Raw genomic sequence first — 139521 nt, 5'->3', positions numbered from 1 at the left:
TCGTGTAATTTTTAGTCTGAAGACTGAAGCCTGCAACTACACTATGCTTCAAGGTGTGATGTGCCGGTGCTATCTCGTCTCAAGTCAAGGGTGAGAGGACTGAGTGAGAAGCGAAGTAATGTACAGCCACCGTAGTATTCGTAGACCATTGTGGCTGTTCCCAGCCATCTGTGGTGAAGCACGCATGACTATGCTGTGCATTACAGATCAGAGTCGGCTTTCATGACACTGTACTTGCACTGTTGCAGATAACAATTACATGCAGCTTCACAATCATGTTTTGCAAGAGCAACGTTCTGCGCACAGAGAGTTCTTCTTTCATGGTCTTCAGTCCTTGCCAATGCCAATGGATCCACAGAAAGCGGTGGTAACGATGTAGAATCATGTAAACCTACACGAAGCATAAGTATTAGTACACTATACTTGATTCGTTATCAACTTTAACGATGCGTATTGATATGTAGGACTACTGTATGTTCAAGACGACCTATTGTAGACACGAACACAGGTCAGTATGTCAGTAACAGTTAGGGCAGTGTGTAGATCTACAGTCAGTCACCATGGTCACTACGAGTACGAGTCAGTACACTTGGTGGACTGTGCCAGACACTGAGCCAGCAGCTCGTCAGGTGGCACTGACACCGAACTGCCTCAACAGCACTGACACCGAACATGTACAGCCTCCACACTCCACAGGCACCCCAACGCCTGAGTGTACAACCCCACACTTTTTGTAGCTCCGTCTTGACTTCACTTCTCTTCAGCTCAAGTCAGGACAGGATAGGAGTCAGGCCTCAGGGTCCACGTCTCCTGCCTAGCGCCTGGCTCCAGTCCAGCGCATGCTAGACTCTAGTCTCTACGCGAGTCAGCATGACCATGATGACCGTGAAGTCGAAGTGCGATGTACACCATGGTACACGTACACTGATGACTACATGGTACCACATGAGTACAAACATGCTGCATACTCATTATTGAATATTGTCACCAAGGCAGGCGGGCCAGCCAACCCTTGTTCTGCGGGCCTTCACGAAACTGCTGTCTCTAGTCTAGCCTGATTCTCTGTTTGAACCGCCTCGGATATTTTTACTTTGCAGCCTACATGGATAGGCGACGAATATGACTGGGGAGTTGGGATTACATGTAGTAGTTTGACGGCAAGCATTCCGTTGCCTTCACTTGTAGTTGAGCTGCTTTGTGCTATTCTTTCACAAACCGCCAAGGAAGACAACTGGTGTGAACTGCTAGCTATTAGTAGCTCTTCTTTGCGCGGCAACATCATCAAGACTTAGTAAGCCTCTGCCTAGACTGTACTGACTGCGTCTGTGGTCACCGATCAACTAACTATTACTTTCCCAGGCCTGGGCTTTCCCGCGTCCCGGCCTCAAACTAGTCAAAACTACCGAGCGCTCCAGTGCAGTACAAGCGAGCACAGGAAATTATATGGTTTCCGAGCGGACGTATCTACCGAGCCCCGGGGCCCCGTGCCAACTATATCAGTACTCCTGGCTATTTAGCCTGTAGCGCATGCAGAGTTAGACGGGCACAGACTCAGATCTCCAACGCCCAACGGCCCAACTGCCACAGCGCCAACAGCTTCTGGAACGTCCTTTATTTCAAACGTTTCTGAAATCTGCTATTTGTCAGTAGTTGTGTGTAGCCACCATTCGTCCGCGTGTAGTTTTGTGGGCGTGAGCGACCGGTCGACCATTCCGCTTTCGGCACCGCCCTGGATCGAGAGGAATGAGTCGCGGGGCGGCCAAGAAAGTCCTGAGAAGGACATGGCGGACTCGCGGCATTCGCCTGAACGCTGATACGCCGCTGAATGATGTAGAGATCACCAATGTGGTGCTGGGGTCCGGGTCGTTTGGAGCGGAAGACGTACGCGTGGCCCGATGGTGCGGGGCCAAGGTAGCGGCCAAGACGCTCCAGCGGACCACGGAAGAGGGACGGAGAGGCTCGAGTTCGGCCGAAGAATCAACGCTGGACTTGCGCTCGTTCTCGACGCACCAGCGACGCGTGCTGCAGGAGTGCCATCTGATGGGACAGCTCCGTCACCCGAACATCGCCCAGGTCTATGGGGTGTTCATCCGACCAGATGGTAATCCGGTGATTATCAGCGAACTGCTCGGCGAGAGCATGCAGCAGCGACTGGCGTTCGGCACGCGCCTGACGTACCGTGACGTGGTGGACGTGGCGCTAGATGTTCTGCAGGCCATGCGCTACCTACACACGCTGGCACACCCTCTACTGCACGGCAGCATCTGCACGAGCAACGTCCTGTTCTCGCTCGGCGGCAGCGTGAAGCTCACGGACAGCAACCTGGCGCTGGCACGCCTGCACTCGGCCAGTCACTCGCACATGGAGACGATGCCGGAGCAGCACGTGCTGACCTCCACACCCACCTCTGCTCTGTCCCTAGGCAGTGGCATGGACGGCGGTGGCGGTGGTGCTACGGCGGATGGTGTGGCGCCGCGCAGCGCCAGCGCCCGGCTCTACCTGCCGCTGGATGCGCTGGACCACGACTGCTACGACCTGGGCATTGACACGTACAGCTTTGGCGTGCTAATCATGGCCATGGTGCTGCACAGGGAACCCAACGTGGACGAAGTCACCAGGCCGAGCGGTGGCGGCGGGGATCGCCAGCGCAAGCTGTCCAACGTCAACGTGGAGCGCTCTCGCCGCGCCACCGATCTCAAGGCGCTGTCGGCAGCGTCGCCGCAGTTCATGGACCTGGTGGACCGGTGCATGGACGCCATGACACTGGACCCGGCTGATAAAACCGACGCTGCAAGTGCAGGTGCAGGCTCTGGTGGTGGCGCTGGCAACAGCGAGGAAAGCCAGGACGTGGTGGACTGCGGCCTGGAGCGCGCCGTCTCCAGAGAGCTGTTCGGCCTGGTGGAGGCGCTGCGCAGGCGCGACGACTATGTGCGCTGGCCGTCGACGCGGTGCTCGCCGTTTGCACGCGGCCTCCAGGAGCAGGCGGACCTGGCGCTGGCCGTGCGCGGCCTGGAGCGACAAGTCCAGGAGACGGTGGACGCCGCGACGGCCACGCTCGCCGACCAGGAGAAGCAGCTGGAGCGGCAGGTCGGCGAGCTGGCCAATATGCACCAGCAGGAGAGGCGACGGCACACGGCGCGTATAAAACAGCTCGAGGCCAAGCTGAGCGCGTTTCAACGCGAGGCGGCCAGCAATGGCAGCGGTGAACTGTCGATCCACCGTGAAGGCAGCGAGTCCGGCGACAGTGGTGATGTCCGCTCTCAGTCCGCCATCTCCAGGAGTATGTCGTCACCACCGCCGCCGCCAACACAGTCCATACCACGCTCTGCGTCAATGCAGCAGCAGCAACACAAGTTCTCCTTTCAGGCAAGTCCCAACTACAACCGTCGTCACTCGGATGATAGTGTGGCGACCAGGGACACCTTGTCCCCGCGGAACGACGACGGATCGCAAGAAGAGACCGACTATGATGGGCCCGTAAGTGCATATGCACTGACGCACACACGTGCACACACGTGCACACACACGCATACACACACACATGCACACACACGTGCACACACGCGCACACACACATGCACACACACGTGCACACACGCACACACACACACACACACACACACACACACACACACATACACACACACGCACACACACACACGCACACACACACACACGCGTAGGCACTGCTGCTGCAGTAGTGCACGATGCACAATGTGCACAGCAAATGATTTGCTTCGTTCTGTACCAGTATGCATCAGGGAGTCGCAGCATGCACGTGTATCCTCAAGAAGGAAAACGACACGGGCGACTGTAGCGCTAAATCATGCAGGTTGAAACAATGAAGTGGCCAAGGGTGCAGTTTAACCTCACACATCCGTTTCCACTAAAATATTCGGATAAGCGAGGGAACCGGATAATCGAACGCACATACTGTATGTATGCATGACATGCTATAAATCGGCGACGCAACGATTTTCTTCCGGATGACGAGGGATCCGGATAAAAGAGGACAGGATAAGCAAGGTCTGACTGTACTACCATCTTCTGGCACACACTACTAGCTTTGCAGCACAAAGGCCTGGGCAGTCTACTGGCACACTGAGAACGGAATCTTTTTTTAATCCACTCTGTGGTTATCGGGCGAGGCAGATGTTATCTTCCACTCAGAGGGTGGTTAATGATGAGCCAAGTTCTTCGATTCAAACACTCTGCTGTGCTGTGTATAGCTAGCTGGTGCTGTACCGACTCGTTTCTGTGTCCTGGTTGTGGTGTGTAGGGTCACATTTGTGAGGTGCACATCCGGGTGCCGAGTGGCGGTTTGACTACTGTGCAGGTGAGGTGTTGCCAGATCAGGTCCTTCCAAGATTTTTTTTTGGGGGGGGGTGCAGGGATATATTTAAAGATTCTTTAGAGTTACTTTGGCAGGGTGGTGTTAGTTTAATACTGATAGTCCTTAGTTTCGCACATGACTTTGTTATTGAGGCTGTGTTGTACCGTTTGGGTATTTGACCTTTCCTGCATGGTTCAAAGACAAGCTGCTGATGATAGGCGATAACTTTGCGGATTGGAGAGTATTCAAAGCGAGTAAGCCACTGGGCAATGGCGTAGGAAGATGTTTTGATTTGGGGGGGGGGGGGGGCTGCTTTTCAGGCACTAAACGGCTCATGTGCTTATACCTGTTGTACATCTTGTACTGCCTAATTGCCAACATCACAAGGCATGAAAACCTCGTTGGCCTACGAATGCATTATACATGTATCTAAGAGACTGAATTCCTGGCCGCCCTCACCCTCACTATATTTTCCCTGTGTGCCGGTGTGCGGCTACAGATTGATAACCGCGACACTATCGGAGAAATCGTCCAGGGCCTCTGTGATGAGCATGGTAAGCCAGCTAGCCATGCATGAAATGTACTGATCCATGTGTGAGAAGAGGCAACAGTTGCGTTTTAGCTGTACACATTGCGGATACTGAACTACAGTAGAACCTGCCCTAACCGGACGCCTTTGGTGCAGCGGAAACTGTCCTGATATGACAGGATTCTGCTTGATCCAGAGATGCACGCTCGAACCACAGCAATATGGTGCATTGAAATTTGTCCGGGCAATGCAGGATTCCGCTTGGTACAGGGTCCGGCTAACACGGGTTTTGCTGCGCGCTGATTCTGTGCACTCTGTACTCGCTTACTACAAAAGGACTGCCTGGAGCTCAATTGAATTAGTGGACCGACGAGACAAAAAGGCTTGCCAAAAATCACCGCAATATTGAGTCCTGGCGGCCTGCGCTGGGATGTGAGAACTATTCACACATGTCCAGGCCACCGCGTGGCAGGACTCGGCCTTTATCCACTCACTGGATACCATACGACATCCACCGTCTGTGTTTGAAGAGACTTAGTGATGTACATGTACAGCAACTGAAGATTCCGCGGCATGTACAGAGGGCTGGGGCAACTGCTCATCAGACACTGCATTAGATCAACCTATGAGCGTATACATGTACATGCTAGCTGGAAACTGGACTGGAAATTGCGAATGCACGGGCCAATTCACCACCTGGTGGAAGTGTTACGCATGCATGCACTGTGCAATAAAATCATGTCACCAATTCTGAAGGATTCAGTGTGTCCGTATTGTTGCCCTGCCACAGGAATTGCTGACTTTGAAGAGTATTCCCTGCTCCTGGAGGACGAGGATGCTTTCTACGAGAAGGCAAAGAAGGTAAGGTCGAGTACTAGTATTGGCAGGTCCAGTTGTCTAAACTGTACATTGCAGTCTGTTTCTACATACAAGATGGTGAGACTTGGCGACCTCTGGTGAATGATGACAGCATGCTGCAGCAAGTACCTACTCTGACTAGCAGTTTCTGAGTTCTTTCCCCGTATAGAGGTGACACGCCTGCCAACCTTTGCAACCATGAGATCGGGACAGTGACATACCTAGGTATGAAAATGTATACGAATGTAGCTGTGAGGCAAGCGACAAATGCACTTTCGGGTGCCTATTACCACCCTCGATATCAGGACGGTCCCGGCCAAATCGGTATGGTAGGCAGGTATGAGGTTATGGGAATGATTTCATGGCGGTGAGTCGGCAGAATCGCGTATGGGCACTATGTATACAGCAGAACCACGTATGGACGTTATGTATGCAACGCTGTGCCGCAACTTCACCTAAGCATGTCAAGCGGTGATGTAATCGCATAACCTCTGTTCCCACACTTTCCTTGATATCCGACCATTTTAATTTGGTGCGCCGAAACTGGTCCAGCCATGCTAAGTATGAGCGACTGGCGTGGCTTCAATATTAGCCGTGTACATGATCCGAAAGCGGGTATGTTTGGTAGCTCGCACCAGTTATGCTCCTCAGCAGCGCACGCTATGCTTCCTGTGCATACACCACGTGCAGTTTCAGTGTAAGCCAATACATGTACACATTAGCTTAGCGGTAATCCTCTTTGGCCTGCGTCTGGCTGCAGGAGTCTGAGAAATCGCGGAAGACGTTCCGTGGCGAGAAGAAGCTGGAGAGTATTCGACGTCGATGGCGTGGCAATGATGTCTCCTGCTGTGAGTATACTATTTTGCAGCAGTGCCTCTGTATGTGTGTGTAAGTGTGTGTTTCGGGGGGGGGGGGGGTGCGTGCATACGTGCGCGCATGTGCATGCGCACGTGTCGATGCAGGTCACTGTGGGTCACTGTGTGTGTGTGTGTGTATGCTTGATGTGTGTTTCATGGACTGTTACCACCTGACCATTTGTGTTCTGTTCTTCGAACTTCTTTCCCTTTCATTCTTCACCCTCTCCCTGATAAAACTGCCTGTGGTCAGTGAACTGGCTTCAGCATGACAAAACGCTACAGGAACAAGGCATTGATACGGCTTCGCAAGTTCTCACTCTGAAGTAAGTATCGGCATGTCCCACAACTGCACTGCAACAGCACGAGCAAAACAACCTATTTCAAAGTGTGTTGTTCATTAGTTTATCACATGGCAGGTCATTCACTCTGATCGCTGAAATTGCCCCGCCACCACTAGGTACATCTGCTCCCTGCAGAGTAGCTTAGCCTGCCTCTTCCTCTTCCTTCATCCCCTGTCTTCTCAGTCGTCAACAGTGCCATGAAATGCTGAAATGGATGGAAATGAAATCCAACTGGGAAAGCCAACACACCTGCTCACGCCATCCCTGTGTTTGTTAGTATACCGCTCGCGCTTGGCTGCATTCCTTTCGAACCTTCCACGAAAAGAAAACGTGTGTGCATGCGTGCACACACACACACACATATACATGCTGACATACTCATCCTAAGAAGACGGCCTCAGCTATTCACAACCGTGTTCACGGTGTGTCTCACAGTACAGTATTCTCCCATCATGATATCACTGTGTATCATTCCTCTACCCCCGTGTGTTCATGTGGTGACAGGAAGCACACGCTGACGCCGGGACCTGAAGTTCGCATCGGCGCCGTTAGTGAGTTTGATGCTGAGTACAAGGAGGTAAGTACCGTCCACAGTAGAGGTGCGCGCCGAAGAACGGCGGTGTTGGTTTCCCGGCAGCTTGTGGGATACCAGGCAAGCACAGTGGGTAGGCCAAAGAGTCAAAGACCATGATTGAGATACGAGAGGTACCTGGTTCAAGTCCTGCCTGGGAGCGGTTTTTCCAGCCGTGCTGCTACCCACAGTCTACTGGGAACTTGTGGCCGGGCACAAGGGCTACATGGATGCGGCTAATGGGGTTTCTCGGCATCTGTGCCAGGGGTTGTGAGACTTATCCACTCACCCCCACCGTTAGGTGCTGCATCTGCCGCTAGGGTTTACCAGGTGTTAGCGGCCGTCGTGAGTTCCCTTCGGGAACGGACACAATAATTTTTTAACTTTTTTTTGTGAATACATTTGATCCAGTACGAATAGTTTCTAAGAGCGTGCTATAAGAACGCAGCCAGATTGCTGAAAAATAAGAACACCCCAGGCTAACCCCTTGGAAACAACGTTCTTGGACGCACGACTCTACTGCAGTTTACACACATGACTACACAATGTTTGGAGATTCTCTGCGCGAGAAAATGCATCCTGACTTCACTCATACGAAATGGAGGCTGCGGGCCCTGGCAACAACAGAGGCGCAGAACTGCACGCTGCTCCCCATGTGGCAACTCATGCTTTTCATGATCATGTGGTGTGTTCCTCTGTACAGTGCAAAGCGGCGATTCTTGATAGCTCTTGCCCTTGCCCGGTGGAGGAAGCTTGTACTGTAAGTGTAGCACGCGTGTGTCCGTATCTGTGTCTGTCTGTGTATGTGTATGTGTACGTGTATGTGTCTGTGTATGTGGCAATGGGCGTTCAAGGCTCAAGATATGTGTATGTGTATGTGTTCGAGTCTGTATGCTTACACCTCTGAATGTAGTGTGACACCTGACTCGAATTCTGGAAGCTTTCCGTCCACATTGCTTGCAAGCAGATGATAGACCACTTTACATGACCCATGTGGACAGGGCACAGGTGAAACCTGGCTCCAGTGACCACCGATGGGACTGGTATATCGCGGTCCTTGAGTGTAGGTGGTCTCTGAACAGTTGAGAACAAGTTGAGCCTTGCACATTGAATACTTTTGGTGTCAAAGACTTGCACATGGTCTAACTGACCAAGTGGTTGCTGAAACCAGGTGGTCATATCTGTCACGTCATGACTCTCAAATGGTGATGACTGCCAGGTGGCTATTACACAGCTGACTTTCTTTTACCCGCTTGCAACAACAGCTACATGTACCTGTACTGTGACGCTAACGTACACGATTTTGGCCAAATCTTTGCCCTGAGAAGGCCATGTGGCACCATGTGTGTGTGTGTGTGTGTGTGTGTGTGTGTGTGTGTGTGTGTGTGTGTGTGTGTGTGTGTGTGTGTGTGTGTGTGTGTGTGTGTGTGTGTGTGTGTGTGTGTGTGTGTGTGTGTCCCATATGGTGCAGTGGTATGTGCAGCGATTTCCAATCGATAGGTTGCGGGTTCGATTCCCGACGATTATGGTCACACACGTTTTTCTTCTCTTTCTCAGACTCTTCCTGACTTTTCTTCCATTCTCCTGGGTGGTTACCGACAGCCAGTGCATGCCGGAGTATGTGGTGTGATGTGTGTGCGGGAAAAAGAAAGTGGAAAGACCAAAAAGTAGGGATTCACTGGCCAGAAAAAGCCACTTCATAGCTGTGTGGTGTAGACCAGGCTGAATAGTGGCGGCCAATTCTTCAGCCTTGCAAGCTGTTGAATGGTGCAATCCCAGCACAAGTTGCTATTGCTTCTGCTGTAGCATGGTGTAGACCAGGCTGAATAGTGGCGGCCAATTCTTCAGCCTTGCAAGCTGTTAAATGGTGCAATCCCAGCACAAGTTGCTATGGCTTCTGCTGTAGCATCGCTATCATCGCCTCCGGCGATTGGCGTCCAATGGTCCAATGGTGTGTGTGTGTGTGCCGCCACCAACGCTCATGCCTCCTGTCGTCTTCGCCTCGCTCAACGATAAACACGTGACCTACATGGCAGTGTATACCAGGACCAGATACAGTCAACTTTGCATATAACCACACTCGTCGGGGCATCAGAAAAGTGTCTTTATGCCCGAAGTCTCTTTATATGTATATCCAGTTAGATGGGACTTTGCTCTGGGCACGGGAATTCTGTTGTTATTCGCGAATTGTTGTAATATCGGCAGTCGTTATTAGCAAAGTTGACTGTATATGTGTATGTGTGTGTGTTTGTGTGACGGTGTGTCCTTTGTACAATAGCTGGCTGCCCTGCAGTGTCATGTCCAGTTTGGAGCATTCGCGGAGTCCAACAAGACCAAGATGAAAGCTATCCAGGAGGAGTAAGTACAGCCAGATAACTTAAACTCAGTGAACAGCATTCGTATGCATTTTGCTGCACTTATGGCAGCTTAAGAGTTCAAAAAACATGATTTTTCAAGCTCAGAGACCCAGATGATGCAGAGGGGTCTATGTACGCAAGAGCACAACTTAGACTGATAGAGGAAACCGCACTTCCTCTGAAAAAGGTGTTTCCTGTCTGAAGGGGAAACTACTTCAAAGTAGTAGAATCGCTACCTGGTGCTGATATCGTGTAACTCGGTTGTGCTGTCTTGTCTGTGCCGCTTGTTTCTAGGATCAAGGATTTCCTACCCAGGGACTATCAGAAGAACAAACAGGCGCTGCGGCGCGTACTCTCGGTATGCTGCAGGCCTAAAGCAATGCTACACTCGTAGTGCTGCACAAAGTAATGGGTTGTGTGCGTGGCCACTCGAAAAGCAGCCACGCTCCAGTATAAACGACTGCATCTCTTCCTCTCTCTCTCTCTCTCTCTCTCTCTCTCTCCCTATCTCTCTCTTTCTCTCTCTCTCTCTCTCTCTCTCTCTATCTCTCTCTCTCTCTCTCTATCATGCATGCATAGTTGTCTGACTAGCCAAAGTAGCATGCCACAGTGGCATGGTGCAATCGCAATCCAGAATTTGGCTGTGAGCAATCTGGAAACCTTACTTAGTCCCTGTAAGCAGTCATTGTTAGTTGTGACTCTTCATTGGGAATTGTGACTGAGTTGTGACTGCTTACTGCAACCGTGATTGCTTACTGGAGCCGTGACTGCTAACTGGAGTCGTGACTGCTTACTGGAGCCGTGGCTGCTTACTGGAGTCGCGACTGCTTACTGAAGCCGTGACTGCTTACTGGAGTCGTGACAGCTTATCGGAGTTTGTGACTTTTTATTAGAGTTTGTGACGGCTTGTTGGGATTGTGACTGCTGATTGGAGTTGTGATTGCTGATTGGAATTGTGACTGCTGTATTGGAGTTGTGACTGCTTATTGGAGTTGTGACTGCTTATTAGAGTTGTGACTGCTTATTGGAGTTGTGGCTGATTGTTGGAGCTGTGACTGCTGATTGGAGTTGTGGTGGGGAGGGGGTTAATGTCCTAATAGACTAGGCATGTCGGACCCAGTCCATGCTAAAGCATAAGTTTCGACCTCTGTAGAAAGACCACACGTCCATAAAGGCCAGTTTCTGTGCAACACAGGCTGGCTTCTAATAATTCACTATCGATCTTCTTGCATGTGCAGAAATACACCGAGAACAGCGTGTTGATGTCGCAGGCAATAGCGCAGAGTAGATATATCGCAATGTGCAAGAATCTCCCGGCTTACGGCTCTACCGTGTTTGTTGTCAAGGTGAGTCTGCAGGCATTGATGTCTGTGCACGCAGATGGGCATTTTCTATTGAAGTTTTATTGGGCCTTGTGCTCTACCTGGTCAGAAACATGCAGAGTGCTCAGTTAGAACCAGTTGCTGTTAAATTGGTTAGAACCAGTAACTGTTGCTGTTAAATTGGTTAGAACCAGCCGCCAGAGAACTGTTGCTGTTAAATTGGTTAGAACCAGCAACTGGTGCTGTTAAATTGGTTAGAACCAGCAACTGTTGCTGTTAAATTGGTTAGAACCAGCAACTGTTGCTGTTAAATTGGTTAGAACCAGCAACTGTTGCTGTTAAATTGGTAAGAACCAGCAACTGTTGCTGTTAAATTGGTTAGAACCAGTAGCTGTTGCTGTTAAATTGGTTAGAACCAGTAACTGTTGCTGTTAAATTGGTTAGAACCAGTAACTGTTGCTGTTAAATTGGTTAGAACCAGTAACTGTTGCTGTTAAATTGGTTAGAACCAGCAACTGTTGCTGTTAAATTGGTAAGAACCAGCAACTGTTGCTGTTAAATTGGTTAGAACCAGCAACTGTTGCTGTTAGATTGGTTAGAACCAGTAACTGTTGCTGTTAAATTGGTTAGAACCAGTAACTGTTGCTGTTAAATTGGTTAGAACCAGTAACTGTTGCTGTTAAATTGGTTAGAACCAGTAGCTGTTGCTGTTAAATTGGTTAGAACCAGTAACTGTTGCTGTTAGATTGGTTAGAACCAGTAACTGTTGCTGTTAAATTGGTTAGAACCAGTAACTGTTGCTGTTAAATTGGTTAGAACCAGCAACTGTTGCTGTTAAATTGGTAAGAACCAGCAACTGTTGCTGTTAAATTGGTTAGAACCAGCAACTGTTGCTGTTAAATTGGTTAGAACCAGCAACTGTTGCTGTTAAATTGGTTAGAACCAGCAACTGTTGCTGTTAAATTGGTTAGAACCAGTAACTGTTGCTGTTAAATTGGTTAGAACCAGTAACTGTTGCTGTTAAATTGGTTAGAACCAGTAACTGTTGCTGTTAAATTGGTTAGAACCAGTAACTGTTGCTGTTAAATTGGTTAGAACCAGTAACTGTTGCTGTTAAATTGGTTAGAACCAGTAACTGTTGCTGTTAGATTGGTTAGAACCAGTAACTGTTGCTGTTAAATTGGTTAGAACCAGTAACTGTTGCTGTTAAATTGGTTAGAACCAGTAACTGTTGCTGTTAAATTGGTTAGAACCAGTAGCTGTTGCTGTTAAATTGGTTAGAACCAGTAGCTGTTGCTGTTAAATTGGTTAGAACCAGTAACTGTTGCTGTTAAATTGGTTAGAACCAGTAACTGTTGCTGTTAAATTGGTTAGAACCAGTAGCTGTTGCTGTTAAATTGGTTAGAACCAGTAACTGTTGCTGTTAAATTGGTTAGAACCAGTAACTGTTGCTGTTAAATTGGTTAGAACCAGTAACTGTTGCTGTTAAATTGGTTAGAACCAGTAACTGTTGCTGTTAAATTGGTTAGAACCAGTAACTGTTGCTGTTAAATTGGTTAGAACCAGTAACTGTTGCTGTTAAATTGGTTAGAACCAGTAACTGTTGCTGTTAGATTGGTTAAAACCAGTAACTGTTGCTGTTAAATTGGTTAGAACCAGTAACTGTTGCTGTTAAATTGGTTAGAACCAGTAGCTGTTGCTGTTAAATTGGTTAGAACCAGCAACTGTTGCTGTTAAATTGGTAAGAACCAGCAACTGTTGCTGTTAAATTGGTTAGAACCAGTAACTGTTGCTGTTAAATTGGTTAGAACCAGTAGCTGTTGCTGTTAAATTGGTTAGAACCAGTAACTGTTGCTGTTAAATTGGTTAGAACCAGCAACTGTTGCTGTTAAATTGGTAAGAACCAGTAACTGTTGCTGTTAAATTGGTTAGAACCAGCAACTGTTGCTGTTAAATTGGTAAGAACCAGCAACTGTTGCTGTTAAATTGGTTAGAACCAGTAACTGTTGCTGTTAAATTGGTTAGAACCAGTAACTGTTGCTGTTAAATTGGTTAGAACCAGCAACTGTTGCTGTTAAATTAGTTAAAACCAGCAACTGTTGCTGTTAAATTGGTTAGAACCAGTAACTGTTGCTGTTAAATTGGTTAGAACCAGCAACTGTTGCTGTTAAATTGGTTAGAACCAGCAACTGTTGCTGTTAAATTGGTTAGAACCAGTAACTGTTGCTGTTAAATTGGTGTGCACAGTGCTCCACACATAAGAGCAATATGCCGGGCCGAAGAAGTTGTAATGCTACCATTGATAATTTGAGTAACAACCTTCCTCTCACAGCCAGTCCTACTGTTATTATGGTTCTATTATCGGGGATCCGGCCCTGATAACAGTTGGCAGAGCAAAATTCGAAGTTGGCAGAGGAAAATCTGATGTTGCCAGAGCATAATTCGAAGTTGACTGCACAACGAAGACTGAATGAGTGATATCGGCATGATATCAAGAGTATATAACCATTATGTGCTCTTGATGATACTCAATCGCAACACCAGGGCCGGAGGCTGCTTCCGCGGAGCGGTGCGGCTGAAGGGCCATCTTTAAGGGGGGTCTGGGGGTCGTCCCCCAGAAAATGTTTGGAATTTAGACGGCAAATCCTGCACTCTGGGCGACTCCCTGTATAAAATCATACATCGAAACTTTTTCTCCCCGGTTTTGGACGTTCCACGTGGACCGACTTTTTGCGAAGTTGGTACGGCCATGGCCGTACCGGCCGTACCAGTGGCGCCGGGCCTGAACATACCTGTTACCCAATGTCACCATGCAAGTTGTGTTCATTAAGGTTGGGGGAGTTGAAATGGGAAACTGGTCTAAAGATAAGTAGTGGCTTCCACCACCACCACTGGACTCAAACCAGGGACCATCCTCGCTTCTTATAGTGGCATGGTATGTTGTAGCATTCTTTCATCGGCCACTGGCCGCTTATCAGCTGTCTTTCTCTCTCTCTCGCTGGCATTCTCTAGGCGGCTGTGAAGAACAAGAGCAAGCTCGCACCGTCAATCTTGGCCATAACGAAGGAGAATGTCCTCAAGCTGGATGAGAAGAACAAGGAGGTCGGTTGCTGCGTGACGTTTTAATTGTTTGCACAAGATGCACAACTCATCAGCCAGCACATGGGGCAGTAGCATGGAGTGAGAAGGTGCTGGTGAGACCTGCCATGCTCAACTGACCAGAGCCTGTGTTGGCATCTTCGAATGGCAGGCGCACTGAATTGGGGGGAAAGCCGCATGATAAGCCGCATGATGGGGAAAAATAATTGGAGCACACTATCTTGCATCTGTTGTTGAATTTCCATGAATTGCCGGTGATTTTCTACACCACGAGTACACAGGTTCATAACTCCTGACGATGGTTATTGACCGAATTGTGGAATATTTAAAAAAGGATTTTCAATATTGTCAATGTCAATAGCAGCACTAATTGAGTTGTGGCCAATAGCCCAAACACTATTGCTTTGAACTTGAAGCTGCAAGAAATGGTCCACCTTGTCTTGCATGACTTGTGACTCAAGCTAATCATCGGTAAGCCAGGAGCCTTTTTGCCATTCCCAGGATGTATCTTGCTATCTAGAAGATGTAAATACGCCGCTGCAGTAAGTGTCCGAATGCATCTTGGGGTATGTCATCCGTTGGTGACTCTTCTTTCCTCTCACCCATGTTACGGTCCTCTCTGTTTCCGCAGGTTCAGCACCTGTGGCCGATTAAGAACGTCCGCCGGTGGGTCAGCACCACGGAGATGGTTCAGATTGTAAGCAGATATCAATTTCATACACTGGTTTTGCCCACCTTCCTTTCCTGCATACATGCATGCACGTACACCCCCCCCCCCACACACACACACACATACGCACATGAGCGCAAACACACACACACACACGCCACACACACACACACACACACACACACACACACACACACACACACACACACGTACCCCCATCCCCTGGGAATAACTGGTGTGGAATGCTAAATGTCTTGTTGCGTGTGCGTGTGTGCGTGTGTTCAGGACATCGGCGAGACAGAGCCGGTTTCGTTCATGACACACGACGGACAGGCCATCGCCAATCTCATCTCCATGTACAAGGGCATTCGAACGCGAAAGGTAACTGATCTGAAAGAGACTGTGTTGCTGTGTGCTTGTGCACAGAGGCAGTGTGCCGTGCCCTGCTAGAGTGCACAGTGCACCGCACATGTTTTGTTGTGCAAAGTGGTGGTGTAAGGTTAGCAGCACTGGTGCAGCCAGTACAGCAAACACGGTAAGAGTTTGAAAAAATAGCACGTGACAGAACGTTCAATTACCTAGTATTTTGATCGGGATGCGACACCATTGGCAGGATTTGTGCTCGCATCATACAAGGTGTTTACAAGTACTGGCAAGTGTAGAATGTGCTGACATGCAACAAGATACATTGTAGATAAGCTGGCTCCATTTGGTGCCGTGTACAGTCATGTGTGAGGCAGTTCAGCCGCATCGTAGATTGGGGCGTGTCGTTTAAAATTATGTCCTGCCTTGATTAATGCTGCTCCCTCCCTCGTTTGTCTGTCTGTCTGTCTGTCTGTCTGTCTGTCTCTCTGTCTGTCTCTCTGTCTCTCTGTCTATCCACCTGGCTGTATAAGTGAGTGCTTGCTTGTCTGTCTCTCGACCTTTCTCTCATACACACCGTGACTCTCTCATTTGCACGTGCACTCACTCACTCTCACTCTCTCTCTCTCTCTCTCTCTCTCTCTCTCTCTCTCTCTCTCTCTCTTTCTGTCTCTCACTCTACTATTTGCCACTCTTATGTTCAGTCGCAGAGCCGAGAAGCGAACTACGATGGCGGCGATCCAGTGTACGAAGAAGTTTCGCTCAAGCCGATGCCATCACAACCAGCGCCACCACCGACGCAGCAGCAGCAGCGACATCACGTCAGTGTCACCCGCTCCGAGTCCACGTTCCTGCGACACTCGCCGCGCCTGATACCGAAACGTGTCTCGGCCGAGGCCCCGGCGAGCGTGTCGCTGTCCACAAGCACTGGCCAAAACTCACCGCTGATTGATCCGCGCCCACGCCCGCCTGTCAAATCACCTCCACCTACCTATGATATTCTCGAACCCGGTGAGTACAGTGCCACGCCGCCCAGCTACGAAGCTAGCGAGTACCTTGAAGCCAGCGACGTTCTGATCGCAAGGAACGGAGAGCAGCAACTAGTCAACACTGGTGGTGCGGTGGCCGCCAATGATGTTGTCAATCATTCTTCTGAGCACGTGGAGGCTGCGTCCGTTGCCGTCGGCAACGCCAATGGTGGTGATCCTAGCCAGACAGTGTGACGTGGAGGAAACCCGTCGTATGTGAAGGAAACTGAGCCGAGCTGTGGAAATTGAGTTGTTCACGTCTACCGTCGGCCTGACATCCATACAACAGCAATCTCCAGTGTGGCAGTTGAGAGCGTTGAACAGCTTGTGTCCCGCGCTGTGTGTCTGATGTATAGTGGTGCTCGCGATGCCGCAATGAGGATCAGGGCAGAGCATGTTCGACGTCTTGACTATCGAGTCAATGCATTGCAAGCCGCAACCGCGAATATCTACAGCGGACGGTGTACAGTGATGGCAAGCGGGTCAATGTCGCACGCCGGGGTGCGCACTGTGTCGTGTTCCTCTCAGTACCGGGGAGTAGCAGAATACCGGTATTTTACTACTCTCTGCTCAGTACACTTCAGTACACGTACTGTTCATCGTTGTCAGTGGCGATAACCATGGCGATGCCACACCCGCACGACAGGGACTTGAGATTGACGCATTGGTCTTGAATTCACCTTTATTCTATCCTGTGTTCTGTATAAATTTGTATGTTGGAGGGGATGTAGTGGCGCTGACTGCGATTCATGTCATGTATCCCAAGCATCACGTCCACTCCGCTGTGAATCGCTGAGCTCCCCTTTGGCGCTTTGTTCAGTTTCTGTCGTTCTGATCATTATTACGATTGCATGTGTCTCGTTTGCTTTCAGGCCTTCGCGCCGCGCGCATGATGTGTACTTAGGGTATTTAGAGAGATGTCCAGACCAGTTCATGGTCTTGTCGACACTTGACAAGGATATCCAATTACCCATCGACGGGTACCCATGCAGAACAGAGGCCAGTCTGTTGACATGTCTTGGATTTTCCAATCAGCCAGACACACTGGTGATTTTGCAGGCACCTGTTAGCCTCAATAGTGTACAATGGTAGATGCGCCCAGCGAGCGGCTGTTCACGATCACAGCTGCCATTCCAGACGGCCGTGTGTGTGTGTGCGTGCGTGCGTTTGTGGTGAGCCCATAAGTGGGATCATTTCCAAGTCCACCCAGAGTTTGGGGATTTCAGAAGGGGAGTCGGCCATTGAGCGGTTCAATAGCCAATTGAGTCACGGCATATTTTCTCTCCCGGGGAGGCCCATGGGACCAGTTTTGGCAGAGCAAGTACATGTACACATGTGTGTGTGTGTGTGTGCGCGCACGCATACGCTGCGCGCGCGCGCGTGTGTGTGTGTGTGCAGGGGGGGGGGGGCGGCGTGACTTGCATACGCATGCCTGTCCAGAAACAGAATTGATCTTTCCGGTGTTAGGGCACGGCCACCATGTACCAAGAGAAGCACAACTGACTGTAATAGTGTAAATCATCGGATTCCGCTACGCACTCGACGGGATCAGTCTGTGGCTAAGGTCGGGGTTGCTATTTTCGAGAGTTTTTTTTGGCATCATTGAGTCATGTCTGTCCGACTTGACTAGACAAAGACTCTCTTGGCTCTGTTCTAGTCTAACTAAAATAATTTTAAAATAAACACATAATTATGTGTTGGGCTCCCTGCTACTACATTGTACAACTTATGGTATTATTTTGCTGTCAAACTAACAACATTGTACAACTGACTACATATTACTGTCTTGTAAAATGGAAGTATATTATTAGTTACAAATATTACTAGTTGTAGTGCTAGCTAGCTAGCTGCTCTTGTCGACTTGCGTGTGTGACTCGATCGACGAAGTCGAGTCGACTGCACCATACCATGTGCACAGCGCTTGTCCATAATGCATCGTTGCCATTGTTACGTGTAGTGATGAATTATTTCGATGATGTCATCTTGGTCAGTGCTGAAACGTGGAGATTTTCCTACTTTTCAAAAAACAAGTAAATTCGAAAGAGAATCAGCGTTCAAATACATACTACATACCGGTAATACTCTCTATTGAGTATTGTTCTTTTGTTACACTCTTCATCCATCTGACAAGTCTCATCGATAGTGATGCTGAAGTAGTTTTGAAGTAAAGCTCTGTTTTGGAGATGGCCGAGGACGAAGGCAACGTGGCGGCCGATTTTGGTGCCGAGCCAGACGAAAGGAGAAAAAGGTGCGTCGAAGAGGTGTGCGAAGTGGTAATGACCTGAGGTCTGACACAATTGATTTTTTTGTGTTTCAATCAGGCATCCCGTGGCAGTATTCTTCCACCTGGCATTTCGTGTTGGGGCGCTGGTAGCATACTTGTTCCTCTCTATTTTCGGAGTGTCGACCATCACACAGTTCCTCATTGTTGTCCTGCTGTCAGCGTTTGATTTCTGGACTGTGAAAAACGTCACTGGACGGCTGCTAGTTGGTTTGAGGTGGTGGAACAAGGTGGATGAGGATGGGAAGAGTGACTGGGTGTTTGAATCCCGAAAGGTATGATCTTGTATCTCTCACATGTCATTGACCAGGGGGGTTCAAATCAAACCGAACATACAGAACAATGTACTTGTATTTGCATGCTCTGGGTAGGACATGAACGGAAAGCTGATCATGGCTTTGTCTCTCCACTAGCCGGTTGGTGCTATCACCTAGCCTCAACTGTGCGACTCCTGGTGGATGTACGCCTGTATCTACAGTCATGGTCAAAGAAATCTGATCCGTGAGTTAAAAGCAGCGCCGCGTTTCCATTTCAGCTACATCACGTATGGGGACGCATGAATCTTGGGGATCCTTTAGGCTCATGAGTTGGATTTCTTTGGCCACAGCTGTAGGACATGGTGGAATTTAGTGTATTCGACCCTGGGCTCCGAGAACGCCCAGCTTCGAGAATAGAATGTTGGGACACTGAAGCTAGCAATGCCCGTTCAGTTTGTATACCGGTACTCAAAGTAGAACCGCAGACTGTCTAGTTCAAAGGCTGAGCCAGCCTGGTGTCCCTGAAGTTGCGTTCTTGGACATTCATACTTAGCGGTGTGTAGTGCAGTAAGACCTGTAACTAAAGACCACCGTGACTAGCGACCAGCCGGGTACAGTGCTGGCAACTGAAATCCGACCCCTGAGCGGTGCGCTCACATCGCAAAGACCGAACACGGGATGGTAAAACTACGGAACGGAGACCGCTAGAATGTGGATGCACCGCTAAGGGGTCGGATTTCAGTTGCCAGCACTATGCTAAAGACCACTTCGCCAGGCGCGGACGGTCTCACATTCATACATGGTTGTGCGGTGCAAACCTCTAACTAAGGACCACCTGCCACTAAAGACCGCTTTCTCTGGCTCGAAAGGGTGGTCGTTAGTCACAGGTTTCACTGTATCCTCCTGTCCAGTGCTGGAACTAAGGAACACAGTTCAGGTGAACTGAAGTCCCTGGGCCATACCCTGGTCTCTCTTTTCTTTTCTCTTTGAATGCTAAAAGTGGCTTTTCATTTACATCACAAAACGTGGCTCCCAAAGTATATATTATACTGATGGTATAGCAGTTGTTGTCACTGAAGAGAAGTCTGCCTGATTTTTCCAACGACCATACGTGCGTGTGCCATTTGGAATCAATGCTCAGCCCAGAAATGTGGGGACCTCCCATTCAAATCTGCACGTGCCGCTAGGCAGCAAAATTTGCCGTAGCTTAACTTTTGAGTATCATAATCCTGGAAACTCGCATCGGAGCACCCTGGGGATTGCTGTAATGGACAGTGGAGAGTTTTTTCTCCTTGACCTGTACATTCAATTCTTGGCAAACGACCCAGAAATGACTGAGTTACAATCTTGCAAAGTTGCGATTGGTGAACGTTGTGCAACCTTTACATGAAGGATTATGGCGGGTAAACGTGCTGATGGTGGCGAAGAATGCTTGGCAATTGTGCTTTCTGTAAATATATGCACTGCAGCGGTGCTGACCCGGTGATTAACAATACCGCGTGCAGATTGTTCCAAGTCTGCGATTTGGCACCACAGTTGCGTTCACAACTACAGTTGCAATTATATAATAGCCCAAACTAGAGTACCGTTAAAGTCCGTAAATAAGTACGTATTTACTTTCGAATTTAGTGACCACACCGTACTAACTTTCGGGCGGGTACTGACTTTCGGGCACGAACTAACTTTCGGACCCGACTTGTGTGTAGTGGAGAAGTCATTTTCATGTAGATGTACATGCTACGTGCTGCATGTGCGCACCGTACTGGTACTTATTTCGGGCAGTATGTTTATCGGGCTTGACTTGACTTGAACAGACAGAGCCAAAAGAATGAAGGGGGTATTTCTTTCGGGCAGGTACTTAGTTACGGACTTTTACGGTAATAGCCCAAACAATGTAGATTAAGAGTAACTGTCCACCACTGTAAATAGATAGTATCTACAGTCAGAAAGTGCAACTACTAGGCCCAAAACTGACTCAACTATGTGTAAAGTTCATCTCCCACATTCATATATGTCTCGTTTCCTTGTTTTCTCCAGGATGGTCGCCAACCGTTGTTGTCGGAATCTCGGATTTTCTGGGGCTCCTTGTTCATTTGCCCTGTTCTCTGGCTGTTGTTCAGCGTTATTGCACTGCTACCTCCAAGTACAAGTGCCACTTCTTTTGTAAGCTTCCTGCATACTATAAATCGAGTTGTTGCTTGGAGCACTTAATACTTGCTCTGATCTCTGTCTGTCTGTTTGCGTACCTGTTGATCTCTGGCTGTGTATCTGTTCCTCTGTCTGTTTTTGTCTGTCTGTCTCTGTCTCTCTCTCTTTCTGTCTGTCTGTCTGTCTCTGTCTCTCTCTCTCTCTCTCTCTCTCTCTCTCTCTCATGAATTCTGGACTGCTGCCAGCAATGCAGTAGTTAAAGTATTTTCATTATGGTTGCCATTTCATTCTCTTTGCGCTCAGTTTTACCTGTGCCTACTAGTGATTAACCACCAGCAGCACGTGTGTCGCGTTTGCTTGACTTACATGTTTACATGATCGTATGGCTTTCCTGTTTCGTCTTGACAGATGATATCGCTGGTCGGTGTGTGCTTCACTGGTTCTAATCTGTACGGCTACGTACGCTGTGCACAGGGCAAGACCAGCCTCAGAGCAGCAGCCACACAGTACCTTGGCCGGCGAGTGTTGGAAGAGGTAAGCTACACTAGGGTGCTGCTCAATGACATCCGGTCGCGTCACTTAAAGTTTGCGCCTGGCATGATTCATTTCGCCGCCCAGTGTTCGCAGGTCTATATGTAGGGCTGCGCAATGCCCGGCGTGTACTCGAGTGATGCGACTGGATTTCATTGAGCATTCAATGAGCTACACTGTAGAATCAGAATCATGTACAAGTGGCGTGAACTTCTTTGGCATCTGAGTTGGATTTTTGAACTGGCTGTGTCACACGGCGACTGTATCATGCTGCCTTGTGTCACCTCACCGATTTGCTGGAATATATGTGTGGGCAAATTCAGACCTTGGAATGGGTCTGAAAGTGGCATTCTATGATAATATGACCATACTAGTAACAAATCCGTTGATCCCCGAGCTGCGGAGAGTGCTCAATGTCAGAGACAGAGCTTAGTACATAGCAGACTCAGCGGAGGACGTTCAGGTTGGTTGCAACTCTGAGTTTCATGCCGCTAGGCAATCATCAGTTGTCTGATGATTGCCGAGCGGCATGAAACCTGAGTTACAACTAACCTGAACGTCCTCCGCTGAGTCTGCTATGACCATACTTGTATATAGAATGTGGTGCTACATCTCAGCAGGTGGTAACTTGTGCACAAATTTGTCAATTGTAGCAGATAGAGCCCACTTGAAAGGCTTGCGGATTGACGAAAAAGTACTGTAGTATTCAGCATTCACAGATGTCTCCGGAGCTAATGTACGAGGCGATTACATGCACCAACTCTTGATTTCCTGCTCTCGCGTGTTCATTCTGTCCAGACGCTAGCATCCAAGACAGCAGCACAGTCCACCACAGCGTCAGCATAGTGGGAGCGTTCACTCCAAGCAGAACGGGCAGTACCTCACACTTGCCCCCGTGCAACCAACGTACGCTCTGCTAAGTGCACTTGCAGTGAAGGCTGAACAAGGGCCGACTTTGGCCACGCCGGTGTCCTTTAGCATGCCTTGCTGGCCATAGGTATAGGTTGGAGCTTTCCGTACGCAATGTGTACACTGCTCTTCATGATGCACTCAAGCTGTGCCCGTGCCGGGAGACGTAACTGCCACCGGAAGTTTAGACTAGTCACTTAGACTGTCAGGTAGTCACTAGTGGCTCTCTAACACACGGTACTAACGCACGGACGTGGTTTGCGAATGCTATCCTATGACACAAGTGTACGCCCCAGCCTATGGCTGATACTGTGATTGTAAATAATCGACATTCTTTTCGGAAGCGGACTTGAGCTTTCTTCTTTGCCCTTGACAAAAACCTATTCGGATTTTTATTCATATCAACTCCCAACAAACCGCTGTTCTTTCTCTTCTCACTTTTCAAGTCTCTGTTTGTACTTTTGGCCTACATGAACACTACGCATCAGAATTTTTTCAAAGAACGATGTCAAAGTACATTTTCTCACTATGCCATGGTTAAAATTTATTAAAAAAAGGTTGCTTGGATCAAGAGAGCCTTATTTTATATTAGTTGTTATCAGTCATTCGGCCTCTATAGCTCGGTCTTTATTGCGTCTGGTGGTGGCGGCTGCTTGGCTTTGGGCCGCAGTTTGTCTCTTTTCTGCTGCACTCTGTCTGCGAGCTTTTCGACAAGTCGCAAGAACTCTTTCGCGTCGAAGCGATAGTCGGTGAATTTGGGCTTGGCACTGTCTACTTTATGGTGCCCGCCGTCCTGCGGGAAGAGAAGTTTCTTCTTCTCCCACGTCTGGTAGTAGAGGCCTCGAATAGCAGCAAGGTCTTTGTAGCAGTTCGGATCTTCCGTGTTGTAGATCTCAAACACTCCCGCCCACTCGGGCAGGAATAGCATGTGAGTGAGGCCGGCGCCGTGCATGCCGATGAGGATGTCGCTGTTGTGCGACGACTCTATCTGTTCGCGGAACGTCATGTCCCGATCGTAGCGGACGCGGCGAACCGAGAACCGCCCGACGGTCTTGAGCGTGCCAAGTATCTCCTCCTCGTTCAGTACGTTGCGGTAGCGGGTGCCGCGCGACAGGAACGTGACGCGAACGCGCCGCGCCTCCAGCTCGGTCTTGGTGTGCCAGCGCTGCACGGCCAGGCGGTTGAGAAGGAAGTGCGAGAACGACTCCATGAGACTGCTGCCACTGCAGTCCGGCACAACTGGCATGTTGTAGAAGAGCCCAAATACCATGCGCGGCAGCAACGGGAACAGCACCTCGTTGAAGCAGACCCGTTTGCCGCCGTAGTCGGTCAAGCGCTTCACTTTGCGCTTGGTGAATGCGTCCCACGTTTGTTCAAACAGGTCGTTGTTCGGATAGTCCGAGGTGTCCCAATCAATAATCTGCACATCTCGTGAGAAAGACCCGTTGATATGCTGCGATACGTACAGGTTGACGAAATCACAAAAGTGATGGTACAGGTTGACTTTCGCATCCATTTTCATGAAGATCACGGGTGTCTGTACCACCACATCGCAGTGCTTGTTCTTTGTGTTCGTCTGTTCGTCCATGACATGGAAGTTATGCAGCTCGGCCCACCAGCTTTGCAAGTGACTTGAATACTTTGGCTGTCCAAGTTTTGACTTTGTCAAGCGGCACTTGCCACCCAGCATCTTCTTGCCAATGAAGTCTGGCCGAAGGCGTGCTGTGGCAAGACGCTCTTCAGGCCGCTTCTTGAAGTCGGCCTCGCGAAAGTCAATGTAAAGGTTGGTAGCACGGCAATGAGCCAGGTCTTTTGAACACGTCAGTGAGCTATCACCATCCGATTGCGATTCACACACCGTCTCCATGGAGCTAGAGAACTGCTTGGCATACGCAAAACCAGCCTGCTCGTGGAATTTCTGAATCTTGCCTTCCATGGTGCTGGCATGGGGTGCTGGGGAGCCCGTGCATTCTGGCATGGATAGCTGTTTAGTCTCGGCACAATTTTTCTCATAGCCCCAGCACTTTCCCTCCGGGGGCAGGGTGCAGGGCTCATCACTACCACACCTGGCACGATCTGCTTTATAACGCAGAAAGTCTGTCAGACCAACGTCCAGGTGGGCTAGATCGCTGTTGTCTACGCTTTCCACACCCGCTTCAGCTCCTCCAAGTAAAACCAAAAGGATAACTCCAATTAGGAAGCAAGCATGATGACCTCGCACAGCCCAGGTAAAGTAAATATCCACAGTTTCCATGCTAATCCCAATTTCTGAATAAAATATTCAGTCGATTTCAATGAAACATCAGACTTGGCCTTGTATATTGGGAAGAGAGACACACTCCTTCAAAGCTGTACAAAAACAACGGCTTGAAGCCTCGTCCGGAAAGCAGCAAGAGAAGACGAGCGGCGACCAAATAATTAATTCGTGAATCAATGAATTGAAAGGGTCCGGCCGGGGCGTGTAGTACTAGTAGTGCTGAGGACTTTCTTGTAAAGACATCATAAGTGGTTTTACCTCATGTTCAGGCCAGGGAGTCGTCAAATTAATTTGTTGAGTCGACGACCCCCTGCCTGGTGCACTCGCTGCAAGCTGTGTATGTCCTAGTCCACGGATCCGGCCAGCAAGATCCGTTGTCATCACTCAGGGAGTCGTCAAATACCCGTCCTTTGACGACTCCCTAGTTCTCATGCTCATCTTCTCATGTTCTGACTGATTTGGTTGATTTCTGCTTTTACATTTCGAGGCCTTTCAGTTTTCTTTTGAAAACTAACTTGAACACAAAAAGAAAGAAAAGGCCATACATTTGCGAAGGACTAAAGGGACCGTCACTTAATTTTTGCCGACTACCCGCCAAAAAAATCTTTTCGTTTCACGTGTCAGACACGTCCGCGAGCGCTTGCGACTCGCGCGCGCCCGCGCTACCTTTCACGTCAGGCAATCTGTTCACGCCACATGGCTGGATATGATAGCGCGTACATATGCAAACATGATTGAAGACTTGCAAAATCAATTTTTTTCCAAGTCCAGGCACTAGGCGCTAGGCCTAGGCAGTACTAGTCTAATGCCTAATGCCCAGGCAGCTGACTTTATTTTCGGAGAAACACTACTCATTGTAGTAAAAAGTAACAATGAATAGCGATATCATCTAGGAAGGATCGCTACCCTAACGCGAAGGAAAGGCCTTGCGCGGCTGCTCTACGAAGTGTTGAAGAAAGACTCATCAAAGTTAGTTGGTGGACGAACAACTCGCTGGCGCCGGAAAACTTGGCCCCCAACGATGGTGTTTGGTGAATCATCAAGCATAATGTCTTGTAGCAGTGTTCACCGAGGAAGGAAAACGCTCTAGTCGCTGCTGTTGTCCGTTTCATCCACGTTAGGCGTTAGCTGCACCGCGCCTATTGTGTTTTAATATTCCATGGACACACATTAGCATTCAGAGCGATTGTGGAGCCACAATTTACTTCACACAGCGTTGTATTGTCCACGAGCGCAAACTTCATTATCAGCAGTAACTGTTACTCTTCATCCTACGTGTAGACTTGGAGTATACACGGCCTTGTCACGACAGCGACAGCTCTACAGAGTGAGAAACATTAATTTCTATTGTTGGTGGACGAATAAATGGCTGGTTCCGAAAAACGCGGCCTGCACCGATGGTGTTTGGTGGATCATCAAACAGGGTGACCAGCAGTGTTCACCGAGGAAGGAGAATGCACTCGCCACCACTCCGATTCATCCAAGTGGGCGTTAGCTGCGCCGCGCCTATTGTGTTTTAGTATTCCATGGACGCACACTAGCGTTCTCAGCGATTGTGGAGCCACAACATATCTTCATGCGGCGTTGCACTGTCCAAGAGCAGAAACGTCAGCAGTGACCCATCATCATACATGTAGATTTGGAGTATACACACCATGCGCCAATGGGCCTTGGCACAACAGCGGCAGCTCTACGGAGTGTTCAAGTGAGAAACATTTGTTTCGACTTTTGGTGGACGAACAAATCGTCGGTGCCGAAAAACGTGGCCTGCGCCGATGGTGCTTGAAACATCAAGCATGGTATGTGGTGACTGTCAGTGTTGATCGAGGAAGGAGAACACTCAGGCCGTCGACCGTTCATCCATTTCGTTAGCTGCACCAAGTCTATTGTGTCCTTGTATTCCATGGGCACACAATCATGAAGCATGGCGTCTGAGCTGTGTTGACAGAGCGGGGAGATGCTCTTGCTGCTATCTTATCTGTCCTGTGTATTCCCAAGTGCCGAAGGCTCACAACGATGGTGTTGGACAAGTCAGATAAAATAGAGTCAACGTAAGTACGCATGTGTACTCTTACTGACTGAAACATAAGTGGGGTGTAAGAGCTAATTCAAATGGTGTCGCGACATTCTCATGTACGAGGTTAGTGTGTAGTACTTGTTACGTACTGAATTCTGTGACTTTGTTTTGTCTCCATATACTGCATGCATTCACGTTTCACAGTTGTCAGTTTGACCCTGAGTTCACGTCTGTTATCCCGTGTCTCCTCTACTTATTTTTGTTTCCACACGGTTCATGGTGTAGCGCTGCACGTGTTCCGTCAGTTTGAACTTCAGCATAAATCGCAACTACTTGTACTTTCAGACATGTCACGTGATTGTTGCCAGGGTTTGAGCCAATCAGAGCGTTTACAGGCAGGGCCTGAACCCCTGATCATGCCTTGCCTGCCAGCTCTACTACGATATTATATGTCACGTACCCGCGCGCGCGCACGGTTCTCCTGCGCTTGGGCTTGCTTTCCCTTGGTAGTTGGAAGTCAGTGGCTGTTTTAGTACTCTTAGATTATGTACAGAAAGTGGTGGACATCACGCAACTGCAGTGTAAATTAAAGGGTGGTTGTCAACTGACAACCGCATAATTTTTCGACATAATTAATAAAAGAATTTTTATCTAAAGAGTGAAAAGCAACTAAATAGAGCGGTTGTCGGTTGACAACCCCCCTTTTATTTAGATTATGTATCTGAAGTAAACACAACGTAGAAATATCACAATTGTCTCTTGTGTATTATATCCGTCTGATGTCACCAGATCGTCACACGGTGCTGTGACCAAGATACGGATCATGCGAACGCTGATTCAACTGGACGAATCGCGAGGCTTTTCAGATGTAGGGACACAATGGAAACTGAATGACTTCAGAACAGCACTGAAGCGTTATGTTATCATGCAAGACGCCTTTCTGCGCCGCACAAACACAGGCGGTACTACAGCAGAAGATGGCACTCACTATTTTGCAGGTGCACTGGTGACAGGCGCATGCAAGTTCACCAGAAGGAAGCGGTCTGATGTTAACTGGAATGCCAGCAGTATGAGAGGGTGTGCATTCTGCGGCGGATCTCACCTGGACAAGAGCTGCGCGAAATACACAACAGTAGCACAGCGGAAAGAATAACTGATTGAACAGAAGCGTTGCTTTGTGTGTTTGCGCACAGGGCACCGGTCAACTCAGTGCAAGGCCACCCGCAAGTGTAATGTGTGTTCTCGCATGGGTCACCAATCAGAGTCACCATCGTATCACGATCTGCCCTGAATCTCAACAGAAATCTGACAGCAGTACCAACATAGTAGCTGACCAGCCTGTGGCTGACGAGGTACCAGCATCTAGCGCAACAGCAGCTAGTGCAGCATCAACCAGTATCGCCATTGACCGTAAGATAGTCAGTCGTCTTGATCGGTGCAGATTTCCTCTGGGAGTCTTGACGGGGAGCACCAGAGGACTTCCGCCAGGACTACAGTTTCTGCCTACCACAGTCGGTTTTGTGGTGACTGGCCGAACACGTCACTCCAAGCACTCAGCTACGCCGATGAGCAGCCATGCCAGCTATCGTTTCTCTAACTGATGCAACTTCCGACTCCTGCACCATCCCAGATCTGTGGGACCTAGACTGTGTTGACATCTAGGATTCAGGCAATCTTAGTAACAACGACCTAGCCATTAGGCAATTCATCATTGTTCTACGATTTTGCCTGCCACCAATCGTCATGACCTGCGATACTGAGAAGGCCATTTTACAAATCAGTGCCAACCCAGCATACAGAGATGCGACACGATTTCTGTGGTTCGCCAACACCGACAGTCCATCAGTCACCCCATCCAGCCTGTTCACGCTCATAAGCAGTCCATTTCTGCTTGGCGCGTCTATACAGCATCATTTGGCACAGCAAGATGACAAAACAGCTAGCAGTGGCTATTGGTGAGAACATTTTCTGCTGTGCCATTGGAGTGTGCACGATACACGAACCCTGCTCTTTTGTTGGCACCGCCTATGTAACTTACTGCATAGGGTGCAAGGTGACCGTTGTCGGTTTACATGTACTCCAGGTATTACACCGTGCATGCACTGAGTCTGTGCTGCACTGTGCATCCATAGGTGTTCGTTTGCGGTAGCGCAATGTGACACACAAGGTTGATGGATTGTTTTGTCCGCTGCTATTCGAAGCTCTCGGAGTCGGAAGCGCTACCTCTGTTTCCCCTGTTCCTCCCTGCGCGGAGTCTGTAGTTCTGGCTTGCAGTTGCTGTTACATGCATGTTGGCAGTTGCATGTGTTTCGGTTTTCAGTTGTCTTTATTTGTTTTGTGTGGACGACAGTTCAATATTCTAGCAGTTGTTGCACTTCCTACTTCTGAAGTACATTCCGTAGTTATCTGCGGTTGGTGTTCGAGAGAGCAAACTGTGTTCTTCTCCAGAGTGGAGTAAACCATTCGCTTGTGTCTGAGGAAAACCCTGTGTGTTGACGAAGAGGTTGACTTGGCTGTAGAGTGAAAGTACCACATGGTCACATGGTCCACAAAATCTTAGAACTAACTTAGGGTCTTCTGGCGTATGGTATAATTATATGAGCAGCATGAGAGTGAAGTAAAAGACTATTAGCTCAAACATTCAGTCTTTCAAGAGTAGGTGTTTCATCACGGAATAGGTTCTGCAGTTCACATACACACTGCAACAATGGACCAGCAGTGTCCAGGATACAATAGAGTCATGTGAATATGTACCGTATGCATACTCACAGCTGCAAGGCCAGCGCCCCGTGGCTGCTTGACTTCTCAATCGATATAAATTTTCACAACAGTAAGACTCTGTGATCAATCAGAGCTGTGCTTCGAAGTAGTCACAAATGCCCCATGATCAGTCACAAAAAAAAACTTTGCAACCAGTCACAGCTTCCACGGTGCCCCAAGACCAGTCACCAGAAATGACCGTAGTAAATCTGCAGGGAGTTTCATAATCTGTTCATTGCAGAGTCCACTATGCTATGATTCAAGAGGGGGGTAGCGTTCCTGCGGATGCGGAAAACTTGGCTGGAACCCGAGTGTCACGTGAACCCTGATTTTTAAGACTTTTATCATTTGTTTTACGATGAGCCTATTATACGCGATACAGGCTCAGAACACACTTTTCGTCTAGTTGGCATATCAGGGATATAGGGCGGAGCAGCCCATATCCCCAATTATGACACGCGAGTAATGTTGAAATACGATTGGCGTATTGTGCTGGACTGACTGCGGTAATGTAAAGCTAAAATAAAGCAGTCAGTTTGCCCTTAGCATGGCCTTGTCATGAGGGTGCCACATCCGTGGAAAGGCAACATGCCGGCTAATCTCCCTGAGAAGTTGAGTGGTTATCAGCAGGCGATGACGCTGTGTCGATGATGAACTGTTGATGCCCGACAGGAACCTTGCGAGGAGAGTTATTGGGCCTGACGGGTAGGTAAAGCCAACTTCCACATGAAGTTTGCGGATGGCCGACATGTAGACATGGACAGATCGGGGCTGAAAAGTTCTGAACAACTCGGCAGCAAAATAACACATAAAGTAAAAAGTCATCACCTGGCAATGGATTCCAGTTATGCCCTTGACAGAACTGGAAGTAACGGGTATCGGCGGAAAAATATTTCTGGCTGGTGCCAGTGCTGCTAGCTGCAGCACGGAATCCGGCAACTGAGAGTTGGCAAGACTGGCTGATCTGGCTCAGCTGCTGCTTCCGGAGCCCTCGATGGTTCAAACACCATCGGCGCAGGCCACGTTTTTCGGCACCGACGATTTGTTCGTCCACCAAAAGTCGAAACAAATGTTTCTCACTTGAACACTCCGTAGAGCTGCCGCTGTTGTGCCAAGGCCCATTGGCGCATGGTGTGTATACTCCAAATCTACATGTATGATGATGGGTCACTGCTGACGTTTCTGCTCTTGGACAGTGCAACGCCGCATGAAGATATGTTGTGGCTCCACAATCGCTGAGAACGCTAGTGTGCGTCCATGGAATACTAAAACACAATAGGCGCGGCGCAGCTAACGCCCACTTGGATGAATCGGAGTGGTGGCGAGTGCATTCTCCTTCCTCGGTGAACACTGCTGGTCACCCTGTTTGATGATCCACCAAACACCATCGGTGCAGGCCGCGTTTTTCGGAACCAGCCATTTATTCGTCCACCAACAATAGAAATTAATGTTTCTCACTCTGTAGAGCTGTCGCTGTCGTGACAAGGCCGTGTATACTCCAAGTCTACACGTAGGATGAAGAGTAACAGTTACTGCTGATAATGAAGTTTGCGCTCGTGGACAATACAACGCTGTGTGAAGTAAATTGTGGCTCCACAATCGCTCTGAATGCTAATGTGTGTCCATGGAATATTAAAACACAATAGGCGCGGTGCAGCTAACGCCTAACGTGGATGAAACGGACAACAGCAGCGACTAGAGCGTTTTCCTTCCTCGGTGAACACTGCTACAAGACATTATGCTTGATGATTCACCAAACACCATCGTTGGGGGCCAAGTTTTCCGGCGCCAGCGAGTTGTTCGTCCACCAACTAACTTTGATGAGTCTTTCTTCAACACTTCGTAGAGCAGCCGCGCAAGGCCTTTCCTTCGCGTTAGGGTAGCGATCCTTCCTAGATGATATCGCTATTCATTGTTACTTTTTACTACAATGAGTAGTGTTTCTCCGAAAATAAAGTCAGCTGCCTGGGCATTAGGCATTAGACTAGTACTGCCTAGGCCTAGCGCCTAGTGCCTGGACTTGGAAAAAAATTGATTTTGCAAGTCTTCAATCATGTTTGCATATGTACGCGCTATCATATCCAGCCATGTGGCGTGAACAGATCAGTCCGTGCGCCAGACCCTGTTTTGGCCCGATTTTTATTTTCTGCGCGGGAACCATACATGCAGACGTTATGCAGGGAAAGATGACGACGCCGGTCAGTAAATTGTTGGTCGATTTGTTGCCTACCTCGAGGCCAGTCGGTGAAATGAGGGCTTCCTTCTTCAAGAAATATGTTGCCAGTCGTTAGTCGGATGCCACTCGTCTTCTAAACATCGTACTTGATGCAACCAGCGCAGTTGGATGGACAGGAGGCGAGGAATTTATCGTTTTCGATTTTCACCCTATTCTGGGTTGCCATTACATTGCAGCTGGCAGCACCACGAGGGAATTTTTTGCACAAGGGAGACTAGGTGAATTCAACTCCTCAGAGATATCGCCATGACAGGGTAAGGTTATTTTAGCCCTGAAATTGTGTACAAACCAACGGCACGAAATTATGGAAATATTTATTTTTTCGCAATAATTGCATGTTGGTTGAAAAAATGTAGCCATCTTTGTATTGTGGCATCCTGGCGGTGTATTTCGTAACTATACTGCATGACAATATTATTTATGAGAAATGGCAGCGATTGCAGTGATTGTGAACAATGTACAATCAACAGCATTGGCAAAATTGATGCAGAGCTGTATGGTACTTTAGTACAATTTGCCTGTATATTGGTATTTTACACACAATGCATGAAACAGAAGAGCAAAATTATTATTGACTTATCAATTTATAGCTAGGACATGAATATGAAACCCATAACCAATGCCAATGACCCAGGGTCTGTGCACCTGCATTCGAATATATAAAAAATCCCCTGTGGCATAATCATGTACTCTGTGCATACACATGCTTGGGGGGGGGGGGGGGGCGATACTTGCTGCTTTACATGGTGGAAATTGTGGTGCTATGCTGCTTGGTATGTATGTGCGTGCGTGTGTGCGTGTGTGTGTGTGTGTGTGTGTCTGTGTGTGCACACTTCACTTTCCGGCTGTGTATTGATGCCTATGTAGATATCACCATGATCAACAGGGTCAAACGCTTCCAGCGGACAACAGTGGATCACCTCATTTCTCCCACTGGAGAGGTCCTAGCTTGAAGTGATGTATGACTATCAATTCTATTGACTAGCCTTGAGGCATGTACCAAACGTCAGCATGTCTGTGATATCAATACATCACACTTACATTTGAAAGCTAGATGCTGGAATGCAGCCAAGTGGGCTTTTCGTCAAACACAACCCTACCAATGAAATGAAGGCAACGGGCAGAGACCACTAATGGTAGGGCCACACAAGGTGGCTGTGCCAGTGGGGAAGACCCAGCTCAACAAGGTGTTATTGCAAGTTTGATCGGAACAGCACCCTGGTCCAAATCCTCAATATCAGTGAATCTTACTGGTCCATGTGGCTGCTGCCTTGACTCGTGATGCCTACGATTGGATGCAAGCTGCACGAAGTATGTTGCAAAGAAGAGTACAATGGATCTTGAACTTAGCACGAGAGGCATGCACTTCGTTGATAACAGCAGAACCTTTGCATGACTATCATAACACTCTCCTTATTGCAATATTTAGCCAATGCTCCGTTTGTTGTAGCAGCTACCACACAACTACAAGTATGCATTCATTACCTGGCTGGCTTGTATAAACTTGTGAATGCAATCACGTGATGCTTTGTGCACATATGCTCCCATACTTTAGCGTGTGTGTGTGTGTGCATGTTTATGGGTGTGTATGTTCGTGCACGTACGTACGTGTACATGTCTGTGCGTTTACATGTACATGCAGACGTGTGTGGGTCTGTTGAAAAAAGCGCATGAACACGTGTCAATTCACGTGTGCATGTATGTACGGGTGTATGGTAAACGTATTCTTTGCTCCATGCGTCCGCCGTGAATGAAGGTACGAGACTTAATGTGTCATAGCTTGTGGCGGTTGTTCTGTAAATAGTAGCACCGTATCCTGGCCATCCGCAGGTGCCATTTTTTCACTTCAATTCTGCATTGGCTCAGGTGCTGTATTTGTAGTGTCATCCTCTCTGCATGAATTATTTATATTTCTTTCCCACCTCAGTACTGTATTTGGCTGGATATTGTTGCTGTTGTACATACAAGTATAGGCACATGCATTGATCTGCGAGGGTTTGTGTTTGGAGCTCCAGCAACCTGTTGAGGTTCGTGTTGTTTATAAATTCGTGGTCTACGGATACAATGGTCTGACTGGTACATCGCAGAATACTAGGACCCCTTGAACGATTCTGTCGGTCGTTCCTAAGTTCCCCAATTGAAGACATGTGTGTGTCAAATTGTGTCAAAAATACAGTGTTGACAAAACGGTTGGTATCACCGCTGTCGGATATTTTGCACAAGCCAAAATTGGAGGATGCACTGTTGGCTAATATCTCTTTCTAAATAAATAAGCAGGAAATAGCGAAACCCTTGTACAAACCAACGGCACGAAATTATAGCATGTTCAACCAAAATATCAGCGACATAACGAAAACGCAAGCGACGAGCGAGAACTCAACTTCTCCTTATTTGTTATCGCCACGGACAAAACTTAGGGCAGAGAACAACTATTAGGTTGGATTTCGACAACGATCTGAGACGAAGAACTCACGGGGGACGTAAACCAAAGGACGACGAAGGAGACGCCATTGAGTATTCGTCTCGCGATATCTTGAGAAAACTGCGAAATCTGGCAAATCTGGAAAATAAAAGTGCAACTTTTAGACGACTTTTTCTGAACTGGCGCACGGACTGAGCTCATGAGATTGCCTGACGTGAAAGGTAGCGCGGGCGCGCGCGAGTCGCAAGCGCTCGCGGACGTGTCTGACACGTGAAACGAAAAGATTTTTTTGGCGGGTAGTCGGCAAAAATTAAGTGACGGTCCCTTTATTATTTAGTCCTTCGCCATACATTTCATGACATGACGTCACGACAGCTATAAAATTTATTGTGGGTCGATTGTAGATCTACCAAACGTACCCCAAAATTGGGTACAACTCTCGGGGCGCGGGGATCCCGGCCATGACGTTCATTCACGATCACTCACCTGGTCCTGGCCTTGCTTGGTCAGAAAAGAAAGTCTGCTGCACGTAGACCTATTACTACGCCATGGCCTACACCTACTCAGGGAGTCACACTCACAGACTCACTGACTGTCCACTGCATGCACTGACATGATACAGACCTCAGTGTATGTAGACTCCCAACATCTGCACATTTTCAGCAAGTAACTGTTTTCGTTGCTTTTGTTTTGATTCCATCACTGCATGCAGCAGGTGCTTTAGTCGCAGAGATTAGTTGTATTGCGGCCTCCTTTTCATCGGAGAGTGAGGCCTATGTGTGCCGCGAGCTTGATGACCCGTAAATTCTTTGAAGTAACTGTTACTTGTCCCGATTATTATTCTCTTGAGAATTTGAAGTTCAACTTTTCAGAAACCTTTTCGGATGATTACCAGTAAGTTTTTTTTTCTTCTCAAGATATTTCCTTCTCTTTATTTCTGGACCTGCGCCTTCGATCATTTATCACCCGTCAACTTCTTCTCACTCCCAACTCCCCAGAGCTAGCTGTGCACCTTCCTTTGTTTCTCCTCTTTTAGATCTCGCATTTGTGCTAAAGGATGCATGCAATATATTCCTTTACTTTAGTGTTCTTTCAATGAGCCTGGTTCATTTGTGCTTTGTTGTTACCATCGTTTACACCGTTGTCTTCTTGGTTTGTTTTATGGCTTGTTCCCCTTTTTTTCTTATTGTATTGTACAGCGTAATTACCGGTATGTCCCACGATCAGTCCATTATGGCTGTTTCTCATCGCAATCCACATTTCTGCGGGGGAGTCATGCGCCCATTGAATGGTTCAATGGACGGTCCACCGCCACCTCTTCTCGCCGCGTCCGCAATGGCGAAACAGCATTCTGGAGATGTGTCTTCCACGAAGGTATTGTAAACATGTTGAATTTTCTTGGTTTGTAAGGTCTTGAGATTTTTAGTATTTTTCCTCTTCGAGTAAATTTAATTTTGGAACTATTTTGACTCTGTGAACGTAAGCGAAGCGTGAAGCGGTATTTGCATGTGGAGCACGGAAAATGAAAAAAGAGAGAAACTCTTTCACTTCTCCTACACTTTTAGGCACGGAGAGAGTGGTGCCCATGACGATCTTTTGCTGTCAAACACCTTCCCTTTGTCGTGTTTTTGTGGTTGTCCTTCTTACTACCCAGGGGAAGTGTGGGTGCGGAGCTTGCCTGTGTACGAGATATCCTACCTTTGTTCAGAGGATCTAGAGACGAATAGTGATGCATGAGCAATGCAGTGTGCCTTCCCCCAGCATAGTTGAAATGGCTACCCCGTCCTTGTGAATGAATGGTGTGTGTATCATGGCATGTGATAGCCCTTCTGTGATTTTTGCAGCAACAGCTTTCCAAAATGCTCGTGTAGAAACTGATTATGGCAAGGGCAATATAAACGTGACTCCCTTCCTTTCCTATTTTTGCCAGTTTCTTTTGAGATTCCCACCATGGAAAGCAGTGCACATTGGAGTAAAGCAGAATGATGGTGGTGTGTTGGGAGGGGGTGGGGTGGCATTGCATCGTGTGAGCCAACTAGTAATGCCCCTCTCTCTCTTTGGCCCCGTGGTATCAACATTCTGGCCCTAAAAGCTGGACTTGTTTATCCACGTGCCTCTCTAAAAGTATGGTCGTGTCCTTACCTGACCCTACTTTCGCTGGGGCACTACATCAAAGTTTCTGGTTGTTATTTGGTAGGTGGGCATATCACTGTTGCCTATCCCTTCCTAACTCCAGTTCAACATGCTAACTTGCTGGCATAGACATTTTAAGGTACCCATTAAAAAAATTATCATTGCCACTCTGGTACCTGCAGGGCACGCTTGTTCAGAAGATTTGGTATTGCGTAGCAGTGATCTGCACTTCTACACGCGTGCATGCAAGTACACAGTTGTGGACATTGAAATCCGACTGAGTGACAGCGGTGTCTTGTGCGCCGTACATGCCGCTATGCAAATGGTTTAGCCTAGCACTGAACATCTCAATGGCCACTATACTGCCCTCACATTGTAATCAGATGTTCTGTTTTTGGGCATCTTTAAAGGGGAAGTTAAGGCAAAAATCAAAATTTCACCTGTTGTAATCTTCGGGGTGCTGAGTCGAATGGTCATGGTCCGAGGAAGCTAAGACGCTCCCTTCCTACTTGAATCCCAATCGAACTCGCGCACTTCCACCGAAACTGGGTGACTGCGCCCTACTAGATGGGGATTTGTATGCAAAATGTCACTAAAAGCGCCATTTCGTTCTTATAAAAGCACGGATGACCGCGATTGGCCCATATGTTGTAGTCTTTTGGACGCTGAGTCGACTGGTTTTGGTCCGAGAAAGCTGCGATGCAGCGTTTCTCCTTTATTCCCAATCGAACATGGTTGAACAAGCGGTCACGTGCTCCTGCGTGCCCAAGTCACCTGGTCACAGCGCCAGCAGGCGACAACTTTCACACCAAGGTTCAACTCGAGTTCAACTCGAGTGACAGGACTGCACCCAAAAAAGGTCAAACAGGCTAGTAAGTTGTACCCTGCAGGCACGGTGACCAGGTGACTGGTGTACGCAGGAGCACGTGACCGCTTGTTCAACCATGTTCGACTGGGAATGAGGGCCGAACGCTGCATCGTAGCCTTTTCGGACCAAAACCAGTCGACTCAGCGGCCAAAAGACTACAACATATGGACCAATCGCGGTCATCCGTGCTTTTATAAGAGCGAAATGGCGCTTTTAGTGACATTTTGCATACAAATCCCCATCTAATAGGGTGCAGTCACCCAGTTTCGGTGGAAGTGCGCGAGTTTGATTGGGATTCAAGTAGGAAGGGAGCGTCTCAGCTTCCTCGGACCACGACCATTCGACTTACCACCCCGAAGACTACAACTGGTGAAATTTTGATTTTAGCCTTAACTTCCCCTTTAACTATGACTGGATTGATTTCTACACACAAACACTTCTTCGTGTACCCTGCTTTGAACGTGCTCCATGCCTGCGCACGTGGCTTCAACACGAGCGGCTCAGGCCGTGTGCACTTTCAGCCGGATTTCCATTTCCCGATCTGCACCTGTTCCTGCCATGTGGCACTCGGTATCTTGTCATATTGTACTGCGTATTGCAATGGCCTGCCTACATCCTAGCCAGATGATGGACACATCGTACATTTACTTTTTTCCCTGTTTTCATGCTAAGTGTTTTACGACGATGTACCTACGCGATGTCAACTGGCTTGCTTTTCTTTGTGTATCTTTGGCAGTACCTGATGATGAGTGATGACAAAGTCGTGCGGAATGGACTCGGTGCGACAACAATGGGAGCGTATGCTCCCGCACCCGTGGTGTCCAGCTTGGTTGGCCAGCAGCGCGGCCATGCGGCAGCTCCCGGCCACATTGCTGAGGTAGGTGTTTGGCAGTTGCAGTCTGGTAGTGTTCTGGCCTTCCCAATAGCAAGCTCGAACACAAGAGTGCTCCTCGGTGAGCAGTATGGCTAGGCCTGTGCGAAACTGGGAATCTCTCTCACTCTCTCTCTCTCTCCCTCTCTCTCTGCATCCTTTTACAGTGAAAAGCTAGCACATCTCGTAATAAGTCACGAGCATTCCAATTGTCTATCACTGTTGTTTTCGACCATGTGCTTCTCTAAAAGTAGGCCTGCAGTCATTTAATGGGCTCTACTTTCGCTGGAGCACTGCATCACGTTCTGATTGTTTATTGGTGGTTGGGCAGCATACCATTGCCTTTCCCTCCTCGTCACCGATCCAACATCCCTGAAGGATTAGCATTGGCAATGGTCGGTTGGGCTAATGTGGAATTCCTCAACGAGCTTAAAGCCCTTGTATGGAGCGTAACCATGTGCTTGCGTGTGTGTGCTTGCACGTGTGTTTGTATCTTAACTCTAGGCTCGTCCTGTTACAAAGTCCCTTCAAGACTCAGTGCCATCACTTATGGATTCGCAACGTCAACCTGGCAAACTGGATCCTGTTGATTTGGCTCCTGCTGTTCCTCCGCCTTGTTCTCGGGAGGTAAGAATTTTTTGCTTTTCTCGCCACAGTGCATCCAGGTTGTGGGGATGTGCATCTGTGTGTGTGTCTGTCTGTCGGTCTCATAACAGTAGTAGTGCACAGCCTCGCCTCGCTGTAATATCACGTTTTGATACTGACAAATGTTGACTTTTCGACGATACCGGTCTTCCTTCAGAACGATTTTCTGGCTGGACCATTGCTGGTATGTCTTGCTTGTCTATAAGTGCGGCTTCGCCAGTTATGTGAATTGGGCCGTTCACTGGCGCAGATCTTCATCTGTTTCATTCAAATCTTGTCCGCTATCGTTGCTATAACCGGATACAAGGTGGTGGTTGTGGTCAGTATGTATCTGAGTCCTGGTATCATGCCAACCGTTCGTTGTAAATTCCAAGACAGACAACAAATGTAGAAAAATGGCGCCAGTCTTCGTGTTGTTCTTCTTGTCTTCCGACTTATAGTCTTCGTGTTGGAGTTATTGTTTTTTCTTAAGTTTAATCATTGTTATTTTGTTCTCCTGTGTTATGTGCAGAAAGAAGAGTTTATGGCCAGTCTTGGGCTGATTACGATCCCAGTGTACAAAGGTAGGCATACACCGATTTGTGATGGCTGTATCAGTGGGAGTTTTGTTGTTGCAGTATAGTGGGCTATATCGTAATATGGGTGTTTTCAACCTTGTCTTGGTGTCGAAATGATGAAGCGGGGTATCGGCACGGTCTAGAATCCGTATGCGCACACTCTGTTTTTCGTACTCTTCGTGTAACTGCCGCGTTCCTCGGAAGTTGGCTGGCGCTTGGGTTGATTTTCTCTTTTTTTACAAGGGCTGTTTTGCAGACAAATGTACTATCAAGCATGAGGTTTGTGTTGCTCGTGTGTTTGTGGTTTGCTAGAAATCAAGGCCAGGAGACAAACTAGAAAGCGTCGAAAGGCAGCCCCATATTCAATTGACCTAGCGGAGCAGGAGGTGAGAAAAATGCCTGGCTTGGAACTCGTTTTTTTCTTCATTTCTTCCTGTAAAATCGTGAAGAAATGCCCTTGCCACTGTGAGCAAGATGTCCTTTAATGGCTACCACAATCTCAGTCTTTGAAGGATATGGCCTTACAATTTCTCACGATCACGCATGTTTTCTCCTACAAATATTACATGTGTGTGGGTTGGATAAAAATCACATGCCCCGTCCCGCCCAAATGGGCAAAGTGGAGTTTTCTCTTGAAAACCTTGCCTGTGCTATTGAAAAACACAGGGAACACGAAAAATGAGTGAAATCCTGGAAATCCTGTTCAACGAGGCTCTTTAGCAAGCCCTACGCCTGCAAAGAGTAGTAATGTTACCACTTGGCCACATAGTAGCAAGGTTCCTTCAGGATTCCACTGGGGCTCGCTCATCTAACTTGGACTGTCACTGCCAACAGACTCCTTAGAGCTGGTAGCTGACGTGCAGTCAAAACACCCTGGTCGATGGCCTTTAGCACGCCGCTCCGCCATAATTAATGACAACTATTTCAGACTGCACACTTGGGCCCAAAACTTTGTGGCCTATTTTTCTTGGAAGTTTGAAAATTGGACATGATGTGATTTCTACCCGATCCGCTCACACGTGTTGATTGTTCATTTCCGTGAGTACCGGACATTGACTATTCACTATGTATTCAGTATGTGCTTCTCTAAAAGCATGCCTTCATTTTGGTTGGGTCATGTTTTCGCTGGAGCACAACAGCAAATCATGTGGTTGCTTATTGGTGGACGGACATATCCTCTGTGGCCCTTCCTCCTCGTCACCAATCGCACAGTCATTTTTGTCTCCCAGATATGACGGATAGAGATTTCCGTTTGCAACAATTCAGTGAAAATGGCTGGCAATATCTTTCATTTTCGTTTACTCGTGGAGCAGATTAATCCAGGCACACGTTGATTGGGTAGAAATCACATGCCCCCCCCCCCCCTCCCTTTTTAAGATGGAGTCACCATATCCGTTCCTGTTGTAATGCAGCTGTGATGTCATGTTGTCCATTTCCGTTCCTGTTCAGGCTAAGCGGATGCGCGAGATGAAGGATGCACGTGCGAACGCCAAGGCGAAGAGCAACGGTGAGTTTCACGGTGATGTGCATTTTATTTTGCATCAGCAGGTCAGCATTGAGTAGTGCTTCTCTAAAAGCATGCCTTCATTGTGGTTGGGTCATGTTTTCGCTGGAGCACAACAGCAAATCATGTGGTTGCTTATTGGTGGACGGACATATCCTCTGTGGCCCTTCCTCCTCGTCACCAATCGCACAGTCATTTTTTGTCTCCCAGATATGACGGAAGGGGATTACCGTTTGCAACAATTCAGTGAAGATGGCTGGCAATATTTTTCATCATGGTTTTCTCGTGGAGCAGATTAGTCCAGGCACACAAACTGTCTGTAGAGGTCCTGCTTCCGGCATGTTTTCACGCTATTTGTGTTCATAGATCATCCATGTGCTACGCTGAGAGCTTTGCAAATTTGCTTGAAGTCTAAACGGTGACCTTTCTCCATGTCTTGGTGTATTGCTTGTAGTAAATTTTTTATTTGTTATTTTTTGCGCTCATCCCACTCCTCGTTCCCGTTTCTGTTCGGTTTGCTCCCATCTGACTGTATTCGTGTTTGTATAATGTGCATCGTGCAGGCCGGAACTTCCCACCGCTAGCTCCCACTCCGTTAGGTAAGAATGCGATGGCGAAGCCAGCAGGTCCTTCGCCGTTTGTACAAGAGCGCGATCCCAGCCTCCAGCTCAACGTAAAAACAACGGTGGACACTGGCGCGCAAACTGAGGGTGGCTTAGCGCGCAAGAGAAAACGGCAACTACTCTTCGTCTGCTCGGTAAGTTTGTTTTGCTTGTTCCTTCCTATGTTCCTACTTCCTGCTTCTGTTAGAAATGGGAGGTAAGCATCTAAGATGGCCTTCACCTTTTTGCAGGGCAAGTTACCCCATACTTGGCAGGTACAACCCATTATAGTACATTTATGAACATGACCTCGCAAAGTTCATGACCTTTTATGCAGAGTTGGTATCAAGGTGTGTACGGTTGCAGTGGACTTGCCCCGCTAAACCTAATGGCGGGATATTGATGCATACGTCACATTGTCTAATCCTGTAAGAGACGCCTCTCTGTTGCTGGGTAGTTTCAGGATTCGGGTATTACGGAGGTTTAGCGAGACGAATTTCGTGTTCGCACTCCAATGCAAGTCGAACTCAGTTGCGAAATTCGTGTTATGATGAGGATTAGCAAACAGAATTCACACTTGCATGACGCTGGCAGGTCGTGCATGTGTACAGATAGTACAGTGTAGTAAATTTATGACTCACCTGCACGAATCCGTGATCTGTGTTTCGACTGCTTTTCCAAACGAAAAGCGAAAGTTCGCAATCCAGTTCACCAACCGAAAAATGTTCCCGAACGTGGAATTTGTGATCCTTAATCTCCGTACTACTGTCAGTGTTTCCTTTCAATGAGTTTTTTGTTTTGTTTGCTCTCATATTCTGCCTTTAAAGTGCCGGTCAGTTTTCAATGACTGGTGTGCGTATGATTGATTGTCTGTGAAAGTTTCTAATTAATTTCAGGGTTTGAATGAGTTTCGATGTTTGAGTGTATTAGACTTCCTTCACCACTTGTCAAGTACATACAGTGGATAGCGGCTTTGGCGCCGAGAAGCCGATATGTTTATGGTTGTTTTATGTGTGTTTGTTCTGTTCATTCGTCCTGTTTCCACAGGAGGACCATGATGGGCTGTGCGAGATCTGTGATCAAGCAGGCGAGCTTCTGCTGTGCGACACGTGCACGAAAGCGTATCACTTCACTTGCCTGGTACCGAACCTGCCCACGATGCCACAGGGCATGTGGATCTGTCCCAAGTGCCAGGTTAGTTGCATGCGACATTTTGTTCAGTGTTTTGGATTGTTTTAGTGCCAACTTAATCTCGTAACATGTGCACTCAACGCTAACATGGGGAACAACCCCAGAGATGAGGGCAATACCCAGCCATGGCAAATATACAAAAGAAATACAAGAAAAAGTACATGTCTTGCTTGGACAGGCTATGTTGCTAAACCCTTGCAAAAAGTGCCCAATACCACGAAGGCAGAGTCAAAAGACACATGTTAGCAATGGACCTAGGCTGAAGTATGTTGTTACTCAGAGGTTCACGGTTATCCACCAATCCTCAAACGTTGTCTTGCTTTTATGTGTTTGTTTCTGCAGGATGAAGCTGCGAACACGGAAGTCCGTGCCTGGCCGGGTACGATCAGCCTTGTACGCGCCTTCACTCAATACGATGATGGTGAGTACCACTGCCTGTCTATTTCCACTGTCTCTAGCCGGTTAAGGCACACTGCCTCTGTGACGTGTTATCTTCTCGTGTGCCACATGTTTGCTGTTCGTGTTGGTATGTGTGTACATGTGCATGTGCTTCTCTAAAAGCATACCTTCAGTTCTGGTTGGGTTATGTTTTCGCTGGAGCACAACAGCAAATCATGTGGTTGATTATTGGTGGACGGACATATCATCTGTGGCCCTTCCTCCTCGTCACCAATCGCACAGTCCTTTTTTTTTCTCCCAGATGTGACAGAGATTTCCGTTTGCAACAATTCAGTGAAAATGGCTGGCAATATCTTTCATTATCGTTTCCTCGTGGACCCTTAGTCCAGGCACACGTTGGTTTGATTAGAAATCACATGCCCCCGCCCGAATAGCACGTCTCTCTACTGGGCACCTTCGGCTTGAGTTCCTATGGCAAAAATGCTTTGAATTTGGAGGGTTTGAACTTCGTCTGCGCAAGTGCTTATTTGTCACTGCCATCCTGTGAAATCCACACATTTTTATCAATGGATTCTTTCTGTATCCTGAACATGTGCACTACGTGCCAAATAAACTTCTTCAAAAAGTGATTATAGATGCGTTATCCTGAGATGCGGGCAGATCTGAGATACGGACAGTGCCCGGTCCCAAGGTGCTCGGATAAGAGACGTCCGAGTGTACCTGGTTAGCAGTATGTACGACAGCTGCATGTGCTGTACATTATTGCACACAGTCACTACCGGTCTTTGTACATACCAGTATGCGGGGCCAGACGTTTCGACGAAGTGCATCTCAGTTTTGGGCGATGAAAACCGAATCACGGCCAGCCAATTTTGATTCGCAACCTGCGATGCGAACCCGGATAGATCGACCCCTGGTTAATGCCCCTCCTGTTCTGCACTCACTGCTTTGTTTGAAGACCATTGCGCATTGTTTGCTATCCAACTCTGATCTTGTAGCATCGTTTATTTCCAGTGCTGGATTTGCCTTCCACAGCACTGACCTCCAATGTGCATGTACTTGTTAAGGTGCCAGTCATAAGTATTACCATCTTGCCCCGTGACCATACTGATCTGGGTTTGATCTGGACTTTTATACTCCGGTGTGATTGTTTCTGTCATTTCCTCGCGTAGACCGTGAGGGACAGCGCCGTGCCCTGGAACAGGAGCTGCAGCGTAAACGTCAGGAACGCGCACAGCTGCATCAGTCCCTGGCGGCGCTGACGCAAACTGTATCGGTACGTTAGCCTGTCTCTTTTCTAGTTAGAGGTTGAATAAAATCTGCTCCGAAATACGGAGGACGTTCCCATGAGTCATGGTACTTGCATATGGTGCAGAGAGGGTAGCAAAAGCCATGCAATCTGCATTCACAATGTACGCACGACCAAGAAAACTCACCCGCTGTTTGAAAGTATTTGGGATTTGGGGTCCTTCATGAGTGGCATGAAGACTTTCTCGCTGGAATGAATTGGTACTGGCCCCTGGGTCCACAGGAAAAAAACAATCTTCTTTCTACTTCACATACAGATGCCCATAAACCCAGGATGATATTATTTGTGTATGACCTGATCATGTCCATAGCTACTGTTCTGATGTGCCTTATAAGAAATGTGCCTTCTTGCCATGACCTGGCTATTTAGCTATTTTTCTCTTTTTGTCATGCTGTGCTTCATCATGGGACTGTCACCCTGCCACCATAGACAAGAGTGCGGAAGCAAACCGCTTACACTCCAGGTACAGACATGACTCTGTATTATAGAACAACTGCTGTTAAGAATCTGCTGGAGAAGGCTTCCCCGGCACACCCTGACACTCTCTTGCAAGACCAGGCGGAGAAAGCAAGCATTTGAAAGTTAGTCATTCCGTGGGCTGATTGTCCTACTGGTATTGCGATATGTCATGTAGGTGGTGATTGACGGACTCGCTTATGCATCGTGCCCATCCTGGCACGGACACAGTGCACTCTTTTGTTTCTCATTGTGCTATGTTACACATTATTTTTTTACAACTGGATATATCATTATCTGTTCATTGGCTGTAGTAAGTATCCCAAGGTGCAACCTCTGTTGCCCGATGTGCATCTTCTTTCTGTCCACGTCCTTGTTGCATAGTCTTGCTTCTTTTCTTGCCTCCGGTATTGGCAGTCATATGCTCTTGCCTTAACTGTGATTATCATGGATGTTTGATGTTGCGCAGAGTTTTTGTCAGTCCACGCCTGGCTGGGCTATCCATCGCTGGTGCTGGGGTGTTGCTTTTTCTTTCCTCAGTGGCATGGACTTGTTTGGGGAGTGCAGAGCGATGCATGTGTCGATCCCTCTCATCCTGCTGGATATTTAATAGTCTTACTGAATTTGCTGGACTACGAGTAAGCGGTGGATTCATGCTCCATAAGTACGTCGACCGTGTTGCAATATTATCATCATATCTCCAGATGCGTACTCTAACCTAACATCACGCGTTGCTTTCTGCATCCTGACCTTGACCTACTGAGTCCTGTACTTGTGCCATGGCAGACCTATTGTGTATTCGATTATTACTCCCTCCTCTTTTTTTGTTTTGTTTTTCTTTCCCAGGCAATGGCCGTGCGTCTGGGCCTCGTGTTGAGCCTTGTTTCTTGTTTGACTGACTGGTGTACTTTCAGAATGCAGTGTGCATGTGAGGACATGGTCGATGTGTAGTGCACTCGTTTCTCTCTTTCATCCGCACGGTCCAGGACCGGGCGCTGCCCATGCATGTACGTCCATACTTGTGAATCACGTACTTGTACGGTTTGATAGCGAAGGGCTAGAGATCTGCGATCACGTCATTATTTCCACAAAACAATGGCGAAAGAAGTAATATTTTCCAAACTCACCCACGGGTACGGGGTGCCCATAACTTGAAGGCCCGGAGAAGAGAGATTTGAGTGTACTACACATACCCGTGCCAAGAGTAAATCAGCGCCCATCGGAGCTTCTAATTGTGTAATCTTGGTAGTAGATCTACTCGTAGTACTACAAGAAGAGCGGCAAAGTGTCCTGCTTTAGGGAAGATGCCACAGACTGGAAGTGCGGGTCACAGAGTTGCACGCGTCTGGTTGAAAACAGTTGTACTTATCCAGTGTCATTTGGACTGGAAATTAGAGCACTGTTACATTATGTAGCATCCTTTGGTATAATTATAACACAGAGGAAGGTTGATGTCACAGTATAGGAATTAGCGGAGAAGTGGTGTTTTGTGTTCACCCGGGAACGATTATGATTGATTGATTTGAGGATTGTATGAGGGAGCACAGTGTGGGATAAAAAGGAGGGGGGGGGGGGGTGACGAGTGCAGGGTCGGCCTTTGTCTTTGTGCGTAGAGTAGAGTGAGAGTGCACCCACGGCCACCCCAGTTATCACCATGATTGTAATTTCGTATATCATGCCATGTCTCATCGCTGCCTTGCTGCTTTGTGCCATCAAATGGTGTGTGGTTTTTTGTAAAGAAAAAAAATATCATCGCTTTGATTATTCTGGAGTTCTGTGGTTTTTGGTTGTGACTCGTACATAGCTGGAGTTTTTGTTGGACTAGGCAGTGTATTGATGAGGGGTGAATTCCCCGAAACACTGTGTATCGCCGACTTGATACCGGTACTTGACTGACTCACGACTGCCATCCAGAGCACACGACTCCGTGACGAGAAGTCCATTGAACCTTCGACTCGGCAAACCTGCAAGAAAGCACCACATACGTCTGTTCTCACGTCCAGGAGCGACACTGACTCATGGAGTCATGCTGCTATCTGGCGTTCACGAGGTGTTTGTCGCGCTGGAAACGGAGCGTCTCTGTAAGTTGGTATCCCTGGTGATGTTGTGCCTGGAGAGTACAAGTCATGTCATGTACATGTACCGGTACTACCAAGACTCGCAAGAGTACATAACCGTTATGTACTCTTGGTACTACTATTACTAAGTACTAGTATTATAAGTGGTGCTCTTCGGGCACAATCTTCCTACTCATGCTCAACTGATAAAACTTTAAAAGAGGTAAATTCCCAATGTAGCCTACCGGCTCGACCGTCCACTCGGCAAACTAAAGTACAAGCACTTGCAAGAAATACCACTCCTTGATCAATACACAGTTCGTATTGTTGTCCCGCTGCGGGCATGTGACTAGCGTTATAAAAAATATCGGATGTGACAGCGTTGGGAAATGGTCGACAACCATGGTGCATGACCTGGAGCAAGCGCCTCCGGCTCCGCAACCACTGTCACTGATATGATACTTATTGTTATTACCGGCATGAGTCTGTGCTGAGTGCCCATGCGACCCTGACTCACGCTGCATGCCTGGCGCTCACGAGGTGTTTGTCGCCCTAGAAACGGAGCGTCACTCTAAGTTGGTATCCCTAGTGATGTTTTGGTGAATCTCCCCCCCCCCCTACACTTTATAAAAATTGATTACATCTAGCAGGGAGATGTGCTTTCTTGCAGCCTTGCGGATCCGGAGTGGACGTTCCTCTTGTGTGCTTTATTTTATTTTATTTTGTTATTTACTTGAAAAAGCACATAACCACCAGGAAAGCTGACAAAGAAAAAAGAGTAAGAAAAGACAGATAAAAAGAGAGCAGAGAGAGAGAGAGAGAGAGAGAGAGAGAGAGAGAGAGAGAGAGAGAGAGAGTGAGAGAGAGAGAGAGAGAGAGAGAGTTGGGGTACGGTTAGGGGAGGACGAGACATTGAATGGTGGTCGCCACAGTCACAGATAGTAGCAGTGCTGGTGAGGCTACAGGCACTCCACTGACCATTAGGTCGGAGTATCGCCATGCCGGTAACGCACCAAGAGACAAAAAACGGAAGAAAATCTGAAGCGCAATATATGAATGGTAATTACAATATAGGTAATAGGGAGAGTGGTGACCAAGAGAGGACAGTATAGACCGTGAGTATGGGGTGCTTCAATGCACTTCCCCAAACCGAGAGGTGCGATCTGGAAAGAACAGTGAGACAATCAACATGATGGGCTTCAAAGCATGTCCCAAGACCATGGCTGGTCTGAAATGTGTTTGTTGACACCTTTTTTAAAAGCTGTGAGTGGAGAGTGATTGGCCAGACGGGGAAAGACGTCCTCGGGGAGGCTGTTCCACAATTCAAGGAAACAGTACGGGAAGGAACGTCGAAGATAATCGGGACTGGTGCCGGGGGTGGTGTTTAAGAGCTGTTCCCGGTGCTGGGGCTGAGCATAATGCTGCTGGCGGGTTCGAACAGTATCGGCCCGTGGTTTTGGGGGAGGGCGCATGCGTGTCAGACGGGGTGGGCCCTTGCAGTTAACTACCTTGTAGAGATAGGACAGCCCTGCGACCGTCCGTCTGGCCCGCAGACTCTGGAGGACGGTGGTGGGTCCAATCATCTGCATGGCCTTGCGCTGTGCTGTGTCCAACTTCCCAAGGTGGGTCTGGGCAGCACCAAGCCAGGCTAGTGGGGCATACTCAAGTATGGGCCTTACAAAGCCCTTATAGACGGTTAGGCGTCCAGCAGCATCCAGGATGGGGGCTGCCTTCCGCATGAAATGGAGGCGTTGATGTGCGCTCACAGAAAGCTGGTGGAGGTGGGCGCTGAAGTTGAGCTTCTCGTCGAACACCACCCCAAGGGGCTTCAACTGGCTGCTGACAGGAACAGGGGTGCCAAGGAATTGGACAGGGGGGAAGTCTGGAGGGGCCAGCTTCCTGGTCACGGACATCAGCTGTGACTTAGAGGGTTCAAAGGTAACCCTCCAAGTACTTCCCCAGGCTTCCAGCTGGTTTACGGCTGTCTGAAGTGCAGCTGCGGCGGCCTCTGTGGTCTGTCCAGGCATGACAGACGTGTATAACGTAGTATCATCAGCATACACGGCAATGGAGACGCTGGCAGGTAGCTGATCTTCGGCGTCGTTTATGTATACTAGAAACAATGTGGGCCCTAGAATGCTGCCCTGAGGGACGCCTGACCGGATGGTAGAGGGGGTAGAGGTCTGTCCCCCAACAACAGCTTGCAGCTTCCGGTTCTGGAGGTACGATGTTAATCAGGCCAGCAGTTGCCCACCAATGCCATAGCCTCGGAGCTTGCAGAGGAGCCCAGGGTGTGAAACCCGGTCAAACGCGCCTGCTATGTCTATGGCGAGGGCCTGAATGGATCCGCCCTTACTGGTGGTTAAAGCCCATTCATGCTGGAGTGACGTTAGTAGGTCAGCTGTGCCGATTGATTTCCGAAAGCCAAACTGGTTGGCAGACAGGAGGGTATTGCTGTTGAGATGGTTGATGAGCTGCTGGTTGACTATTCTTTCCATCACCTTGGATACTACACAGAGCAAGGAGACTGGTCGATAATTACGGACATCGCCCTTGGCCTTGCGCTTGTGGATGGGAACCACATTGCCATTGGCTACCTTCCCGGGCCAGGCTGTAGGCTGGTAACCATGGGAGAGACAAGACGAGAACAGCTGCGACAACGGCTTTGAGAGCTCAGACGCACACTCCTTTAGAACGCGGCAGGACTTGTGAGTCACAGTGAAGTGTCAGCCAGGAAGCGCGAACTGTACAATGTATTTATGTCATCTGCCGCAGGCGCATAGCGGCATAGGCAGTCGGGCTCGAGCGCTCATCGCATGCCGGAAACCAGAGAATTCCGCAGCCACCTTCTTCTGGTTGTCGTGCTTTCTCATCATTGGAGTTACAGCGTCTTGTTGTTGTGTTGTTGGATACTCTATTTATAGCGGAAATCAAAATCTCTTCTTGCGACAATGACAGCATGTACCAGATTAGCATGAACACCTCCGCTCCTACACCGACAACAGCGACGACGACAACCGGACAATGACAATAGTGCGGACAGCAGCAGCAACAGAAGCTACATAATTATAACTAATACTTACTTTAAGATGCTCTAAGGTCAAGTCGGACCGGACCGTTGGGTCCATGTGCACCAACTGAGACCAAGACTGCAAAAGGCAAGAGTACATAAACCCCGGGGCTAGTCGTGGTTGAGCACTCTTTCAGGCTTGTGTCAAAGTTATCCTGCCTTCGTGCCAGTGGCTCGGAGCTCCGCTGACAGTACTGCAGTAGGATTCTACGAGACAATAATACCGGCCTAGCTAGGGGCCTAGGGGGTTTCCTGGTACTGTACATGGTGGTAATCTTCGCAACTCCTGATCGCGATCGTTCATAATCGCAGGTCTAGGTCTATGACCCGAGTAGACCATGGCCGACGTCGACTGCGACTCGAGAGTGTATGAATGACAGATCGCGCCCATATCGATCGACCATGCGCATATGCAAGGTAGGTCTACATGCACGTATAGTAGATCTACGGCAGATCGATCATTGGTCTAGTCTGCTGTCATGTCAGTACGGTATCGCGGAAAGTGCCACCCGTCGCGTCGACCGGAGCTCGCGGAGCAGCTCGGGAGCCGGCTAGCCAGGAGCTAGGAGATCGATCTGCCCAAGGCCGGCAGATCAACGCAGTGGACGGTGCAGTGTGTGTGGAACAGTGCAGCGGCCGTAACCCGGCGAAGGACCGATATGCAGCGATGGATGTCACCTTTGCGTACTCCAGTGTACGGCGGTGACCCAAGAGGTGACCCCCGTACCACGCGGGTCATGAAGGTCACCCAAATGGTGAAGTCTTACAAAATTGGTATGGAAGTCGACATCCCTATTCGGCCGACTTCACCGAAAGGTCGCGCGAAGAGCGACGATTTGCGTCCTGGCGACCACTCGCGGCAGAATTTAAGTGGGAACGGATAGGATTTGGTGAAATCGCTCTCATTTTTCCATTCGCGATCGGTTTGGTTGGAGAATTTCCGCTAAAAACCTCTTTCTCGCGTGACTTGCTTGCATGACGGAGTGATGGTCTTGTGATAGGCAGGCTTCTTGTTCCAACCGCCAAGTTTCGAAACAGAACAAGAGGGGGGACTGTTTATCTTCGTGGAGGTCTCGGAGTGGGAGGTTTCTTCATCAGCCAGCAGGAGTAAGGAGTACCAGACACCGGAAATCGGTTAGGTTGCAAGCGACCGGCAAGTCAGCGCGGTTCCCATGACCGACAATGGTAAGTGTGACCTTGCATTGCAGTCTCTCTGTTTCGCACCTTGTCTTGCCTTCGGTGATCGGGGTGTACTGGAAAGGAAGCGTGGAGCGCAATGCCCTTGTAGTGCGTGGGCTGTCCTAGCTCTCCTTAGGCTTAGCTGCTTTTTGCTGTCTGCAGTGCGATGATCCTGGCTGGTTGGTTGTTAGTGAGCGAGGTTCTACGCGAGTTGATCCTACGATAATTTTGTCACCCTTGTACCAGAGGAGATGACTGAACTCGGCCAGTGGAAAGATCGTACAAGTACATAGGTGGCTGGGACTGGTAGTTTTAGTTTGATTAGCGTCTTCGAGCGTGAAGTGACTGTGGAAACTCGGTAGCCAGGCCAGTGGCAAGGTTGTGGTTCAGATACTTGGGGATGTGAGAAACAGTTCTTCCTCTTCACACAGTTCAAAATGGCTGCCATCGATTTCGCCTGCACGGCTGTAGTGTTTTCGTCGCCCGGCACTTTCCACAGCTGATTATTTTGATGTGCTGTGGCTTTTCGTCCGTGTGGTATTGACTAGATTGTGTAATCTTTGTGTGTTTTCTTTCGTTGAGCATTGTCGAAAAATGGAAAGTACAGATTCAATCGAGCCCGATTGACGGCCATACACTGCAGAGCAGTTTCGGTCTCGTTCGTACCTAGTTCGCCGACCACATGATCGGCAGGTCAGAAAACTCTTCCCCCGTGTCGTACGCAACTGCTTCCCTTTTGGGAATCTCTCTGATTTTGTTCTATCCCATATCTCCATTAGGATGACACGGCTTGCGAAAGGCTTTGTCCAGGCCGTTTGATCAGTTCGATGACTTTCCGAAACATCTGTAGTACTGAAGCGGAATTTGTGAAGCCTTTTTTGTTCGAGCCGTACGATCATGGTCGTTCGATCATGGTCGTCCTCCCTTTCTTTGTTCGGCCGTAGATCTACGATTCTTCAGTTTCTCATCCTATCATGTTGGGGATGGAGGCCGCATACCAGTATCTGTTTGCGCTTGTGAATACCCGGTTCCCACAGGGAAGCATATAGAGATCGAAAAGGGATCGCTTCGGAGTCATTAATGTTTTCCGGCTTTCTTCTGCTTGTATGCGGACTTTTCATGACGGCGAATTACTGGATTCGATTCACTTCTTCTTCGCAGTCAATGCAGGTACGACTCACGCTTCAGGCCAGAGGAAATGCTTCTTGTCCTTTAGGCCATTCGAACGCCCAGTCCGGGTGCCCGAGCCGTCGTTCAGAATCGACCAGGGGCAGAAAGGGTAGCGAAGAACCGCCCTTGTGTGAGTGCCACAGGCATTTACTTTTGTCGCCAGGGAATATTTCGGGGGATGGAGTGACAACTAATCACAGTACATCATGAACTTGCAATTGAGTTGACCAAGGAGAAGACCGGGGAAGAAAAGATGAGACACGGACAAAATACTATGCGACTTAAATCATACGTTACTCCGCGCTACTTGTTCAAGTATTTAGTTGCTAAATTATTCCAGTCCTGTAATCTACGTGTTGAATGAAAACACTACATTGCATCTAAACATGCCCCCTGCAGTCGGAATACATGTACATGTAAGTCATCTGCCGCAGGCGCATAGGCCGACTGGCGCATGGTATACCGGAAACCAGAGAATTCCGCCAATTTCGACGCATACCAGTGCGTGACTATACATGTAGCGGGCTGATAACAGGCACGTGGAATCTATCAATACTAGGTTGCTGGGAGCCACTTTCAATGCACGCCGGGCCATGCGTCCTGTGCAGCCTGGATGTTGCACTACGAGTAGGGAACATCTTTTGCATGACCGCTTTGCTTCTTCTTGTGTGTGTGTGTGTGTGTGTGTGTGCCCACGTGTGCAGTTCCGGACGCAGTCCCAGATTGACATGCCCCCAGCATTGCCCATGCCACCCCAGATGAGCCGAGCTCTCTCAGAGCCGGCAGATCAGAACCCATTCACGGCGGATCAGAATCCATTCACGGCGGATCAGAATCCATTTTCGCCGTTCGAGTCATCTCTGCACGACCTTGAACAGCTGCTAGGAGACGACTATGACCGTGACGAAACCGACCCTGTCCTGCTGTTCGCTGACAGGAGATGGAAGCCGACCTCATCCGCAGCTTCGTCTGCATCTTCAATCACCCCACCTAGTTCAATTACGCCACCTAGTTCCAATCCTCAACCCCAAGGGCCCACCCACAACGGGTTTCACAACCCACGGTCCGCATTTTTTCCCCAAGCACGTCCGCCGAGGGAGAAGATGCGGCGCACCCGGGACGACCATCCGGTCCGATCGAGCAATTCCAGTGGCAATGGCGGCTCTGGCAGCCGGGAGCAGGCTCCGTGCGTGTGGTGTGGCGAGCTGCAGATTCGTTCGACGAAGACACCGATTGTCTACAGTGCTAAAGTCTTTCTGGGCGGCGTACCCTGGGATATCACAGAGCCAGCACTGTTGTCGGCATTCCGGGCGTTTGGCGTTGTGAAGGTTGAGTGGCCTGGCAAGGACAGGCGGCACACAAGGCACCCACCAAAAGGTAAGATCTCCTTTTAGTCGCTGCCGCAAAGTTGCTATGGCTCTTCTTAGTGCTTACTCTTGTATTTTGCAGGGTTGCTGTTCGGGCAATGTCCGTGGAAACGCACTCTGAAATGTGGCTGTGTTTTGTTCGGGTGGGTGCGAAACAGCACAGCCATAAAAATGCTCATCCCTTTTCTTCTTCGCAATGTTTCTCCATTCTCTCCCCAGGGTTTGTGTATCTTCTGTTTGAATCCGAAGTTGGTGTGCATAAGCTGATCAAGAACAGCCGCGAGGACACGAGTGGAATGCACTACTACACGCTGACGACACGTCGTGTGCACGGGACAGAGGTACGAAATGCTCTCCATCTGTTCTTTCTTAGAGCGGAAGCCTAAAAAAAGCAGGACTTTAATAGAGGTCAATCAAAGGATTGGGTACAACGGGCACAGTCCTTCACTCCTGGGACCGGACTGCCATATACCTAGGTTTGGGCCTCTTAGGTGCATGAACCTGTTTGTATCTAAGCACCAAGCAGCAGTTTAGATTTGTCCGTTGAATCATAATGGAACGAAACGTTTGGAAGTATTTTTCATTTTTTTAAATGTCTTGTGTATCTATTGTTGGGTGCTCCCTGCAGAAGGTGCAGGTGCAAGTGATCCCATGGAACCTAGCAGACAGCAACCGTGGACCCCACAACCTGATCAACGGCATTGACACGAACAAGACTGTATTCGTGGGTGGACTGCACGGGCTTATCGTTGCAGGTAGGTCTCGCGGAGGCAAGGTGCGATTCGTCCAACTCTATCTGATTCTAAGGCAGACAGGCACAATGAAACGTCGCATGCATGCAGTTGTGTGCCTCTTACAGGCCACCAAATCGGTCCTTTATCGCAGACATTCTCAGCATGCAAAGTCTGATGAATGGAAAAGAACAATATGCAGGGTGCTGCGTGTAATGCCAGGCAACCTTGTGATGTCTACTCTCTGCACATGTACATGCTAGAACACATGTGCACGCATAGTCCAATGCAAATATTACACAGGAATGAAGCAAACAAATCTATTGCCGCTGTTACTCGGAGTTTCGTGTGAAAACACTCATCAGACAGCATATGACCAAGACTAACAATCACTAGAATATATACTTGAGAAAAGAGGGCAGAGGTGATGTAGGTACAACATTTCAATAGCGCGAGGAAAAGGGGGTGACAAAATCAGCGTGATTATAAGAGAAAAAAAGATGTTGAGAGTATAGAGCATAGCCTGGGTAGAGGAACAGCGCGATTCTCTGGCAACACATCAGTACAGATTTGTGCTGCATTGTGACAGTATAGTCCAATAGATGGATTCAACGTCACGATTACAAAATGAGCCCAAATAAGGCTGGTCGCCTTTCAAAATGCCTGACTTTAGCCCATCCAGCTGTCTTCCCTATAAATTTTTGGCCCGCGCGGTCTTCCATATAATTATAATTATTGCATTTACCCGCCAGTGATGTGATGAAATGAAGTGATCAACATCCATCTGCAGGGAATTTTCTAGAACCGCCCCAACCGGTTTTCGACTGGTTGAAATTGTTGGCGACCGGTTGAAAAGTTACAAATCAGTTCCAACCGCCCATACTTTTCTGTGGGTGAATGGAGCTGCTTATATCTTTGCTACACTCCAGCACCAAGAAATCTGTTAAATTGCTGTCGAGTGCCATATTTGGGTTGTATTTTGAAAAATATTTCAGGGGGACCCCCCCCCCCCCGACTCTACATTCGACCGTAACCGGTTGGAAATTCGTCCTAGAATATACCCTGATCTGGTATGTGTATAGGGTGTGCAACTGTGCACATGGGGTCTCAGGTGGCGAACAACTCACACAATGTACTGTACATGTAAGACATGTTATTACAGCGATTCGCAAATTTAACGATTGTCCCAAATTCATAGGTTATTAACGAGAAGATACGTTAACGATCTTGCAGTCTTCTGGCATATCAGCACATAACACATTACAGCCTCAACAGAACTTATTTTAACGAAGAAATGAAGATTATAATGAGGATGTTAACGTTTTAACTAGGACATGTCTTACAGTATCCCAAGTGCGTTTTGTACTACACCAAGAGGTACAGGAGGTTATGTACTCTCGGCACTACATACAACACAGTTTCGTACCAAGTGCAATGAAGGCCAGCGTGCATGCAGTCTGGGTATCTGCCATGATTACTCTGGTGACTTGCATGACCCGAGTGGGCTTCGTTCAGGGAGTGCTATTTTTTTACTACTCTATTGCTAACACTGGCTGGGAATGTACAACGCGAACACTACAGCTTGATGTGAGGTTTTGAAGTTGGTGGACCCCATAGCGAACAAACCTGTCCATGGTCGATATGTCTCATCGCTGCCTTGCTGCTTTGTGGCGTCAAATGGTGTGTGTGTTTTTTTTGTAAAAAAAATTAAAAAAATGGTAGCACACTCTTGAGGGAGGGGGTTACACTCTTGGGGTGCATCCTACAGTTGCGCTCAGTGAAATCCAACCCAGAGTGCATATTTGGCCCTTGACGCCCTGGAAGTGACGCGAATGCGGCTGGATGTACACATGTACAACTGCATTGATGTGATCGGAACTGGTCCAGGGCGCCAGCATTGCACTTTTGGTCGGGCTTCACCAAGCGCAACTGAAGTATACTGCAATATTACAGAGCCTGTTCAAAATGTTCACATTTGCGTTGAAACGCCAAACTAACAGTCATTATTCTGTGTGTATCCGCTACAGATGACCTTGGACGCATCATGAACGACCTCTTTGGTGGAGTCGTCTATGCTGGAATTGACATTGACCGCCACAAGTATCCAATTGGTGAGCAACCGCTTCTTTGCTTTCTCCCTGCAGTAGACGTCGGATATATCGACCTTGCATTTAACGGCAGATTGAATATAGAGACTTTTCTTCTCTTGATCCCGGAGGGGAGGTGTTCTATCCAACCTCCACTGTATTATATACATGTAATAGCATTTATCTTGGTCATGGAGTCAAATTGACAAGCATACTGTTCACCAACGGAGCGATTCACTGCAGTAACACAAATCAAATCTGTGATTTCTGCATTATTCTTGTTATCTAGCACAACGTGTGTGATGCTTCTTAGATGTGCATGTGTAGTGTAGAGCCGATGTTGGTTTGTTGCTGATCGTTACGGCCGTGTCTACTTCCATTACTGTCACACAGGCTCAGGGCGAGTGACATTCGGGAACTGGCACAGCTACATGAAGGCCATCCTTGCCAGCTTCGTGGAAATCAGGACCAGCAAGTTTTCCAAGAAGGTAAGAATGAACCCACGGCGGAGATTTGTGTACGCAATGGTAAATGAATGCATCGTTGTATTACACTTGAACATGCTGCTCAGGGTATGGTGATATCAATAGTATTAGCTAGTGGGCGGCAGCTTACACTGGGATAGGGTAGAGTGTACATTCTATCATCAAGCCAATGCATACTATGCTCTCTGTTCATCATGCCAATGCATACTATACTCTCTGTTCATCATGCCAATCCGTCTTTGCACCTGTGTTTCGTTATCGACAGGTCCAAATTGACCCATATCTGGAGGATACCCAGTGCTCCCAGTGCGGCGTGCACCCTGGACCACTGTTCTGCCGCGACCAAGCCTGCTTCAAGTATTTCTGCGAGCAGTGCTGGCAGTGGCAGCACAGCGTCGGCTGGCTGCGTAGCCATCGCCCGATCAGCCGCTCACACAAGAAGACTTTCAACCCGATGAACTAGCCACTATCCGCCACAAGGAGTGCGCTGGTATAGTTTCCTACCATGAAAATTGACTGCCCTGCAACCGAATGTCAACTGCCGTTAGCCAGCGTAGTGTGATTTTTAGAATGTTTTATGGCATGAGAGCCTTTTAACGCATCCATGTTTTAATAGACCGCATTAGCTGGTAGGCTGGTAAGGCGGCATCCTCTAAAAATTTGAAGGCAGCTAACTCGCCAGGTTGGTAACAATTTTAAGCCAGTGTTCTCATTTGTCGTCAGTACTCTTCATTTCATTAGTTTCTCACGTTGATCTTGTCTAGTCAAAGGGTGCCTCTTCATCTTGTTCATATTTCCAAATATTTAAATCTAGTTTAATCATAGCAATCAAACAACCTTTTGTTTACTACATTATATCTTTATATTATCTCCTAGCTTATATTCTCAGAGATGATTTTCAGTATTCATCCTCCTACTTCAGTAAGTCCTTCGCTCTTTCACCATGACACAATATTACTTAGATCGGACGCATTACAAAAGTACTTTGATACACGTAGCAAGAAGCAAAGCAAAACGACTGCGTTGTTGATGCGATGTGTGCAGTGGAGATGTGTCCCCTAAACTGAGCCAATGATCAACCTCTTCTGCTATCGCATGAGCTGATTGTCGAGCAACTGGTGGTGTTAGTGGACATTATAGCGTAACTTGTAATTCCTTGAGCTCCTTGGTCCTTTCCTTTGCTACTGTAAACTGCCTAATGTTGGCTAATTTTGCAAGAAGAGCATAGCGCCATCGTGAAATCAAACTTCAACAGTACTTAAGTGTACATGTGTCGCCCCCAGTGCTCTGCGGACATTAGGCGGTTTACAGTACAGTGGAGATCGGATATAACGACCTTGCATACAACGACAGGTTGAGTTTAGCGACACAATTCTGTTGCCCAAGTCGTTTAGTAAGTCCTTTGTGAAGATCGGGTTTAGCGACAGATCGAATATAGTGACATTTTGTTCTCTCCCGAAGGAGTGTCATTATATCCAATCTCCACTGTACATATTAATCCTCGGCTCTCCATCCGAGTCCATCCTCTTGTGAATCAGTAGTTCAAAACGAGTAGAACACTGGCAATACAGTACAGACTACATGTACGTACAGCTACTGATTTTGACACAAGTTCATATGGTGGGAAACTAGCTTGTTTTGTTAAAAATGTGTTTTTTTAGTACTCCCTGGGGCCAATCACCTGATCACCAGACAACATTTCATTTCAAACCTACACAGCAGCCATACGGTGCCCATCTGTTGATTGTAATAGCAAAACATATCCAACCCCTGGCAGTACTGTACTAGCAGACAGGCTACCTCACCAGAGAAGGGTGATCATCAAAACCATCATTGTAACAGTCCTCTGATCTCTAGTTCCTAAATCTACGGTGGACATCAAACTGCTCCAACCATCACTCCAGCAAGACATGGAGAAAACCAAACTTGCTAATGGTGAAGAGTGAACACCACATATAAAGCAGCCCCGGATAAATGAGAGAACACCGTATAAGGACAACATGATGTATCATGGTAAATATCACACCAAGTCCCCGAAACGGACACAGAGGGACTGAAAAGGTCACCACCCGCCAGATAGGGGCGAAGACGAAGTGCGAAATGGTCACACAAGTGCACGAATGCTACGATAGGGTTCAAATGTGCCCTAAAAAGGAGTCAAGTCAAGGGACTTCATTGTAAATGATTCAAGTGTGTCGCGCAAATGGTGCAACAGTATCAAAAACTACCATACATGCATTAGTGGCAGAATTATTATTATTATTATTTAAATTTTGAATAGGGCAATCACCACAGGCCTAAGGCCTTTTTACAGGGTACCCTATGTGATCACGTACAGATTTGCGGAATAGTGAAAGCGAGGAGCAGTATTAGTGCATTAGTGCAGCAAAGCAATTATGGATAAGACAAACCCTGCACCATTAAAATCATCATCTACACCTCCCATCATCAAAAATTATCATCCGCGGGCCGGGAGAGTATGCCATCACTGCCGGTCTCCAGCCCAGGTGACACACGGGCGGCTCAACTCTCACCTGGCTCTGACTGGGCGAACAGGTGTCAACTTGTATGAAACTTCACACTCCTGAAGTCCGAAATCAGCTTGGCCGGGTGATTCTGCTCGCTGCCAGGTACTGCGGGTTAGGGTGTTTATCCAGGTAGTGGTGCAGATAGGTGCAGGTAACGTGCACCTTCTTTCCAGACTCCACAGCATAGTCAAATGCCGCCTGCACCGACGACAACAGACAGAAATAAAATCAAGGATGATCATTGATCACAGTGGTACAATCATGTCGATTCAGCTGGTTCTGTTCATTGCGATTCTCAAACATCCGTCACCTCGCCGCCTTTTCTTACGGTGTGCACAGTCCTGGATATGTTGCACTAGAACAAGTGCCCCACACTGTTGCAACTTGCAAGTCCCTGCCAAATAGCATGTATGCAGTATAGTACCGTCGGGCGCCGAAGAACGCAACCGCGAAGAACGAGCAGGCTAGGGTTTCACCAAGCACGGCACATACCGATACACATGCCGTGCTCAACTGCCCATCGACTGTAGTACATAAAGCATAAGAACAGCCTACGTGCAGGCTATGAGGATGTCCCCCCCCCCCCCCCAGCTCTTCAGCACCCGACAGTACAGTAATGAATACCGGATGTTCTCTAATACTTGTATGTCTTTAAAAATTATTTGTCAACCTCACACCAAAACCGATCTGTTATTGGAGACGTGTCTCTATTGCTGGAGAGTGTGCTTCTATTATTTCACGACAATTTTAGGCTCATCACTTTGGCCTTTTTCAAATAAATATTTGGGAACATCTGCGAAACGCACTACCGGCAAATCCACTATTGTAAGAATAGGAAGACAGGCCTGCCTCTATCAGACTGTCGTCCTCGTTTTATTGCGCATGCAGTGAGTGTGTTTTGATCGGAGATGTGCCTTGTGTCGTATGGTATACATGACAAACAAGCAGAGAAAAACAACAACAACAACAACAACAACAACAACAACAACAACAACAACAACAACAACAACAACAACAACAACAACAACAACAACATAAGTGAATCCCTGTTGTTGTAACTACTTATAATCTCGTATTGGCCACTGGCCATCGTGAGAATAAAGATTTCAAACAACAACGCACAGTGCTTGCTCACCGACAGAAATTGGCCATGACCCCCCCCCCCCCCCCGCGCATGCGAAGACAGCAGGCCAGAGCCAGCTCGGAATTGAAGAGGGGCGGCTTGGAACGTTTGTGCATAGATGTACAAATATGCATCACGGCACACATCAATTGCAGTATGAAAATTTCAAAACCTGAAGGAGGGCGCAGCGCTATGCTATATTGCTTTGCCTGTACCCTTGCAAGAGAATCCCAATGAAATTTGGAACCCCCTACACGCGCGCGCACACACACACACACACACACACACACACACACACACACACACACACACACACACACAGACGAACATACCGAGTGACATCACTGACCTTTGCTAGAACAGCTCCCAGCCCTTTCCCCCTGCATGACTCTGGCACTTCAGTATGGAAGTATTCCAACTCGCCTGACTCCAGTATATCGTACGGCAGTGTTGCTGTACCCTCTGAAAAGCAGCAGACCATCACAAATTGTGCATACCATAGACCATTTGACGCCCATCGCCGGAGGCGATGATAGCGATGATACAGCAGAAGCCATATCAGCTGTGCTTTTGTGTATACCACAAGCACAAGCACACACACACACACACACACACACACACACACACACACACACACACACACACACACACACACACACACACCTTTTGACGCCCACGCTACAGCGGAAGCCATAGCAACTGGGGGGTATGCGTGTATGTGTGTTATGTCCGTGCAATACGATTATTGTGTTGTCTGTGACAACAAAGCGCATTCAGATGGCATTGCCACATTCGGGCGCCGTGCCATGGACCCGCCACATAAGAACGCGGTGCATGGATTTAATTATACAAGGCACAGACTGCACCCTGCCAAATGTGCCGATATTGTCACGGCAACTGAACGCGATCGCAGTCTAGTCATCGCCGAAAACAACTTTTTTTCCTTTTTTAAACTCCCTTAGTGCTTTAGAACCCTTTCCATGTGAGTACGGCGTGATACGCAATGCGTGGTGCGGCACGGTACCCCGTGAACATGAAAGGCGTGCACTGCCATGCCATCCGGATCCCTCAGGATGAGTCAAAATAAGTTTACTCACGTGGCAATTTCAGTGAGAACTGCTTCTTTGCGCGGCTGTGGACCACAGGCGGCAGAGGTTCACTATCGGACTTGGACGCCATGCTGATGTGTCGTTAGAAACAGCGGTAGGTGTACACTCACCACTACAACAGCGCTGGATCCGGCTGTGCTCAGTCAATGACACTGTACAGCGACAGTTTGCAGTTCGCCCAGTGGAGTTACTCAATAATTATTTTGAAGTGCTCAAACTCAGATTTGTAGGCGATCTCCACGTACGTGAGCAGCCAGCAGACGCATCGATGCTAGCAGGATACAGCAGTAACACTCAGGATCTACTTGTAGAGAGGATGGAAGGTGCATGCAGACAGTCCGAATGTGAAATTTCAAACGTTGAGTTCACACATTTATATCCTGGCTCAACTATTTTAGCCTGAAGAGAAACGATCGCTGTATGTAGCGTACAGCGTACCGCCCGCGGTGATCTCGTGACGAAAGGGCAAGTCAGGTTATCCACTACGACTCAGTAGACTACGACTCAGTAGGTCTACGAGTACTGAGTGTCCAGGCAATGGTAACCGGTCACCAAGCCAAGGCCAAGGCAAGGGGAGTCTTGTGCAGGCTGCAGCAGGTGTCACCGTCAATCGATCGCCACTCAGCCGGTGGACAGGTTTGTAGTCGTCCGTTTCGTTGATCCCGGCCCAGAACAGGTGTCATCAAACTGTCTGAAGCAGTGAAACCAAGGAGGGAGCAACTGTACTGTATGTACATTTTCATAGTTGCTACGGTCGACAGTCTTGGTCGCTTCCTCCTGACGATTCGTCGCAGAGCACGGCTTGTGGATCGGAACGTGACAAAAAGGAGTTTGGCTAGTGTTTCGCCCGGCCCTTTTCATGACTCGTCAGCAGTTTAGCTTATCCAGCGTGTATGCATCCAAGAAGGCTTGTTTTTAGCGATTCGCATCTTGTCATATCAAGAGTGTGTGGACAAGAACTTGAAGAAGCTCTTCAGAAAATATTTTCGAAGGCAGCTTGGCACTGCTTGCCCAGCGCTGCAGCTGCCCAGGGGCAGATGCTGAGTGTGCGTGACCTTCACGATGATGAAGTGGGACTGCCACTGGGACTGGGACAGTGGGAGCATGCAAGAAGAAGCACGCGACGGTCCGTGGACCCCCCCCCCCCCCTCCCCGGTCCCGGACCTACGTTACGGACATGTACCTGGTCTACCATAATGGATGTGAAGCAACTAATTACTTGGAAGAATTAGTATGTATGCGGTGTATCGGGGATGCATGCAGGGCGCGATAGTGCGGGTTCGAAACTTCGAATCCCAGGTTAAGGTTATGTTAACGGAATTTTTTAAAGAATTTATAACATCCCTATGCTTTTTTGTCTAGGTCATCAAGGCAAAAAAGCATAGCGTAGGGCCTGAGCTTCCAAGCTCTCTCGCAACAGTCTACACCACAGACGTTACAGTCATGTACATGTACGTCGTAAATCACCAAGACAAGACAAGTCTAAAACTGGACCGCGGTTGGTGTAGGAGCTGAATTCATGAAGTGAAGAGGATCATGTGTGCATGTGGAGACTGAAAATGTGATTGGGGCGAGTTGGAGTTGGAGTTTTGGCCTTATCAACCTTGAGAAAACTCACTTTTCGAATCATGTCACATGTGACTGACAAGGTCTGCACTGTCTTCCTGAGCTGAGGCCAGATAAAGCTAGCCTTTGGGTATTAAATCCTGGAATAAAGATTGAAGAGGATCTAGCCTATTCTAGGAGGCGAGGAAGGGAGAGGAAGGGAGGGGGGGGGGCACTGCAACTCACTCACTGAGCTGAGCAGGCAAAACAGGTGACCGTGATCGCGTGAATCCGTGATCATGAGTGCCAAGAACATGATGAAACCCCTCCCTCTGATGAGGCTCTGTCTGTGCCAGCCCATCTTTCACTCACACAGATTCTTGTCGTAGCATAGCCGGCCCGTAGTCATGGCAAAGGCAAAGGCAGTAGCTGCACAAGCTGCATGCAGTCGATAGACCATGATAGACGAGTAGACCTACCGGGTGCTGTACTCATTTTGTCATTCGATCCAGCGCGCGCAGTCCAAGTCGTGGAATGGCGAACAAAACTAACTAACTTCAAACTCTGAGAACGAGCAGTGAAGCTCCGAAGTGGCCAGTTTGGCGTTCAGCGGATGCGGCGCGAGGTTAGCTGTCGGAGAGCCAGCGCTAATATATTATAACGGATAAGCTGGCTCTGACGCCCTTTCCGTCACTGGGCCTGCGAAAACTCCTACCTGCGTCGGGCGTTCAGCACGCCGTCGGAAGTGACGCTTCCAGCCGAGAAGCAGCTGGGAGCATGAGCGGACTCGGCGGTATGCTCGGCGGTCGCCTGAAATCCGCCAAAGCTATAACAGTAAGTCAGTCCTAGATCCTATGCACTGACACCCCACGATAGCTATTATAATACTCAGAGAGAGTCAACGAAATTGCTACACTCCATATTGCACCGTGCTAACATCTTTTCATTTCACGGGGCAAGCGCTCATAAAAAGGAGCAGCGAACGACGTGAGGCGGACCGTTCGCCTCGCTTAGATCAGTGCAAGCGGCAGTGGTGTGGAGTACAATGTTGCAATGTGCTCGTACATTAACTCAGCTTCTATTTTTGTGTTGCCTACTCGCGAGTAGTCCATTATGTACTGTCGTGGACATGGAAATCCGGTCGCACGTCGAGCGGCCCCAGACTAGAGCGCTGGCCATGCAGCCGTGGATAAGCGGTACACACATGCATTTATGCGATGTAGCGCGCTGGTCGCATCGGATTAACATGACTGTGCACTGCACGCAGCGTTCTGTACGCGCTGAGGGCGCCGGCCCCGGTCAATCGACTGGATTTCCATGTCCGCTACAGTAGTAGCCTCAGTAGGTGGCGTGCATATGACCCTGTGTAGTGCTGTAGCGCACATGGAAATCCAGTCGATTGACCGGGGCCGGCGCCCTCAGCGCGTACAGAACGCTGCGTGCAACGCACATGTTGATCCGATGCGACCAGCGCGCTGCAGCGCATAATTATTATGTGTACCGCTTATCCACGGTTGCATGGCCAGCGCCCTGGAGCCGCTAGACGTGCGACCGGATTTTCAACTACATGTACATTGAGACCACACTGATAAGGCAAACTTTCGCTTTAGAAGAACTAGTGTTCATAGCTCTTATTGGATAAATTACTGTGTATTCACTGGGTATTCACTGGGTATTCACTGGGTATTAAATATGGATAAGAAGAACTCCCGTTATTACGAACAAATACCATCGGTCCCTTGGTGTTCGTCCTAAAGAGGTTCGACTGTACCTGTATTTCAATAATCCGGCATCCCTGTGATTGCCGTAGCGACCATACGAATGCACACATACCTATATTCACACATGCACCACATTCACACATGCACCCGCTCAACCCGAACCGCAGGGTCTACCCACCCTAGGCCTAACGTCCCCTGCTAACTTGCAGCAGTAAGCGAACGCCGTTTGACGTTTGGGGATCGGCCCACTCTCAGACCGTTTCTGTTGCTTTGTAGTACGCATATTGTACCTAAGTGCTGTCCGCAGATTGAGTATGATTGTACGGCATTTGTACCTATTAAAGTAAGTGCTTACAGTAAAACCTGTGAAGGCGACCACTCGGATAAGGCGACCACCTGTCCTAGAAGACCACTGAACTCAGGACCAAGGGATGCAATTTCCAGTCAAATGACCCTGGATAAGGAGACCACCTGGTAACGGAGACCACGTTTTGATGGTCCCTTGAGCGGTCGTCTTACACAGGTCTCACTGTATGTGGAGTCCCTGATATAGAATACATTGAAAGCAGTCACATGACGTATTTGTGGGAGGACTTCTCATCCCATGATGTACTATTTAACTACTTCAAGTATCTCTTGGAATGCACTTACTCGAAGTAGAACAAACCGTGACGCAATTCTACAAACTGGAGATTTGAAAGTGTTTTGACCGCTTCAAGTGATGCACACACGCGCATGCACAGGCACCCACACTCGCACGCATGTGACTGCAATGCCACTTGGCGCTTGGAAGCGGGCCTGATTCAGGCCCTAGCTCAAGCGCATGAATTTTGAATGACTCCCTACCCCCCCCCCCCCTTCCCTCTCTGCATAGCTTAAAATCGTGTTATAGACATTTTACGAGTGTCACACTATATCAGCTGTCTTTTTTGATGTCCATGCTGTGTGTGCATGCGTAGAAGGGTCGTCGTGCCAAGAAGCAACAGGCAGAAGAAGCAGCTGAACAGCAGGTTGAGCAGCAGCCTGCACAGCCCAACGATGGACCAGCGCCGCGGCTCTCATTCAAGGGCCCATCTCAGCATGGCCTTAGAGAGGTATGCCCTCACTGAGTTTGTTCTAATCTATTTCCAAGTCACATATCACATAGAGAGCGAAACGGGGGCTAGCTGATAGTATCGGGGCGCTGCAAGGACACCTACATTCACTTTGTTCATATCATCGCAAGACAGCTGGACACAGTCTGCTTCAAAATGCTGGCCGAATTCCTTCACATACTTCACCTGCGCAAATGCAAAGTGAGCATCCACATGTTCCTTTGGAGGCTGTTGTCCTTTCCTGTAACTCTCTACTCTGCACAAGACCTGTGTAGTGAGCTGCATTCCTGGTACCTCGGCGTGCTGCTACCATGAGCCTGGTGCAAAGTGCTGCGTGAAATTGACTTGATGTTGGGGATCATCTGTAGCACGTGCTTTTGAATGTCTGCCAAGCTGACGCCGATTGAGTTTCCAGTTAAGGACCTTCTCCGTGCCTGGGCAGCGAACCCGTGGTTCTGATTGAAATCAGTAACGAACTATCAATATTCACTATCTCCGGAAACTGACTGACAACCGACTTGTGGCCGGGATTCTGATCTCGCCCCTCTCCTGCTCCACCGCCTCGAGCTGTTTCTCTGCAAGCCCCAACTCGACTGAAACTCTATCCTTTTTCAGGCTGGCTGCGGTTTCCTCTGCTGCCATGATGTAGGACCAAAGCCTTTCTATTTACTTTGCAGCCTCCTTTCCCAAGCGTACTTCCTCGTACGCCAACATCGCCATCAGACTCATGTCTGTGCTTCAATGGCGGATGACCTTTCGTGATACGAGAGCTGAATCGCCGTTACGGCAAGATGCTTTCACTGTCGGCCATGTCAAACACCAGACTCAAAGGACCTGTGTCCTACTTTTAGTAGTACCCGTTTCAAGAAGACTGTATCACTTCCAACTCCTTTGGTGATCAGCAAACCGGATACAGTCCGTATCGCCTATAAGGTTGGCGGCTATAGTAATATACCGGATATAGTGATCAATATCTCAAATTCATTTTCATTTGCCATAACTAAGTATACACAGTTATCGCGTATAGTAATAATCGCCTATAGTAATATATCGCCTATAGTGATCAAATTCATATTTCAAAAGACCTTTATTACATTATTTTCGCATCGGTTATAGTGATTGATGTAAAATCAAGCGATGTCAGAGGAGAACAGGGTGTTACTTCTTCGTGAAGAACTTGTCCAGGGAGTGTTGTTTGGTGAGTTTTGCTCGAACAAATTGCCAAAATATGCCTCCATCATGAGGAAATGCTGATTTTGTGTGTCGGGAGCTACAGCCAGCTACATGCCATTGTACATGTATGTAGTGCATATGTGCACGACGCACTGAGTCGTTTGACACCCCACTCGCATACATTGCATGCAGTATCGGTCATAGTAATATATCGCTTATAGTGATAAAATGCTCAAAATCAAACACCAACGCTATAGGCGATACTGACTGTACGTAAAGAGCGATGAAAAAAACGAGATGGGGCAAGAGCGCAGCAACCCACAACTACCACACAACTAAACCTACCATTGAAGGCGACCCGTGACTCTGGCAGGACGACCACCTGTCCCAGAGGACAACTACAACTAGGTCCAAGGGATGTTGTTTCCAGTCAAATGGCCTTGGATAAGGCGATCACCTGTACATGGGGGTGGGGGGGCACATTTGGAAGGTCTTTTGAGCGGTCGGCTTGACAGGTGTCACCGGCTGTGCTAGTATCAGTACTCCTTTTCTTGCAAAGGTAAGCTAGTGCTGCAAAGCTTTATTTGGGAAAAACCACAAATTGTGATACAGACTGCCAAAACCAAGCTGGATAAAACAATTACCAAAATCCAGTAAGAGAACCGATACAAATTGTACCATGCCAATCAGCTATTATTTTAATTAAAAAAGTCACTCGCCAACCCACAAAAAGATGCTAGTGGTTTTCTACAGTTCCATGATGAGGGAGAGATTGTGAGTGGATAGGTTCAGCCGTCAGAGGATCACGTGCATGTGCGAGACAGACTGCGACATAGCATACAAAGATGTAAAGTCTCCTGCACCAAAACAATACATGCTCATACAGTAAAACCTGTAACTAGTAAAAGACCACCGTAACTAGCGACCAGCCTGGTACCACAGACCACTTCGCCAGGCGCGGACGGTCTCACACTCATTATGGTTGTGCAGCGCAAACCTCTAACTAAGGACCACCTGCCACTTGAGACCGCTTTCTCTGGCCCCACTGAGGGGTTGGTTGTTAGTCACAGGTTTTTACTGTACGTCAGTTTCCCCGGCACTCTAGCTACATGTAGGAACAATCGGATGTTTCGAAGGTGATGTTCTTTTTTTGTTTGTTTATTTACGGATTCTCTAGAGGTAAATGGATACCTATCATGGGAGTCTCACCAAACCAATAAAATAATGAAAATAAAATTATGTATGGAGTGCAAAAAACTCAAAATCTGAGATTTGCTATTGTACTGTGTATTCTAGAGTCCGTAAATATTTGGATATTTTTTGATGGTCTTTGTCTGCTTTGTGGGATACCTTCTTTTCAACTGTTCCTACGTATGTAGTCGGAGTCATCAGCAGCAGATGCGGCAATGGAAAGTCCCGTGAGTTTTGCATTTTCTCAGTCTGTGTGTAGATACGTGTGTGTATGTGTGTGCACGTGTGATGGTGAGTGGTGTATGCATGCATGTGTGTGTGTGTGTGTGTGTGTGTGTGTGTGTGTGTGTGTGTGTGTGTGTGTGTGTGTGTGTGTGTGTGTGTGTGTGTGTGTGTGCTTGCGGGTCTGGGGGGGGGGGGGGGGGGCAAATTTACATATACCATAGCAGAAGATTTGCACAGCTGCTTCAAATGCCACAATATTACAAGCTTGGTGAATTCTTGCTTTCAACTGTGGCATTTGCTTGGATTTACAACATTAGTTTGGGCTTCTCTCTGTGCGTGCACGTTCTCCCGTCCTTGAGCCGGGAAGACTTGTCCTTTCGGCCACGGTTACGAGTATGTGTGATTACATGTCCCGTCAGCCCATGGTGCTCTTCCTGGAAAGTGTTCTGCCACCAGTGACATTGTAGCTGTGACTCTCTGCCGCGTCTGTGTCAGCAGGATGCAGGAACAGTGCCGCCGAAGAAGGTCGCCGTCTGGGGCAGCAGTAGCAAAAAGCAGTAAGTGAGCTGTACTGCCTTGCTACCCGCTGCGTGCTAGTATGGAGAATATTCCCTCAGGGTCACAGCCTCGAGCAGTGCTATCCATTTTGCTATGGAGTATGGAGAGTATTCCCTGATGATAATAATGACCCTGCTACCCACATGCAATGCAGTTGTCATCCGAAATACATGTACAGCTGACACATGTTTCCTATCATTTCACTGGCTCCCACCTGTTCAGTGAAGAATGCATGCTTGTGGGTTCGGGAAAAGCTCGGAATTGCATGGTTGGCTGGACTTCGAAAATCAGAGGGTTGTACTGGTTTGTGTTGATCTAAAGGCGAATAGAAGTGAGTTGTGAGCAATACTGACTCGCACTCAATCACAACTTTTCACAAATTCATTTCAGGATAAAGTATTTCAACGTTTTGGTTAGTGGTGTGCACAGGTAGTCGGGTACCCATACTACCCGTGAGGACCTCGGGTAGCCGGGTACAGAATAGTACTCGAAAAACCCAAAGTCGCAGATGCCATCATGCACAGTGCACGTGTACAAATTCATGTAATACTCTGCATATCTACCCGGTGTGCAAGGGAAGGGGTGCATTGTGGTGTTACCATGGAAACATTACCCGATCGAGTACCCGTGCTACCCGTGGAAAACTACCCGAACCTGATACCCGAAGAAAATGCTACCCGACTCAGCCCTAGTTTTGGTCTTAAAAATAACCATCACCAATGGTGAATGTTCTTGTTATCCTCATGCAGGGCGGCGCAGAAGGCTGCTGATAGTGCGGCGGAAGAGTAAGGAACCAATTCCACTGGATTTATTTCTGACATGTCGACGGCATCAGAACACTGTTATTTTAAAGTACTTGTTTAAACCTTGTTCCGTATGACTTCATTTGCATGCTTCTGTTAACTACCCCACAGGCATTGCTTCCTTCAAAAACATCTGGATGCATCTTTGCAGCCTCCCTGCGTATTTGAAGATAGACGCGGAAACCTTTTCTCTCCCCTGCAAGACTTACTCTCGTCCTTTCCCAATGTTGGAGGGTGCATCTTCGGGGAGTTCATAGTAACCATACAGAAAATGCGTGACAGTACAAGTCAATGGGTCAGGGGTCGTGATCGTGATACTTTGATCTGGCGAGTTGCACGGCCTACCCTGTACGCCCCTACAGTCTAACACTGGACCCCGCCGGCCTGATCATCGTATGGCGGCATGACTGTGCATGTTTCTGTCTCTCCCATTTTGCTCCGTTCTGCTGGTGCTGCTGCTGCTGCTGCTGCTGCTGTACAGGCAGCGGAGATTCCGAGCATCAGCTGAGGAGGTGGAGGAAATCCTGGATGGTAAGAAGCTACACGGGTACGGGGGGGGGGGGGCTGTGTGTATTGATATCTCGTATTTATAAGGTCCAGGGGCCGAATGATTAGCTGCACTGTACAGTCCATTTCAAAACTATAGACGCGTAGGGTTTTTGAAATATTTCAAATTTGGCTGGAACCTTTTGAGAATAGTTTTCGGAATATTGCTCAGGACCGCTCCACAATTACTCTCATATAGTTTCTGAACGATTGGATAACAGACGCCCAATTTGGAAAAAATTATGCACAAAGTGATCACAGATTTTATGTGGTATAGATGCTGGCATAACGGTTTTTGCCTAGGTACGCGTCTATAGTTTTGAAATGGACTGTAGGCAGAATTTCTTCTACACCATCACATGGCTACATTGTGCGTTGATATTGTGTGCGTCCTTAACAAATGATAAGCACCTTTGACACTGTAGGCGACGTTCCCAGTCTTCTGCCAATCTCAGTACAGGTATTGCTTTGTGGTGTACATTTCATAAGTGTTGCCCGAGTGAAATCCCAAATGGCAGCGCATCTTGTACCTGCCCGGGCCTATCCATACTTGTCATGTGACATACCGTATTTTCCGGAGTATAGTGCGCACTTTAGATGTGCTATTTTAGGCCCTTAATCGCAGGTGCGCACTATCCTCCGAATATGAAATGCATGTACTTCAATGAAGATTGAAGTGCGCACCCCCAATGAAGATTGGGGGTGCGCGTTATACAAAGGTGCGCACTATACTCCGAAAAATACGGTTGTGATACATCTACAGTCAGACCTCGCTTATCTGGTCCTCTTTTATCCGGATCCCTCGCCATCCGGAAGAAAATAGCTGGTTACATATTTACAGCATACGTTATGCATCCTACATAAACGGTGTTCGGTTATCCGGTTCCCTCGCCTATCCGGATATTTTTGTGGAAAACGGATGTGTGCGGTTAAGTGAGGTCTGACTGTACTTTAAAAAAAAGAAGTACATTGTAGTCATTTTCTTTAACACGACTTGTCCTTTACCTGATGCAGCCATTCCAGTAATTCGGGAAGCCGATGTTCCCTCGCCCGGCAGGGATGAAGGCGTGGCACATGCTCCAGGGTTAGTTGAACGGTTCATGTTGCTACGGTTTTTGGTAGCAGCCGACCGTCGGTATACCGGTAATACATTGCTTGACGATAACGATCTGGAAACCTGCAACATGGGGATATCCTTTGATTGGCGTGATACATTCGCACATGTGCTGTATGTATGTATGTATGTATACTTTATTTGAATTCGCAAATCCAAACGAGCACAAATGCTCAATGACAAGGCAGCGAATATGTTATTATGTTACAGGGAAGGAGGGTTGGGGAGAAAATAAGGAGAACAAAGAGAGAATGGTAGATATCTCAATGAAGAGCGAAGCGTTATCAAACTACAAGTAAGCCAGCGAACGATAAGTCGATAGTTCTGTAACCCGCCTAATAAACTAAGTACTTTTTTCAGGCGTGCAGTGGACTGTCATTAAAACAGAAACAGAAAAATAATAATAAGGCACCCATTTTGTTTGTCCAGGGGATGGCCCACGCCTGGTAAAGAGAATAAAATAGAGAAAATAAAAAAATAAAAAACAAACAAACAAAGTACTAACAGTTACTGCTAACGAGAGTACTTGCTACTAACATCGGGAGGATGAAAGGCCCAACCCTGCCCTGCCAGTTACGGACTTACGGGGGTCGCCATGGCAAATAATAATGGTAAACAGTGAAAATCAATCACAGACAGGAAGCTGTCTCAGGGCAAGTTTCTAATCATAACATCAGGAAGATCGGAGTGTATACGGTACGACGGCAGCTTTGAAGCTGCTGAGAGACGACAGTACTCTGACTGCATCCGGTAGGACGTTCCAAAGGGCACTACCTCGGGAGGCAGGGCGAGATCGTCCGGCGCGGGTTCGTGTAGCTGGTAGACGGAGCCCCAGGGCGAGATCCAGGCGCGTCCTACGATCCGCGCAGCGTACGAAGAGCTCCTGGAGGGATGGACTCGCACTGGCGTGTATGCACCTCCAGACAAAGACCAGGACCTTCTGCCGATGTATTTCTCCAATCCTGAACACCTGCATGCGTTCCAGGAGATCACTGGCACGAGAGAACCCCGGCCGGCCATAAACTGCTCTTGCCCCACGGTTTTGTGCTACTTGGAGCCGGTCGGTCTGGGCCTGAGTGAGACCTGGGCTAAACGCAACGGACCCATACAGTAGATCCGGCATGATAGCTGCCTTGAAGAACAGCACACGGCTAGCAAGTGTTAGCGACTTTCGTGTCCGCCACAGAGTTCCAATTTTCTTATTGGCTTTCGTGATGCTCGCATCGACCTGGGGCTGCCATGACATGCGTACATCCAAGGTGATGCCAAGGTAGCGGGCACTGGTGACGCTTGGCACGGGTATGCCATCGCACTTTACCACAACGTTGGGACTCTGGCCATTGGATCCTGCAAAGACAAGGAGCTGACTCTTGGTGGCGTTGAGGATGAGACCACGGGAGGCTAGCCAGCGAGCTAGGTTAGAGACGGCTGTTGTGAGCTCAGAAGAAACGAGGTCAGCGCTGCAGCGGGTGGAAGTCAAGGCTATATCGTCTGCAAACTGGATTGACATAGTCGGGCAGGTAACAGTCGGTACGTCTCTAGTGTATATGCTGAAGAGCAGCGGCCCCAGGACTGAACCCTGCGGAACACCGCAGGTGCATGTAACAACCCTGCCGAGTCCGGTACCAGTGCGCACTTGCTGTTGGCGACTTGACAGGTAATGTTTGAACCAAGTCAGTGCTCCTCCAGTAACGCCAATGTCAAAAAGATCCTGGATAAGAATGCTGTGCTTGACTTTGTCGAAGGCTTTTGACATATCTAGAAGGCAGGTTGCCACAACTAGACCGTCATCTCGCCCAGTGTCGACTCTGTCAGTTAGTAGGGAAAGAGCGTCTTCCGTAGAGTGCCCATGACGGAACGCAAATTGGGTCACTGGCAAGATGTTCATCTGTGCGACATGTTCCACCAACGATTTCTGCACGACCTTCTCAAGGATTTTGGACAGTATCGGTAGCAGTGATACCGGTCGGAAATGTTTGGGAACAGAGGGATCACCAGACTTGTGGAGCGGAACAACGTGAGCTAATTTGAACTGCTGTGGAACTTCGCCGCTGGATAATGATGCATTAAACAATGTGGTAAGAGATGAAGCTAATATATCAGCACAATACTTGATTAGGAGACCCGGGATTCCATCACTTCCAGTAGCTTTGGCCGGGTTGACTTGCTGCAGCAAGCGCTCCAAAGCACCCACTGTGACGGGTGGAAAGGACACTAGGGAATGCTCTGCAGGGGGTCCCGCAGGCAGGAGTAGTTTGGATGGCCGAGTGATGTCGGTGACGACAGTCTCGAAAGCAGACGTAATCGCCTCTACACCACACGATGGCTCCTGATGTGTCCGCTTTCGACCGGTAACGGAGTTTATGACGAACCATAGCTGACGGGGGTTTCCCGTGTTCTCCGCGCACTTGTTTCGAAAGAACTCGTTCCGTTTACGCCTGTAGGCATTTGATGCAGCGGACCGGGCCTGTTTGAACGCTGAGTGGGCCTGCTGGCAAGTTTTGTCCGATAGCCAACGCTTGTGCAGCCTGTTCTTCCGCATAGTGAGCTGATACAGCTCTCTGTCCGACCACGGTGGTTCGCTTGGGCGTTTCCGGCTTTGCTTGCAAGTGAATGGAGCATGGCGATCCAGAACAGTTATAAACTTTGAATGCCAGTCTTGCCACATTTCATCCACGTTAGCCTGAGCAGGAAAAGCATACAAGTTTGCAGCAGTAAGGTCATTTCGGAAGTCGTTTATATTGATGTTGCGGAGATTTCGGGTGGATGTAGCCGGCTTACTGGTCGACTGCTTGGGCACGGAAATGTCCAGCTTGGCAAGAACTGCAAAGTGGTCACTGATCGTGCACTGAATGACATGGCACATCGCTACTGTTTCGGGACGGGCTAGGATTAGGTCGATTACGGTACCTTGGGGGCAGTCGGGCGTCACGCGCGTGGCACTATCCACATGGTTTGCCAGACCAAATGCACCTGCCAAGTCAAATAGATGGCGAGTTTGATAGTGTGTCCTGCTGGTATCAATACTAGGCGGTCTGGCATTCGTGTTGAAATCGCCGAGTGCTTGCTCTCTTGCAAATGGGAGCCTACGCATCGAAGATGGCTGTCACCTTTTTTGCGGGACAAGTTGCCAGCTGGTTGCCCCATTCTTGTCAGGTATAACTCATTCCAGTACATTTATGAGTACGACCTTACAAAGTTCGCGACCTTTTATGCAGAGCTGGTATCACAGTGTGTACCGTGGCAATTGTGGCAGGTAATTGATGCATGGGGTAACTTTGTCACAAACATTGCTTGCACTCCCCCCCCCCTCGGTTTGCATTGTATTGACCCGTACTGCCCTGCATTCACTGCCGTTGCTTGCGTTGTTCGTGGCCTGCAGCGTGACAAATATCCTGGACACGTATCGCGTTCTCGACCGGGAACTTATCGCGCAGCAAGTCTCCTGGAACGTGGTAGGTCCAGCGTGTAGCGTGCTGGGTGTACTACTCTGTGTGGTGAAGGCTGGCACCTTTTCTTGTACATGGCTCAGTGGCACCTTGGGACTTTATTATATACCAGGCCCGTCGCACCGACTTTGGAGGTGGGGTGGCCATGGAGGGGGGTCCGGGGGTCCTCCCCCGGGAAAAAATTTCAAAAATTGAAGCCAATTGCAAGCATTTCCGGGTACCTGGTGCCATTTTAGTGTACGGTAACTACAATGAAAGTCTTTTTGGTTCTGCAACAAACGAAGAAGACGCTACGATCGAGGACAAACATTACCCTCCCTCGGGAAAAATTCAAAAATTGAAGCCAATTGCAAGCATTTCTAGGCATTTGGTGCCATTTCAGTGTAACTGCAATGAAAGACTTTTTTCTGCAACAAACCACGATCGGGGACAAGGATTTGTCACGTTTGCGCTAAGCTGCGATCATTGTGCTTTGTTGTAATGTGCTCAAAAAAAAAAAAAAAAAAACGCCGAAAAAGTGGGGCGGCCTCAGCCGCCCCAGCCGCCCCGGCTGTGATGGCCTAGTATACTTATAGATAGTGCTGAGGCTGCTAGCCTAGAGTTCAGTTGGTCTTCCTTTGGGAGGACAAAACACTCTGTGAATGCTTACAACTCGGAACCTATTTTTCCTACCGCATTTTCCGAATGTTCCACTCTAATTTAGGAGTGGTCTTGTGCCAAGGCTCCTGTTCCTTTGCTCTCATTGCCCTCCTGTGTGTGTGTGTGTGTGTGCGTGCGCGTGTGCATGTGTGCATCTGTGTTTGTATTCTCACTGCAGGGAGGTCAGGATGGACAGGATCTGAGTGTTTTGGCCAATGCCGTCATGCTTCCAAAGGCACAATGTCAAGTGGTGAGTTCATGTGCAGTGTGTGCAGTGTCCGGCAGACATGCCGTGTCCCAGTTGTGAGCACCCATTGAAAAATGCTGTGGCGTAATCATGGATGCTTTAACACGAGGTGTGTGTGTGTAGCAAGAGTCCCGATGAACTATGGTTTTTCTGTGTCCGGGGCCATTGGTTGTAAATACACGGAACAGACAGCCCATGCACTCTTGCTCACTTGGCTGGTCCTGTTTTCTATCGTTTGAACTGAGCTAGCTGATGGCCATATCCTCTTGGTTATGGCCGACCGCATTTTCGGTCCCACTCAGTGCAAGTGATCATTCGTCAGGAAATTATGTTTGATTCCTCCGCATGGAGTTGGCCTGTCAGTCTTCGCTGGAAGGCGCGATGAATCCGCGTCTGTACAACAGTTACGTGTTTTAACAAGTCCTATGCAATGGACATTCCATGCAAGTGGCAAGTGCCTGTTGAACTACTTGCTGTTGGTTGGGTCAGACTACCATTGGCTAGTTTTGAATTTGAAGTTTAAACCCTGGTATAACAATCAAAATGATGACCTTGTTCAAGCGCTGACGTTCATACCTGGCTGACGATCGGTTGGGGAAGAAAACATGGCTGCATAATATGCTACGCTGTACTCGATTTGACCAGCAGTGCGTCCACTGCATGCCCTATGTCTTCTGGCTGTAGGACTGGAAAGCTGAGGATTGGAACACGCTCATGACCAGCGTCAAGTCGGACGAGGCAGATGCACTGCAGGCGAGCGGCGTATTGACGCCGCCGGAACCACTATCGCCATTGCTGCCACCGCCGTTGTGAAGTGGAACAACGACTGACAGTCCACCTCTGTGCTGATACTGCTGTTCCACGGAGAATGTACGTGCTGGCGATTCACATGATTTCCACGCGGCAAGCCTAGCTCCATGTGCTTCTGTGGGTTTGGCATAGTCACGCTACAGACGATCACAAACTTCCTGGAAATTGGTCCTAATCCAAGGGGCACCATGTGAATCCGTAGAAAAGCTAGCAGATGACAGCGTTCTATAGCTCTGTGTTTTTTTTCCTTAAATCGCCACACTAGTCAAGACAACCGGAGGGATCGTATCCCTGTTCTATTTGTACCTGGAAGGTCGCAATATCTGAGATATATACTTCACTCTTCAGAGCCATTTTGAGTGTGTAACATTTTAACGGTGTGTTTATGTGTGTCCGTGTGTCCGTGTGTGAGTGTGTGTGTGTGTGTGTGTGTGTGTGTGTGTGTGTGTGTGTGTGTGTGTGTGTGTGTGTGTGTGTGTGTGTGTGCTCTTCTTGCTGGACAGAAGGTCTATATCATAACTTAAAATTGCCGAAAAACTATATTATTTTTGTCATTCTGTTCTCTGAGACTCCAAGGGAATTCGTCTTTTCCCATTCACAGACTATATACATGCGTCTTCTAATTGAAAAAAAAGACTGATCCCGGAGAATTCCATTGCTTTGGAGATTGTTTGCGATTTGAGTGGGGCATTATCTCCTATGATTTTTCTGGGTATGCCTTTAGTTGTACGAGAGTATCAAGAGACATCATTGCCAGTGTCTGCTCCAGCGCCGGGTGAGCCGGGTAATCCACCCGGTTGGGCGGCGCTTGGACCCGGTTGAAAATAATAGTACCGGGTCACCTGTGACCCGGTTGGTACTTTACACTTTCGAACTTTGAAAGGACCGACTGCATGGCTACACGTGTACCCAGCTGTCCCACAATCCTAGAGCAGACACTGATTGCATGCTCAAATTAGAACAGAAGTAACCGGCATGGGGCTCGGAACTAGGTACGATAATCTACCGACCTTCCATGACAGCCGGCAGAAAGGTAGTAAATATGGATCTGCATTTTTGTTTTGGGCTGTAGTATTACTCCTGGCAGAACGTGCATAGTAATATTAGTTAGTTCATGCCATGTAATAATTATTATTGTTATTGCTCGGAACGTTTGAGTTCTTTCACTCTGAAAGTTTAACCACAGCGGCAACCTGGATGAGAGTGAATGTTGCATGTAGTGCGCTACTGTGGGCACGTGGACAGACATTGCGGGTACCCGGCAGCGTCGTCGCGTGTGTACTGATTGCGCAGCTGCCGTGTGTTTGGAAAGTACGCCCACTCGGTCCAGCAACCCGGTGTTGCTTTCCGTGTTTGCAAGCTAACAGTACCATTGCTGTACCTGCCAGATAGAACAAGGCCGTTGACTGCTTCAATGGCTGTGACCATGTTGCGGATATTGGAATAGGTATTGAAGAATGTCTGGTTGCTGTTCGTAGCGTCGCACTCCTCCAGTGTTATTGTCGCACTGGCTGCAAGGGCTGTGGCTGTGGCACACAGGCCCGAGGGGGCATGCCGCAGCTGATAGGTCGCCAGCAGGTCAAACTCTTGATCCGGACTGCTCAAGCCATTCGTGGTGCAATTGCGGCTGCCGAGGGTGTCACCAGCGGTGCTGCTGTGACATGGTGCCGTCGGCTCCCAGTTTGGCCCTGCAGCATCCACTTCCAGGTTGTCAAACTCTACCGGGTACCAATAGTTCATACCGACTCCCACAAACCCCGTGTCAGCGTTGCCAATGCTGGCGTTGGCAAACAATACGTGGCCGTCGAGAGTACCGCTTGCTTGCGTGGTGATTGTAGTGAGCGTGATGGCATGCCATCCTGCTATGCTCACGCCCGCTGGTAACGGTCCGCTCTGATAAATGCTCGTGGCTGGAGGATTTCCGGGTGTGTTGTCAGCCTGCAATTGCGGTCCACGGTTGCTCAGCGTCCACCCTGTCCCATTCACACATAGTGCAACGGCGTAGAGCCACTTCTGGTCTGAGCGGGTCGCGACGCAGGGCATTGCGTGCACCACCAGCTCTTCGGACACGTAGAAGTCGATGCTGACGGTGACATCCTGCCACTCACGCATTCCCAGCACTGTCAGTGGGCCAGTGTCGCCCCAACCTTGCCACGCGATTGGCGTCTGAGGCACCATCTGCCGCATGACGTTCTTGTGAGCGCCAGCCTGCGAGCTTGCCGCGTGGACCTCGAATATCCCTATCTGATCTGCAAAGTATCCTGCCGTCCCGGAAATCTGATCCGCGTCAAACGATTCCTTGTACGGCAAGGGGAGATTTGGCGCAGATGTCTTCTCATTCGGAAATGATCCCTTCTCCCCTGATTTCAGGCTACTCAGTGTGAAGTATCCACCGACTGGTATGTGCAGGTTGACCTTGCCATTCACCACTGCTACGTTGGCTTGCTTTTCGAACAGAGTGTGCGGAGGGCCATCTTCGAAGTTTGAGTACCAGACCTGCAGGCTTTGAATGTGGCCCATGCTTGCAGTCAACTCAAACGTGACTGTCTCTGCGCTCGTATTGAACCTTGGTAAGTGTGGCCGAATGCAGGGAGCGTGCTCGTACGAGATCTTCACAGCCACGATGGTGAAGTCTGGACCGTCAGGGTCGACCCAGGTCACATAGTAACCGCCCAGGGGAAGGAGACCCGACCCCGCTCTGTTTTTCAGGTACCTCCATCCGACCTTGGTGAATTGGGTGACATGCGCTGTGGCCCAGATGACGGGTGACACCCAGTAGTGACCACTCCAGGGCTGGTCGGCTGTCATCATGCTCTCCGCATACCAGTTGGTGCCGTGGTAGTAGCTGCCGACCAAGTTCCACATAATACTGGACGTCATCTGCTGCAGCACCCAGTGCGAGTTGATCACACGAGCCCAGCATGCCGCACCGTTGGCGTCGTCATAGCTACTCGACTCCTCGCTGGCCCAGAACGGCTTATTGAACGAGTGGCACAGCGAGAAGTTTGAGAAATCGCTCGGGTAGTGGAGACCAATAACGTCCACAGCATCGGCGTACGCTTTGTCGGTAGCCATGCTGTTGCAGATGTCAGCGCCACCGTCCTTTGCCACGATTTGCGTCTGCTTGAAACCAGCGGCATCCATGGCGCTCCGGAGAACTTGGACGTAAGTTGAATTCGATGGGCGCTCATTCCATACACCGATGTAATCAATGGTGAGATTGTAGATATGCCTGGCACCCTCCAGCCATTTAACAATGTACCTATGGACACACGAGGAAAGACCGGGGAGTAACCAGGGAATATCACAAGTGAACACTCTAGTTGGCGTTTATGCATCCATGTATATACACACACGCACATGTACATACTTACACACACACATACACATACATACTTATACACACACATGCACGCACACACACACGCACACACACACACTGTCACACATGCGTAGATGGCACACATCCATCAAGTCACTCTAAAGTCGTTACAACCTTGCCTATAGCCCTTACTGTGCGGTTAGCTGTGGATTGGCATAGGGACTTTTCGTGCCCAGCCATCCAGGAAAGGACCAGGGCAGGCCGTACAGTTTGATGTCGGGGTTGCGCTTCTTGGCCTCCACCATCAGCCACCACTCGTAGCCAGTGCTGTAGTCTACGCGTGACACGTTGTCCGTGTGCATGTGACTGCTCTCGGCGCCGCACCCCGCCAATGAGTCGCCGCCGATCTCCACCTGCGTGAACAACACCATAGCGTGCACCGGGAAGGCAGCATTAGCGCGACCATGCATGACTGCTACTTGACTACAATGATGGCCGTAAGACCCATACACCAGATTGTACTCACATCTCTCTGTTCGGCTTGTTTGTTTTATTTTACTTCACCGGATACAGTACTAGTACACAGGGGGGGTTTCTGCCTTCTCGCCTAACCATATGGCTTACTAAGGGTGTGCGCTGTAGCCACTTCATGTTAATAAAATCCAAATTTTCAGGATGGGCCTGGCCCGAAAATTTGGATTTATTATTTTTGGAAGAATTTGTAGCCGAGAGACCGTTTTTGAGTAGAGGTGTATAACTGTGTGAAACCATATGGCTTAGACTCTCAATAAAATATGGAGAATATAAGTATAAGAAAGCAGTTGAAGCGAAGAATGAAAAGTCAATTCACATTTGTAGACTGATATGATATCTGAGAATAATCTGACAGAGCTGCACATGCTTTTATAACCCTTTCCCCTAACCAGCCTATATGTATGTATAATACCTGTTGTACAGGTCCTGTTTGCCGAGAGCCGATGACTTTCACACTCCGCAGTGGCAGTGGACGAGACGTAATTCCGAGTACAAGTCAACAGTGCAGTAAAACTCCCCTTAACCGGGCAAATTGGGACCAAGCCACTGCCCGTAACTAGGAATTGCCCGTAACTCGGAGCATATACAGTAGGTATCGGTTATAGCGTGGGTGTTTGAAAAACGACTTTCTATTCTTATTTCCGATATTTCTTACACACGATAAATCAAGTGTGACATATCATGTGCATGTGCGCAGAGGCAGGAAGACCATCGTACATACAAGGTAGTGCTACTGTGCATGCGGCTGGTCACAGTCACATAGGCTTACCATGTGGCTATGCAACATGAGTTACATGACCACAATAGTTGAACCTGCAGCACTACGACCCAACGCGAGTCAGATCAGAACTGATTTGGACGGATGTTATTACTACAGGCGATATACTTTGTACTGATCTGGCATGTTTCGCTACACAAAGTCCATTCTTAGGACCGATATATTCTACTGTACGATAAAATTGTTTGCAAGAATAAATGTGCACATGAAATCCATGTTATGATTATGAAAACATGAGAGTTCATTCTTGTAGGCAGTATATTCTTTTACACGACCACGCTATAACCGATACGCACTGTACACACTCGCTGCATGCCAGTAAACAATTGTTATGCCAATCAATAGTTTCTGAGGCCGTTTTTTTGTTGAAAGGGCAATTGTGTAACTCGACATGGGCCAGAAAGGTGCCCGGTAGACGGATTCGGGGCGTCCGGGTCAGGGGAGTTCTACTGTACTGTACTGTACTCGGTACAACCAACGGATGTCGAAGAGGTACCACTTGAGGCTTTCTATAGAGCTCAAACCCAGCTAATAACTGAGCATTCAACTCATGCTCGCCTTGCACGAGAGTAATGAACCCTCTAGTCCCCCCTCCCAATGAAGACTACACCGCGTACACACCCTTGCAGCTAGCTACCAACCAGTGGTGTCTGGCTAGGCTGTCTCTGGCTATGCTCTGCCAATACACCCCCCTGACAGGATGGGAAAGGACCTTGGCTTAGGTGCCCTGCGCAGGCTACGGGCTACACCAAGTAACACCAGTCAACAGTCGTCCATCGGTTTAGGGCTCTGATATTCGTGGGCTCAGTCAATGACTTGGTGGTACTCTACCACAACAGACTAGTGCTGCAGTTTGGTGGGATTTTTTACCTTCAGGATTTGCAAGGCAGCGCCGAAGTTGGGCTTGAAGAGGTAATCGAGAATGCGACTTCGCTCTGGGTCCTCGTAGCTCACTAGGAGGCGAGATGTGGCACCTCCTCCACTCACTGCACCCACACCGTCGAACCGAAGGCTTACGCCGGCCTTGTCGATCATCAGCGGGAATTCATCACGATTCTCTGCAACCGCTGCTAAAACGTCGGCACACCTTGTGAACGCTAGAATAGCAATGAATAGCATATATCGTGGCTTCTTCATTTTGGTTGAAGTTTCTTTCCTCTTTCTATCCGATCGGAAACGTCTTCAGCTGTCGTCGCGTAATCTAGCTAGAAAGAAGAATACAGGTACTAGTACTAGTGGATAATTTGTACCATCTGTTTCATTTCCCGAGGGGTTGTGAGTTTACTTCTACCGCCTCCTGAATCATGTGAATGAATGCCACGAAAACTGCGGAAGGATGTCCTGGCTGTCTCTGATCATTCTATGTCTTTGATTTCGGCCTGCACAGTGCCGCGCCAGTCTGGCCCAAGAGGGTGACGTTTCAATGAAAATGAACGTCGGACTGACCGAGCCCGCGAGACCTCTCTACTGACTCTGGCTCTCACTCTCAGTCAACCTTACCTACATGTAACTCAGCAGTCCTTGGATGCAGGAACAAAGGAGGGTAGGTCCATAGCTTTCGCCAGTTACGGGGACCTATTACAGTATTAGATCTACCTCGCCGACCTCAGTGCATGAGGACCTCGAGCAGGACTACACTGCACTGCCATGGCTCAAAGTCTACCATTTTCATTCCGGCAGATCCCAGGCCGGCATGGTCCGGCAATGCGGCATGGGACTTGCCGGTTGAGCGTGATGCCAGTCATGTATTACTACCCGGATCTTCGCAACGGACCAGCTCAAGCCAGCCAAGGCTGCATCCCCTAATATTCTGAGCAACCCATTTGGTTGACTCCAACTAATTACTTCCCCTCTGCCATGGAGCTAGTACAACGGCGGTATCATCGCTGCCCACAACATTCGTGTGAAGACGAAAAGACGCAAGCTTGTTTCTCATCGGGTCTTTCCGACTTCAGAACTGAGCAGCTATTACCAGTTAGTTACCTTTAGCATTTGCAGGGACGCACCGAAGCTGGGTTTGAAAAGGTAGTCAAGTATTTGAGAAGCATGCGTCGGATCGTAGCGCTGCAGTAGGGGACTAGTGCCTCCCGCGCTGAGCGCTCCGATTCCATCAAAACGGAGACTTTCACCGCGGCGTGGATCGACAGGCAAGACGCTACCGGACACATTTGTCGGCTCCACATCTGCTCTCAGCGCCGCAATGTCCAAGAACAAGTTGGCGACGAGGAGATTTATAACCAAAGAAACCAAAGAAACTCCCGCCATTGAATGATCCAGTATTTACTCGAATAGAAGCAGTGATACCTGCTACAACTGAATCTTGAAACCGTGACATGCCGGTAGGAAAACACGCTTTGAAGACTTTTACATAATTACTCTACTAATACTTATTTTAGTGCATAAGCATATTGTTGATTCTACATGTGCATACAATTGTAAATTGCAATGGTTATTTGAAACATGCCCGAAGTAGTCCAGGGTACCTAGGCTAAAGCCGGTCTACTTGTCACAACAGTAACCTGTTACTGAGTACTATGCTTATACGAAGTCGTACAAGTCCAAGTCAGACACACAACTCAAGAAAAAGGCAAGAAGACCGTGTGGCAGGTAGCCCTTTCCCAAAGATGCTCGCCACTTTTTTTCGCAACTTTTCGTTGTTTAGGAAGAAATCGCAACCTTCGCAACTTTCTTCATTTTCGAGAACTATTTCGCAACTTTCCGCAACCTTAGCGCAATTGGCGACATGGCATGGGGTCAAAAGGTCAAGTCACCGACTCACCGACTACATGTCGGACAAATGCATACTCGTACTCGCTCATTTCTCGCCTGCCTTCAGACTGATTTCAGAGAAACAGTAGATCAACGGTATACCAGGTATACCGGTAGTTGTGATAATGTGCACTGAAGCATACTAATACAATGTAGTTCCTTTTGCCTTGCACTGGAATGATGTACATGTAGGATACATCATGCAACAGGCTACTGGCACTGTGTAAAGTGGTGGCTCACAGCAGGAAGGGGTGTAGATCTACCAGTTTGCTGTCGATGCACTTCTGCCTAGCTAGGTCCCTTTTTTGTAGGTTTTTGCACAAGAACTCTCCAATTCTAGGTTGCGATATTAGCAACTTTTCAGCTTTTTCTGAAAATATGGATGCGATTTCAGCAACTAGCACTTGTTTTGGCACGGTTGCGAAAAGCATAAGTTGCAGGTGCAATGACAGGTGGTTGGTTGGTTGGTTGGTTGGTTGGTTGGTGCACGGTGACAGTTACTAAGTAGTAAGTACCCCATTGTTCCTGAACCAGCTTTAGGTACGCTGCACTACTTTGGGCATGGAACTAAAATTACTTGTTGTGTATCTACAGTAACATGGTATAGTGCACTACTCCATTGCAGTCATGTACTACTACTAGTAGAAAGGACCAATGCACATAATCATTACTACTGGGCACGGTAGCACTCCCGCCCCTCTTCCCTTCAGAAGGGCACTGGGTGTCACTGTGTTGTCTTGCCAGCATAGATCAATACCTTGCCACATACTGAGCCCGTGTCCAACCAAGGCACGTCCAGCCCCAAGGGCCTACCAGGGATGTTGAGCTGCTGAGCTACGGCTCGACTCGAGCAGATCGATTTCTTTCTGTTGCCGTTATCGTGTTCCATTCCCAAAACCGAACTAGCAAGAATGCATGTCAACAAGACAACGATGGGATATGACTCGGTGGAAAACTATTACAGAGAGTCTCACTCACTCTCTCTCTCACACACACACACGCACACACACACATACACACATACACACACTCTCTCTCTCTCTCTCTCTCTCTCTCACACTCTCTCACACACACACACACACACACACACACACACACACACACACACACACACACACACACACACACACACACACACACACACACACACTCTCTCTCTCTCTCTCTCTCCCTCGGCCCTAGTCCCCCACTCTCTCTCTCTGTCTTTTTGGTACACAAGAACACCTTTGGTGTTGATTGCTTTCTTGCTTAGACTTCTGCCGCTCCTTTGTTCTCGTTCTCCCCTCTCCGTACTAGTGTTATAATGAACCCTCCTTCTAGTCGGTCTCCTGTTGCCCCGAGATGTTTTGTTGCATGGTGATCTGACACTCATCATTCGCTCCCTTGGCACTGGACAGTTCTGTCCGTTTAGTTTCGCGAATCCAAATAAGGAAAACAACAACAGCCTTTGAACAACAACAACAACAACAACAACAACAACTACAATAACAAACAACAACAACAACAACAACAACAACAACAACAACAACAACAACAACAACAACAACAACAACAACAACAACTACAATAACAAACAACAACAACAACAACAACAACAACAACAACAACAACAACAACAACAACAACAACAACAACAACAACAACAACAACAACAACGACAACAACAACAACGACAACGACAACAACAATAATCTCTTATTGGCGATGGTGCCATCGTGAGAATAAAGAATTCAACAACAACAACGACGACAACGACAACAACAACAACAAGAATAAAAGATTTCAAACAACAGTTACCCCCTTTTTCACCCTCAACGCTCGACCACTGATCCCGAATCAACCGAGATGTCTGTTTGTATTTACTGTTGGCAACTGAAGACCACAGCCAAAGCCGTCCAGTCCTGCTATGCGCCTCACCCAGGACAGCAGCGGGGTTAATGATCCCATGGGGAGGGTGTATGGACCAGGTACTAGTACCCGATCCACAAGTAAGTTGAGGCAGACCCCAGATGAAATGACCCAACTTTGCATAGAGGCACCATGATAGAGAGACAAAAGACAAAAAGCATCAGTGGAGATGCTTTGTATGGAACGCAAAGCAGTGGCGCCACAATACACTAGCACAAGCGTAACCGCCGACTCTCGATCCCACGAGCGAATCCACCTGCTGGTGATACTTAGGACCAAGAGTGAGTAAGCTCCCATGGTATATGGTAGCTAATTTACTCTTGTTAGCACCCATAAGCTAACCCACTTGCTCACCCCGTGCCACCATGTACATAGTCGTAACCTCTAGTGCAAGGCCAGTCCAGATAGCAGGACCACTCAACGGTCCACCGTGAAGTACACTTGTGGCCAACGAAATCTGACCCATGTGCCGAAAGCAGCGCAACCGCCGCAGCTCATTTTGCCTCTAGATCGATTTTCGGAAAGCGCACGATGGAAATGGAAACGCCTTGCTACTTTTGACTCGTGGGTTGGGTTTCTTTGGCCATGACCAGGGAGTCATAAAATACCGGTATTTTACGACTCCCTGGCCATGACTGTACATACTTGAGCGCTGCAAACTTTGAACATCGAATCGGCTCTGAAACCATGAGAAAATTCAACACGGGTGCAACAACACACAACTTCGGGCAAGAAGGATTTGGCAATTTCTTGCTTGGCTAAATGAGCGACTGACATAGACTGTTAAAGGCGAAGAATCAACCGCAAACAAAGCAGTCGAGAAACAAAATCCGTCCAACAATCAAAGCCTACGGAAGTACGAACTAACGTTGACAGGTCATTGTCTCCAGCTAAAACACCTAACTAAACACCCAAACAATACAAACAGAAGACAAACAGCAGACAAACAGCAGACAAACAGCAGACAAACAGCAGATAAACAGCAGACAAACAACACAAACAGCAGACAAACAGCAGACAAACTAAAAACACTCGGGGCTACATGGGTTGAATCCGCTCCACAACCAAAAAAATGGAAGCAGATTTAAGTTGAAATGGTGCTAGGGCTCGGGCTCAGGGGAAATGTGCACTGAATTGTATGGTCTATAAATCGATGGGGAAATTGGGGGAGTACGTACACAAATGCCTTTGGAAATTTGAAATAATAATATAAGAGACAATAGCGGCAATGCTGATGGTGTAAAGGGGCGTGTGGAAAGCGATGCTAGCAGTACAGAGCTTGCAAAGTTACGTGTTGGGATACTCAGGCCGTGGGCGGGCAGGCGGACAGGCACATCGGGTAGCCGAGCTGTGTGCGCGCCGTGTACTGGTTGCGCAGCTGCTGCGTGTTTGGAAAGTAGGACCAGTAGGACCAGACGCCGCTGGCGTGCTCCGCCTGCAGGCTAACGGCGCCCTTGGTAGAGCCGGCCAGCACCAGCGATTGCATGTGCATGGGCTCGAGGCGGTTGCGGATGTTCGTGTAGTCGTTCACGAACGTCTGGTCGCTACTGCCGGAGCACGGCTGCAGGGTCAGGTCGCCACCAGCCGCAATCTTCTGGGCCGTGACGCACAAGCCGCTGGGCACGTGCTGAATGGAGTAGTCGGGTACCAGTAGGAACATCTGGTCGGCCGACGCCAGGCCGTTGCGCGTGCAGTTACGCGCCGAGAGGACTGCGCCCGATTTCGGCGCGGCACAGGCCGCCGCAGCCGGCGGCGACCACTTGGTGCCGGCCTCGCCAATGCGCACGTTGTCAAACTCAACGGCAGTCCAGCCGTTCGTGCCCATGGCCACGAATCCGGTGTCGATGTCGCGCACGGGCGAGTTGTTGAACAGCACCTTGCTGTCCAGCGAGCCGGTGGCCTTGCCGCCGATAGTGGTCAGGCTCAGCTGGTGCCAGCTGTTGGCACTGAAGCCCTGCAGGACACCGTTGTGCAGGGTGGGGTTGACTGGCTGGCTGGTGTGCGAGATCAGGAACGGACCAGCCGTGGTGAGATTGTACTTGCCTGCACTGTCGACGCAGAACACGATGCCGTTGTTCCACATCTGATCGGAGCGGGTGGCCACGCACGCGGCAGTGTCGGCGGGAGCGTTCGCCGGGAACAGAAAGTCGACGGTGACGGTGAGGTCCTGCCACTCGCGCATCCCGATCACCGTCATTGGCCCGCGCGAGCCGTGGTCCGACCAGCCAATGGGCAGCTGCGGCACCATCTGCCTCATCACGTTCTTGTGTTCGGCGGCACCAACCGATGCCGGGTGCACCTCAAACGCGCCGATCTGATCAGCGAAGAAGGGTGCCTCCTGAGACTCAAATGTATTGTCAAACGAGTCAGAGTAGGGCAGCGGGAAACGTGGCTGCGACTCTGGAATGCTGTCAACTGTTCCTTTCTTACCCACGTTCAGAGTGGTAATGGTGAAATAGTCTCCGACCTCGATCGTCAACGTAAAGCGGTTATGCACGACGTGGATCATTGGCTTCTGCTCAAAGGTCGTGTATGGTGGGCCCTTCTCGAAATTGGAATGCCACACTTGCAAGTTCCTGACGTCGCCCAGAGAGCTGTCCAGCATAAACTCGACTTCTTCTGCTGATGTGTTGAAGTCAGGAAGGCCAGGGCGAGTGCAGGGTGCATGCTCCTTGGAGATCTTCACAATGATGATGGTCAAGTCGTTGCTGTTCGGGTCGACCAACGTAGCGTAATACCCGCCGTTGGCCAGTATTCCCGAGCCGGCGCCATTCTTCAGATACTTCCAGCCAACTTTGGTGAACTGAGTGACGTGAGCGGTGGCCCATACCACCGGGGCTACCCAGTAGTGACCACTCCAGGGCTGCACCGCTGTCAGCATGCTGCTGGCATACCAGTTGGTGCCGTGGTAGTAGCTGCCGACCAAGTTCCACATAATACTGGACGTCATCTGCTGCAGCACCCAGTGCGAGTTGATCACACGAGCCCAGCATGCCGCACCGTTGGCGTCGTCATAACTACTTGACTCCTCGCTGGCCCAGAACGGCTTATTGAACGAGTGGCACAGCGAGAAGTTTGAGAAATCGCTCGGGTAGTGGAGCCCAATAACGTCCACAGCATCGGCGTACGCTTTGTCGGCAGCCATGCTGTTGCAGATGTCAGCGCCGCCGTCCTTGGCAACAATGAGTGTCTTCTCGAATCCGGCCTTGTTCAGTGCATTACGCAGGGCCACAACATACGAAGCAGACGAGGAGCGCTCGTTCCAGATGCCAATGTAGTCAATGTCTAGATCATAGACCTTTTTGGCACCCTCCAGCCACTTTACTATGTACCTGAACAACAACAGGCAAAGCAAAAAAAAAGAGGAGCACAAACGAAATGACTATTACAGAATATGAGACCAACGCAATAAAAAAAGCAACTTGCGCATTCAACAAACACACACACACACACACACACACACACACACACACACACACACACACACACACACACACACACACACCATTCGCAAGGATAAACCTGAATACGAGATATGATTATCAATGGCCCGAAATGCAAACGAAACCATTTTCCACAGCAAGTTTTCAAAAAGAAGCAAACTGTCACGAGAAGGCATTGTAAACATGACCGCTGCCAGCAGCACAAAAAGGGAAAGACACAAGTGACAACAGGCAGCTGGCAAGGTACATTTATGTACGTATGTAATGTGTGTGTGTGTGTGTGTGTGTGTGTGTGTGTGTGTGTGTGTGTGTGTGTGTGTGTGTAGAAAATCAACATGCATCGTGGTGCAAGCACTAGCAGTAGAGCCGAAGTCACCCAGTGACAAGAATACCACTGCAGGGCATGCAAGCATTGTCTAGGCATGTGTGTATATGCCTGTGTACTCCACGGTCATAAAGATAACAATCTTCTTTTCAGCAAACATTCGATTGTTGGAAAATCGCGAAGTTTGCCACCCATTGAACATGCATAATCCAGTGCTGCTCAATGAAATCCGATCGCGCGAGTCGAGTGCGTGTGGGACGCTGTGCACCTCTAGATTTGCGATTACCCGTACAGTCAGACCTCGCATAACCGCACCCATCCGCTTTCCACAAAATATCCGGATAGGCGAGGGAACCGGATAATCGAATACACATCCTGTATGTGTGCATGGCATATGCTGTAAATCGGTGACCGACGACTTTTTTTCCGGATGGCGAGGGATCCGGATAAAAGAGGACCGGATGAGCGAGGTCCGACTGTACTGGGACGTGACCTGGTGCAGGGCGCCGCAAACTTAACCCTCGCAGTCAAATTTTATTCAGCTGCACTGGAGTATGACTGCCCGTAGGCAAGACAACAGCACACAAGCTAGCTTACGAGGAAGTCAGGTTGGGAAACTGGAACGGACTTCCAGATCCATTTCCCACCCAGCCGGGATAGGCCCAGGCAAGTCCGTACAGCTTGATGTCGGGGTTGCGCTTCTTCGCTTCCACCATCAGCCACCATTCGTAGCCACGGTGATAGTCCAGGTCGTCGGCAGAGTGCATATGACTGCTTTCAGTGCCATCAGTGGACTGAGAATCACCACCAATTTCCACCTGCGGCAATAAATAAAAGTGCATTTAACATCCATTTTCCACAGAATAAACGACTATTCTAATTGTCCGCAACCTCCAACGCAGCCACTTACACAAAAAACTGAAGTTTCCTAAAAGAAGAAATGACCCCATACTTATGCTCCCCAAGCTTTTCATCAGTCCTCATAGATCACAAATCAAACATGTAGCCAGTTTTTCCGTATATTTTTATTTTGCCTCGTGAGCCAGAGAGGATGTCGCCATCGACAGTGCGTCTCTTTTGTTTATTTCTAGGCATTTCTTCTTTTGATTTTTCGTTCAGTGGAAGGTCCTAGCCGATCCCTCACCTTCTCGAAAAATAAGTGACATTCGGAAATGTAGTAGAAGCGCGAGCCGGCACTTCTTGATCCAAATTTCATCATACATGGACATTTACGACTGCGTTCATGTGCGATTTGAAGTATAAAATGCGCGCAGAACTCACAGTTACCCACCTGAACCCAGCTCCGTACAACGGTCAAGTAAACGGTTGAAAAATAAGCTTTGTGATCAGTCGTGTTGAGCAAAAAAATAAAATACTAATAATAATAATATAAACCCAGGGGGAATAAGCCCGGGCTTATTCTCTTATGTAAACGGCCCCTCAGAATACAAAAACCTTCCGAGCCAGAACTGACATCAATACAAGCAAGAGTAAAAAAAAGGTTTTCATGCACTCTTGATACAAGTAAAGGGCTCACCGTACCGGGTCACATTGTATGACTCACCCCATGTACATGACATGTACATTGTTGTAGAGGCAAGGGGTTCACATTTACCTTGAGGATATGTAGAGAGGCACCATAGTTTGGCAGGAAGAGGTAGTCCAATATCTGGCTGCGTTGAGGTTCCTTGTAGTCCACCAAGAGTCGCGACGTTGCACCACCGCCACTTAGACCACCAATACCATCAAACGTAAGACTGACTCCTTTCTTGTCGACTATTATGTCTGCTGCCGCAGCAGGGCCACAAGCAGTCAACACGCCCACCGCAGCGATGAAGGCCACGACCGAAGTAAGCTCCATTTCGCCCCTGAACGCTGTACCTCCGCTCGAGCCCCAGTTCTTTATCACGACGCACCTCAAACAACGCGGACGTTTTCTTTCAAACTGACAAACTGCAAATACATCCACGACCAGGTCGACGACCTTGCAACATTTTTATTTCGATGCACAAATGCTTGGAGTCGTTTATGGCTCCCATTTATATACCAGGAGCTGCATGCATTCTTCTATCTTCATTCACCACTAAAGTCTTGCACTGTTCACAAACTGCATGCCCTTTTGAAATACTAATTCGTCATGTGATGGTGTTGTGATGAGTCACAGAAAGGAGGTGTTTGAGATCTACTTCCGCGTGCACAACATCCCTTTGCAACACCTTTGAGAGTGCGTACACTAATCAGTGGCGTGATAACGCGTTGCTATGGCCACATCACGAAAATGACATCATGCCACAAATGGCATGCATGCATTGGCATTTGCAGGCTTGCACTTTGCAGGCTTGTGGAAAGCAGATATTATTTTGAAGTTTTCAGCAAGAATTGGACGTCGGGTACTGGACAATTGTAGTATTCTCGTCCACAATTTCGTCTCGTTGGGCTAGCAGGTGTATGAGATTGGCGCGCCCTGAAATGTGTTATGTACCCTGCAATGATATAGGTGCATAGCTGCCGCCTCGAGCACCGGATGTTAAGTCTGCCAATGCGCAGGTAAACTAGCCAGTTAGCTGTCGTGTAGTTTTGTTCATGGTGAGTCGCCAGTCTTGACTTGTGTAATGGCGTCGAAGGGCCAATCTCATTTACCATGTTTACCGACCCGAGAGGCACCGCTTTCGCCGAAGAAGTGGGCGTCTTTCTTCGACAAGGATGGTCGCATTTGCAACGAGTCTGAGGTTCGTCGCTGTATATTCCGAGGTGAGTGACACAATCATACTACAGGTGGTACGATGGGCATCATGTAATTCCAGTGCCACTCGGTGCCGGACTCGTACCTCTGGTGCAGAGCTAGAGGCAGGATGCACTTCACTAACAGCAATCATATAGTATAGGAAGTACAGACTACAGTTTTCTCCTGGCTTCGCTGGGCGATGGGCGGAACTGCACCCCCCCCCCCCCCCCCCCCGGCCCTGCACCCGTGCTTGCATTCCGGCGTACCTGATCAGTTCAGCTTTACATCCTGGGGCAGCGGTATCAACGTGAATCATGCAGGGTCTTTTGCAACATCGCCACCTGGAAATGGCTCGAAGCCATGACCTTTGGCCGTCCTGCCCTCTACCTCGGGTAGTGACAACGTGAGGACACAGCATATTGTGGAGGGGAGTAGTATAGCAAGAAGAGGTCGTGAGTATGTGTGTGTGTGTGTGTGTGTGTGTGTGTGTGTGTGTGTGTGTGTGTGTGTGTGTGTGTGTGTGTGTGTGTGTGTGTGTGTGTGTGTGTGTGTGTGTGTATGATCCCTGGTACTCTAGTTAACAGGGCAGTGACCCGGGAAGACGGGTGCTGGGTTTGAATCCTGCCCGTAGTTCATTTAGCAGAACAACTCAGGTCAACTGTACAGTAAGATTCGTATTTAATCCTTTCTGTGCTATTGACGCACATAGGCGTCATGCGCGCTGTATGCCAAACGGTTAATGATATCTATTTGCATCATGGGATTTGCGCAGTATATCACAGGGCATGGACCAGCACTGTACACTCTATCCTAACTCTGGCAAACGTAGGTCAATCGCGACAATCAATACACCATTGGAAAAGTAATAATGTGACTAGCAATTAATTTTGAAGAGGTCAACTCCCAGCGCTGGAGCTCCAGGCTAGTGCGTACTTAGATCCTCTCGGAAAAGCCAGAGAATGTTCGAAAAGCTGGGGTGTGTTCTTATTTTCTGCTGGTTCTGAGAGAAATTGTTCGTTGAAGCCTTGAAGGTGAAGAGAATGGGAATAATAGAAGAAGAGATCTCGATGATCTCGCGAGTGTAAAACGCCGAACAGGCAGTGGCCTTGAGAGACATGAGTGCTGTATGCCATCTTTTCTGGTTGCACCTGGAAACACTCCGATTTTTGTGGTAGTGGTAGCCTTGGAGAATCTAATAATTTTTTTCGAGAGGAGATCAGAGCGCAACCTCGGAGAAGCGTTCTGGTATCCTCTAAAAGGTTCAGGGGATCCTCCAAAGCTCACCCAACTGGAGGTGCTTGAAAGTTGGAGATTCCTGCGTTAATGGATCTATGCATGGGACAGGAAAATTGGCCTTGCCCGAAAATTTGAATGATTATCTCTTTTTCTTTTAGTGATTGGTGTAGCCCAGAGACCGTTTGGAGAGTGTTGTGAAGATGTATGGATATAGTGGATGGCTACAGTGGAGTCTTCACATTTTGAGAAATGTGCACGGGGCTGCCACGAAATACACGTGTTTCCGCGTTTGACCGAAAAGATCCTGTACGGTGCTTATGTCTCTCAAGCACTCGGCCTGGTTGATGGTTTGCACTTGACAGATCTTTGAGATCTGTTTTTCTGCTCTTCCCATTTCTTTATCTTCCGAGAGACATTTCTCCAAGGGCCAGCAGAACATATTTAAGAACGCGCCCTGAGCTTCCTTCTAAGCAACTGACACCTAATAGACTAAAGTCTGCCGCCTGGAGCACACGAGAAGCCTGTTGAACGTTCCACTTGCCAAAAAGCCTGTAAGAGAGCACCGCTCTCCGCGTAATACACGTTATTTCAGGGAATTCACCCTCCATGGTTCGAGCTTGATTAGGCTAATGGAACTACAGTATAGTAGTGCTCTGCCAGCCCAAACATCACTGTAAGTAGGGACTTCAATCGAAAAACCAAATTCGCGAGTTTCGCATAAAACGCTAGTTTTTCTAAACCGGGAAGATGTGAGAAACAACCTGTGAAAATTTGAACCTGAAATTCCAAGGCAATCTAGAGTTATAGTCGATTGAAGATCGGAAAACGGGCGAGAAAGTAGTCACAGAAGTAAATGCAAGTATGTATGTGAGCCGTGTGGTTTCCGTCCAGCACTGCACTATCTGGTGCATACATGGCGATACAGGATGTGTGCATGCCATGCAGTGTGCACGCATGCCGTGCGCCCCTGCTTGCACAAGTCACACGTTTTCACCGTCACTGCTTCTACAGTGTGCGCGCAGTTCACTCGATTTTTCGTCTTCCACCAGGAAATCGCCGTGGGCTGGTTTCTGTGATCATCTTCCTTCTACCGCGATGAAGCGCGAGCCTCAATGCTCTAGAATCCTCTTGGTTTAGGCTATTTCGAGGCCGCTGAACACGAAAATCGGGTGTTCCTCGCGGGGCCGAGTACGGATCTGGTCGAAATTAGTACTTCGAAGTGCATCAGCGCCAAGCGCGGATGCATTATTTTTGGAAGCATAGCATGTGTGGCCCCATTGGAAAGGTAATGACCTCAGCTACCTAAAAATAGCATCGACAAGGCCGAAAAGGCCGCGGGAGAAGATACTCGGGCCTCGAACTGCATCTCGAACTGCAGTCACGAGGCGCCCATTCACTTTATACAGGCGAGCTGTGACTGCACTTTTCGCTTTTCTGTGACCCGAACTGAACTGTAAGGATGTAAACCGACAGTGACACTCTGTTTCCACAGCGACAGACAGTTGCGCGGGGGGGGGGGGGGGGGGGGGCAACAGCAGGAGTCAGTGCCACCAAGAGTACATAACCCCCAAGAGTGTGCAACTCCAGCTATGGGGTCTGCGACGGCAGAACTTCACATCACGTGATGAACCCGTACACATTATTTGCACTCTGTGCATGATAGATACAGGGTTGTACGCAGCCCAGCTTTGGGTACAACTCTCTTGTGGTCACTTTGCACTGTTTGCCAGCATAACCTTTTGAACTATGTCACGTGATGTGAAGTTCTGCCGTCGCAGCACAGCATAGAGGTTGTGCAGGCAGTTGCACACTCTTGGGGGTTATGTACTCTTGGTGCCACCCATGGAGCGACGGGAAACAGATGGTGAGGACCTTTAGTTAATCATAACATCGTTACCTCTGATTGTTTTGTCGCACACCGGCATAGGGGACAATGCGCAACACCTTTAATAATTATAGACTTACAACAGGTACTGTAGACGGAATTTAAGTTTACCGCTAACCAACTGGATTGAGCGATCACCTGATCTGTAACCTGTGCATCAGAAGCATCCTTCGATTTTAACTGATGCCATGTAGGCCAGGATTGTGCGTTTTGCTGAAAACATTACCGTAAAAGTCCGTGAATAAGTACGTATTTACTTTCAAATTTAGTGACCACACCCGTACTAACTTTCGGGCGGGTACTGACTTTCGGGCACGAACTAGCTTTCGGACGGTATCGGACCTGACTTGTGTGTAGTGGAGAAGTCCTTTTTCATGTCGATGTACATGCTACGTGCTGCATGTGCGCATCGCACCGGTACTTATTTCGGGCAGTATGTTTATCGGGCTTGACTTGACTTCAACAGGCAGAGCCAACAGAATGAAGGGGGTATTTTATTCAGGCAGCTACTTATTTACGAACTTTTACGGTATTAATGTACTAGGTCTTCTCTTGTGTGCATCTGTGATCTCATTTCTGTGGGCCAGATGCGCGGTGCCCTGCCCTCATTGCGTTACACCCACACATACACGCTGTGGAAAATCAAAGATCAAAAGGGGGGGGGGGGATTTCCCTGTTCTTTGAACCTACTTTCGTACGGAGCTCACCCAGTTTTTTTGGGTTTGGTTGGTGCCGGATCGAATGAATCAAGCAAAACCAGTCATGTCGGTGCGAGAGATTGTGATTTTGAGTGCTTGAGTACATAGCATGATGTAGGCAAGCTACGTGCTAAAGCCACATGGCAAGAAGTGTGCCGCACTGTGAAGTGCAGATTAGATGTTCAGCTCGGTCATAGACCCTGCTCCAGCCCTGGTCAGGTCCAGGGCAGTCCCAGCCCTGGTCAGGTCCAGGGCAGTCCCAGCCCTGGTCAGGTCCAGGGCAGTCCCAGCCCTGGTCAGGTCCAGGGCAATCCCAGCCCTGGGTTAGGCAGGAAGCAGGTCATGCAGTTTCCTTTCCAGTGTCTTTTTTTCGGAGGGTTTAGAAACTGGATCGCGTGGCATCTGTATGCCAAAACTGCCTCCTACTCCTGGTATCGTGCATGCTCAGTGAAATCCAATCTCATGAGTAATGTTACATGAAGTTCTTGCTTCGACCCAGTGCATAGCCACCCGTGTTATATACAGTCGAATGTCACTTATCCGGTCGCCAGTTATCCGAGCACGTCCGTTATCCGACAAGCCCGGGAGTGGTAATTTGATGACTCTCAACAGTAAAATTCTAAAAAAAAAATTTGTTGTTGTATATTATACGGTGTAATATGCATTTACTTGAAGTAGATGTGGTCAAATATGCTAACATGTACATGTATGTGTACCAGTGTCTGCTCCAGCCCCGGGTGAGCCGGGTAATCCACCCGGTTGGGCGGCGCTTGGACCCGGTTGAAAATATAGTACCGGGTCACCTGTGACCCGGTTGGTATTTTACACTTTCGAACTTTGAAAGGACTGACTACATGGCTTGTATCAAGAGTACATGAAAACGGTTTTCATGTACTCTTGCTTGTATGTGTCAGATACTTCTTCTTCCTTCGAAATTTTCTAATTCCTGTCCTCTCTTTTCTAAATGCGGCTTATCCATTCGCCTTTATATCATTGGGCCTAGTTCCCGTTTATTGTCCGAATTAAAATAAACCAACCAACCAGTTAAAGCATGTGACTCGGCTGGTGAGACAGCGCCATGTACATGTCATGTGTACCCGGGTACCCGGCTCCGACCCGGTTGAAATGGTTGCGCCAGGTACACGTGTACCCGGCTGTCCTACAATCCTAGAGCAGACACTGTGTACATGGAGCAATTCATGAATATGCATGGATATATTTGGGTATTGTGTACATAAATCTGTCCCTCCAGGAAATCGCGATTCCACGGATGCAACAAATTTCGCGTTTTTAGCCAAACCCCGCGATTTTCTGCAAAATCCGCGACTTCCCACGTTTTTTGTTGCTTTCTGCACTTTTCACGCAGTGCTTTCCATGTTCATGTTGGTTATTTGCACAGTAGATCTACGACTCGTACTACTCCCGAGTAGATCTACTGCGCAAATACTTTGAAATAGCGATTCTACGGATGCAACAAATTCCGTGATTTGGCCCAAATCCGCAATTTTCGCCACATTTTTTGTTGTTTTCTGCCGCAACTTCTTGCGCAAGTTTTCGAGAAGTTTTTCCGCAAATTCCCGCAGGCACAGATAAATCAGTGAAATCCAGCCGTATATGCACATAAAAAATGATATCGGTTATCCAACAAAGTCATATCCAGTTATCCAACATGCCTGATTCCCGAAGTGGTCGGATAAGTGACATTCGACTGTATATAGACTATTCATACTGCGTTCCAATATGCGCCACGTTTTGGAATTCCACGTACTGGCAGATGTCGTTTTCGTTCATACAGGCATGTGCACGCTTTTCATACAGCTGTGCATACAGCTTTTTTTTGGATACAAACTGCCGGGAACGACAGAACGAATCGCGGTACAGGGGTCTGGATACGTTTTTGTATCAGGCGTTCGAGTTTCCCGCCACGTTCCATGTGGTCATGACTATTCGGACGAAAAACGTCGCGCACGCTACGTTTTGTGTGTAGTGTGAATGGCCCATCACAATGTTCCCAGGTCTGGGAGACTGGTGGCTGCACAGCACCCTGCGCTACACTAACTCCTAGTCACTGGCTTGGGTTTCGTTTACTGATGGAGCAGCACTGTCACAACAAAGTACAAGACAGTTGATGTTGCCCACTGCTTCAAGAACTTATTTTTTTCACTTGGGCCAACTTTATGTGGAGTGACCTTTCAAGCTTCAAGCTCAAGTCTTTTGACAGAGATTGATTGTGAAATAATAAGAAGTACACCCTATTTATACGAAGCCGCTCCCTAGCCCTGCGTTACGCTGAAACTAATTACTTACAGTATAGAGGTCATGCGAGTGATTTCGTGGGGGTGAGGCAACCGAAGTTACCGCTTTAAAAGTTATGGGCGATAAGTATGTGCCTTGCCGTGGTTGGCTAACACCCTCTCTCTTTGTATTGGCCGGTGTTCTCACTGTGCTATGAGATGCTGTAATAAATAAATAAATAATAAATAAATGTGCCGCGACTTTGCCAGAGCATCTCAGCATACTAGTAACCTCTACAGCCATAGTACAGGACAGTCGACTCCTGAGAATAATAACAAGCGCTTTATTGTGCAGGAGAATTAGTTATTTATAATTATATGCTGAAGTTTGTTAGAACAGAAATGTACTCAGTGCCGCAGTCGCGTGCCCCGTATGGGTTCCTGGGTGCCCGGAACCCCTCTTTTTTCGCTCAAAATGCAGGATTTTACTTCATTTTTTGAAAATTTTCCGGGGGGGGGAGGCCCTGGAACCCCCCCCCCTTGAAGGGCACTGGCGCATGCGCCTGGTGCCACTCACACAACGTCACAAGCATGCAGCAAGACATGACTGGCATGTGGCCCATGCCATGGGCATGGCCCATTATCATGGTATTATGACTGTATCATGTATGGGTGCACTTGGTTACGTGCAGTCCTTGAACATACTTGAAGTCAATGAAGATGAATTATACAAGTATTAGTTATACAAATGTTTCGCCGCAGAGGGTCAATTTTGTATGGGTTCATCTTCATACATAGTTCACATGGTTCAGACCTCGTGGAATCTACGGCATGCATGTGAACCATGGTGAACTGAGCCACTTTCTTGCGATGGCGCACATCCCGACAGGCGGTATGGGTACTATAGGAGCTCATCATGGGAACACCCACCGTCCCACGGAAGCGGACGCGTCGACCATGGACTCGTCTAACAGTCGAGATGGACTCGTCTAACAGTCGATAGGCTTGGCTTGCAATGTCTATGTACTGTTTGTACATGATTGTACTAGGCTGGGAATCCTACTGTACTTGTACTGTCTGTTGTAGGATGGAGTATTCGCTGGTAGTTGACGTCGTTGTTGACACACTCGACTCCGGCGGTATTCAATAATTCAGGGTCGGCATATTTGTAAAAACTTGAAGCCATACCCATCGGCATCATCATGGAGCGATCATTCTACCATTTCTGGCACCACTGCTATTCAGCCTTGCTGGATGGCGCTGTTTGTGACACATCGACTCTTGAGCTGGCAGGTTGTGGCTGAGAAGCACGCTGCCTACCCGTCAGCGTCGTTTCATGGCGTCAGACGCGAGACGTTCTTTCTCATTTTCAGCAACTACTCCATACTTGTCCGTAGTGACTAGTGGAGTCATAGCCAACATGTTACAATAGTCTAGCTAGCGTTGCAGTAGATCTAGCTGCGCATGCTAGCAAACATCATAATCAACGACTTGCCCACAGATAGACAGTATGACTGTGCCAGGCCGGCTGTGGTGAATGTAGCCGTCGTATCAACCGATCTGGTGTGGCGATCGACCCCCTAAATCATACTTAGTATTACTAGTACTAGGCTAGGGGGAATAGGCTGGCGTGTAGCTAGCTAGCTGCTGAGCTCGTGTAGCTGCTGAGTATACCATGGTATACCAGGCCAGATAAGAGTAGATCTTCATCGAGTCGAGTGCATGTCTCAGCTCTGTTGCGTTTTCGGCGCTCAGTATTTCGGTATCAGGTATCAGACTGTGCACTGGCGCATGTCTGGACTGCACAGTGCACTGGCGCAAAACTCGCTGTGCAGTCAGCGGCTGCGTGTCGAGTGTACATATGGGCATGTGTGTCCTTCGTTCGATTCGGGACTCCTGGATCCTGCCTGGCCTCGACATGTTGCAAACTGGCACTTTCCACGTGCCAGGCCATTTCTGGCAACAGCTAGCACGATGGCAGCACTTGGCAACAGTCACGAGGCGGCCGACGGTTCGAAGCTAGCTCTGTAGAATCTACGCCGTGCATTCTTGTTTTTTCGTGTCTTCGTTTTTTGTCTTTACTTGGTCTGAGTCCACTGCTGTACTGAAACGCTGCTAGCAGAGAGTGGCGACACGACGTTTCTTGATACGCGGACGGCGACGATTTGCTGTAAGAATGACCTGAATCCTGACTGACCTGAGGTCCGTGAGGATAGCTGAAGTGTCCGGAATTCGAACAAGTAAGTGCATTCTGCGCTCTGCTGTGCCAACTAGTTACTTCTCCGAACCGTTCGGAGCTGTTCGGCCGAAAACCACCCCCATGCAGAGACGGGGCGTGAGCGATATCCTCGCTGCTGTAGCTGCAGCATCTGGCAACGCAAGCAGCGGCAGCAATGTTCGACGTGATTCCACCGGTGCGGAGGCCCCAGCAGGCAGTATTGCCAGCGGCCATAGCAGCAGTGGTGTCGTCAGTACTTCTGCAAGTGCTCGGCCACGCGGCACAGTCCGTGGATCTAGTACTGGCGAGTCTTTTGCAGCTAGTGCCAGTGTTGTTGGTACTGCTGCTGCTGGCGGCGGCGGCAGTGGCCGATTGGACGACGATGGAAGCACTGACGAGGAGCAGGGAGGCCACGCTGCCGCTGCCATGGCGGCGGCTTCGGCCGGAGGAGGTGGTTCTAAAGCGCTGCTGGAGTCATTTTCGATCCCACGACGCGACGTGCAGGTGAATACGAGCGAAGTGAAGCGCGTCACATCGGATTCACGCGAGGCCAGGGGACTGTTGCGCACGATCAGATCGTCTTGTCGCGATCAGTCCATTCTGCAAAACCTCTCTTTCTACAGCATTTCACTGATCAGCAGCCCTGAGCTGGAGAAAGCATACCAGACCAAGAGGCAGGAGATGCGTAGCGAGGGCTACACCAGCGCTGAAGTTGTGGACGCGTTCGCGTTTGTTGCTCTGGAGAACCAATCAGCAGCGGAGGAGATCCGAGAGAAGGGCCTCGGCGTGGGCCAGAGCGCGAGCTCGCATCTTGGCGATGCCTCGCTGGGTGTGTACGTGGCGCGTCACTTTGATGTGTGCACGCTGGGCTTGCGCCTGCAGCAAACCTCCGTCCAGCGGTGGGTGCTGGTGTTGAAGTTTATGAAGGGCCGCGTCAAGACCGTCAACGAGGTTGCGGAGAGTGAAAAGTCGCTTGCGCCGACTCCCAACTACGACTGCCACATTGCTCGCAATCAGTTCAAGGGCGAGCTCATGACGATGGTGAACCATCGGCAGATCTACACCAGCACCCAGTACTTCCTGTATGAATTTGACGAGGACTCGGCTATAGGGATGTCCACACATCCACGCCAGTGCTGTCCGCACGCGCTTCTCCTGTGCTCCTACGAAGGCCCTCCGATTGGCGGATCGAACTTTTTCAGTGCCGCCACCTATTTCAAAGCGGCGCTGCCTGCTACGGACACGTCGGAAGTGCGCCGTCGTCCACCGGGTCAGGCTGAGATGATTGCCAAACAGCAGCCAGTAGCCGTGGCCAGTACGGCGGGGGACGTGTGCTGGTGCGGCTCGCTGCTCAACAAGTCTAAGTTCCTGTCCGACGTGCAGCTGGTGTCGTTCTGTTCGGCACCTTCCCCGCCCGGCATGCAGGGCAAGACACTGAACATCAAAAGCAAGGTTGCCTTCGCCAAGCTCCGTCTCTCTTTTCCCAGTCCCGTGTTCTCGGCTGGTCTACCGGCCAGTCGGCGACTGAAGCCCGAGCAGCATGGCACGAAGCTGTACCATTATTTTCAGATGGAGGCGGTGAACGACGCCAACGGGCACTTTGAGCGACTCAAATCCTTCTTGCTGGATCATGCTTGGGCTGGTGTGGTTGAAGTGGAGGACTCCAAGAAGTTTTACATCATGCCCTCGTCTGAGTTAACTGTTAAACTGGGACTGAGCCGTCCGAGCCAGAGTAGCATTATTCATTGTGTATTGGTTGAGACGTTGAAGACTGCCGGCGTCGCTAGTAAACCCAGTAAACCCAGTAAACTTAGTGATGTTTCTGTTCCTAAAACCAGTGCGTCGCTTCAACAAGATAGTGCCGGTGCTGGCAACGGTGTTGACTCTCACGATTCTCAGGGCAATGTTTCTGGTGCAGTGCCAGCTTTAGCTGCATCAGGCCTCGGTCAAAATACATTCGTTGTGTCGCCGATGGGCGGCGGTGTTTCTGATGAACCGTCCATTACAACCGGAGCAGGTACATCGGAACCTGCCAAGATCTATTTTGATGGAAGTTCAGCAACTGGCTTCTGGCCAACTCCCAATGCGGGAAGATCATCGTCACAAGGTGTGCGGCCTGCATTAGCCCGCTCAACTGTTGTGGCTATCAGTAGCAATGACAGCAGCAGTAGTCCTGGTCCGACTGGCACTCCGTCCAGCGCGGTGGCAGTTTTGACATCGTCTTCTGCTGCTGCCGTTGCTTCCAGTCTTGCGGTGTCATCTGAGCAACCATTGACAACTGCGAGTACGCCACCTGCTCACCCACCGGCACTACCAGCTGCAGCAGCTGGTGGTGATGATAACTTACCACCACAGGCTGCACTTATTGTTGACAATTCTCCATTGCCCTCAGTCAGCTCCTGTGTCAGTAAGTCTGCTGCCTTAGCTGTCGATGCTTCACCGGACCCCAACTCTCCGACTGCTCCCCCGCCTCCACCGCCACCACGCTCGTCAAGCTCTCTTGGCTATATAACGAAGAAGCGGGCTCCCGTCGGCGGCAAGCGCGATCCTCGGCTGTCTCGAGATGCTACCAGTAAATTGGATTCTTCTTCTCGTTCTGCAGGCGGTAGCGGCGGTGCTGATGGTTCCGGTGGTTCTCGTAAGTGGCCCATCTTGTCCACGAATCTGGCAGATCTCGATGTGGCGCGCCTAACAGATCCGCAGGAGCTGGAGAAGACCCTGCGGCAAGTGGAACAGTGCACGCGCCATCTGCAGCGCTCCATCAGCAAGAAGTCCGAAGTGGTCGAGAAAACGATGAAAGCGCGCACAGCGGTGGACGATGCCGCTGCTAGTAATGTTGACGAGAGTCCGTCGAGTAATAGTAGCACCCATGCCAACTGCCAATCTAGCGATGTCGTCCCGCCGTCAGGACCACCAGGCCAGTCTGGTGGCGATACGCTCAAGGAAGCCGTGGAATCGTTTGACCCGCTGCCGTCCTGGGAGGAGTTTCTGATCGAGGGAACGCCGACTGTGGACGTCGCCTGCACCGAAGAAGTCGAGGCGTCGAGCGAAGCGCTGCAGGCGTCCTGCTACCGCTGTGTCCTCTGTGAGCACAGCTACGTGCCGGTCGCGCACGTCCGCGAGCCGCAGGCAGCACCGCGGCGCCGCTACAGCTTCCAGAGCCACACGAAGCTGTCGACGCTGACCGTTGGTGACGGAAGCGTGCAGATCACTACGCCAGCGCCGGTGTCGGCGCCGCCGGTCGCTGTCAAGCCGGTGGTGAGCTCTGCACAGCCACCGGTCGCCGTCAAGCCGGTGGTGAGCTCTGCCCAGCCACCGGTCTCGGCAGTGATGCCCGTGCAAAGCAGCAAGAAGCATGTAGCACAGGCCAGGAGTCAGACAAGTAACAGCAGCAGCAGCAGTACCGGTGACGCTGCCTCCTCCAACACTGGCCTGGACTGTGTAGCGCGACTTCAGAGCAGCTGGAAGGAGCTGCGCAACGGCAACCGGAATGCGTTTGATACCAGTCGCAAGAACGTGCTGCACGACACCGCCAGCCCTGCCGACTTGGACGGCGAAGGGTTTGTGCCCATCGACGAAGTTGGCCCCGGCGGCGGTGGCGGTGAATTGAAACGCGCCCACCACCACCACCGATCCAAGTCGGAGTCTCAGCGGCGCAGTGCGGCGGTGCGCGATTCGGCATCCTCGCGTGGCAAAGCGTCCTCTTCAAGTCGTGCCAGCGCGTCATCGGAGACCCGGCGCGGTGGCTCCTCGCCCGTCGTGTCGCACGAAGCGAGCAAGAAATCTCCGGCCACATCGCGTCGGTCCGGGGCTCGCCACCGCTCCCCCTCTCCACCGCCACCGCGCAAGCGTCACAACCAGTCGCGCGCCGACAGTAGCCATCTGGACAAGGAGCAGCACCGGAGTCGGCACAAGAAGCCAGAACGGCACGCGTCATCGTCGAGCACCGGTGAGCGTAGGGGTGGCAGCCACCACCACCACCGCCGCTCTGAACGCGGAGTATCGCCGGACGACTACTCTGTGCGGCGCAGCGCCAGCACACAGCCGTATAGCACCCCGCCGCCGCCACCGCCGCTACGCCGATCACATGTCAAGCACAGCACTGGCGCAGCGAGTACAGTCCACCATCGCTCCAAGCACCCGTCGCGCTCTTCCTCCACTGCTGTGTCGAGTAGGGCCAGTAGTCGCTCGTCCGCTAAGCGAACATCTCGTCACCGCAGTCCCAGTCGTTCACCAATAGCACATCGCCACCATCATTCCAAGCCCTCTGCATCCACCAAGTCGTCCGTTAATTCGCCTAGGCACTATGTCCGATCTCGAAGCCGATCCTGCTCTCCGCCCCGTAAGCGCCATGCATCGTTGTCAGCGCAACCACTCTCCGGCAGTGTTGGCAGTCAACTATCTCTGTCTCGCAGTAGCAGCGCATCACCGCTCTCTAGTCGCCCAGCATCTCCGCTCGACTCGCAAGAGCCATTGGCCACTGCCACACCGATGGAATGGTCTTCGGATTACTTTGAGCAGACGCCCGGCACCTCTGATATCGCGCTGGGACAGACTACGCACGCGGCTAGCTTTAGCCGGGAAGCTAACTACGGCACAGCGTTGGCCAATGTACAACCTGCTAGTACTGCTTGCGCTGTCAATGCTGACGCAGCAACAGCAGGTGGAGATGCATTGAGCTGGCTGAGTGAAGCGGCTGCCTCCTGGAACCGGACAGCTGCAAGTCGTGCTGGTATGGCGACAGCCATGCACGGTGTGCTGGGGGATCCTCCGCCTGGCAACGTGGGTGTTTCAACGGAGGCTGTCAGTCCTGGATCGTTTGAATCGCTCACGCCGCCTCTGGAGTTCTGTTCGTCACCAGGCACGCCTGAAGTTGGCCGCTCTCAGTCCGAGAGTCCGCTGATGGTTGGCGCTGCTGCGGCGTACACCAAGGCGTACGCTGTGTCCGACTTCAACTTCAGCAGTGACTCCGAGGCTGACGTGCTTCTGGCCGCCGAGGAGCCAGCCTCACAGGTGCCTCCGCCACCGGATGTACTGGATGATGCGCGACTGCCGCATTGGCTAGGCGCCGTGCACGGAGCTCCCGACGATGCGCACAGGACTGTTGCTGACGATGTTGGACCGTTTGCAGCCGCTGCCTCGCATCCACTGCCGCCGGAAATGGAGTCCGTGCCCCCCACCACCATCGCCATTGCCGAGTCACGTTCACCAGCTCTTCAGAGGCATGCTTCGTCACCCGGCCCAGTTGAACAACAGAGAGTGTCGCGCAACAGCAGGTCACTGTCTCCTCGCAGAACAGGCCGTTCAAGCTCCCTAGATCGGCGCCTGAGAGAGCGCGAGAAGAAGCGCAACGAGGAGGCCGCCCGCCGTGCCAAGTACAACCCGTATACCTACGTCCCTCCGGAAGTAGCGTACCGTGACAGGAGGTCGCCATCTAGCTCTCGCCACGGGAGCGGCAGTTCGCGCACACGCTCTTCTCAGCAGCACCAGTTTGAGTCCGGCACCCGTTCTTCACGCAAGCGCACACGCTCTAACAGCTACAGTGACGGCGAGGCACCGCAAACGAAGAGATCTAATCAGCTGGCGACTCGCCGCGAAGATCGTCATTCTCGCACCCGGTCTCCTTCCGCCGGCGGCGGTCATTGCTACGAGACGGAGGAGGACTTTCGCGTGAAGCTGCAGCCGCTGCTGCCGTTCCTCGCGTCGCTCATCAGCTCTGGCCTGGAGGAAGTGTTTGAGGACTTTGGCGACACGGGCATCATCAGCGCGCGCCTGGCCGGCCGGCTGAAGCGTGACCCGATGGACGGTGTCCTGGCCTCCATGCTGCGGCGGCGCCGCACTGCCAACGAGGGCAGCAGCAACGAGACGACGGCGACGAGCGACGGTGACCAGGTGAGCGCTCAGGACCTGGAGGACGCCATCCTGACTCAGCTCTGCCTGCTGCAGTGGCAGCTGGACACGATGCAGGGCTGCGTGATGCCGGGCTTGACTTGAGATTCTGATAGGGTTGTTTTTTGCCCGGCAGCTAAGCAGCAGGCCCGCCCGGCCCTGTTGGAATTGTCACACGTTGTTGACGGCGGACACACCGTCCTAAGACAACTGCTCCCCGGCAGCTCTCCCCGGTGATGCGGGAAGGGCCTGGTGAGATGGTGGTGCCTGTACTGGCGAGAAAAGCGTCGGCTCGCGTCCAGGATGGCGGGCTGTGCACTGCTGCGCCTTCAAGGCGTGGCTCCTCGCGCCGCACACGAATACGAGAGCACGGCCGTACCATTTGAAGTGAATGTTTCGGCACGGGTGCTTCGATCACCATTGATCACCGTACACACAGTGAATGCTTCTGACAAGCCACCAGCAACAGAACTATCCCTCTTGAGTAGAGGAGTCGATACCAAGTGGTGGTATTCGTTCACAACAGCATGTCACTTGCCGGGAGCCAAGCCGGTTTACTGCACGTATCAGCAGTTCTCTCGCCATGCTTCTCTTAGTTTTCACTTGCTGGGTGCTTTCTCGTTGGCAGGGATGGTGTGTGTGTGTGTGTGCGTGCGCCCACACCCGTGTTTGCATGTGCGTGTGTATATTTGTAGTTGTGTGTTTGTATGCGCACGTTCGTGTGATTATGCCTAGAAATCTTTCCTGAGAATGAGTTCCTTGCTGATTTATTCTTTTCCCTTTCTTTTATGGCTCAGTACAGTATTTCAGCTTGAGTACATCCTATCTTTTCTTCTTACAGGCCTGAATAAAATATTGCTCAGTTCTCTATGCTAATATCTTTACTACCTGGGCACTATTCATTTACCTGCCAGTGGTTCTTGAAGTACTTTTGGCTACCATACTGTGCACTGTTGCTCATATGCTTTTGGAGGAGAACCAAGCTGCGCTCCTGCTTGCAATCCCCACCACACGAATTGCAGTATGTCGTCAATTTGATGTGTGTGTGTGGGGGGGGGGGGGGAGTGGCCAGCATTCACCGAGCCGATAAATTGTCGGTTTGGCAGCTGATGGTATTTTGGGTGGGACGGGGGGGGGGGGGGGGGCACGGGTTGGACTGGGATTGGTTGTTTTTGCCTCGGGTTGTGTACATACGCCCCCAAGAGTGTTCATCTGTGGATGCCCTTTCTGTGGGGTCCGGCGACCTTGAAAATTCACATCCCATCCGCAGTGTCCCCCCTTGTCGTCGTTCTCAGTCCATTTTTACTTTTTAGTGACCACAGGAGTAGTAAAAATAGCACTCGCTGACAGAAACCCACTCAGCTTGTGCGAGTATCAGCATGACCATGGCAGATATTCGGACTACGCGCACGCTAGTCTTCGTTGTAAACCTACGTAGTACAAATCGTACTTGGAACATGTGATGTGAGTTTTCGCCGTCGGTGACCCCGCATGCAGAGTTGTACATTGTACACTGCTGGGAACTTATTTACTCTTGGTGGTATGTGGGCACATCGGTGTTTGTTATTTGCTGAGACCTCAGATTCGCTCCCCCGCCCCTGGACTGTCCCTCCAGGAAATCGCGATTCCACGGATGCAACAAATTTCGCGATTTTGGCCCAAACCCGCGATTTTCAGCAAAATCCGCGATTTCCCACGTTTTTTGTTGTTTTTTTGTTGCACTACATCTCACATTGTTATGCACTTTTCACGCAGTTCTTTCCATGATCCTGTAGGTTATTTGCACAGTAGATATACGATGCATCAAATTTCGTGATTTGGCTCAAATCCGCAATTTTCTGCAAATAATTCCGTGAATTCCTGGCAAGTTCTGCATCATTCCGCACATTTCGTCGCATTTTTTGTTACTTTCTGCCGCAATTTCTTGCGCAAGTTTTCGGGAGTTTTTTCCGCAAATTCCCGCAGGGACAGCCTGGATATGGATGGCAAACAGTATGAACAGAAGTTAGTTCCTCACGAAATACGGTGTTGCTCAATGAAATCCAGTCATGTGAGTCAAGTGTGGGCCTTGCATCATTTTGCAGCCCGGTGTCAGTGTTCGCAAGTCCAAGGCTGCGCATCGCCCGGCGCGTACTTGAGTGACGCGACTGGATTTCATTGAGCAACACTGTACAACATGGAGAATGATGTCATTCTCCATGCTGTACAGTATGGAGAATGATGTCATTCTGAAAGCGAGTCGTGACAGCAACAGCGTTGTGCACTAGCACTGCCCTGAGTCAGTTGCGCACTCTGGTTACTCGTTGATATACCCTTGGTGATACTTCGAAGTATTTTAGCGTGCGTCAGCTCAATCCTACCCCGGCTATGCAAACACAAGGCGAGCTGTTTTGAAGCCGTGTGCTGTACTGATTATTCGTATCGTTCTGATAATCCAAACCACCATTTATATCCGCATGAAATTATTATAGCGCTCGAATGTTTTTTTTCTTCTCTAATTCAATGATTTTGATGAGTTGACACAGGCATGTGCAAACAAAGCATTGCAAAACTAACATCCACAGGTGCATGTGGACAAACATGAAATGCACAGTAAGATGTGCGATATGCAGGAATTGTGTTTGGAAAATCGAGATAATCAGATAACTGCGGTTCGGATATCTGGAGTAGGACTGCTTGCTGCAGTTCTGAGGACTTGAGAAACATGAGGCGCGGAAAACACTGGTCCAGGTGCCGGCATGCTTGAGGTAATGTTCTTTTTGTATCTTGGTTTCTCTGTGTGTGTGTGTGTGTGTGTGTGTGTGTGTGTGTGTGTGTGTGTGTGTGTGTGTGTGCGTGCGTGTGTGTGTGTGTGTTTGTGTGTGTGTTTGTGGTAGGTGGCATTGACCCGACGATTCGTCGCGATGTCTGGCGCTACTTATTCGGCATTTATCCGTTCAACTCAACCGAAAGGTATGTACATGTGCACTGGGGTTCAAGCTAGAAAACTCTGCACTGAACGGGGTGGGGGGTAAAAGGAAGATACCCAGCAAAAGAATACAGTCGTGGTCTCAGTTCTTGCTGGTTTACGCTTACTTGTACAAAAAGGTACACCAGAAGAGTCTTGTAAGCACACTAGTTACTTCACTACAATGTCATATTATAGTACAAGTACAGTCGTCCGTCCCTCTTTAATCCAGCACTTTATAAACCAGCACAATTTTTAATAGCCAAAATGTCCTTTTCATGCACATTGCAGCAGTAGATCCGATTTGTTAATCCAGCACCCTCCCTAATCCAGCAGAATTTCCCTGGCACAAAATGGTGGCGGGTTATAGAGGGATCACCCTAGTACATACTGGGAGTTGAGGAATATTTACAGCGCGTTTATTTTCGGCTTTTTCGGACTAGCGAATCAGAACTTTGCAGCTTAGAGAGCGTGTGTGGGCAGGCGTGCGTTTACCGCCATATTGCCAGGTGTGTCTTTACCACCATATTTATCAACCATAAGTACAGCTGCAGTGGTGTCTTCAACTTCATTCTAGCGAATCCATGCCCGAAATTAAATATGCCTGAATTTTAATGCAACAATGTATGCAATTATCAAGAGCACTACAGAGCTAAGCGCATAGTATGCAACTCCACGGTCCCCCTACATCTTGCTGCTGCATGATGTGCTTGTGTGTGCTAGTAGCCCCTACTGTAAAAGCAGACGTTTTCGGTGGTGTAATATTTTCGGTATTCTCTAGTGGTGAAACGAATATACCGAATATTCGAATGTTCGTTCGGTTTGTCACATTCGAACGAATATTTCTCATGGCGAATATTCGCTAACCGGGTATGCAGAGTTTACCGAGCGACTTCAAACTTCCGTGACTTCGCGAATACTTGACCGAACCGCTTCATCGAAAGTTCCATCGGCATTAGAAAACTCTCAGCTGTCGTCTCGAAGCAACCCGGACGCGACCCGAGGTCCTGGAATGGAGTTATGGCGGTCGAACGAAAAATCACGTCTTGAGCTGTTTTTTGAGCGTGTAAAATGCACTTCAGCTGGGGATTTTGTGAAAATTGACCTAGAAATGGTGGAGAAATATGTGCCTTCGTTTGTAATGCCTAATAATAGTGACAATATCCAATAAAATGACTGAGAGGAGGGCGTGTGATGTCATCCATGTTAACGAAATAATATTCGTTCGTTCGTTAAGCCAAAGAATATTCGGCTACTGGGTTTTGATATTCGTTTCACCACTAGTATTCTCCAAAATCGGCGGTTTGATGGAGGGACAATTTCGGTAAACCCGTTTTTCAGGTAAGCGTACGAGTACTATACTGACATTTTCGGTACGTTTTATTTTCGGTAAAAATTCCGGCACCGAAGTTACCGAAAATAAAACACCACCGAAAATCTCTGCTTTTACAGTTTATCATTGTGCTGCATGATGTACCTGTGTGCTAGTAACCTCTTTATTGCTGTGCTCCATTATGTGCCTGCGTGTGCTGTTGCACGTAGGGAGCGCGAGGTGGTGGCCGCTGAGCTGCGGCTGCGCTACGACGCGCTGAAGCAGCGGTGGAAGTCGGTGCTTGAGCTGTCCTGCGCCGATGACGAGCGCACCAAGCTCTGCTCGCCGTCGTACCTGGTGACGGACGAGACCGATGGCGGTACGGCGCCACGCGGTGCAGAGGTAGCCCAACCGGCGGCGGCTGTCACCGTAGGTGATCCGGATGTCTTCTTGAAGCTCCAGGCACAGGTCAGGGCTGTGTACACCACAGTAACACCTATATTTAGAGACCACCTGCCTTTAGTGACCACCTGCCTTTAGAGTCCACCTGCCTTTAGAGTCCACCTGCCTTTAGAAGCCACCTGCCTTTAGAGACTACCACCTGTCTTTAGAAGCCACCTGACGTTGAAGACCAGTCATTTCAGTGGGGACAATCAACGCACCACACTAACACCATACTTCGTCTGTTGGCTGCTGAAATATCTCTCACTTAGTATATCAATTTCATTCTTTTTATGTAGGTGTATGCCGGCCGGCAGTCTATTGATATCAAGGTGATGAAGAAAGCTATTCGTGTCATCGACAAGGATGTCCCTCGCAACGACCGTGACCACCCCTACTTCAAGTGAGTGTTGTGTGTGTGTGTGTGTGTGTGTGCGCGCGTGTGTGCGTGTGTGTGTGTGTGCGTGTGTGCGTGTGTGTGTGTGTGTGTGTGTGTGTGTGTGTGTGTGTGTGTGTGTGTGTGTGTGTGCGTGTGTGTGTGTGTGGATGATGTTTGCAGTGCATCCGGCCATGCACCCGAGTGCGTGCATGACTCCAGCTTCTCCTGCATAGACTGAACTGCTATCTGCTGCTGCATCTCTCACGAAACAGTTGTGGACTGGCTGCTCTGAGTTCAAGCACTATGGAACTAGGCCTTGTCCGAAAGTCACTTGTTTGGATGATTGCATGCATATACACACTCATGTACAAGAGGATCTAGTAAGTGGTGCAGTACAACAGGCATGGTAAAATACAGTAAGACCTGCCAATGTGACTACTCTGACAAGGCGACCACCTGTCCCAGAAGACCACCACAACTAGGACCATGGGGTGGCATTTCCAGTCAAATGTCCCCGGATTAGGAGACCACCCTGTACATAATGACCACAATTTGAAGGTCCCTTGAGTGGTCAGCTTACAACACAGATTACATTGTACTTCCCAAGGTCAGTGGTTCAGTTATTCGGAGGCACATTGAGATGACGGCTGTGCAACTATACAGTGTAGTGGCTATCATGATTGTCTTCTCGACTGCACGCTAGTTCTTGTGCATGCTGAAGTTTAGCCTGTCACTGTTTCCTTATTTGGTGTTACCTTTCCATCTGTTGACTTTTTTCCATCGGTGTGGCCGGTGTTATCTGTGCAGAGGAGCCGGGAATCCGAACCTTCGCGTGCTCCGTGACGTTCTTATCACCTTTGCGGCGTTCCACCCTGGTAAGAAGAACACTACGTACATGTATGTGCAGTCATGCGCCCCGTTATTCGTGCACACACGCTTGGGTGATTTATTTTGTTTGGAACGTGTATTTTGGTAGTGCATAATATGTCGTTTTGGTAGTGCAAATCACCCCTGCTTTCGCCTTGTTATAGCAACGTTTGTCTGTTACAGTCAAAGTCAAGGTGTGTTTGTATTTGTTGTTGTTGTTGTTGTTGTTGTTGTTGTTGTTGTTGTTGTTGTTGTTGTTGTTGTTGTTGTTGTTGTTGTTGTTGTTGTTGTTGTTGTTGTTGTTGTTAACGCCAGATCTCGGGTATTCCCAGGGCATGAACGATATTCTCAGCCGGTTTCTGGTGACAATGGACGACGAACAGGAGGCGTACTGGTGCCTGGCAAAGTACTTGGAGCGCATCCATGTCGAATTCCTGGAACAGGGAATGGTGGACAAGCTGGGTAAGGGAAAACAAGTACACGTTAATGTCATGTGGTGGACTACAGTGTTGTTGGGCGCCGAAGAACGGACCGCACAGGCTGGAATTTCACCAAGAGCAGCATACCAATCATATACCGGGTGACTTAACTGTGCATCGACTGTAGTACATGAAAATATGAACGGTCTAGGCCACGAGCCTGACCTCCAGTTCTTCGGCGACCGACAATACTGTAATCTGGCCAGCTGGTGTTTTGACTAGTGTGTCACTGATCTGTCTCTTTGGCATTTTGCATTTTTGCTCTGCTGTCTCATGATTTGAGCATCTCTTCTTCAATGGTGTGCACGCAGAAACCGTCAAGCAACTCCTGGGCGAAATGGACGCGGAGTTCCGCGACTTCTTTGTGACAACGGGCATGGACGACTTCATGTTTTGCCACAGGTAAAGTGCGTGTGTTTCTTTGAGAACATAGACAGTGACCGGTACTTAAAGTGCGGAAGGATCGACTGCCACTGGGGGTATTTATCCACTGCAGTCTGTACCTATGTGCCCGATGGAATCTGTTCCCTTCTGATACTGGTGTGTTGTGCATGCTCTACATGCACTGAGCTGTGTACAATGTGATAACGTGGCTGGCCTGCTCCGGTGTGTGCCGCTGTGCACAGATGGCTGCTGCTGTCCTTCAAGCGAGAGTTTGCGTTTGACGAATCGCTCAAGCTGTTCGAGATACTCTGCAGTCATCACTTGGAGATCAGCTCTCTCGAGGCGGAGAAGGCCAAGCGGAAAGAAGAACTCCTGGAGAAGGAGAGAACTGGTGAGCAGCGTGTTCTGAATGTGTTTGATTACCACGTAACGGCTATTTGCGTTTGGGATCTTTATTTGTGTGCTAGCGATTTGCAAGAGCTCCCCTTTTTTTAATTGAATTGTGCATGTATACCGTATGTGCTCGTACATTGTGATGGTGATGAGAGTGCATGCGTACGCGCACGTGTGTGTGTGTGTGTGTGTGTGTGTGTGTGTGTGTGTGTGTGGGTGTGTGTGTGTGTGTGCACGTCACAGGTGGTGAAGCATCCGACCGCCTCGAGGTGGTGGTCAACCAGGAGTACACGTTTGAGTTGTTTGTCTGCCTGGCCATCTTGCAACGCTATCGCTCGGAGATCATGGCCAGCGATGAGGCCAGTGGCCTCTATCAGATCGTCAACGGGTAAGTCGGAACAGTTACGTAAACGGTACAATGATCAGGCGGAAATTTAACGCATTGAGCACTTTCCCGTCAGTTACCACAACCCTCTGTGTTGTGTGTACATGTAACATGTACATGTGTGGGCACAATGGGTTTGCACCAGGAGTACATAATCCCCCAAGAGTGTGCAACTCGACTATGGGTGCTGTCCCGACAGAATTCCAAGTTGACGTCATTTTGATGATGCAATGCGCACTGTACACATATTATCAGACGTAGCCTGAGCCTGTGGTGGTCATAGCCTCATTTTATCCTGTGCAAACTAGTTCAAGGAAACACGTGTGATGCGTGACACCCCGTTCGAATGACGCTGGTGCAAGGAGCATAGCATCGTGAGAATTACTTCAACTTTAAATTCTGTAGGGACAGCAGGGTATGCGGGAGTTGCACACTCTTGAGGGGTTATATACTCTTGTTTACATCGATGCCTGCATCATGCCTATGCCTATGCTGGTGTGTGTGTGTGTGTGTGTGTGTGTGTGTATGTGTGTGTGTGTGTGTGTGTGTGTGTGTGTGTGTGTGTGTGTATGTGTGCTCTGCGCAGCCTGAGCATGCACATGAGCATGGAGGAGCTGCTGGTGACCGCCGAGGAGCTCTTCTTCAAGTACTGCCGCAAGTCCGTCGCCGAGTGCTTCATGGACCTCACCATGCCGGCACCTATGTCGCCCACCAGCACGTAGTCACCGCCGCCGCTGTGAGTGCCACGGAGCATCCGGTGTTCATGCCTGTACTGTGTGTGCTGCTTTCTAGAACACGGAGCATTCGGTGTCCATGCCTGTACTGCGTGCATGTGCACTGCTGCTTTCTAAAATCCGCTGTGAGTGACACGGAGCATTCGGTGTTCATGCCTGTACGATCGTACTGCTGCTTTCTAAAATCCGCGTTGGCGCTGGCACACCGACCGACTGGCTGGCTGGCTGGGGATTGGACCCGTGCCGGTGTGCAATATCCATATCCATCCTGCTCTTTCTAAGCCGATTGGTCACCAGCTGTTCTCGCTCCGTCTGTTTCTAACCCACCATCGGTGGCGTTGACGTTGGACGCTGACAGAAATCCGCGGGTTTCCGTGCGCCAGTTGAGCGCTGGCTTGCACGTGCGACCAATGTCTATATTTGTCTTGTGCGCTGCTCAAGCGCCGGTCATGTCATCAATAACATTTGTGTCTCCAATCTTCATGGAATGGATAAGGAGTAACCGTTACCTTACTCAACCACTGTCTGGTATTATGCACTCTCCCCGTACCATTGCTCTACCGACTGCTACAGACTACTGCTACGATCCTCGTCTCGTTCCACCTATTCAAGCCCGCTCTCGACTGCTCATCTGAAAATCATGATGCTTGTCTGTCCGCCTGTCCCTGCATTGTTAACCTGCGCATGGCAAGGCCACCACGAGCTGTGCTTTGTGTCTCGGACGTGTGTCTCGCCGTATGTGATCCTGTCTATGTGTGCGGGGCGAGCCCATGCCGCACGGTGCCGCTACTCTCCGGCGTTGTCTTTAACCAGTGCACCGCAACTGTGGGATTGCGTCACTGTTACCCTGTCTTGTCTACTTCACCCCGGTGTATATATTATTCACTTCCACAACAGAGCTTTGTGAGTGTCGGCGACGAAAAAAAAAAAGGGTTTCGTCACGCTGTCTTTTTGTTTCTTATGAATTCATAATGGACTTGGGATTTAAACTTGTTCCATTTCTGTATTAGGATTTTATTTTACCGAAATTCAATTTTAGATCTATTTTGAAGAATCAATTCAAGTCTTGTTATTGCTCTTGCCTACAGCTTGTGCGTGTATGGTTGTGCAGTCCGGGAAGGGAAGGAACACCTTGACTTCATAGCTCACACTGCCTGCAGCTGGCAGCACTCTGACAGCGCAGTTGTTTTGAGCTGCGGCAGTAGGAACCACTCCTCTGATGCGGTGCTGTCCCTGCTGTGAAGACGTATTACTTTCGTATTGGCGAACTGGGCGAACAAATGAGCACGCGTACTGCTGCGCATCTGGCAGTTTCGTTTGTTGTAACATCGGGGCTGTATTCACTGCATGTACAATGTATGCATTCTCTACAGGCCTAAGTAAATCGGAGGGAGTCTCCGTCGACAGCTTATGGATATGAAGATGAAGAAGCCAAAGAGAGATAATGATAATATTACCGTATAAGGTTACTGGTTGGAGGATAGAGAAGACGCAGGAGGGCAGCAATCCAATACGGTCCGTTTATGCGACACTGATACTCTATAGCTATGCATATGTAGGACTCAGTGACCAGTCAAGGCCCCATGACCAATCACAGTCCCCGTGACCAGTCAAACAGTCCCCCCCCCCCCATGATTAGTCACAAATGACATGTAGCTGGAATATATCCAAAGGGCCAACAGGCGGTAACGAAGTGGATAGGGGCAAGCGGCAGGGCCATAGGACCCGGTCCGGCCTGCCTGACCATGGTGGGACCTCTGGCTTTGTTTTCGAAGAAGTCGACCCACCCTATTCGCGCGAAATGGGGCACAGCTTTCTTGGATCTAAAGTGTTCATTTCCGGTCAAGTACAGCATCTCGTTTGGCCGGACCTGCGACACGTAAATCATTTTAAGCTGGAGCGCGTGTGCCCAGCGCATATCCATGATGTCTGTAATAACGTAGTGTAGACATGGTTAGCATTTTTATCGTTCACGCTAAATCCAACGGTGCTCGTACCCAACACCCAAAATACCGTCGGTTTGGTATCGTTTCGACGATAGAAAGCTCTGTTTAGCGGGAGAACGAAACGGCAAGATTCCAACTAGGGTCCTGTCACAAGTCGATCGCTGTGTCGGAAACCGAAACCATGTCTTGAAAGCACACACAAAACACGATACACACCGACGGTCGGAGTCAGCGTGAACGGTAAAGTGCTAACTATGTGTACTCTATGGCGAGTCATATCCAGTGTCCAGTGGCACGGCCATCCTCCTCCCCGAGTCCCCTTCCCCCTCCTCCCCGAGTCCCCTGCCCCCCTGTCGCGTTGCCAGGCGTTGACGGTTCCAGCTCTTCGTCCTGGGAACGACACCCCAGGAAGAAGGCGAGCGAAACTTCCGAATGGTACACTGTGTGTGATATGCATGATTGTACAGATCAGTGTACATCATGGTAATGACTCATACTTCTGCTATGGACTATGTCTATGGTTACATTGTTCATTGTTCATTTGTTGTCCATGAATGCACTCTGCCGACGCCTTTTACCTACTAACCTGCATGAGGTACTAGTAAGTAATTAGTTAGTTCCTGTTCGCCTTTGCGCTACCTTGTTACTGTACATGTGCGCTGCCTGTGCATGTGTGCGGTATGGTGTTTTAGTGGGAGTGTGTGTGAACTGTGAAGATCGCCGTCATATTCGACAGGGAAAATGAAATCGTCACTGGCTGGCTCGTGGAATGACATGATCCATGATTACATCCCTTATTGTGACTAAGCTCCTTTTGCTTCTGTCAAGTAAGTTCTGAGGTGGTTCAACGTCGTTTCCTTGTCCCTCTGCTGCCGGCCATCGCCCCTTCCACGATAAGATGATGACATCTTCCCGCTCCGACAAGAAGTGGCAAGAAGAGCCCCAAGTTCCCTCACCCTTTGCACCCAGTCAGGTCATACACAGACCTTGATCACGATATACCGGTAGGCCTGGTACGGGGGATCACGCACATGCACACATACACACGATCCAGGGCGTTGCGTTTCCATGGCACAGTTTCGGTAAACAAATCAGGCGTCTTCCTCGCTCCTGAACAAGCTGAAAAGTCATGCACAGATGACACATAACACAGCTCACGAGGAAGTGGACGACGGCGCGTTGGTAGGACCAAGAGTACATAGCCCCTCTTGGTAGGACCGATGGAGGATGGAGGAAGAAGACGCGGCTGAGTCGATGGAAAGGTAGCACATTGCCATTGGTATAATGGTAGTTGAACCCGGGACTTCTCAAACCGTGGCCAATGTTGGTGTCACCAGTCGCTGATATCCGTCACGACGTGTTTTTGTTTTTTAAATTTACCCGATGATCTCAGACTTTGGCAGTTTGGGCGAGGGAGTAGCCACTTTCACCGCTGGCCAGTACTTCAACGCGTGTGTACCGACCGTTTTACACGATGGCACAGCGATGCCACCACGCTGTATCTCCTTGTCCTCGGTGACCGGCCATCCAGTCGACTATTCTGTATTCAGAAGCTGAGTGATCGGGCAACTAAACTAGACCCTCGGTATGACAGTGTACGCTACAGACTCTGAGTGAGGTCATCTGCGCCTACTACTACTTACTGGTAACCGATAGCATTCCATTCTTCCTTCCTTCATCTTCACCGTTCGTTATTGAAATAGGACAAGTCCCACCTTGCGGAGGCCGTGTTGAAAGTGAAACTTCGGCATCGTAGACACACCTGTTTTGTGCGTAGAAGCCCGCGGTGTTCATGGACATGGTGATGATGTGGAGTCCTTGCATCGCGAGCAGTATCGCCAGACCTGCAGGATAACCGATAAATACGCCGATGCGACGCCTCGCTCAAGATCACGAGTAAAATCAATGATGCTGCAACAGGCGACAGTAGAGCAAGTAAAGGGCTCATCCAACGCCACGGCCCTACAAAAGTACAATACAGATCTACCTTCATACATAGTGCAAGTACAAGTACTCGTACTGCTAGTGCTATCTTGTCACCAGGTCACAGGTCTGCCAGGATCTGTCTCCGGTCCGAGTCACACTGCCTGACGGTACCGCGGTGCAGGTGGCGTGGGGAGCACGGTAATCAGGTAATCGTCGTAGAAAAGTGAAAAAGTGCTTGCATGAGTCGCTGGCTCACTACTCCAGAATCATGCATGCGTGGAGCATTTCTGCAATTATTGTTCACGTGGCAAGTTCCTTTTATAATAGTATCCTTGGTTCCTATTATAACTAACCGTGCTTTACTTCCGAATAGTACTACAGTGCATGTAACGATTATTACGAAAATACCGACATGGCATTTGCAGCGATACCTGACTCAGTCAGTGACTGTTCAGTTTTGAGATGTCCTTATCCCGCTGCCTTGGCCACTGACCCACCCACGCGGATTTTACAGTGCTCAGTGCTCACCGCTTAGCTAGACTGATCATGTCTGTCTTGACCTGCTGCTGTTGTCTGTGCATCATGTGGAGTGCACCCACGTGTGTGTGTGACTGTCGACTGTCATCATGACTGTATAAAAATAATAATCGTTGCCTGTCGATTGTTACACCATTTCTTCCAATATCAAACCTATGCTATTGTACTACCTGTAGTGAGGTTTATTAACTAATTCCTTACCAAGTAACTTAGTTACCATTATCATAGCTACTTTTATAATACTTGAATCATAATCGTACATGACATACAAAAAGGCACAACTTGAGGAGGTTTTCTTACAGAGTTCGTCGCAATTCAGACTGACTGTCTTGCACAAAATGCAATGCACACTGATCATCAGATCAGGCGACTTCCCCGACTCGATGAGGGATGAATTATGTACATGACTAGCGACTGTAGACAGTGTAGTTGCGTGTGATAGTATTAATATTACTTAGCATTAGAGACAGACTCAGACTCATGATCCTGGCTACCGACTGTCATGTAGATCTGCAGTCGACTGAATCTTGGCCAAAGAAATCCGACCCCCAGGTCGAAAGTAGCACCGCATTTCCGTTTCTATCATGCACGGTACAAAAGCTTATCCAAGGCAAGGGCCGCAAGGGCCTACATAACATAATCATTGTAGGGGCCGCATGAGCCTTGTAATTGGCGCTGCTTTTTGGCACTGGGTCGGATTTTTTTCTCCACGACCGTAGCTGCGTAGATCTATCCCACTGATCTGACTTGTGTACAGACTGTCACTGTGTCAGTCAGTCAGTCAGGTGGCTGCGAATCTGTTGTCACAGACTGTGACACTGACTCAGTAGCAGCAGCGATGTGCAACGCCGGAGATTGATGCAGCCCAGGGAGCCCTACACATACCGGTATGTCACTATGTCAGTAAAATATGTGTAGGGCTAGGGCTCCCTGCTGCAGCCCTCCTCCAGCTCCGGCTCCGTGCCGTCCGTGGCGCCTGACGATCTGTCTGACGTGACGACGAGATCAGCGAGCATTGCATAAATATGGCGGTTGCTGCAAACGAGACACCACATTTTTTCGGCTGATCGTTTTGGACCACATCGCTAGTCGCTACATAAAAAAATCGGTGTGCGTGTGATCATCGTAGATATCTACAGACCACATAACGACGCGTATGCAGCGCAGCATGCGCATATGCAGCAGTGGAGTGGAGTATTTTTTCCCCTTTTTTGAGTTCTTATGAATATGATCATTATGAGTGCAGTGCACCAGTGACTGTGCCACAGTCTGTGGTGTATGCCTGCAACTCACTGCTGCCCAGTGCATAGTGCTGGCCCGAGAGTTGAGGTGCGATCGAAGGTTTACTTCGCACGAGCTGCTGCTTTACTACTACTAGCCTTTGGCTTTGCTTTAGTTTCAGCGTTGTCGTGTTTGAAAATCGTGGACGTCAGGAGGAGTGTTGCAGAGGTGCTCTAGCTAGGCCAGGGGCGGCAGCCTGTGTGCCTGTGTACTAGTATTCTTGGCAGGGGCACGCGTCTCTGTTTTATTTTTCAAGTAGAGTGTGCTGAGAGAGGAGATTTGCCAAAATGCCGAATCTGTCGCTGAAGGTCAACATCCCGAGCACGGGGGCCGTCAAGACCATGCAGGTATGGAGGAACATTTCCTAGCTAGTAACTTTGCTTTTGCTGCCGCTATTGCTGCTGTTTGCCTTGCTCTTGACCTCTCTATTACTGTAACCGACTAGTTCTGTAAGATGTTGTGTAGAAAATGGAGCATTGGTGCAGTTTTTTTTCCAACACACCATATCGCGGCAGCGTTGACTAGGTCCTCGTGCTTGCGTGGATGGTGCTGTCGTCCATGGCGTGTGTGTGTACCTCTGTCCTTGCCTTGCAGTTCGATGCGAACATGATGGTCTACGACGCGTGCAAGCTGATTCGAGATCGTCTGCCGGACCCGTCTTCATCATCAGGTCAGTTTTTGGAGTGACCGTGATGTCGTTTGGCTTACAGTTGTGCTCACTACTAATCTTGATGATGTGTGATGTTTTTCCGCATCTGCAGCCAAAGACTTTGGCATGTTTCTGCCAGACGAGGATCCCAAAAAGGGGGTATGGCTGGAGCCCGGCAGAACACTGGAGTATTATCTACTCAAGACTGGAGTGAGTTCCTCTCTGTTTGTGAGACCCTGCGTGTTGCAGCGTCTATGATACACCACTGTTACTGCACGAATGTAGCTTCCCTGCTCCGCCTGTTGGCATGTATGGGTCGTAGTCGAGTGTTTGCGCGATGCGTGTGTGTGTGTCTGTTATTTGTTTGTGCATTCCACCTGTTGTTGGCGTTGCGGGGAACGAATCATTCCTTTTTCTTGAATTGGAAATAACTTAGGAATTCGCATCGGTGGCATGTGTGGCATTGGTGGCTTGGAGGACTTGTGTTCATCGTGTTTCGACGTTAGGAAAAAATAATACTCTACTACACTGTAACACGAAATCAATGTGTTCTGTCGTTCGTATTTTTCGTACATGTATGTGACGTTTTGCGAGCTATTCACCTGGACTTGTTCATCTGTTCTCAGTTTAGATATGTCCCTGTCATGTACGTTCGTGGATGGCTAGCCGAGCAGGCCCGGTCTGCTAGTTTGCGAATTCGGGAAGTTCGTGGGCTAGGTCGTCGCGAGAATTGCCTATGCCAGCCCAGGCTGTGCGGCCGGTTGTACCGACACACACCCGTAGCTTGTCCAGGTCGACTCGCACGGACGTCGTTCATGACCCCGTCTCAAGCCACTTCATTGCTGGATTGTTAGATTGCCTGCCTCGCTGGCTCGCGACCCTATGAATGACGCGTAGCTTAGGAGAATCTAATTTGTGTAAAAGCTATCCGCGTCGTGTCGCTCAAAACTCGTAGTTCTAACCCAGGCTGTTGTCGGTGTCGAATAGTTCATTCTGTCCAGGCGATCTAGGAAATATGGGACGAGAGAGGGATTGTGTGCCGCTTGCAAGGGACCATTGGGGCGTTGGAGTGGGCGGCTATGCACTGTTTTATTGAAACAGTGAATCATCCTAGGCTGACGCCTAGCAACGATGTCACTATTTTTGTGTTGGGAAATTGTCAATACGGATTGTAAAAATGTAACCCAACGGGCGCACAACTGACCACAGCTTAGCGCAGGTCGACGCAGCAGATGTCTTATTGCGCGTGTTGGCGCTTGGTGCGGGCCTGTTGTGGTTGATTTGCGGCTTGGTCCCCGGACTAGGAGTCAGAGTGCCTAGACTGTACAGGGCACCAGCCAAGCAGAAGGACACAAACTATCACTGAAAGAAACACAGAGTTTCAAAGTGTGTGTTTGTTCTGTACATGTACTGCTCTGCAGTTCACATTTCACTTCCAGTCATCCATGTGAATTACATTATTTTAACACACACGTTGCAAGGATCATTGATTTGCAGCCACAGTATGAGGTGAAACAAAGTAAAGAAGCCATTGTAAGAGTGCACCTGTCTCATTTCTCATCCATTCATGATGGTCCTATTGGCCTGTCAAAGTGACATTAGTTGAATGATTGGCATGTCATGTGGCTGCTTTATGCCAAATTATGGCTGGCTGAGCCATTGCAAATAAATAATTGTAGTAATACTTCCACGAAACTAAGACTTAGTTATTCATACTGTCACTAGCTGGGTTGCAGGATACTAGTAGTTTCCTGACAAAAAGCAATCTCTGGAAGATAAAACATGCATTAGGGAGTTTTGCTCTATGGAGAGAACATTATGAAAACGATATGCAAGCATCTGGCCATGGGGTTTATACGTAACGTCGTTGATTCGGAGACTTTCGTAGGAAAGTTCTCTCCATGAATTTTCTCTTCGTGTTTTCTGGAATTGAATAATTAGATGATCAGGAGCTACTTTAGTGTAATTTGGTTATCCACAATCACCAGCCACATGAAATCAAGGTATACATTGTACATTCAGTATACAGTGTACTACTGTGCTGTACCTGAGGTCAATTGTTTGTAGTCAGTGAGATGCTGGAATCTACATCAGTACAACTAACAATAAGCCAAAGCTAGCATCCCTCCTACTTGCAAGTGCATGTCATGTCACTTGCAAGTAGGAGGGATGCTAGCTTTGGCTTATTGTTAGTTAGAGCTGCTGAGTGTTATGCAAATGGGATCAGGTTGGCCAGCATACTGGGCAGCAGCCTTCAAGTTAGTTCAAGTGGTCTACTGTTCTGGTGCTGTCTCCTCACGTGCATAGTGGTGTTGGGTATGCCTGAAATAGGAATGTATGCAGTCCACAAGAGCTGACATCAACTACAATTACGCAGTAACTAAGTTTGGTGCATGCCTTGATGCTTTGCTATCAATGAAAAGCTGCAATGATCTAGCCTGGCAAAGGAGAGTGGCCCTGTACTTCGCCTAGTTACCGGGGCACAAACAACTGTTCATTTCTGGAGCACAGCAGTGGATGCATGCTTTCCGAGAACCTCTTATGGCGTATGCCCTGATCCTCTGTCCGAGACAGGTGATGTAGTTCCATGAGCATGTGTCCGTGCCTGACTGGATGACACCATGCTCCTTACTTCTTGCTGCTCTGGGAACGTCCCGAGGTCATTTCTCTTTCACTGTAATGTCTCTCCTGGTACATGCTGTGCATACGGGTGTGGGTAGAGTTCCTTGCTTGTGAGGGTGGCTGTGGGTGTTGAATGGCTGGACATGTGCTGAGAGGCTTGGCTGTATGGGTATGGCTGGAGTACAAGCTGCACCTCTGTACTCTCGCCAGAATGGACAACTAATCATAGGACTTTCCCTGTAGCTGTGCTGCACGTGGGATAATGAAGATGGAGTGGCGATAAATGGGAGTGTTTCTCTTTGAAGTGTTGTTGGTAATTTGTATCATTATGCATTGTTTGAGAAGGAGGGGCATTATGTGGATTGCTGTCTACTGCTTGTAGTAGTGTACTTTCTGGTGGTGTTGTCCGGTATCCATTGTCATGCACATCACTGTGTATACTCCATGGATCAGCTAAATACACTAAAATACACTGCTTTGCCTACTACTAGTACTGGCCTTTCTCTAGGGCAGTGCCTGCACATGCACTCCTATGCAATAGCTCGTATCCATCCCCTTGTTTGGTCAAGATACAACTTTGGAAGTGCAGTCACACTGTGAATGGCGGGCGGGCCTCTGCTTATCCAGTTTTGGTTGGACTCTGCCATGTGCCCCATTGCACTGTTTGCCAGTGGGCCAAGCCAGATCTGGGAAGTACCTTTCAGTTTAGGGAAATGCGTGTGCCCATCCGTACGGTCTTACTGGACCAGCTGTGACACTGGAGTGGTCATGCTCATCACCCAGTGTGACCACTAGCCCAGGGAATGACTGCATGCAGCAGCACTTAATGCACTCATTTTTAAATCATGTACAGTATCTGCAATTCAATAATTATGGATATCCAGTGTCAATGCTGACAGTGAGGCTCCATATGGTGTATGATGTTCTTCAAACTACTTATGTCAGAGACACCGATTGTCCATATAGATTGCAAGCTTAGTTGCAGAGATATACAGATGCACATTTGTAGTATGTTGTACCTGCTCTAAGCCATCATAGAGGGGGCGGGGGAGTCCTGATGTGTGACCTATGCTCTGATCCCGGAACACCGGTGAGGTCACATAGGACAATGCTGCATCGTGCAATTTGCCCCCGCACGAGTAAAGATTTTTAAAACAAATTAAATAAAAACACCCAGCTCTACACAACGCAAGCAGCCAAACACTACACTAGACGGTATCATCAAGAGTCCATAATCCCCAAGAGTGTGCAACTCCAGCTATGGGGTCTGCGACGGCAGAACTTCACATCACGTGATGAACCCGTACACATTGTTTGCACCCTGTGCATGATTGATGCAGGGTTGTACGCAACCCAGCTTTGGGTACTACTCTCTTGTGATCACTTTGCACTGTTTGCCAGTGTAACCTTTTGAATCATGTCACGTGATGCGAAGTTCTGCCGTCGCAGCACTGCATAGAGGTGCAGACAGTTGCACACTCTTGGGGGTTATGTACTCTTGGTATCACTGCTATACTTGTGCTGGCAAAGTTACCAGCCTCAACTGGGGTTGATCTGTTGGTTGGATGGCTAGCTCACTGATGGTCGTGTGGAATGCAGGATTTTGAAATGTCCTTTGACATCGGGGCTTGCTGGTGTCTGTATCTCAAAGTCGTGTGCACTTTACAAACTGGTTCACACCAAGTGCTTGCGAGCAATGGCTAGTGATTGCGCAAGCGTTTGATCCATGCTGCTTTTAACGCATATCCCAGGGAGGTCAGATCAGGGTCGAAAGCGACGCGGCTCGCTTTCGTTTGCGTTACTTGTATTCATAGTATTTTCTGTAACTAGGAGCGTTGTGCTTGACTGCGTATGCCGGTACTCGTACATGTAATTATAATGTTCATGTGGGTGATTTCTTGTGGAGTACAATAAAGAGTCGACAATGTTGCCTTTTTAATTGATCACGTGGCGTGACATCACATCGTTGCTGATCCCTCCGTAATGCTTGTTTGCTGCATTGGTTTCGTGTAGGACCTGGTGGAGTACAGGAAGAAGATCCGACCGCTACGTGTGAAGATGATGGATGGTGCGCTGAAGACAGTCATGGTAAGCGTGGTCCCATGTGCGTTTGGAGGCTGCGTTCGAAATTCCAACGGCAGATCCGCGTGCTGTATGTGCGATGTGACAATTACTATACAGTCGTAACTTTTTCGTTTCATGAGACCTATTGAGTAAGTGAGTATAGCGTAGCTGCGTTGTAGCCTTGCCATGATCATAACAAATCACAGTGCACACAGCCGCACTAAAGTCATTGAGTGAATGCAACACATTATTTTGAGAGTCAGCTGAAACATGGTGCTTCAAATGTGTGCAATGCAGGGAAGGGGGGGGGGGGGGGTATGTATTAGGGCTTCTTGGATTTGTGATGGTTGTCGACGTTCGCTCTGTGCCCAGTGTCACCCCAGACATCACACCGTTTCTTTGTGTCCATGTTTTCGTGCGTGTAGGTTGATGACAGTCAAATCGTGGAAGATCTTGTCAAAACCATTTGCGAGCGTATTGGTAAGTCTATGCTCTTGTGCACCAGAGCCATTGCTGTGCTTTTGTTTGCGCTTTTGCTGCAACTACTGAATAGTACGGCACATACTTTTTGTGTGCATTCTAAAATTCCCAGCATACGAACATGCTCTTTCTTCACTGGAAACTTGAAATGTGCGGCAGGAACACAACTTGCGTTCAGTTCAGTCGGTTTGGATTTTACAGCGCCGTCTTGGAACCGTACATTTGATTGCATGGATTCTAGTACATGTGCATGTGCTTAAAGTTATATTTGGTGGCGTGATATCTTTAATTAATGTGAATGGCTTTTCATTCTCTATTTTGCTGTCATGTCGTGCAGGTGTGTCCAATTACGAGGAGTATTCTCTGATTCACGAAGAGGACGATGGCGATGAGGACAAGAAGAAGCCATCGGTAAGAGCAAGAGTAGATAAACAAGAGTGTGCAACTCCGGATCTCTCCTGCACAATCTGCAGATACCCCCGCCCACGGCGGAATTTTTTGTTGACGTCACCTTTTTTCAGAGAAACGCGCAGTTTGCCGCAGAGCAGTGTGAGAGCACGTGCTGGACACCGACCTAGGTCCTTTAATTGTAGTGTATACGTGTAAAGCCCGGCCAAGAGCACGAGGGAAAACTTTCCGAAAGACTCGCAGCGCGTGCGTCGTCGAAAAGATTACGTCAACAAAAAATTCCGCCGTGGGCCAACCCATCCGCGAGTTGCACACTCCTGTTTATCTACTCTTGGTAAGAGTGCTTGTTGTGGATTGTGGGCAATGTCCAGTGCATTGCCTCCATAGAATTTTAGTATTTACCCCCCCCCCCCCCTTCTGGCCCTTGAGTGGTCACCCGGGACTTATAGCGGGAGTGAGCACGACCATCACGTTATCGATCTTACTGAAACAAGAGGTCTGAAACACCCTGCTCTGAACTCATCTTGACCAGCACTTTGTAGCGTGCCTAGCGTATACTGAGTGTTCCTTGTCAGCGGTGCATGGACATGTACATGTACAGTGTACACGCATGGAGTCTACTGTATTGGCTGTGTTGACCTTGCAAGATTGTCATTTTTACTACTGCTGCTGCTGCTCTTGCTGTCAACACTAGGACAAGGAAAAGGAGCTGAAAGTGCGCGACGCCAAGAAGATGGAGCAGATCCGCAAGCAGTGGCACACGGACGACGAGCTGCACTGGCTGAACCAGGACAAGTCTCTTCGCGAGCAGGGCATTGACGAGACGTCGGTGCTGACGCTGCGCAAGAAGTACTTCTTCTCCGATCAGAACGTGGACCGCAACGATCCCGTGCAGCTCAACCTGCTCTACGTGCAGGCCCGCGATGGCATCCTGCAAGGCAGCCATCCGGTCTCACAGGATGAAGCCTATCAGGTAAGTACAACCGGCCACTACTAGCCCGGTATCGGTGCTCGCGATGACCGGCATGGACTGTTCCTATCTACTTGTACTGCTCATTTTCCGAAAGAGAGATGTTTCTTTCGGTATAAGGCACTTCCACTGTGCTCTGTACAACATTAGGCTACCACTGCTGATTCCTATGTTGGATTTCCCATTCGGCTGTACTATTGGGCTTCCGGTTGTCAATACCCCATAACTGTATTTTAAATTTAAATTGCTATCCATGAAGAGGATGTTGCTAATGTTTGCTGTTGTGTGTCGTTGTGTGCAGTTTGCTGCTCTGCAAGCTCAAGTGCAGTACTCCAACTATGACAGCAGCAAGACCAAGGCATACGTAGAGTAAGTGACGTCGTGCTCAGACAAACTCGCTTGCACCCATCCGCGACTCTCATTGGATGCACACTACGATATGAACATAGCGGTCTAGAGTCTTCTGCTTCAAGAGAAAGTGCCGGTACATGTGCAAAGCTGGTTGTGTTTCTCATCGCATTTGTATAGCCAGTGATAACGTGGATGTGGGAACTTTACATTACCTTTTTTCAAGTCCTGGTGCCAGTACACGTATCCTACATGTACAACTGTACATGTGATCCAATTATAATTTCTCTGTATGTTTGTTGTTGCTGTGTTCACAGTGTGAAGGAGTTCTTGCCGAAGGAATACCAGAAGAAAGGTGTTGAGAAGCGTATCTTGACCGAGTATGCCAAGCTGACCGGCTTGACGGAGCTGAACGCCAAGTTCCGCTACATTCAGCTCAGCCGATCGCTGAAGACGTACGGTGTTAGCTTCTTCTTGGTCAAGGTAAGAGTTTGCCTTTGCTTGTTTTGTTGACGTGGGGTTGTGTCGATGTGGATTTGTGTCGATGTGGGTTTGTATTCATCGTGTTACATGTGACGTTGTTTCTCTCGTGTTGTCTTGTCTCTGACGGGCTGTGCAAGCTGTTTCATGTTGTTTGCTTTGCAATATTGATGTTTGTTTGCGTTTTTGTGTGTTTGTGCGTGCCTGCATGCATGTGGGTATGTCTGTATATGTATGTGGGATTGTGTACATATGTACATACACTTGCGCATGTACAGGAGAAGATGAAGGGAAAGAACAAGCTGGTGCCGCGACTGCTCGGTGTGACCAAGGAGAGTGTGATGCGCGTGGACGAGAAAACAAAGGAGGTGAGATGCGTGGCTTGCATGACAGTTTCCCTGGGATTTGCTTCGCATTGAAGTAATAGTTGGCTTTGGGAAGTGTGCTAATATTTGCAGCAACAACAAAAAGAAGAAAAAAGTGTGCTGTGACCAGGATTCGAACCTGGGTTACTACGGCCACAACGTAGGGTCCTAACCACTAGACGATCACAGCTTGCTACAGAAGCACACATTCCTTGCCCACCGGACTTGAACATATGTTGAGTGGACACACAGTAAAAGACTATCGACCAGCCTGGTACAACAGACCACTTCGCCAGGCACGGACGGTCTCACATTCATATTTTATGGTTGTGCGGTGCAAACCTCTAACTAAGGACCACCTGCCACCAAAGACCGCTTTCTCTGGTCCCAAGGGGTGGTTGTTAGTCACAGGTTTCACGGTATGTGGTGCGTATCACATTTCAAACGCAGATTGTGTACATCCGGGTCCCTTTCTGGGTAGTGCAGTTTGAAACGGTATCATTGTGACGTTGATGCTGTGTTGTTCATCATGGCTGTCGTAGGTTATGAAGACTTGGCCGTTGACGACTGTAAGGCGATGGGCCGCGTCTCCCAACAGCTTCACTCTGGTAAGCAGTGCACTGCGTAGATACATGGTGAAGATACACCGTGTTATCTGTGTTTGTGCTACTGATGGTGTGCTGCGCTGTACTGCTGTGATCTGATGCTCCATTACAGCAGCAATGTAGTGTGTGTGTATGTGTGCTTGTCGGGAGAACGGCTACAGCATCACATATAGTGTGTGTGTGTGCTTGACTTTGCATGCATACTTGTTTTATGCAGGCAAAGCCTCTAAGTAACCCTGTGCCGATACACATTCACAAAGTGGTGTAACTTTGCGATAACGGATGCCCGGCCTTTGCTGTCCCGTGCGTGTTCTGCTTACAGGATTTCGGTGATTATTCCGAGTCGTACTACTCAGTTCAGACAACGGAAGGAGAGACCATCTCCCAGCTGATTGCAGGCTACATCGATATCATTCTGTCACGGGTATGTCATGAGTGTTGTGAGCAACTGCTGATGGATAACCGTGCTGCCCCCCCCCCCCCCCCCACACACACACACACTCTTCCCCTGTTCTGTTTGTTCGGTATGATAAGCATGCTCTACTTCGTGTGTAGAGCGCTCCAGATTTGTACAACTATACGCACCAACAAAGCCGCTTGCTCCGTTCAAACTGGCCTCAAGCCTAGCCTGTGGGATAACTGACGTTCTCGAATACCTGATGACCGGATATTATTATTACAATACACGTAATATGTTGCCTGTAGCTCTGACAACTGGAGAGGTGGTGATTGTCGCAGATCGATTCTCTTCTTCTTTGTACCTGTCCTGTCGTAATGTGTGCTATATTGTTGTCTTTTCATGTTTACAGCAAAAGCAACCGGAAAGACCCCTGATGGAGATGGACAATGAAGCAACCATGCATGAAGATGAAGTAGCCCCTGGAAGGTATGAGAATTCTTCATTGAATGCTAATGTGGCTACTCTTGTAAAGGATGCGGTGTGGAATAGCTTGTGGCACATTTATTTAGTGCACGATTCTATTCCGGTTGGATGTATGCCTAGCTTTAGTGTGGTACCAGCAACACCGTGACTTAACTTTTCATGTGTGTGTGTGTGTGTGTGTGTGTGTGTGTGTGTGTGTGTGTGTGTGTGTGTGTGTGTGTCCATGTGTGTCCGTGTGTGTGTGTGTATGTGTCGCATGCAGAGCATACTCCATGCAGTACCAGCAGGGTGACGCCGGCCGAGGAAGCGAGGGCAACGTGGCCATGCCGGGCGTGATGCGCAACGCTCAGATGCCGCTCAACAGCATGCAGCTGGGCGTGTTCCCGTCCAACGAGGGCGAGGGACGAGTGCGCGAGACCATGACGCGTGGCAACATGCCGCCCGACGTAAGCATCAGTCGGAGATGTGTTGACTGCACCCCACTACACTGTCGTTACTGGTAGTTTTGCAAAAAGCTCGTGTGTGTGTGTGTGTGCGTGTGTGGCTGACTGACTTGTATGAAGTGTGTTGCGTGCACTGGATCCTTGAGGGTGGTGGCGTTTCTACGGATGCGGAAAGCTCGGTCTGACTGGGTCCTACGTGAAATGTGAAAAACGTGCTGTAATGCAGCCTGCTAGCCTGCAGGGATAGAGTGGCTGCTTCAGGAAATTATACCGAACACCTGCAAGAACGTGCGTGTGCGTGCGTGCATGTGTATGTGCGTGTGTGCGTGTGTGTGTGTGTGTGTGTGTGTGTGTGTGTGTGTGTGCGCGTGTGTGTGTGTGTGTGTACTTGAGTAATGAAATTCATTCATCATATTATGGTCATGTTGACTGTAGTGTTCATCGCACTGTGTGTGCACTGCAGGGTCAGATGGGCTCCAACACCAGCACTTCGGCTGCTCAGCAGGCGTTGACGGGCAACATCAACAACACGCTCGGCGTCATTCGCAACATCATCCCAGACCTGCAGAACCCGATGGACCTTCCTCCGATTGGAAATGACCCCGTACGTTCTGTGATCTGATCTCTGCCTGAAATGTTTATGGCATGTATCGCTACCACCTCTGGATGATGTAGAGCTTGCCAGAGTTCTCATTCTTGAATAGGTTTGGAACCATGCATACCGGTAGTTGCGAGATGCGTATACACACGGTGTTGTTCTAGTTTCTCCACTGCGGTCAAGTGATTACAGGGCTGCTCAATGGAATCCGATCGCATCAGTCAAGTACACGCTGGGCGCTGTGAAGCCCTAGACCTGCAAACACTGCGATGTGAACTGGCACAGGGTGAAAACTTGACTCGCGCGATGGGATTTCATTGAGCAGAAATGTGGTAGAGGTGTCTCGTGCTTACCGGCTAAGGGTGGAATGATACGATAGGGTTTGCAGTAACGAATATCTTGTAGTGTACATGTACATGTATTAGACAAACCCGTTCGATGTGCGTCACGTTCCTTGTTGTCTGCGCCTCCAGGGCTCTGTCGGCTGGAAGCAGAACCAGATAGACCTGCAGCGGCAGAACGTGTCCTCGCAGGTGACCGCCATCACAGCCGCGGCAGCACAGGTCGTCACTCTGACCAGCGGTGAGTGCAGCGCACATGATCAGGCGTAGATGTGCATCTACATTGTCTTGTTTAACCTCTGCTTGATATCTTCGTGGGTCTAGTCAGGGTAGTAGGCAAGAGAGAAGAGACTTTTAGAGAGTGCACTGTTCTTCATCTGTCAGGTGGGGAACGCACATTTCTTCGCCAGCCAGGCAGAGAATGCTGTGCTACACCCGGGCAGAATCTCGGTGAGGTGCTGAAATTCAACTTCAGTGCTCACGGTTGTGTGCAAACGCGTGGGCGCCATTTTGTGTCACGCGACTACCATGACTACAGCCCGACCAAAACATGTACACGAACTCTAGCCATCTCGCGGCGCATTTTCAGTGCGACACCTGCCTCTTCAAAACCTCCCCCAAGGTACCGCCAAGAGTCCATTACCCCCAGAGTGTGCAACGCCACACAAATCTCTGTCACGACTTGTTTTCAACATTCCCTCATCTTTATGATGTAATGTGGTGATTCGCATCGTTGTTGCGGTGTCACGAATGTCGCGGCCTGCATGAAAATGACGTAATGTTGAAAACGAGTCGTGACAAGACCCTATCGCGCGTTGCACACTCTGGGGTTATGAATCTTGGTAGCACGAGTAGACAGTACGACACTTAAAATTTTGGGTGTAACCAGGTGAGATGTCAACAAGGGGATTAACCGAAGGGATTTTTGATTTTGGCCCCGGGAAACTGAAGATGCTGTCCCAAAGTCCATCGATTGTCTACAGCGGTCCCTTGATTTAGAAAACAATCGCTTCGGTTTAAACTATAGCTTAGTTTGCGTCTACTGAAGATTTTGAGCCATCGATTGTCAAAATCGGTCAATGTTGTGCTCCCTTATACTGTTTTGGAGTGAGTCCACTCGCGTGCGCGCACGGACACCAACAAACAAGCAAAAAGAAGAAGGCATCTTCAAACACAACAAAGATGAAGGACCAAGGAACTACAAGTTACGCTATACTGTCCACTAGCACCACCAGTTACTAAACAATCAGCTCATGCGATAACATTGCATGACACTGACCGACGGTACTGGCGTTCCACAACTAACTGGCTAACAGCTCTAGCACATCTTAGGTGCGCACTCCAACAGCCTTCCAACTTGGAAGGTTCTAAGTTGTAGAAATAACATATAACATAAGGAGTGCAATGTTATCGCATGAGCTGATTGTTTAGTAACTGGTGGTGTTAGTGGACAGTATAGCGTAATTTGTAGTTCCTTGATCCTTTCTCTTTTGTATAAATTAATTATTGGCTCTCCATCCGAGTCCATTACAGCAAAGATGGAAAAGGGAATTTTCACAAGTCACTGTTCAGTGCACCGCATGGCGAATACTTACTGCAGCGAGACAACACTGAAGTCTGTGTACTCGGCAACTGCTGGCTGGTGGCCTCCTTAGACTTAGTCTTCAGTCGACGTTGGTGTCGAACCACTGGCCTTTTGTTCATGGTCCGGTCATCGTTTGTGTCGATGTAGTGTGCCGGCGTAAACTTCAGCAGCGGGTTTGCTTCTTGCAATGGAGGTGTTGCTTCGGATGTCTTTCAACTTCTGCTTACTAGCCGCGAGTCTAGTCAGCGTGATGGTGGCTGCGTATTTCTTTATGCTCTCGCCGAGCTTTTGTGTCGAACCACTGACCTTTTGTTCATGGTCCGGTCATTGTTTGTGTCGATGTAGTGTGCCGGCGTAAACCTCAGCAGCGGGTTTGCTTCTTGCAATGGAGGTGTTGCTTCGGATGTCTTTCAACTTCTGCTTACTAGCCGCGAGTCTAGTCAGCGTGATGGTGGCTGCGTATTTCTTTATGCTCTCGCCGAGCTTTTGAATTGTGACGGAGGACATTGCACGCTGGCCGGCAGGAGCTGGAAATTCGACACCTTCTACCCGTAGTCCAATGATACGAAGGACAGCGCGCCAGAAATAGTGCCCTGCTGCGCTATCAGCACCAAGTGTGAACAACAGGGAGAAAAAAAACTTGTGCCTGTGTGTTGTGTCTTTCTCCAACGTCTTCACTCACTCCCCGGCGAACGACTTCACCTGCGCTACCAGGACGTTGTGCTGCTGGAGGTCAGCAGGTAGAGTCTCCACGGCAGCCGCTGTGAGCGGCAACACAAACTCAGGTTCGGTGTAACCATGAGCTTGGCCAAGTTTAAATCCATGATGACTCTCACTGGCCATGTTCGAGCCAGCAATCCGCTGCCGAACCTGAGCTTCTCGTTGCTCTTCTGGCAGTCGTGTAGACCGGGCATGATCAGGCGATCCAGCATCTCTAGCAAGAGATGATCCAGGACGCGGTGCAGCGACGCTATCCACGTACGAGTGATGTTTGTCACTGTATCAGACACAGCAAACCTCACACCAAGATCAATATTTGAGAAGTTGCATCTCAGTTTCATAAGGGTTAATAGCAGCTGATCCTCTACTGCCAAAGCCTTCACCGTCCAGCCACTGTGGTACACAATTTTCATACGGCATATCATGTTCAGCAACTTCTTGAATTCACTCAGATCCGGGAGACCAGTGTAGTGCTGAATAAGATCGTCCCGGCTACTGATGTCTGCGAAAGTGAACCGTTTACGAGCAAGCTCTAATTTGACCTCCGCATATTTCCTCCGGAGTGAACAGCGAGAGAGAAGCGTCTTGAAGACGAAGAGCACAACATTCTTCTTGCGAACTAAAATGTTGTGCGCTCTCCAGTCAAAGTGATGCTGTGACCAGTGGAAACACGACAAGCGTGGGTGACGCGACTTTTGTTTGTCACCACTTTGCTCGTTGCTACACGTTGTCAAGAAGCTGTGACGTCAGACTTCGACGACGGCCTATTGGCTGCTATCTCCACGATTTCTGTCCAGATTGAATGGTGGCTGTCTGACTTGGCAAGGTATTCCAGCACCTTGTGGCCAAGCTTGACGCCAGCCAGTGATAGTGCAACCCGACCAGCAGACTAGTATTGGTTGGGTTGGTGCTGGTCACTGCCATGCATATGATTTGTGTCAGTCGGTGGGACAATCAGTCACTCCACGACTGCACAGTGAGCTCTCGCCTCTCGACTGACCCACTCTACTTGCACATCACCGCCGTATATTTATAACTGTTGTATACATTCTCTTCTTGATCAGTGTGACTGTGCGTCTTCTGTGTTGTTTGCTGCGCAGGCGACCCGGCCGAAACAAACTACACCGCCGTCGGCTCTGCTGTGACCACTATGTAAGCGCTCTATTCTATCACTCTGTTGAGGTGTGCCTTACTAGTTGCTTCTAGCAATTATGCTACCTGAATACAATCATATAGTTCTTAAAACTGGGCATTTGCCCTCTACTTTGACTACATCTCTGTGTATTATCTGGCCTGGGCATTTTCCCTCTTCCCCCAACCTGGGCATTTCCCTCTTCCCCCGACCTGGGTATTTGCCCTCTTCCCCCGACCTGGGCATTGGCCCTCTTCCCCTGATCTGGATATTTGCCCTCTTCTCCGACCTGGACACTTGCCCTCTTTCCGACCTGGACACTTGCACACTGCTCGGATTACACTCATTTGCACAACCTACACAGTACCAGCAAAGGGCGGCAGAAATCCCCAGGTCGGGATCTGAAGATAAGGCTACTGGAGGTGCATTGTTTATCTCTGTATCTGTTCGTCTAAGTCTTCCGCTTTGGCTCTGTATCGTCGCTGCAGCTCATCGAACATGTCCGAGCTGGCCAAAGGCCTGCCCATGCTTGCTGGTCTGCTGTCGGACACGAACGACTCCAACAAGATCCTGGAGGCGGCTCGCAATCTGGCCGATGCCGCTCAGGGACTACTGCAGTCCGCTTTGCCCGAGAACCAAGCGGTGAGTTATCACGCTCAAATCTTGCTCACTGTTATCTCACGAGTCTGGAATATTTATCGGCACCAGTGGCTGTGTAAAGTGGCCTGATGACCTTGTGCTGGTCATCAAAATCTGGTTGATTTGAAAAACGAACCAGATGTTGATGCCCAGCCCAGCCATGTAGTGTCTGCTTGTGACCATGGAAAGGTGTGTGCAGTACCTGTCTCTAATGTGTTGATATGCTGGTGGCGACCGGATAAGAATATAGGGATTTATTTATTTATTTTATTCCAAGCAATACATGGCTGGGGTAGCCAATGACCACTTTGCATGGCGATTGCAGGGTTTTTATAGCCAACCCTGGCTATTTGTGTATTGCTGGTGAGCCACAGGATGTCTTGGATAGTGTTGGTGCTTCTCTGAGCTGATGTCTTGGAGGTATGATGTGTTGTCTTGTAGAATCGTCAAGCTCTGCTCGCTGCACTGGGAGAGACCGGTGCTGCTGGTGGCAATCTGCTGGCCTTGATCGGTGAAGAGCAGGTGGACAAGCAGTATCAGGTACGTCGATGTGGATACTGCTGGTGCTGCTGCTGCTACTGGTGCTGTTGCTGCTGTTGTTGTGCACAGGTCATAATACCCCCCCCCCCCCCCCCCCCTCCCTCTCCTCTTCCTAGACTCAGTGTGCAGCTTGGGATTGACTGGCGTAGGGCTGTAATCTGCGATGACATAACCATTGTGTTTGGGATTACTGATTAGGTCATGAGTGTATACGACGAGTTTGTGACCAAGCGCTCAACACGCATCCTTTCGTTACCTGTGGACCATGCCTTGGAACTTCAGTTCGTACTTCATCACAACACAGAAGCTCCTGTACGCTCTTCGTACAACCTCATCTCGACTAGTACAGGCCCTTGACTCTGTGTGTTGTGCTTGTTTGACTGGCTGCTCGGTGCAGGACGACTTGATGGCACTTGCCCAGAACGTGGCTGCTGCCACCCGCCAGCTGGTGCAGCGCTCCAAGCAGGTGGCGACGGAATGCGACGACAAGCAGCTGCAGTCTAACGTCATCGAGGCGACCAAGCAGTCCGCCATGTCCACATCGCAGCTGGTCGCATGCACCAAGGTAGGCCATTGTTACTGTAATTTCAAAATTTTCGGTGTACAGTAAAACCTGCTTTAAGCGACCACCCCACGGTGCAAGCAAAGGCGGTCGTTAAAGCCAGGTGGTCGTTAGAACCAGGTCCCACAGTGTCTGTGTAGAACTGTCCGTGCATGGAAAAACGGTCGTTAATAGCAGGTGGTCGCTAAACACGGAGGTCGCTTACAGCAGACTGCTAACTGGCCTTGCCGGTTGCAGTGACGGCAAGGAGGCGAGATGGAATTTGTGAACCACTCCGACCAGAGTTCCGGGTCTGGGGTGGCAAGGCTGGATTTGCTGCGTGCCGCTCTCGCGCGGAATGACATGTCAAAGCCGGACCATGCACTGAATGTGTAGCGTGCGGCCGCTTTGACAATTGTGCTCTGGTACTTAGACAGTTCCAGACCTCTGCCCTGGTCATGGTGGCGGGCTATTTGGGCAAAGGCTGAGAAAACCTCCAGCCACAATGTCAAGTCTACGACTTTTCTTCAGCCAGGTTGACGAGGACATGGCGGATGGCACAAGGGTGATGTGTTCCCCCGTCCCCTGCACTGTGAACCCTCCGTCCGAACCCATGCTTGTGTCAAATGCTAGCTCTCCCAGAACCCTACCGAAGTCAACGTACTCGTGTAGTGGGGTAGGAGTGCACCTTCATCTGCCAACACTCGTTCCGACAGCAGCAATTGTGTTGCGATGAGTAAGTCTACCCTCCGATCCGTGGCAATGCTGCGAGCCAGTCTCCAGATCACCTGCAGACGCTCATCTTTCGCCACCGTCTGGAGGTCTTGGACAGGGCACAGGCCTTTCAAAGCCACACAATGTAGCAGCGATCGGAGCACACAATTACTCTCCTCATGCTTGCTCAGCAGCATCCACATACCGATATCCATAGCTTTCATGGTGAGACGGGTAGAAAGTAAAGGTTGTTCACTTAACTGCAAGAGCAAATGAGTACCGGTCAAACGATCTTCGTTATCTTATAGCTCGATGCGATCACGTAGTGGGGTAGGAGTGCACCTTCATCTGCCAACACTCGTTCCGAAAGCAGCAATTGCGTTGCGATGAGCAAGTCTACCCTCCGATCCGTGGCAATGCTGCGAGCCAGTCTCCAGATCACCTGCAGACGCTCATCTTTCGCCACCGTCTGGAGGTCTTGGACAGGGCACAGGCCTTTCAAAGCCACACAATGTAGCAGCGATCGGAGCACACAATTACTCTCCTCATGCTTGCTCAGCAGCATCCACATACCGATATCCATAGCTTTCATGGTGAGACGGGTAGAAAGTAAAGGTTGTTCACTTAACTGCAAGAGCAAATGAGTACCGGTCAAACGATCTTCGTTATCTTATAGCTCGATGCGATCACGTAGTGGGGTAGGAGTGCACCTTCATCTGCCAACACTCGTTCCGAAAGCAGCAATTGCGTTGCGATGAGCAAGTCTACCCTCCGATCCGTGGCAATGCTGCGAGCCAGTCTCCAGATCACCTGCAGACGCTCATCTTTCGCCACCGTCTGGAGGTCTTGGACAGGGCACAGGCCTTTCAAAGCCACACAATGTAGCAGCGATCGGAGCACACAATTACTCTCCTCATGCTTGCTCAGCAGCATTCACATACCGATATCCATAGCTTTCATGGTGAGACGGGTAGAAAGTAAAGGTTGTTCACTTAACTGCAAGAGAAAATGAGTACCGGTCAAACGATCTTCGTGATCTTATAGCTCGATGCGATCAGCGAAGCAGAGATGGAACAGCAGCAGTCTTCTTCTTCTTCTTCTTCAGGACCTTTCGGGGTTTGATCACGGCGCTAGTTGCTGAAGGGGGGGGGGGGGGGGGGATTGCTGGTGGACGCTCCGGGCGAGCAGATTGCCTTCGAGGAAGAGGCTCTCTTGGTCTGGCCTTGTTGCTGAAGGCTGGATGTAGTCCGGCTCAGGCTGCACCATATATCGATGGAGACTGGACCAACCCTCTGTGCTGCTGCTGCTGCTAATGTTGGCGGTGGAGTTGCTACAGACCGAGCAGGTGCGGCTTGCAGACCCATCGATGTTGTAAATGGCGTCATGCAGGACGCTACTGCATCTTGCATGACCCGGGAGATTTCTGCAGATTGCTCCGACGTGAATGCGGGTGACGAGCCAGGCTGGGCCGTGGCCGCGGGGCTGTGAGTGGCCGAGGCTAACGCAGGACTAGCACGCTGACGCGTGGTCTTTTTTGCGACCTGGCTCGTATTGGTAGACGCCTCGTTTCTTGCCTGGGCTGACAAATGCTCATGAAAACGGCTAACCTGGGATCTAAAATCTCCTGAGCACGAAAGCCTGAGTTCTCTCAGTTGAGTTTCGACTCCGTCGGTGTTGAGTTGGCGGAGATCGGAAGGTGATGGCATGGAGCTCATGG

The 139521-nt window shown here is 49.2% G+C and overlaps 11 protein-coding genes and 1 non-coding gene across 14 annotated transcripts in view; 7 read left to right on the top strand and 5 right to left on the bottom strand.

The window, feature by feature from the left end:
- Positions 1–1068: 1068 nt before the first annotated feature.
- Positions 1069–17464, top strand: LOC135815708 (uncharacterized). Its single transcript, XM_065329041.1, has 15 exons — positions 1069–3477; positions 4280–4336; positions 4833–4887; positions 5653–5723; positions 6481–6568; positions 6828–6900; positions 7423–7495; positions 8193–8249; positions 9768–9847; positions 10141–10204; positions 11085–11192; positions 14181–14270; positions 14899–14964; positions 15223–15318; positions 16005–17464. The coding sequence occupies exons 1-15, from the start codon at positions 1744–1746 to the stop codon at positions 16521–16523; spliced, it is 3231 nt and encodes a 1076-aa protein (XP_065185113.1). The 5' UTR covers positions 1069–1743; the 3' UTR covers positions 16524–17464.
- A 930-nt stretch (positions 17465–18394) lies between these two features.
- On the top strand, positions 18395–23070 carry LOC135815699 (Golgi apparatus membrane protein TVP23 homolog B-like). Its single transcript, XM_065329030.1, has 5 exons — positions 18395–18576; positions 18650–18884; positions 20904–21029; positions 21423–21548; positions 22344–23070. Exons 1-5 carry the CDS (start codon positions 18512–18514, stop codon positions 22389–22391), a joined length of 600 nt encoding a protein of 199 aa, XP_065185102.1. The 5' UTR covers positions 18395–18511; the 3' UTR covers positions 22392–23070.
- LOC135815688 (EGF domain-specific O-linked N-acetylglucosamine transferase-like) lies at positions 22913–24910 on the bottom strand. Its single transcript, XM_065329018.1, has one exon. It carries the CDS (start codon positions 24706–24708, stop codon positions 23068–23070), a length of 1641 nt encoding a protein of 546 aa, XP_065185090.1. The 5' UTR covers positions 24709–24910; the 3' UTR covers positions 22913–23067.
- Positions 24911–34782: 9872 nt separating this feature from the next.
- Positions 34783–45576, top strand: LOC135815680 (PHD finger protein 21A-like). The gene is made up of 12 exons (XM_065329005.1): positions 34783–35040; positions 35346–35520; positions 37884–38024; positions 38523–38645; positions 39175–39226; positions 39533–39606; positions 40670–40727; positions 41288–41481; positions 42374–42520; positions 42860–42938; positions 44089–44192; positions 44655–45576. Exons 1-12 carry the CDS (start codon positions 34922–34924, stop codon positions 44802–44804), a joined length of 1416 nt encoding a protein of 471 aa, XP_065185077.1. The 5' UTR covers positions 34783–34921; the 3' UTR covers positions 44805–45576.
- A 5258-nt stretch (positions 45577–50834) lies between these two features.
- Positions 50835–57842, top strand: LOC135815670 (cytoplasmic polyadenylation element-binding protein 1-A-like). Its single transcript, XM_065328995.1, has 7 exons — positions 50835–50993; positions 52862–53534; positions 53744–53865; positions 54153–54279; positions 56283–56366; positions 56736–56830; positions 57093–57842. The coding sequence occupies exons 1-7, from the start codon at positions 50991–50993 to the stop codon at positions 57288–57290; spliced, it is 1302 nt and encodes a 433-aa protein (XP_065185067.1). The 5' UTR covers positions 50835–50990; the 3' UTR covers positions 57291–57842.
- Positions 57843–58752: 910 nt separating this feature from the next.
- On the bottom strand, positions 58753–62332 carry LOC135815659 (protein NATD1-like). Its single transcript, XM_065328985.1, has 3 exons — positions 61576–62332; positions 60828–60940; positions 58753–59553 (listed from the first exon to the last, which is right to left on the bottom strand). Exons 1-3 carry the CDS (start codon positions 61655–61657, stop codon positions 59425–59427), a joined length of 324 nt encoding a protein of 107 aa, XP_065185057.1. The 5' UTR covers positions 61658–62332; the 3' UTR covers positions 58753–59424.
- Positions 62333–63654: 1322 nt separating this feature from the next.
- LOC135815648 (uncharacterized) lies at positions 63655–77352 on the top strand. The gene is made up of 10 exons (XM_065328975.1): positions 63655–63966; positions 65813–65947; positions 68500–68538; positions 69035–69093; positions 69844–69879; positions 70379–70428; positions 71458–71527; positions 74940–75012; positions 75824–75895; positions 76577–77352. The coding sequence occupies exons 1-10, from the start codon at positions 63910–63912 to the stop codon at positions 76703–76705; spliced, it is 720 nt and encodes a 239-aa protein (XP_065185047.1). The 5' UTR covers positions 63655–63909; the 3' UTR covers positions 76706–77352.
- Positions 77353–77448: 96 nt separating this feature from the next.
- Positions 77449–83787, bottom strand: LOC135815632 (galactocerebrosidase-like). Of its 2 annotated transcripts, none has more exons than XM_065328955.1 (3): positions 83320–83787; positions 80217–80437; positions 77449–79964 (listed from the first exon to the last, which is right to left on the bottom strand). In XM_065328955.1, exons 1-3 carry the CDS (start codon positions 83599–83601, stop codon positions 77927–77929), a joined length of 2541 nt encoding a protein of 846 aa, XP_065185027.1. In that variant the 5' UTR covers positions 83602–83787; the 3' UTR covers positions 77449–77926. The 2 variants fall into 2 exon arrangements, with proteins under 2 accessions (XP_065185027.1, XP_065185035.1); XM_065328963.1 differs by lacking the exon at positions 83320–83787 and adding an exon at positions 82207–82674.
- Positions 83788–86746: 2959 nt separating this feature from the next.
- On the bottom strand, positions 86747–91797 carry LOC135815612 (galactocerebrosidase-like). The gene is made up of 3 exons (XM_065328932.1): positions 91397–91797; positions 90379–90599; positions 86747–89345 (listed from the first exon to the last, which is right to left on the bottom strand). Exons 1-3 carry the CDS (start codon positions 91640–91642, stop codon positions 87317–87319), a joined length of 2496 nt encoding a protein of 831 aa, XP_065185004.1. The 5' UTR covers positions 91643–91797; the 3' UTR covers positions 86747–87316.
- A 349-nt stretch (positions 91798–92146) lies between these two features.
- Positions 92147–116059, top strand: LOC135815622 (TBC1 domain family member 17-like). Its single transcript, XM_065328943.1, has 10 exons — positions 92147–92532; positions 109543–109618; positions 111156–111393; positions 111666–111769; positions 112553–112620; positions 112928–113074; positions 113403–113493; positions 113718–113866; positions 114112–114256; positions 114840–116059. The coding sequence occupies exons 1-10, from the start codon at positions 92394–92396 to the stop codon at positions 114973–114975; spliced, it is 1293 nt and encodes a 430-aa protein (XP_065185015.1). The 5' UTR covers positions 92147–92393; the 3' UTR covers positions 114976–116059.
- A 4713-nt stretch (positions 116060–120772) lies between these two features.
- The window catches only part of LOC135815594 (talin-like), a 41115-nt gene continuing 22366 nt past the window's right edge, over positions 120773–139521 (top strand). For both annotated transcript variants that reach the window (XM_065328921.1, XM_065328913.1), the window contains exons 1-20: positions 120773–121024; positions 121272–121347; positions 121439–121536; positions 125962–126036; positions 126438–126492; positions 126830–126903; positions 127595–127873; positions 128172–128239; positions 128536–128701; positions 128977–129066; positions 129606–129671; positions 129991–130092; positions 130478–130554; positions 130814–130997; positions 131458–131598; positions 132066–132174; positions 135339–135390; positions 135859–136012; positions 136451–136549; positions 136947–137114. In XM_065328921.1, coding sequence (XP_065184993.1) covers positions 120965–121024; positions 121272–121347; positions 121439–121536; positions 125962–126036; positions 126438–126492; positions 126830–126903; positions 127595–127873; positions 128172–128239; positions 128536–128701; positions 128977–129066; positions 129606–129671; positions 129991–130092; positions 130478–130554; positions 130814–130997; positions 131458–131598; positions 132066–132174; positions 135339–135390; positions 135859–136012; positions 136451–136549; positions 136947–137114 — 2193 coding nt within the window. In that variant the 5' untranslated portion in view covers positions 120773–120964. The remainder of the gene's footprint in view (positions 121025–121271; positions 121348–121438; positions 121537–125961; positions 126037–126437; positions 126493–126829; positions 126904–127594; positions 127874–128171; positions 128240–128535; positions 128702–128976; positions 129067–129605; positions 129672–129990; positions 130093–130477; positions 130555–130813; positions 130998–131457; positions 131599–132065; positions 132175–135338; positions 135391–135858; positions 136013–136450; positions 136550–136946; positions 137115–139521) is intronic.
- Positions 129182–129253, bottom strand: Trnah-gug (transfer RNA histidin (anticodon GUG)). Its single transcript has one exon. It is a non-coding gene; the product is annotated as a tRNA-His (tRNA).

The sequence above is a fragment of the Sycon ciliatum genome, chromosome 1 (genome assembly GCF_964019385.1).
Source record: "Sycon ciliatum chromosome 1, ocSycCili1.1, whole genome shotgun sequence".
Lineage (NCBI taxonomy): Eukaryota > Metazoa > Porifera > Calcarea > Leucosolenida > Sycettidae > Sycon > Sycon ciliatum.
This window is presented reverse-complemented; position numbering and strand designations above follow the sequence as displayed.

What these genes read in the sequence shown, in the direction of transcription:
- LOC135815622 (XM_065328943.1), top strand. Translation starts at nt 92,394, where the DNA reads ATGGCGTCGAAGGGCCAATCTCATTTACCATGTTTACCGACCCGAGAG. An exon ending in GACTTCATGTTTTGCCACAG is followed by an intron (nt 113,494 to 113,717) that starts GTAAAGTGCGTG and finishes CGCTGTGCACAG; the next exon opens with ATGGCTGCTGCTGTCCTTCA. An exon ending in CTCTATCAGATCGTCAACGG is followed by an intron (nt 114,257 to 114,839) that starts GTAAGTCGGAAC and finishes TGCTCTGCGCAG; the next exon opens with CCTGAGCATGCACATGAGCA.
- LOC135815632 (XM_065328955.1), bottom strand. Translation starts at nt 83,601, where the DNA reads ATGGCGGGAGTTTCTTTGGTTTCTTTGGTTATAAATCTCCTCGTCGCC. An exon ending in CGTCCCTGCAAATGCTAAAG is followed by an intron (nt 80,438 to 83,319) that starts GTAACTAACTGG and finishes TTGTTCACGCAG; the next exon opens with GTGGAGATCGGCGGCGACTC. An exon ending in AATCCACAGCTAACCGCACA is followed by an intron (nt 79,965 to 80,216) that starts GTAAGGGCTATA and finishes GTGTGTCCATAG; the next exon opens with GTACATTGTTAAATGGCTGG.
- LOC135815708 (XM_065329041.1), top strand. Translation starts at nt 1,744, where the DNA reads ATGAGTCGCGGGGCGGCCAAGAAAGTCCTGAGAAGGACATGGCGGACT. An exon ending in GCGGTTTGACTACTGTGCAG is followed by an intron (nt 4,337 to 4,832) that starts GTGAGGTGTTGC and finishes GTGCGGCTACAG; the next exon opens with ATTGATAACCGCGACACTAT. An exon ending in CGCTGCGGCGCGTACTCTCG is followed by an intron (nt 10,205 to 11,084) that starts GTATGCTGCAGG and finishes TTGCATGTGCAG; the next exon opens with AAATACACCGAGAACAGCGT.
- LOC135815612 (XM_065328932.1), bottom strand. Translation starts at nt 91,642, where the DNA reads ATGGAGCTTACTTCGGTCGTGGCCTTCATCGCTGCGGTGGGCGTGTTG. An exon ending in CCTCTCTACATATCCTCAAG is followed by an intron (nt 90,600 to 91,396) that starts GTAAATGTGAAC and finishes TTATTGCCGCAG; the next exon opens with GTGGAAATTGGTGGTGATTC. An exon ending in TTTCCCAACCTGACTTCCTC is followed by an intron (nt 89,346 to 90,378) that starts GTAAGCTAGCTT and finishes GTTGTTGTTCAG; the next exon opens with GTACATAGTAAAGTGGCTGG.
- LOC135815670 (XM_065328995.1), top strand. An exon ending in GCACGGGCTTATCGTTGCAG is followed by an intron (nt 54,280 to 56,282) that starts GTAGGTCTCGCG and finishes TATCCGCTACAG; the next exon opens with ATGACCTTGGACGCATCATG. An exon ending in CCGCCACAAGTATCCAATTG is followed by an intron (nt 56,367 to 56,735) that starts GTGAGCAACCGC and finishes ACTGTCACACAG; the next exon opens with GCTCAGGGCGAGTGACATTC.
- LOC135815688 (XM_065329018.1), bottom strand. Translation starts at nt 24,708, where the DNA reads ATGGAAACTGTGGATATTTACTTTACCTGGGCTGTGCGAGGTCATCAT.
- LOC135815680 (XM_065329005.1), top strand. Translation starts at nt 34,922, where the DNA reads ATGTGTGCCGCGAGCTTGATGACCCGTAAATTCTTTGAAGTAACTGTT. An exon ending in CTCCCGGCCACATTGCTGAG is followed by an intron (nt 38,025 to 38,522) that starts GTAGGTGTTTGG and finishes TCTTAACTCTAG; the next exon opens with GCTCGTCCTGTTACAAAGTC. An exon ending in CGCTGACGCAAACTGTATCG is followed by an intron (nt 44,193 to 44,654) that starts GTACGTTAGCCT and finishes CTGCCACCATAG; the next exon opens with ACAAGAGTGCGGAAGCAAAC.
- LOC135815659 (XM_065328985.1), bottom strand. Translation starts at nt 61,657, where the DNA reads ATGGCGTCCAAGTCCGATAGTGAACCTCTGCCGCCTGTGGTCCACAGC. An exon ending in GTTCTCACTGAAATTGCCAC is followed by an intron (nt 60,941 to 61,575) that starts GTGAGTAAACTT and finishes GCTGCTTTTCAG; the next exon opens with AGGGTACAGCAACACTGCCG. An exon ending in TGGGAGCTGTTCTAGCAAAG is followed by an intron (nt 59,554 to 60,827) that starts GTCAGTGATGTC and finishes TCGTCGGTGCAG; the next exon opens with GCGGCATTTGACTATGCTGT.
- LOC135815699 (XM_065329030.1), top strand. Translation starts at nt 18,512, where the DNA reads ATGGCCGAGGACGAAGGCAACGTGGCGGCCGATTTTGGTGCCGAGCCA. An exon ending in CCAGACGAAAGGAGAAAAAG is followed by an intron (nt 18,577 to 18,649) that starts GTGCGTCGAAGA and finishes TGTTTCAATCAG; the next exon opens with GCATCCCGTGGCAGTATTCT. An exon ending in GGGTGTTTGAATCCCGAAAG is followed by an intron (nt 18,885 to 20,903) that starts GTATGATCTTGT and finishes TGTTTTCTCCAG; the next exon opens with GATGGTCGCCAACCGTTGTT.
- LOC135815648 (XM_065328975.1), top strand. Translation starts at nt 63,910, where the DNA reads ATGAGCGGACTCGGCGGTATGCTCGGCGGTCGCCTGAAATCCGCCAAA. An exon ending in GCTGATAGTGCGGCGGAAGA is followed by an intron (nt 69,880 to 70,378) that starts GTAAGGAACCAA and finishes GCTGCTGTACAG; the next exon opens with GCAGCGGAGATTCCGAGCAT. An exon ending in GGTGGAGGAAATCCTGGATG is followed by an intron (nt 70,429 to 71,457) that starts GTAAGAAGCTAC and finishes TACCTGATGCAG; the next exon opens with CCATTCCAGTAATTCGGGAA.